Consider the following 140,342-nt stretch of genomic DNA (forward strand, 5'->3'; position numbering starts at 1 on the left):
GTCCCTGCCTCGGCCTACCTTCACTATATATAGCTTAGTGTCCTAGAAACGACAACGTCAAATTGACTGTGGACTTTGGTCAACGAATCAATCAATTAATATTAATACGAAGTTAATTAAACTTGAATCCAAACTGCAGACATGGACAACTTAACTCATCCACTCCGCATGAACACATGTACTGAATCCTAGTAGTCGATGAAGAGACTCGTCATGCCAGCTAGTACTAGAGTACTAGTAGTAGTAGCACGTCCCTAACACTGCTTGTCTTCTCTCTGCTGGTTACAGCTGTCGACGTTGCTTCCTCGCGACCTCACACCCATGGACCTACCGGCCTAGCTACGCTGGCTGCTTGCTCGCTTGTGTCACGGCATGCAGCGCTTGCCTGTGTTGTGTTGTCTGTTCGGTCACGTCGCGCCATGGCAGGAGTCAGTCCTGCCTCCTCCACTCTTTTTCCCCTATGTGCCGTAGCTCGACGGCGCCCACGCTCGACTCCCTCCCTCTACTTACTTCTGGTGAGCCGGCGCGCGCCATGCTAACGTCGTGGCACTGCTCCTCCTCGCTGAGTCTCCGTGGCTAGAACCCACAGAGCCCGCAGTGCCGCGACGCTCATCAGTCGCCTCTCCTTTTCCATCGCGAGCGCGCGCGGACTGCCTTGGTCCCGTGCTGGACCGCACGCCATCGGTGCTCCCCGCTCCCTCTGCTTGTCTCGCGCCGACACCGCTCGGCCACAACCACAGCGGCCATGTCACCTTGGCCAGCAGCTTCTCCGAGCTGCCCTCCTCATCCTTCCATGTGCGCGAGGCATCGTCATGCCGCACCGCGGTCCGCCGCTGCCCCGCGCCGTCTTCCCCACCGCGTGCGTGAGATCCATGGCATTGTACCTCTCCAGCGCCTCCTCCACCTCCACTGCGTGTCGAGCCACCTCACCTGTCGGTGCTGGTCGTCCCTCATGAGCACACGTCGTGCCCCTGGCCCACACTGGTCTGTCGCCCCACCGCATGCACCTACCATGCTTTGCCCCGGCGTCACCGTTGCCATGGCCACCGGTGACGCACCCCCTTCCTTCCGCGCACCCGTGCCCCACAGCGCTTGCCGAGGCCGCTGCAACCGTTGCGCCCTGTTGCTCCATCTCCCTCCTCGGTACCACGGCGTCTGTGCTCTGCCTGGTGTCCGTGCCGTCGCACTAGGACTGCGATCTCGCCGCAGTGCCTCGCGGCCCATCTGCGCTGAGCTCGATCACCGCCGTTCGCCTCCCGAGCTCTGCCGGCTAATCCGCTGCCGCGCCCCGCCGTCGCCCCACGGCTACCACATGCGTGCGTGGCCAGTGTGCCATGGGCCACCGCTGGCCATGTCGTCGGCGCCTGCGTACGTGGCCGGACCTGCCGAGGCTCTCGCGCGCCGCCCGTGACTGCAACGCTGTCGGCAAACCGTTCCCTGGCCGGCGGATGGGTTCCTCTGTTCCATGCTCTGCTTTGAGAAGGAAGGAAGGGTATAAATCCAAGCAGAATTTTTATACAAGGTCTTTACTGTGAAATACGTGTCACACGGGAATAGTGTGTATGTCCTGCAAATTGATTTGAGAAAAGTGTAGGGGCCTCACCGCAAAAAGACCGCCGCCGCCCTGTCCTGGCCGCGTGGGCCGGCATTGCTAGGCCGTCCACGTTCGCGCGCCTGGGCTAGCCTGCTCGGCGCCCCGCCTGGGCCACGCGTCCGCTGGACCGCTACACCGCGCTGGGCCGACTGGTGCCACATGCCTGGGCGCTCGCCGTGGGCCTTTTGGGAGTCCAAAAATTATGAAACTAATTTTGTTAAGTTTCTAAAATCATGATCTACCTAATAGTGTATTTTGTTCGCATAGGGTTGGTATGCTTTTAGGGTTGCTCTAATTATTTTAACATGCTTAGTATTGTTAAAATGTAGACCTGTAGGAATTGTTATGGTGAATTGGTAATAGTGTTGGACCTGAAATTTCTGCAGTAGGTTCCTAGCAATATTAGGTACTTATTGTAATTGTCGTAGTTCCAAAATAATTGGTTTGCTAGATAGATAACGATGCTCTATTTCGAATAATGATTAAATCGATAAAATAAAATAAAGAAACACCTTGGGTTTTGTATAACTAAAACATTGGTTGGGAAGGCGTGATCGGGTTTCTAAGCATTTCAGCTGTCGTTGATTATTTACATATATGCATTTGCATCAATGCATATCATATAGGTACGATGATGGATCAACAGATCAATTGAAGGATGATTGGGAATCCGAAGATGGTGTAATGGTATTCTCTTCAGGAGATGATGCAATGGGCTTTCTATCCAGTTGATGGTGGATGATCTGAAGATGCAGATACTAACTTTTTAATATATATCTTATCCAGGCAAGCCCTGGTGCATAACCCCTACTCTTCTGCAGTTAAATTATATTTGTGCATTAAGTTTTAAGGAAAATGGTGACCGGGTAGGGATATGGTTTGGGTATTGGTGGGTGTAAGAGGTTGTGTCGCCGTGGATGCGGGGCATGGCTTGGTTGCACTGCTTTCCCTATCTGTGTCGATTAAGGACCGGCCGTTGCATAAGACTCTAGGCAAGTCACAGACTTATTATCCCGAGCACATACTTGTGTATGGGTGCTTGGAAGACTTATTGCTCTCTTGTCGTGGATCCAGCTCTTTCCGGACCGACTGATTGGAGACGGAGATGATGGAGGTCCTTGCACCATACTGAGTCCGGGACTCAGGAGTGGGGGCTTGGAGTCCAAGTTTGGACGGGGACCTGGACACCCGGGATAGGAGAGTGATGGGTTAGTCCTGCTTGTGTCTAGAGTACAAGCGGGGCGTGTGTTTTCAGGGTATCCAGCTAGGGGCATTGATTCGTGAATCGCCGAGCGATCCGGTACGGCTTGTCTGTGGTTTAGCATCATAGTAAGAACTAAAAGATGAAAGATGGAAGAAAAGAAAATCTGATTGCTTACCACCTGCTTGAAAGTAGTACAGGTGCTTACATAGAATGGTTAGTTAATGAACCAATGCGGCTATTAATAAAAATCGAATATAAGGACGCGCACTTAGTAATGCTTCCTGCAAATGCAATCAGCCCACAAGCCAGATAGCCTTGCATATCCTTGGAGTCTTTTCTTTCCTCCTATCGGGTAAGTCTTGCAGAGTATAATTGAGTATTCAGGGTTTTATTCCCCCTGTTGCAGGTTACAGGTGGATGCTAGAGCTAACCCTTGTGTGTGGATACCTCCTGGTGGGCTCAACGAGGATTCCTTTACGCTGCGATCGTAGTTGTTATTTATAAATCTCACCAAATACTTTTATAAATAAAAGTTTCATAATCTGTTGTCGTAGTTTATATATCAATACTTCATCATGTCATGATTAGATATTCAATTCCGCTGTAATTCTGATCACATGTTTATATTCCGCTGTCCAGTTAAATTGTTCATAACTCTAATAATATGATTTTATTCCCCTGTTATATTAATAAATATTATACTCTGATATTGTATTAAAAGTGATGTAAGAAATGGTTCAGAATGATGTAAGCTTTATTATCTCATTTGTGATCCTGATGGCAAAAATGTGGATTTTTGGGTTCTTCCCTAGGGTGTGCCCGACGGAACCGAGTAATTTAGTGTTCTCCTTTGGGTGCTTAGTGTCTAATGGAAGATGAGCACTCCTGAGAGGCATTAGATTAGGCGGTTCTGGCACATCTCCCATCTGTAATCCCTGCTCTCTCTTGGTCTATAAAAGGGAAAGTAGGGAACCCTACTAAAGGGATCGATTCAACACATCACAGCAGAACCACTAGCATTGAACCTCGAAAATATAGCTGAGCAGCGACCTAGTTCTCGGTATATATTCGATCTTTCCATCAGAGACTTGGGGCATGTCCCCTTCTCGCCCGTTTGTAACCCCTACTACGAATTTTTCAGTGCTAATAACACGAGCAACAGCCACGAACTAGACGTAGGGATATTCTGCCCGAACCAGTATAAACCTTGTGTCTTTTTAGCACACCATCTGGGCCAGACGCGCAATAACACAAATTTACTTGTTGGTGTTTACTCGAAACACCGACAATAAGTATTTTAAGTTTAAGTCATAAGTTGAGATCAAGGTGTAGAATGTTAGGTTGATCTCCTCCGACTCGGTCCAATGACCGAGTCAGGCCTTGATTCCACGCCCTGATCGGGGGCGCCCAACCAAGTCATGGTTGGTGGGCCCCCGTCGCGCTGCGCCATATAAAAGGAGCTGGGGTGCCGGGGATCGAGATACGAGGTTCACTACCGCCACAAACCCCACCTACAAACCCTAGCCCGATCGAGAAGGAGGCGCTGACGGTAACGGAAAGCTCCACCGCCGCCTCTGCGCCAGGCCCGTCGTCTACACCGCCGTCAGGATGCCACTACTACTCCTTCATCAACACCATCACCATGGCTTCCTCCTCCACCAAGCCCGATGGTCAGCGACATCTATCCCCTCTCTCCCTCTCTCTAGGCAGTGGCGGACCTAGGATTTTAACCTAGGGTATGCCGCACAATTTTTTTCTTATGCAATTCGGTAAAACCATTCCCAATTCGGTAAACCGTATCAATTAAATTTCATAAAAAACTCACATGATATGTTATCTTCTAATATTAATGTTGGACGAACTGTGAACCACACTCTAACAACTTATTTGCCTAATCTTCCTGACGCACAACTAGTGTTGGAGTGCATACTTTGTAAAGTGGACACGACACTAAACATAGCTACCAATTTCCATTCCATTTCATGGCGTATCTCACAGGACACAACAAGATGGGATGAAAATTTGTAAAATAAAGGATGAAATATATTATTGATAATTATAATATCTAGTGGGTACAAAAATTGAAAAAAAGAACCATGAGGCACAACATGGGATAAAAAACTAGAAAATAAAGGATGAAATATCATATTTGTATAGTTATTAATATTGAGAGGGGATAAAAGATAAGAAATTTAAAACTACTTGCAACTGAGGTTTTATGGGACACAACAAGATGAGATAAAATTACGAAAACTAAAGAAAAAATGTATTAGCTACAGTTAATATTTAAAGGGAACATAAAATGGAAAATATAAAAACAAAAAATGAAAAATATTAACAACAAATGTAGCTGCAAAGGATTAAACAAGCGACCTCTCGATCAAAAGAGCAAGGGGCTTACCACTGGGCTAACAAGTTGTACTGATTACCTTAGTAGCAGATATCTATATCTAAGAATTATAATCCAGTGCTAAGTAGTACAAGTCTGCCCCCACAGGGTATGCCGTGGCCCACTTGGAAAACCTTAGGGTCCACCCCTGCCTCTTGGTTTCATACCATAGATCATACTCATACTTGATGCTTATGCCAAGATTTCTAAGAACATACTCTCTCGATCAACACCGAGGTGATCCTAAATTCTATCAGATCAAAGTCAGCAAGGAGATCGAATGCATCACAGCAAGTTGCTTGATTTGATTTATGCTGGAATGTGTCGACGTACGTGTCGAATTCATACCTTGGAGGAGGATGAGTACTGCAGTTTTCTGTTCACAATGCCGGCACCGTACCCGCTGGGCATGCACAGCGCTGCGACTGCGAGCCCCTCTGCAATCCATCAAAAGAGCACTCCTGTTGCATGCCTATGCAATTCCACTTTCCTGAAATCCCGGCCATGATCAATAGTTACGGTCAGGACGATCGATAGTTACACAGTTACACTGGCATGTTACTGGTACTCCTACTAACTAGATTTAGTTTGGATTTTTTTTTGAAACTGATTTAGTTTGGATTTGGCATCATTAAGAACAGCAAGCGGCAACAATGATCACCAAATTAATATTAGCAAGGGAGTAGTACGTTTTCCTTTGCTAGGGACGTTTGTACTAACCGTTGACCCGACAAGAGTACAGAGATAAACGTTGGTTTCTGCGACTTGTCTCTAGTAGTACCTGGTTGCAAACACGAGGTAGGATCCATGTGCGCTGGAGCGAAAACTCTACTTAGCCCGTGTTTAGTTCGCGAAATTTGGATTTTGGGGTTACTGTAGCACCTTCGTTTTTATTTGATAAATAGTGTTCAAACATTGACTAATTAGGTTTAAAACGTTTGTCTCGCAATTTCCCACCAAACTGTGCAATTAGTTTTTCTTTTTGTCTATATTTAATGCTCCATGCATGAGCCGCAAACATTCAATGTGACAGGTACTATAGCAACTTTTTGGATTTTAGGGTTCAACTAAACACGGACTTACAGGGCACCTAGTAAAAAATATGCCCAGGCTTGCTTTGGCACCTGACAATCTTCCCGATAAATGTCCCCCTCCCTACCGACAATCACATCATGTCATAGTGATTTGACATGACAGTAGCAATTGGAATGCAAATGCATACTCCAGAAGTTACGGACGTCGGTCCCGACTTGAGGTCCTGGCAAACCCTCCCAATCGGCCCGTTGATTGGGGCTAAGAGGCCGCCGGCTCATGGGCACGCAGATATGTTGCTCCGAACGAATCCCAGAGCCCTGCGCCCATTAGTCCGTCCAGGATCTGGATCTCAAACTATGGGCTCAGAAGATCCTTATGGTGAGTGGTGACAGAGTCCTTCAGACCTTCACTGACGCTCCACGAAGTCGACAGCATTTATTTCTTACTCTCTGATGATAACCTTGGCCATGTTTAGTTCCTCCGTTTTCCAGAATTTGACACTATGCAAAAAGAAGATTCCTCATCACATCAAATTTGCGGTACATGCATGAAGTACTAAATATTGATGAAATTAAAAACTAATTACACAGTTTGGTTGTACTTTGCGAGACGAACGTTTTGAGTCTAATTAGTCAACGATGGGACAATTATCACCAAATAAAAAAAAAATGCTACAGTGTTCAACAGTGTAGCTACAGTACCCCCGGAATCCGGCGGCGCCGAATCCGGGGCCGAACTAAACACGGCCCTTGTGTGGTGCCAAATTCTGGACAGTCAGTCGGCTGTTTAGTTGCGGGTCCCTTTTGGTGTGGGGCTGGGAAGTGGGATTGTGGGAAGACGTCGCGCCGGGGGGAGATGGCCGGCGGGGCGCGGGGGTCGTGTCGTCTGTCGTATACTCGTATCTGGGCAACGTGGGGAGGAGGCGCGCGGCGAAGGAAGCGGGGGACACGGACACAGCCGCTCGATCGGATCTACCGTGTCCGGCGGCGTCGTTGGCCGCCCACGCTCTCGTGCCGCGGCCGGCGGCTTCGTTTGACGGGGAGAGGTCGGGCGGGCCGTCTGGTCTGGGGATCGCGAGTCCGGGGGACCGAAGGGGAGCGCGCGTGCGCTATCTGCTGGGAAAAGTCCACTTATCTCCCTTAACTTTCCTTATCTGCTGGACTACTGCCACGTAACGCGCCTGGCCATGGGCCTCTCGCGACCCACGTTATTTGCTGGGCCACAATGCTTCGCTTTACTGGGCTGGGATAAAATCGGGACCGGGCGAGAGCCTCCTCTTCTTTCTTCACCCCTGCGAGCCGGCGCCCAGGATCGGCGCATGCGGGTATTCAGAAATTGCGGGCCTGTTTGGTTCCGTCCTCACTGGAAATGCCTGGCCCAGGCAGACAGGCTGCTGCTGTTTGCCTCGACGTCCCCACCAGGCTAGAGGAGTACTGTACAAAACGCATGTCGTCTCACGGGCTTGGTGCACTGTGCTGTGCCTATCCCATCACGCGCCAGCAGCTTTTGGCTTTTGCTCGTGCAGCTGTGCAAAGCTACGCTATCCCGGCTTGGAGGACTGGCTGGTAATCCGGTATCAGCCTATCAGATACTGCTATCTGCATCGTCTGGGCCCTCCGGACCTCTGCACTGGAGCATCCCCGTAGTCACGGGCCATACAATTCTCCGGAGGCCGGAGCTGAGCTACAATGTGGTCTTCTTTGTTTAAAACGAAATATTAGAACTGCTACTCTACGGTATATGCCAACTGTATTTTTTTTTTGCAACTCTAGCATATTTGCTTAGTCAAAATATCTCATGCTCAAAAAAATTATACTACCTCCGTTTTCGTTTACTTGCCACCGAATTTTTACTGTAGCAATTTTGATCATACGTTTTTTCTGTAAAAGATTTTTAGATACATCAAGTTTTCACATATATGATTCTTTATTGAACATACTTCATTAGTGTTATATACATTGAAGTATCTAAGATTTTTTTAGAAGAAAAAACAGATGGTCAAATTTGCTACAGTAAAAAGTTGCTGCCAAGTAAACACAAACGGAGAGAAGTAAATATTTATGATATCAAAGAAGTATCATTATATTAAATATTATATATATTTTTATAACATACCTATTTGAAGTCCTAACCATCAATACTCTTTATAAATTTTGTCAAAACTAAATAGTTTGACTAGCTACAAAATGTAGTATTTGGTAGAATACCATTCAAGGTACTCCCTCTGTCCCATAATTTTTCCTAGAATGTTGGCCACTATAGTCTGACGGAATCACAGTCTGACGAAGGCACAACTGTGAAATAACCGAATAAAAAAACAAACAGAGCACCCCAACGCTTCATGTCCACTCATTCATCCAATTGTTATTGGAGTAACTTTTATTTTGTGTGGGCCCAACTACGCTAATAGTTTTCTCGTTGAATTAACATCTCACTATCGTCGCAGGTAAAACACCTCCGATGAAGAGGTTATTAGGTCTTGCAAAAAGGGAAAAAAAGAAAGAATTTGTTGTTACGTCACAAAATCCATCACCAAAAAATTAAATATTAGCCTCGTTGTTGATTCCTTGTGAGGCCTTATTATTCTTTGTTGATAACACCTTCATCAATTCCAGTGAGTTTAATTAGGCTTATATATCAAGTGATTTCAGCCTCATATATTTATGGCTATATACAAAGGGATCAAATGGACTCTAGAGGCATGGCACTATGTGGTGGCTTTGCAAGATGACGATGCTACCATCTTAGTCATTTTGTGGATGATGAAGTTAGGCACGCCTAGTGCTTTGCAAGCATAACTCCTAGGATATTCTTGGCGTGGAAGATCTAGCTGCAAGAAAATGGGCGACAAAGAAGAACTAACTAGACAAAGCTAGAGGTGAGGTTTATTTAGTTGGTAACACACTATGAGGGATGCATAGAAGGATTTATTTGGATCCCTTAGAAGTAAATAATACATGTATTAGCCAGTGGGAAACCACGCTTACAACCATTTGTTATTAGCGGGGTGTTGATAAAGCAATACTCGACATATTAGTTGTGGATCCAAATAATGCCTTAGCAAACTTTAAAAGCTAATTAAGAAATCCAAATAGACCCTAAGTAGGATTACTAAGGGAGGCAAAAACAAAGGGAGAGAGGGGGAGGGGTGCATGCTAGAGTTATATCGGTGGCTATCTGAAATATATGGACCTAAGTGATTTTAGTCACTCGACAGAGATCTAAGATTTCAAATGCTTGTTGTTTGGAGAAGGGAAAAAACATGTTGTAATTGCGCTAGAATCCTAGTAAAAGTAGACCACTAGAGATTAACCAAATGACATTATTCTTCCTCCAAAAGATAGGAGCAATTAACAAATCGAATAAGTATTACAAGTTCAAGTGCTTGATTTTACATACACAACAAATGACTCTCAACAGATTACATAAATATAAAAACTACAAGCAACATTCCTCTTTTTTCTTTGAGAAGATGTCGGACTCTTATGAAGAAATGATCAAATACAAAAGAAAATGGAAATTCAACAAGAGACAGTACATGCGAACTGACAAGTATTTGGCCGGAATGGTTCTACAGGTTTGTAGAACCCCCGAAGGTGCACAAATGAGCTAGACAGAAGAGATCAGCAGACACAATGCATGTGTGCCATGCAGGGTGCGTGCTTAATTAATTACGTACGTGAACGGCTACGAGCGCGCGTGGAACCGCGCGGAGCTTACGCACAGATGTAGCCCTTGGGCACGCACTTGCCACAGTAGTTGACGAGGGCGCTGAGCTTGATAGGGACATCGATGACGATGCCGAGCACGTTGGCCTTGATGGCCGTGCAGAGGCAGACGGCGGCCTCGAGGTCTACAAGGCCTTTGATGAGGTTGCAGCATGGCTCAGCAGGCACCTTACCAGCCTCGCCTTTGACGAGGCCGAGCACATTGGCGCACACGCCGAACTTGAGCGCGTTCAGCGGGCACTTGCCGCTGGATGGAGGGGGTGGAGTAGCAGGAGGCGGCGGCGGTGGCGGCGTTGGGGTCTGGCAGCTGCCGCAGGCGTTGGCCACTGTGAACAACAGGAGGTTGAGAGCCACGAAGAGGACGGCCTTGGATGCCATGGCTCAAGTTGCAAGTCCCTGCCCTGCAGCGCACTAGCTCGTGGATAATAACTGGAAGCAGAAAGAAGAGACGACTATGCTTGTTCTAGCTAGCAGTGAGATGGGATGGTTAGGGAGGGGGGTATGGGGTATTTATAGGAGAAACTTGAGACCTTATGTAGCTCTCCTTTTCTGTATATATATATGTAGCTACCACATGGCACCTTATAATAATAAGGTAAATTTGCACGAGCTCGATCCCTCGTCTAGTACTCCCAATAATATGTCATGTCACTTTTTTTTTCAAAGCTGCTATGCCATGTATAAGGCCTTGTTTGGTGCGACTCTCGTCATGCTCCGGTGCTGGAGCCTAAGCCCTTCCGTCGGAGCTAGGTTTTGCTACCTCAACGGCCCCGGCTTTGTGTTTAGTGCTGAAGCGTTTCTCCTCGTGGCCTCATTTGGTGCGACTCTATCCGCTGCTGAGCCGCACACGGAGCCGGTGCAGGTGCCGCACCACATAAGCTCTAAGTAAGATATATACAACTCCCATTTGACTCTCCCTTCATCTTAAAACAAATAACTTCTCGAGGGTTTCAAATTTGTCCCATAAAAAAATATAGGACATTGCATCCAAATGCATAAGCTAATCATATAGATGCATATACAAATATTAACTACCAAATCTAGGAGATATCCTCCGAGAGAGAAAAGGAGATGACAGTATATGCATTTTGTTGCCCGGCGTTCTCTGATTTTTTTAGAAAGTTATTATTTATTACGGGACAGATCGAGTATGCAGCATCTTCGCATATTGTTTATTAGAAACCTGAAGTCCATTAATTGTTATATCTCTTCCGGCATAGGGCCCAAAGATCATACCTGTTTTCCTAGTCTTAAATAATCTCTTCCGGCATAGGGCCCAAAGGCCATACCTGTTTTCCTAGTCTTAAATACTCCCTCTGTTTTTTATATGTCACCTTTGCTTTAGCCTACATAAAAACTTGGTATTTGTATCTTTTTTTTTTTTGAAACGATTTCTATCCTTTTTTAACCAAATATGTATGTTTTGGCTCGTAAGTAGAGGTACGTCCAGTTCCTGGCCCACTAATGCAAGGCGATCACAGAATACTTGGGCCAACTCTCCCCAAAGTGGCGGTAGCCCAACGGATGAGCATTCCTAAGTTGCTTGTGCAGTTGTGCTTCAGTGTCACTCACAATACTGGGCTCTCACTCCTGTCGAGTACTCGATAATTGTTGTATAGCTCGGTTTGGGATGTTAAATGAAAGAGCTCATAAACCACGCAGTGTAATCATCCATGCATGGCTATTGACTAACTACCCTAGCGAATTGTTTCTGCATTTCTGATCTCTATTTAATTTGGCTTGCTCTGAATGATCAACAGCCTGTTCGTTTGGCTGCGGCTTGTCGTAAACAATCGTAAATTTTCAGTCGAAACAGTATTTTTCTCTCACACAAACCAGCCAGTAGTATTTTTTCACGAACCAGCAACGATACGAACCAGCCAACCGAATAGGCTGCAAGCCGGTAGGCAGAAGAAGCCCACGTGGGAGCTGGGCGAACGGTACGTTTCTTTGAGCCTTGTTCTGGCAGTAGTGTCGTGGCAAGGAAAAGCTGAGAGGATGGCTTGGAAGCTAGCCCGAACCATGGGGCCGACGCGCCCGAACCTGGCAGGGGCACATTAGCGTCGCCTCCCAGGCTCCCAGTTGTTGCCGTCCCCATCGATAGCCAGCTGCTCACTACAGTCTACATTATACACCACACAGCAGGAGATGTTGCGCTGCTGGCCTGGCGATGGGGTACGCGCGAGAGAATCGGCCAGCCCGGCGCGCTCACGGGCCGCACAGTGCGAGCCAACAAACCAGCGTGCGGCTGTTGCTGTGTCCTCATGTTGGTTGCCGTGGTTTTCGCCCTCAACAGCTCCACCTCAAACCTCATGGTGACTGCATGCCGAGGAGGCATCTGCTTTCTCTTCCGCGGAATGCTATATGATTCGAATTTCAACGACTGTACGGTGATCAGACATTACTGCATGCATGCATACCGGCATACGTACCGCAGAGTACTACAGTCAAGACCTGAGGCCGGCGGCCCATTGGATTCGATCATTCATTCGACAGTTGATGCGTCCCAGTCTCGTCAGGGTTACCTGGCTAGCTCCCAGCTGGTCCCTGTAGGCTGTAGTGCAGTGGCCAGCTGGTCTGTCGGTCCTCTTTTTTGTTCTGCACCGTGCACTGGAACTGCTATGAATTGGTATACGCCACACATACGCACGCACAAGATCTCAAATCTGAAATATCTGTCATGACTGGGGCCTTTGCCGTCGTATGCAGCGTCGTTTGGCTTCCCGGTCCGTCCTGAGCCGCGATCACGGGTCGCTGGACGGACGCACTGATCCTGCTATCCATGGTTTGGTATGGTACAAGGTCCATGCGTGGTTTTGTTGGTATACGTTTCGACCGGGCGGTGCCTGCTATCCACCGATAGAGAAGAACGTGTTTCGACAGATCAACTGGCCTGGGAGGCGGAACGAATAAAGTTGCGGCCGGAACAGGTTCCGAGATATGGATCTATAGGCTTGGCTCGGCAGGACTTATGGCTGCTGCGATTGATTTGTAGAACTGATTTGTTATGAAAAAAAAAAAATATTCCATGACTGAAAAATTATGGCTAATTTTAGCTTATAAGCTCAAGCGAACAGAGCCATAGCCTCCATTATTATTCGGGATTAATCTAGATTACTCGATCTTATCGCACGCGCGCTTCGTCGAAACAGCGAGCGGCTGTGGACTTGCTGGGAGGGACGGAATGATCGACCTGACCATGGGTGTGTGTTGTGTTTGTGAGGCTGTGTTTAGTTCCCAAAAACTTTCTCAAAAAGTGCTACAGTAGTCATCATATCGAATCTTGCGATATGTGCATGGAGCATTAGATGTAGACGAAAAAAACTAATTGCACAGTTTGGTTGGAAATTGCGAGACGAACGTTTTGAGCCTAATTAGTTCATGATTGAACACTAATTGCCAAATAAAAACGAAAGTGCCACAGTAGCAAAATTCCCAAATTTTACGAACTCAACACAGTCAGATTCTGGTTGCTTTGGAGCATTCCGGGAGGCTGAGATACGCCTGCAGCAGCTCCTGCGCGATGGCCCTTGCCTCTGACGATGATGCGCGTGGTGCGTAGATAGATGGTTTCATTGCCTTGGGTAGCAACTAGAGCTAGACCACCGTATAGAACTCGGCTAACTACGTCTTTAGTTGGTTAGCAGCTTTTTAGCATCAGCAAAGCATGCACTGTTCGTTCAAGGAAAGGAAGGTATTTCTCCATTTTCATGGCCCCTTTGAAACACAGGAATTTCACAAGAATCAGTTTATTTTTCACAAGAAAAACGTAGGAATAGGAAAAAATCATACTCCATCCGTTCCGAATTATAAGTCACTTTGACTTTTTTATTTATCCATTTTACTTTATATATAGACCTAATAACATATTATTATTATATCTAAATACATAGCAAAATAGATATAAAAAAAATTAAAACCACTTATAGTTTGGAAATACGTTCCAAAGGAGGCCTCACTCGATTAGCAGTCTGCCGAGTCCCTCACGCGGCAAAGACCTTTTTCCCTTCGGAGTTCCAACCCAAACTCCACAATGACCAAATGCCACGGGCCGCAGGCCCAGAAAGAGAGAAAGCCCGTGGCGAAGCCTGCCCCGCAACAGCCTGGCAACCTCCCTCGTCGTAGCCGTTGGAATTTGGTTGGAAGTGAAGCACGAATTTCCCAGGTACGGCAACGTGCGCGTACACGTACGGCGCGTGCCATTGGGGAGCAAGCTGCTGCGACTACTACTCTCTCGTGCACATTCAGATCGAACCTGGTCAGACATGAGAGCACCGATGTGCCTGGGAATAGATACTTTGCATTTCTCCTCGTACCGATTGGTCAGGATGTCCGGTCGGCGCTCTCGCGTGCAGGGTTTGAGCCTCCACGGGTGCGCTCGTTCGTCTACCGAAGTTAAAAAAAAATCCCCTGTCCCGAGTTTTCCAAAACACAGGTTAATGGACCGGTCCACTCACAGGATTTCTAGCCCCTATGTAAGGGCGAGGCACGGGGTTCGGAGGTTTTCTCGGCCTGCGTGAGAAGATCTTCTTCCTTAAGCACAAAGTTGCGGGGCTGTCTGCCCACCGTAGGTCGAGTTTTTTTTAGCGGCGCTACTCTCTTTTTCCTCGGTACGGCTAGCGCCTGCACCCCGTTCCGCACTTGCACTCCGCCCCCGCGTCAGCCCGACATGACGTCTGCGCCCGTGGCGCTTCGCCCCCATGTGGCCCCACGTGATGTATGCGCCCCGCTCGCCCCCTCGCACCGCATCTGGCAGCTGCAGCAGACGGGTGATCTTGCAACACCTGATCTACTTTTAAAACATTCAGATGCAATACTTACAACATATATCCGAAGACAAATAAAACACTTGAAACATGCTTCTCAAACACTTGCAAGAAACACATAAAGAACGATTGAAAACCATTGCAAACATACGCAACATTCATATAAAATAATTGTCACACATGTGTGAAACATATACAACATCCAAGTAAACGCACTTGCAACGTATGTTGAAAACATAGATGAAACATTGGGGATAGAAGCTTGTAACATACGTGTACAACCATTGCAACATATGCAACATCCCCGATCAACTTTTGCAACACGTATGAAACACTTGCAATATACTTCTGAAACATACACTTGCAACATGTGCTTTCAGCGTAACATCTCCTTGCTGCTTGGAAGAATGGAGGCTCGTCGGCGTGCCGGGGGCAGCGGCCCAGCAACGGGTCGGCGGCTCCGCGACGCGGCTAGGAGGCAGCGGCCGCACGATTGAGAGATGGCAACCACGTGCCGCGCCATCCTATAGCAGCACATGGTGGTCGTCCTCGAGATCCAGTAGGTCACCGAAGCCACGGCCTCGAACGCCCAGAGGAGTAAGCGACGGATGTACCCCAACAGCAGGAGGAGGTGGAGCAGCTGGTTCGAGAGCACCAGCTCTGAGTAGCCCATTGGGAAACCCAAGCCGGCCACGACCGGGGTAGCGCTTGTCTAGATTTGCTGACTTTCCTTGGCGTGTTCGTGCCTCTTGGCTTGCGGCGGTGGTGGGCATTGCCCCTAGAGTAGATAGGAACGAGTGGACGAGAGGATAGGGGCGAGTGGACGAGATGATTTTTTCTACGAAACTCCCGAGCGGATGGAAGGGAATAATTAGGCTCGCGTTGCGGCCTACCAAAGAGCGTCCGGGCAGACGGACACCCGCACCGCAACATTACCGTTTTTTCCTCAAACAAACCCATTGTTGGTCTGTATTTCATTAAAGGGGACAAGGATCAAATATAAAGTTGGCTAAATGCGCGCGGGCACCGATCGCGTGCGCCGTGCCAAAGTCGTTTAGCCTATGATCGATTATATAAAATAAAATCTAGCTGTGCTACTTGTAATTTATACCGGAGAATCCATCCATTACGTACACTTACGTGCAAATTAGCAAAGTTTGCAAAGGGCACGTCTCACGTACACACTGTATTAAGAATACGGTACAAGCTGAATCGAATTTAGAACATGTACGTACGTACTGAACAGATAAAAGTATTTATTCATACGCACCGATCGAAATCGAATACAAAATGATTAAACCAGACATGTCGGAAATCAAGCAACAGAAGCAAAGCTGATCAAACAAGAGCTACGTGCGTGGCCATCGCATGCATACAGAGCAGCTTGCACGTATACAAAACAAAATAAACCTGAATTCAAGCGATCCAGAACACTCTTCAGCGACGACGAGCGCGCGGCTGATGAATGCATGCTTAGAGGCACTTGAATCCGGTGGGCACGGTCTTGCCGCAGTGGTTGAGGATGAGGCTGAGGTCGATGGGCAGGTTGAGGTTGATACCAAGGATTTTGCCCTTGATGGCGGTGCAGAGGCAGAGTGCGGCCTCGAGGTCGACGAGCCCCTCCAGCAGCGGGCAGCAGGGTTCCGTGGGCGGCACGCCCACCTTGGCCTTGATCAGGCCCAGAATATTGGCGCACACGCCCAGCTTGAGCGCGTCGCGGGGGCACTTGCCGGACGAGGCCGGCGTCGGGGTCGGCGTCGACGGCGTTGGCGGCGTGGGGCAGTCGCCGCCGCTGGCGCTGGCCATGGCGAACACCGCCAGGTTCACGGCCAGGAACAGCGCGACCGAGGAGGCCTTGCCTGCCATTGTTACACACACAGCAACAGCTGCTCGATCACAAGCACGAAGCGGAGTGATTAGGCTGGGCGGCCTTAATAACTCGACTGCTCAGCGCCTGTGATGGTTCATGGATGCTGCTCGGTGTGCCGTTTATAGGAGCAAACATCGGTGCAATGTTCACTGAATTTTATTTTTTGAACGAGAACGTTCACTAAATTATTAGAGCGTTAAGCTTCCCGTGACCATGGATGCATGTGACGGTGATTATTATTTGATGGGTGATCTGGATTTTTTTTCAGATATATAAAGCTGTACAGTGCTAGCGATCAAGATTGCTGCATTGGTCGATGCATGTTGACGTTTGTTCTCGCTGGATGGTGGATATCGTAGTTTAGTTTAGCAACTTGGCATATGGGTTGGCTGGTTTGTACCTTTGTAACATGATGAGGATGCCATGGAAATGGGTTTTAAAAATTGTTGTGTTAGTCAGAGGACAGTAAAGCTATGAGACGAAGGGCGCCAACCGGTGGACTTCAAAACATCCCTGTGATTGCTGTGTTAATCTGCGTTTAGTTTGACATGTAAGGGCACGGACGCACGGTTGTTCGCTTCACAAGAAAAACGAAGATTGCAGGGCGCTGCTGGACCTTAGCGGCACAGACTGACGACGCAAACCAAACAAACATCACAAAAGTTCAGTCTTAGGATCGGATCATTCTGGACCGATCTGCCAAACCAAACAAGCTGTTAATAGTTTGAATTGATCGAGGTGGTAAGAAAGCTCAATTTTGGCAAGAGTTGGCTTGAAGATTTTGCACAAAGAAGAATTAACACATATCTTTTCAAGTTGTTTAGAAGGATCAACTAGGCCTCCGGTGGAGCAATATTGTGTCGCATTGTTGTGAAATTCGTCCTAGCGAAATTTCTATGGTAAGTGCAGAGTGTCCATTTTTTCTCATTTTCACATGGTACATTCTTGCATACACATAGTCACCAAAACTTCTAGAGTTGATTAGATTTAAGCCCTATAACTATGGTGAATGTCATTTAAATTCTTATTTTTAGCAGGAATTCATGGTCCAATTATTTGAGTTAGAGTCTGTTTGGTTCGTGGATGAACTCATCCTAGCTCACATGGGAGGAGCCCGACTCTCGGTAGCCAGGCCCAATGCATGCAAGAGCATAGCGTTTGGTTGCCTGTTTGCACAAGCCAGGCTGTTTCGAGAACATGTTTGGTTGCTCGCATGAAGACGGGTTACATAAGATGAAAATATATAAATAATCATGATCATGACATTTATTACGGACGAACTATTATCTTATTGTTAGATATTATCACTTATGCATGATCTTAATTAGCCTAATTACAAGAACACCTAAGACTTAATTAGTATATGATTAGACTTACCCTATTAGAGAGACCTTCTGGATCCTAGCGAAGACCATGCCTGCTTGGTGAGGAAGCAGGCGAGGAGTTGAGGGTGTCGGTGAGGAGAGGACGCCGGCACGGGGTGGCCGGCGGTCGGACACGGTCTTCAGATCCACACATGAGGAAAACGTGATCAGGAGGTGTTTAGCTTTCCTAATTCCCTGCACGCCTCACGGCTGCGGATGCCTTCTCTTATTCCTCGGGGTGGACTGGGAACAGACCGTTGGGCAGTTATAGGGATGGCCCCTGATCAGGGCACCGTTAATGGGCTCTTAGCTTATCTTATTACTCCTTAATATTAATTGAAATATGTTAATATCATTTAATATGTGCTAATAATACATTAATAACATGATTAGATGGCTAATTACCGGCACCACGCGAGCCTGGCCCGGCAAAAACGGCCGATTTCTGCGTTCCTCAAGAGCCTGGCTGCGGCCTGCGGGGGTTCCTTGCACGCGCAGAGCCTGGCCCGACAAATACACGAACCAAACAGCAAGCGCATATTCTGGCACCCGCAGATCCTGGCTGAGAGCCAATGCAGGCAACCAACCGCACCCTAAGGACCATCAACGGCCGTCCATGCATGTTAAAGGTCCCTTATTAGACTGATTTCCGCACTATCGATCACCATTGCCGCTGCATGCGAGCTCACGTGGTCAGCCCTTCCTTTGTCTATCTCTCTTTCACTCACTTAACTTAGTTGTGAAATAGTCTTGCCATGTCGCGGTGAAACTCATTCCCTGTCATACCAACTCAATGCATCACTGAAACGATTAGAACGCTGTTGCCGTGCACGTGCTTTGTCGTACCCATAGTCACCATCGCAGCCATGCTTGCTCTAAGCAACTCCGGTCCTGCATTCGCTTAATCTAGGTCCAGATCCACCTCTAGGAGTCCACGCTTGCACTAGCCGCTCGAATTTGAGCCGAACTCATGGGATCCGATCCGCCGCCAGACGTCACGACGGAGCGCCACCGAGTTGCCATTGCTGATGGCAAAGCACCTAGAGCCTTTAACCATTGTTGTGTTCCCCCTAGGCGCGTGCCGGTGCAGTGGTGGTGTCCCAACACCAGTGACCTCACTGATGACGAGAAAATGTCCTTGACCATCAGGTTTGCCTAACTTGATTGTAATTTTTATGTATTTCAATTCAAGCATGCTGGTTTGTAATATTATTTCCGCTGCAATCTAAGTATGGGATGTGTTGTATTAAAACCCAATATCTGGTCATAAAATGTAAAAGTAGCGCCATTAAGGTTTTTCATGGATACTAGGCAGGCTACCAGATTTATATATTGGTTTAAGTGCATAGTTGTTGTCGGTCCTTGAGATTAGGGCCAGAATACTTAAGCTCTTATAAATTGGGGAATTCTGTTATGGGAGGGGATTGTTTTTTTTAAAATAATACAAAGTTGGTTTAAACGTTATATGGACAATATCCTTATATATGGCGAGTAATTTTTGGACTTTTTCTGTTTTTTCCTATACTTTTTATATCATCTCACTAAATAAACATAATAGCTGAATATAATGGATGCTAAGAAAATATTGAGTGTGTCGTTGAAAATTATGAGATTTTTCCTATATATTTTATATCATCTCACTAGATTTTTGGTATTATTGTTGCCTAATTTTAACAAAATTAAGACCGTTCAACTCTTCCTTAAGTAGCGAATTGAACGTTCAGTCTATAATACTACTCAATAGAGTCCCAAAAAAGTGTCTAAGGTGATTTTGCTGCAGCTGAAATGCAACACAGGACAAAAAACTGCAAACTGAAGAAGTAATTTTATTCATATAACAAGATTGCCGAATACAGAAGAATAATCCAAATAGTTCAGGGAAAAGCGAAAGGTGGTCTCAAACTGCAACATGCGTATGACAACGTACGTACCAACCAATAAGCATACGCTAAAACGAATGAATAGCAAAACAACGTTTTTCTGTTGAGGCCATAAGAATGAGCCTGTTCGGCTGGTATTAAAGCCGGCTGATAAGCCATGGCCTGCTCATGCATGCCCGCTCATCCATCCATCGGTTTGCTTAGAGGCACTTGAAGCCGGTGGGCACGGTCTTGCCGGAGTGGTTGAGGATGAGGCTTAGGTCGACGGGCAGGTTGAGCTTGATGCCGAGGACCTCTCCTTTGATGGCGGTGCAGAGGTCGACGAGGCCCTCCAGCAGCGGGCAGCATGGCTCCGTGGGCGGCACGCCCACCTTGGCCTTGATGAGGCCCAGCAAGTTGGCGCACACACCCAGCTTGAGCGCGTTATAGGAGAACCATCGGTGCAATACAGAGTAGTTGGTGGTGCGTTAACATTCCCGTGAGCATGCATGCATGTGAGGGCGATTAGATGAATGATCCGGATTTGTTCCTCGAATATTTGAGTCGAAATAAGTTTCAATGTAGAACAACACTAGTGGCCAAGATTGCTGCATTGGTCGATGCATGTTGATGTTTGTTCTCGCTTGATGGTTGATCATTTATTCAGTTTAGCAACTTGTCATATGGGTTGGCTGCTTGTTTCTTGTACCATGCTCAAGTGCCAAAGAAATGTTTTAGAATGCTTTACGCCTGTCCCTTTACTATTAGTGATACGGGGTCAGCATCTAATTGTCTTCAGTTCGAGCACAGAGGCCTGAATGGTATCGATATTAGGGATACCCGGACGAAGGAAGTTAACAGCCACGAACGTTAATTCGCTCGGATGGTCCAAGACGTATTTAAGGTCTCGCCCGACCTCGAGGGCGCAGGATCCGTCTCGCCCGACCCCGAGGACGCGGGCTCCGTCTCGCCCGACCCCAAGGGCGTGGGCTCCGTCTCGCCCAACCCCAAGGGCGCGAGTTTCGTCTCGCCAGAACCCTTGGGCGCGGGTTCCGTCTAGCCCGACGGGGATCCATACCGCCTCCAACCACTACGGGTCTAAGAGTACGACCCCAGGGTCAAACTTCTGACACCGGGAGGGAAGCGGGCACGTCTCGACGTGACCTGTGGCCACGACGGACCATACCTGGGGGCTCACGTCGTCAACAGTGTCGGGCGTGCCGACGCTGTGCTGCCTAATCCCCGTACGGCTTCTGACAGGAGTACCTGTTGACCACGCCACCCGCCGGAATGGAGTGGAGCGCCACGACCGGCTGACGACGCCTGCATATAGCGCCGGTGATGAATAGGCCGTGATGTGGAGCCATCCCTGTCATCATCTATGGGACCGGTGGGACCCGCATAACGGAGATGAAGGACGCCACGACCCTAGAGGCCTTCTTCTCCCTTGCTTTTCTTCTTTTCTCTCTCTTTCTCTCTCTTTATAACCTACGTCTTCCCCTTCATCTACTAAAGGAGAAGCAGGATGCCCCAGGGGAGGGAAGAAGCACAAGCACACGGCTAAACGAGCTCAACAAGACTCAACTCCGTTCGATCTTTTCACCAGAGACTTGGGACCTTCTCCCTCTCTCGCCCGTTTGTAACCCCTACTACAAACTAGTGTCGATAACACGAGCAGCAGCAGACTGGACGTAGGGATATTTTGCCCAAACCAGTATAAATCCTTGTGTCCTCCGAGCACATAATCCGGGCTAGACGTGCAGATACAAATTTTGTAGCCGGTGGTTCAAAATACCGACAGTTGGCGCGCCAGGTAGGGGCATTTTGCGTGTATTGGCGTCCACATCAGGCCTCGGATGGCTAGTCACGAAGTCAGCTGGGTCCCGAGCGCGCACGTGCACTTTGGAAGCCTGGACTTCATCGTCACGACAAAGGGAGAGTTGGCGTAGGCTCCCGCCGCCGTCCAACCTCTCCACTCCGCCGGCCACGACGCGATCGTCGAGGCGCTTAAGGAGCTGCAGTTGCACATGCCAGAGGCCCATGTCCCCAGGAGCGACCGGCTCCTCGGCTTCGACTATGGGAGGTTGGAGCGCCAAGTCGACGCCTTCTTGGGACCCCTACCGTCCCGAGAGGAGGTACGCCGCCTTACTTTCTCCTTCGCCAATGCCATGATGCAACTTGCTAGATTGGAACCGCTCTCCCTAGAACACCTCACTCGGGCGCCCTAGCAGCGTTCTTGTTTGGTCTGCGTAATGCTGCGGGGATCATTGGCCACCTCGTGGCGCAGCGCATGCACCCATCCCCTACGAATGATGAGTTCATGGGGATGATCGAATACGTTGTGAAATCTTTCCACGACCTTCTCATGGGAGATTCAGAGCCGCTCTCTGACTTTGACCTTCTCGTGGGAGCCATCATCCCTCGCGAGAATGTTTTATGGCAGGTACCCCCAAGGGATGCGTCGAAAGTGTCCACGAGGGAGGGGCTACCCCACCAAACGACCTCGATGACGAGGTCGAGGAAGATGCAGGGGCTCTTCCTCGTGTGTGGGTGGAACAGCTAAGGACCTGGCACCTACAAGCTCAAGACCATCGACAGTAAGGTCTTCATCAATGCATGGAACATCGAGCAGCTACGTCGTTTTTACCCTTAGCATATGCATGTACCCATGAAAACTAAGAGTGGTGTTTCTGAAATACAAAAATACTTTCTTTTTCGCTATCTCGTCCTCGATCCTTAGTGACACCCGACCCCAGCAATGGCACAGGGTCGGGCCTCACTCGGGGGCTGATAAGAGCATACCTATTCAGAAACAATCGCTATGCCTGACTCCTTCTCACGTTAAGATCTAAAAGCGAGAGCTGTGGAAATGAACACTGAGTAAAGTTGGTCAGACTACAAGGAACCTATGCCCCAGCGGCTATGACATTCTTGGTCATCAGCGTGATCATGGTTCTTTCGCCCGCACCTTAAGCTTTGTAGCCTTAACAACAGAAAAGGGTCAGAATGCAGTAACCTTTTATAACACAAAAGAACTAAAACTTGTTCATTTATTAGAAGGCCACCACTTCATTTATCTAACTAACTAATTTTTTGGGGATGATCACATCCTCTATCTTGACAGATAAGTCCTATGCCAGAGGATCCACCTCCTTCTCGATGTCCTCCAGCTTGGCATCGGAGTAGCCGGGCGTGAAGCCTTGGCTCATCGTCGCCAGATCGATGTTCTCATAGTGAGAGCAAGCAATCACGAACAACCAATTGACACCAAAGCGGACGCGCCCCTCGCAATGTCGTGCGCCCGATCCATGATCTGGACGGCACGAACCACGGGCAAGCTCATCTCCTACGCCGGGGCTAGCTCGAGGGCGCTGTAGACTAGCCAGACGACGATGCATAGGGCATCGTGCTCTTTGCTCTCCTTTAGGAGGGTGGCCTTCACCTCGCCGAGCTCCTTCTCCAGACTGTGGCACTTCGTCACCTCCACCGTGAGCCTGCCGTCAAGTCCTATCCAAGTCATACGACAACCATGTCAAAGGACTCACCACGGGTTCCAAGGAAAGGGACAAGGCAAACCAGAGGATTACCATCCACGTCCACCTGGAGCTTGCGCGCCTCATCACATCGCCTCTCCGAGAAACGTGCGCATGCCACCTCTGGCTGTTCCCTCGAAGGACGCGCTGGATGATAGTTTGCCCCATTCGATGGGCCAAGAACTGCCACAAGTAAAGAGGGATACAGAGCTGAAAACACTCCCACGGCCCATTCAGGCCTAGGAGTTTGAAGGTTGGCACACCAACGGGCTCACAACTGCTCCGGGGCGCCTTTAGAGTGAGGGGTGGAAAGGGATGGACTCGCTAGTGGCCAATTGAAAGGTCCTAATGGCTAGAGAGGGGGTGAATAGCCTATTAAAAATTTCTACAACAACACTAAGACGAATGATTAGTCAATAAGATGGCGAAGCGAATTTTGCGCTAGCACTATACTTGAGGTTGCAAGCCACCAACCCAATTCTATTTTGTATAGTCTCTATCCACACAATGGATATGTTGCTACACTAAGTTAGTGTGCTCTCAAAGGCTAACTAAAGAGCCACACTAACCAAACTAACAAGCTCTCACGACTAGCTACACTAAAGAGCTTGACAACTAGTTTACGGTAATATAAAGAGATAGAGCAAGATGGATATACCGGCGAGTCGATGAATAAACCAATCAATCACAAGGATGAATACAAATAAATACCAATCACCTCAAAATCAAATGATGACACAATGATTTTTTACCAAGGTTCACTTGCTTGCCGGCAAGCTAGTCCTCGTTGTGGCGATTCACTCACTTGGAGGTTCACAAGCTGATTGGCATCACCCACCAAATCCTCAATAGGGTGCCGCACAACCAACACAAGATGAGGATCACACAAGCCACGAGAAATTTACTAGAGTATCTTTTGGCTCTCCGCCGGGGAAAGGTCAAGAACCCCTCACAATCACCACGATCGGAGCCGGAGACAATCACCAACCTCTGCTCGATGATCCTCGTTACTCCAAGCATCTAGGTGGTGGCAACCACCAAGAGTAACAAGCGAATCCCATAGCAAAACACGAACACCAAGTGCCTCTAGATGCAAACACTCAAGCAACGCACTTGGATTCACTCCCAATCTCACAAAGACGATGAATCAATGATGGAGATGAGTGGGAGGACTTTGGCTAAGCTCACAAGGTTGCTATGTCAATGTAAATGGCCAAGAGAGTGAGCTTGAGCTGGCCATAGGGCTTAAATAGAGAGCCTCCATGAATAGAGTCGTTGGCTCTCTACTCATTGAAAAATTAGGGCAACCAGACATGCCGGTCAGATCGACTGGACGTAGGACCCCAGCATCCGGTCGCGCGATGCACGCCACGTGGCCCCTGCTTCAAATGCTGATCATCCGATCTCAATGGTCATCAGTGCACTTAAGTTGTGACCGGACGCTCTACAGTGTAGGATCGGGCATAGGACCCCATCGTCCGGTCACTTCCAGTAAGGTTCCAATCGTGACCGGACGCGTCCGGTCAAGCCCGACCGAACTCGCCCAGCGTCCAGTCACTCATGGTCTTCTCTGTGCGCTGCCACATCAGTAGAACCGGACGTGGAACAGTGTTCAGCCAGAGTCCGATCACCTATGTCCGGTCAAGAGATCAAAGGCGGCCTTCACTGCGCACCATTGACCGGACGCAGGACCCAGTGTTCGGTTACTGCGTGACCAGTGTTCGGTGCACTCTGTGAAACCCTGTCTTTTCTATATAGGGCACCGGTGGCACCGGCGGAGTGTCCGCCCGTAGAGTGGATGTGTGTTAGCAAATTTTCACAAATTTTCACAAATGTGTATCACCTTTTGTGCATGTGTGTTAGCAAATTTTCACAAATGTTTTCAAGGGTGTTAGCACTCCACTAGATCATAAATGCATATGCAATGAGTTTGAGCATCTAGTGGCACTTTAATAACCGCATTTCAATACAAGTTTCACCCCTCTTAATAGTACAGCTATCGATCCTAATTGTGATCACACTCGCTAAGTGTCTCGATCACTAAACAGAAAAGCTCATATCAATTTCACCTTTGCCTTGAGCTTTTTGTTTTTTCTTTCTTCTTCTCCAAGTCCAAGCACTTGATCATCACTATGGTATCACCATCATCATGTCATGATCTTCATTTGCTTCACCACTTGGAGTAGTGCTATCTATCTCATAATCACTTTGATAATCTAGGTTAGCACTTAGGGTTTCATCAATTCACCAAAACCAATCTAGAGCTTTCACCAGTACCCGAGCGCACGAGCGCCGTAGGCATCCCAACCCACGTTCAAGTCTTGGTCAGTTCACAGTCCATGTTTTTTCCTTGAAGAAAGGCAGCGAGCCCTTGGGAACGGTCGAACAGACTTAAGAACTATATGGATTGGCCGCCAAGAATCTAGAGTTGATCACCAGCTGACCCATGTTGGACCCCCATGAATAGGAAGTCGAGGCCCCACTCGGACTAGACCGTTAATAGCTCACCGAGTACCATGATTCGTCCATCGAGGAAAAGTGGAAAACATGGCACGGCTCAGCCCCTCCGTTTTATCGAAAAAACACTTGAGGGAGGATGATCATAAGACGAACTGACCCCTTGACCGAACCCCTGCTATGCGCGTGGGCTCAAGGGAAGTTAGACTCGTAAGGAGACCGAATACGCGATCGCATGACGATGGCGAATCGATCAGATCCTTGGAAGGGATCAGAATCAAGAGAAATCTTTTTTGGCCCCCCAAATCCCGTAGCTACATGTTCCCAAGGAGTCCGATCGCGATAGAAGGGAATAGCAACCCTACCAAGACACCCCGTGGGCTACAAAGGGAGACCAAGGCCCTTAGAGTCATCCCGTCTAAAAAAGCCTCCAAAGGAGTATTCTACTCCTCCGCAGGCTCGGGGGCTACTGTCGGGTATCGATATTAGGGATACCCAGAAGAAGGAAGCTAACGGCCATGAACGATAATTCGCTCAGATGGTCCAAGACGTATTTAAGGTCTCGCCCAACCCCGAGGCGCGGGCCCTGTCTCGCCAGACCCCTCGAGCGCGGGCTCCGTCTCACTAGAACCCTCGGGCGCAGGTTCCGTCTAGCTTGACGAGGATCTATACCGCTTCCAACCACTATGGGTCTAAGAGTACGACCTTAGGGTCAAACTTCTGACACCGGAAGAGAAGCGGGCACGTCTCGACGTGACCCATGGCCGCGATGGACCATACATGGGGGTTCACGTCGCCAACAGTGTCAGGCGTGCCGATGCTGTGCTGCTGAAAGGTCCTTGTTTGGTTTTGGTAATTGAGTCACAACCTAGGTGGACTAATTGTGTTTATGTGAGATACACAGGTGATTAGTCTACAGGTACATGTGTGTGAGCAACATATGCCATGAAGGTGAAAATAGCTTGGAAATGTTGCAAAGCTCACACATGTGATGATGAAGGAGCTTAAATGCACATGAGACATGACATTAAGTCATGTGATCAAGGTGGAGAAGATCAAGACAAGACTTGGCTTGATGGACCGGTTGCAAGCGTGAAGGGCAAGTCGAAGGCTTTGGAGTGATGGACCGCGTGGCGGTGATGCTTGAGAAAGACTTGGCGCCGATGGACGATGGCAACGGTGAAGAGCAAGTAAAGTCAAGATCGATGAACCAATATGATCATGTGATGATATGAAGTGGATCATATCATTGTTGATCGTGTTGGTACATGTGTTGCATCGACATTGGAAGAGATGGAATGGAATGCGCAAGTCAAAGGTATAACCTAGGGCATTTCATTTCACCAGTCATAGGTGTGTAGAGAAGTTTATGACCGGGTTTAGGATAGACGGCCGTACTATCAAGAGGGGCAAACTTGTTTGCATATCGGTCATCTAGTGCCACTCGAGTGATCTAACTTTGCATTGTCGCTAGGATCGAGTGGTGTGGCAAGTTGAGTGGCTAACATCCTTTAGGAAATGATTGTGAAAATGCTAACACACTTACACATGGTGGTGTACACTTGGTGGTGTTGGCACATTTACAAAGGAGGTGGTGTTTGCAGGGTTGAGCTCGGCGGGATTCGGCGCTTTCGGGAAAATGGAATGCCTATTTTCTATTGCGCCGGATGCAAATTCTTGTGGTTGGCTCATTGGAGCAAGGGTGAAGAAGTTAGAAGTGAAAACGAGTTGATCGCGAAGATGCTGGCGTCGGTCAACTGACCGGACGCTGGATCTGAATGCACCGGACGCTGGTAGGCTGCGTCCGGTCAGGCTGACGTATGATGACGCAGAAGCTAGAGTGTGACCGGACGCTGGCTGCGTCCGATCAAGTGTGACCGGACGCGTCCGGTCGAGGTCGGTACCTTACTGGAAACGACCGAACGCTGGGGGTTCAGCGTCCGGTTAGTTGAAGCTGCTGTGTCCAGTCAGGTCAAGTGACCGTTGGAATCGGGACACGTGGCCGTCCGCGGGCGACCGGACGCTGAGGTCCAGTGTCCGGTCAACACGATCGGAGCGTCCGGTCGGCCCGACTGTTGCCCAGTGAAAGGGTAACGGCTAGTTTAGCCCTTGGGGCTATAAATAGAAGTGGCCTTCGGCCATGGCTGGTGTGGAGCACCTCAAGGGACTTAGTGTCTATGCTTGTGAGTGCTTGGGAGCCCTCCATCACACATATACTTGATAGTGATCATTCGATTGTGTGAGTGAGCGATTCTAGTGCGATTGCATTGTGAGGTTGCATCGAGTGGCACTAGGTGATCGAGTTGCAAGCCGGTGGTGCTTGTTACTCTTGGAGGTTGCCACCTCCTAGACGGCTTGGTGGTGGTCTCCGTTGAAGCGCGCAAGAAGCTTGTGCGGCGCTCCGGAGAAGTGCTTGTGAGGAGCATTGTGCTCGCCCCACGAGAGCCGCGAAGAGCAACTCTAGTAAAGCGTGTCATTGAGCTACCCTCACTCAAGGGGTAGGTTCTTGCGGCGCCCGACGTGTGGGCTTAGCGGGTGATGCTAATTAGCCGTCGAACCACCAAGTGAGCGGTCGACACAACGGAGACTAGCGTGTTGGCAAACACGTGAACCTTGGGAGAAAAATCATCGTGTCAACCTTGTTCTTCCCGTTGGTTTGCATCCCCATTACACAAGCTTGCAATTACTTTTATACATATTAAGCTTGTGTAGTTGCTCTTGTAATTAGATAGCTTGTGTAGCTTGCTAATTACCTTCTTGCTTGTGTAGCATAGAAGTAGCTCCCTTGCGAGGCTAATTTGGTTTTGGTAACCTTGTTAGTCACATTGCTTAGTTTGTGTAGCTAAGTATTTGCGCTCTCTAATTAGGCATTGGTTGCCTTGTTATTGAGCATTGCTAGTGAGCTTAGTTAGCTTTGTGCTTTTGCTTACTAGCATGTGTAGGAGCTCCCTTGTTGCTTAAAGTACTAGTGGCATAGGTTTGTGTGACCTTGCTCCTAGAATTGTTTAGGAGAGCTCTAGCTAGCCCGGCACCTTGGTTACATAATTGTTATCTTTGCAAGGTGCTAGTGAACATATATAGTGGGGTATAGCCTTGGCTAGACCGATAGTTTTAATTCCACATTTGTATCGGTTAGCCGACGTGATTAAGTTTTAGAAAAGACTATTCACCCCTCCTCTAGTCGCCATCTCGACCCTTCAGCTGCCTAATCCCCATACGACTTCTGATAGGAGTACCTGTTGTCCACGCCGCTCGCCGAAACGGAGTGGAGCGCCGCAACCGGCTGACGATGCCTGCATATAGCGCCAGTGACGAACAGGCCGCGATATGGAGCCATCCCCGTCATCATCTACTGGACCGGCGGGACCCGCATAACGGAGATGAAGGATGCCGCGACCCTAGAGGCCTTCTTCTCCCTTGCTTTTCTCCTTTTCTCTCTCTTTCTCTCTGTATAACCTGCGCCTTTCCCTTGATCTACAAAAGGGGAAGCAGGATGCCCCAGGGGAGGGGAGAAGCACGAGCACACGGCTGAACGAGCTCAACAAGACTCAACTTCTTTTGATCTTTTCACCAGAGACTTGGGACCTTCTCCCTCTCTCGCCCGTTTGTAATCCCTACTACAAACTAGTTACGGTAACACGAGCAGCAGCAGATTGGACGTTGGGATATTCCGCCCGAACCAGTATAAATCCTTGTGTCCTCCGAACACACCATCCGGGCCAGACATGCAGATACAAATTTTGTAGTCGGTGGTTCGAAATACCGACACTGCTTGAGAAGCGTGCCAACAACAATGATGGGTGTTGCTCTTCTTTTGGGGGTAATTTTGTTCTTTTTGTTTGAATGTTGGTATGCCGCATCAGCAAGAAATGTCCATGTGGCTAGCATGTACCTATGGTACACCACTTAACAAGTTTAGAGACCTAGAAATACATTTTCAAAGTTTGTGGAACTAAGTGACACACCCTTACAAATTTGAGGGCCGCTGATGCATTTAACTCTTAAAATTATTTGTCAGTGTCATGTTATGTGATTCATCTAGACAACATTTTTCATGATTGCTAAACTATAAAGTTATTATATAGTTATAACTCATGCATGCATATAAACTTTGTCTACATGTTGTATGCCTTTCTTTGAGATAAATTTATATATATTCATAGTACTAGAAGTGAGCATTGATAAACATATATGTTTACTTATTCTCTTTTCATAATAGTAGATATTGATAATATATAAGTAAATTTGAGGGTATATTTGTTTTATTTATTTTCTAATGACTGAGGTGGGTAAGATGTATGCCACTTTAATGGGTTATTTAGACTACCTATTATAATAATAAGGATCGGTAATTTAGATGCAAATGTAGGGGGATATTCTAGAGTATCTTTCATAAGATAGAGTTGGATAATTATATTCAAATTTAGGGGGTTTACTTTAGTTGCATATTTATGGTATCTAACCTAGTTTGGATTTGGCCTATAGTGGCGTAAGTGTCTGTTAACGTGAGATTGTAGTCCCACCATGCATGGTTGTTGATGGCTGGTTAGAGAAACAAATAAAGCTTCTAGAGTCTATACCATCAACTCTGGGTTAACCCTTTTACATGAAGCAAACATAAAACTGTAAGCGATTCCACTAAACATGTAGAGTGGATCCAAGCCCTTTTTATTCTAGAGTTCTACAATATTTACATGTTTATTATTATTACTTTAATATGTCTTCTGTAATGGCATAGGTGATAGTTTATATGTAGATTTATGGGGGCACTATATTTTTTATAGTAAATTACACTGTCGGACACTAGACCGTTACACCATTCTCGTCTAGGTCCTCAACTATTTATATAAGTACTACAACCCCGATTCAAAACAACTATGCTAGGGCCCATTGTTGATGTGGTGCTCTAGGGTGGAAGCGATACATGAGTGCACCTAATAATTATATGCGCGGTCTCTAAACTGGTATGTGATTTTCCACATAGGTCCCAAAATATAAAATTATATATCTGGGTTGGATCCTTAATCTATTTAAATGTCATAATCCCGGTCAAAAGAAGCCCATCTAAGCTCATTCGTCGTCGCCTGGCTTTCTAGGAGAGTCTGCGGATACCATCAACTTCTTACCTAGGTGGGAATCACTAAAATTTTATATTATTAGAGCAAGTTTAATAAGCTTTGCTATAAGCCAAGCTAAATCAGCAATAGACTATTACTCCATAATATATATAATAGACAAGTCATACAACAATGCTGTCTCTTCTCCTATTCTAAATATGATTTTTTTTAATTTGTGAGGCCACCAACTCTTCCATTCCCTTCATGATGGAGCACGCGCTAGTGATGGGATGACCCATGACTTGGGCAATAATGCAAGCGCTAGGGGCCACATGTTGAGCCAAGCTGAGTTGTTCTCCTTCTTTCTCTCTCTTCCAACTAGGATTGCTGACATGGGCCTGTTCAGTTGGCTTCTTGACAGTGTTGTGTTGTGCCTTCAGATGGTAATGGCAGCAACCCAAGTGGCTAGCTTTAAGGCCAACCAAACAGGCTCATGTCCTTTTTTTTAAAGGAACAGATAGGAGAGCTATTAGTTATATTAAAAAAGAGAAAAGCCAAAGATGGCCACAATAGTACCGTGGAAAGCGCTTTAGCAGGCCACATCCCCAATGAGCGCGATTATAAGCCAGTGACGTGGTTTTATTGTGCTTACTCTTTGGGATTGCATGAGTAACTGTGAGCCATAGATTGTTGGCCTTATTTATATGAACGTACTACGCATAGTGATATTAGCGTTTTTTCATAGGAGTATTATGAGATTTATATGGATGACAAAGAAAGGAGAAGACTGAGCTTAAGCTAAACAAAAACAATACCCTTTGCCTACTAGAGCTCTTGAGACTGTTTGGTCGGTTGGAGACTGCACACGGATGAATATTACGATGAATGCTAGTGATTCTACGCCTCAAATATGGTTATGGATTATTGCCTCAATTAATCGTGTTTTAATTTATGTAGTATTTGCAAATGTGTATGAAATATGCATCATAATAAAATCTGCTATTATATATAGTAATATATATATATATATATATATATATATATATATATATATATATATATATATATATATATATATATATGCATATTTCCAACAAATATAAGCTTTATTCATCAAGCAGCAGATTGCTGGATACAGATAAAAGGAATAACAATCCAAAGAGTTCTGGGACACTGTCCATGCAAAGGACGAAGCACTTGCACAAAAGAAACACCCAAAAGCGGAAGCTGCTCATCAAACCGGCTACATACGTACGTACTTCGCGTGTTCGCCGATGCACGTACTCACGCAGAGTTAGCTAGCACGCGCTTACGTAGCAGACGATAAGATGCTAGCTGCCTGCACTAAGACAGTAAGACGAATGGCAAGCAAAAGAACACGCCGGCGGCCGGCCGGCATGCTCGCGGCTAGCTTAGAGGCATTTGAATCCGGTGGGCACGGTCTTGCCGCAGTGGTTGAGGATGAGGCTGAGGTCGATGGGCAGGTTGAGGTTGATGCCGAGGATGCTGCCCTTGATGGCGGTGCAGAGGCACAGTGCGGCCTCGAGGTCGACGAGCCCCTCTAGCAGCGGGCAGCACGGCTCCGTGGGCGGCACGCCCACCTTGGCCTTGATCAGGCCCAGAACATTGGCGCACACGCCCAGCTTGAGCGCGTCGCGGGGGCACTTGCCGGACGAGGCCGGCGTCGGGGTCGGCGTCGAAGGGGTCGGCGTGGGGCAGTCTCCACCGCAGGCGCTGGCCATGGCGAACACCACCAGGTTCACGGCCAGGAACAGCGCGACCGAGGCCTTGCCTGCCATTGCTGCACACAGCAGTTGATCACAGGCACAAAGCAGAGTGAGCTTCGAGAGGAGCTAGCTCTTGATGACTCGATTGCTAAGTGCTTGTGATGGTTGGAGACGGTGTTCGGGTGCGGTATTTATAGGTGGCCGCCGGAACGAAGCGCGACGATGATGCGATGATCAACTAGCTAGTTAGCATATGCATGTGAGGTTGAGATGAGGGTGCGGGATGCCGATCTGGATGGGTTCGAACTAGCGAACAAGATTGCTGTAGTGGCGGACGCATGTTCCAGTTTGCAGTTTACGCTACTCTATTTGGGCGATCTTGGCGGACTCGATGTCTTTTTGTAACATGCCATAAGAAGGTCGTGGTGACGATCGATAATGTCGTTGACGATCGGGGAGCGGAGTTCAGCATTCAGAGGAGCTCGATTCGCTGGGAGGGCGAACTACTGTGTGCGTCTTTGAGCCCATGGTTTATATGGGTTGGGCGGGGCCGTTATGACTACTTAAGCACATATAAAGGCCCACTTCTCTGATCTCATTGGAAATTCCATGATGGGCTAAAACCACACCGCTGGCGTGGGCGGCGGGCCGTGAAATCTGGACTACTATGCAGTCGTTCACTCTCCCTCATCATTCGTCAGACTCCCTCATCATTTCTCAGGCCAGTCTGAGTGCTGTTCAGAGTTTTATTTGCCCTTAATAGATTGTTATATATCATTTTTTATGATGTGGAAACGTTTTTAAGAAGAAAAGAACATGTGAGTTTGATGTAGATAAAACTTTCTTGAGTCCATTTTACTCTAGATGATTCATAGAATTAGATTCGTATAAAATAAAAAGGATAAAATTGTACATTGAAAGTGATTCGTCATTGCACTTTAGATTTTTTTTTTAAAAAAACCATTGCATTTTAGATTCTGGGAAACAACAAAACAAGAATGGCCTCAACAAAGAGAGAAGAAGAAAAAAATGATGCATCGTTCCAGGAAACATTCACACTGGATCTTGCGCTAGACTTGCAGTTACTTCGCATCTGCAACCGTGCCCTCACACCACCTTCACATGGCACGAAGCGATCAAATGAGATGACGATATGAAACCCAGCAGGTACATACGTGCAGTTACACCCAGGCGCGCACTCGGACGTTCAGCGAAGCGTGGCAACTCCTCAAAACCTCACCCGCGCGGGGTGCGGGTGCTCAAAGCCACAAGGAAACCGCCGCGCTACTATACTGCTGCATGGGCACTCGACCCTGGCGTTGCGACACCGCTCGTGGCACTTGCGCGAAACCGCAACATCAACAACACGCCCACAAACCGGCGGGCCGCGCCCATGGACATGCCGCCGGCGACGCAGGGACGGCGGGTGAGCGCCGTGGTGGAACGGAATCTCGACGAGCTCTGCGCCTCCCTCGACGACGCGCTGTCGTCCAGGCAGCGGAGCCCCTACGCGGAGAAGCAGCTCCGCGACAAGATCAAGGCGAAGACCGACTTCCTGCGGCCGCTCCTGTCCGCCGAGGCGGAGTGCCACGGCGGGGCGCGCCAGGTGCGCCTGGCCGAGGCCGAGGCGCGCTTCGCCGTCCTCAAGGCCACGTTCGATCAGTGGGCGCAGCGCGCAGTCGTCGCCACACCTGAACCAGTCGAGGAGGAGGAGGAGGAGGAGGTGGAAGAGCCTGAGGAGGAGGAGGCCGACTACTCGGGGTCCTCGCGGTCCACGTGCTCCTGCACCGACTCGTGCCAGGAGGCGACGGAGGGGAACGACGCCAAGCGCGAAGACGTCGTGGAAGCACGCAACGAGGAGGGGGCGTCAGATGTCATCGCCGAGGACAACGACGCCGAGGGCGAGACCGCGGAAACACGAAGGGAGGAGGCGACGGATACCGTTGCCAAGAAGCGGGAGGCCATGGGAATTCGCGAGGAGGTGACGCTGGATGCCATTGCCAAGGAGCGCGACACCGATCGCGAGGCCGCGGCGGAGACGGGGAAGAGGGCCGTCCAGCGGCGTTGGTGGAGGCAGAGTGCTGCTGCCTGGTGCGGTGCAGCCTGCGTTGTCGCGGTGGTCGCGGTCGGGTTGGCGGTGGAGTTGGTCGCGGTGGATCACCGCAATGTCAATGTTTACGTTGTTCCGACGTAAAGAAGACAAAAAAACTAGATCAGGCAAGTTTTTCCTTAATAGTTCTTAACTCTTCGCTGTTCGTGCCGAGGTGCTCTTGTAATGTTCGCTGTTACGCTGTGCCTTAGTACTCTTGTTTTGCTGCAGACATGCAACGTGCTCTTGTAGTGTTGATTCCATTCCATGTATGGCATGTTTAGCTCACTCACAGGCTGTCTATGCTTGCCTGAAGAACATAAGTACTTGGAAATCCTGTTCTATGGCCTATCAGTGATGTATCATGTATGGTTCTCTATATATCTGTTAAATTGACGGGCCTTTGGAAAGTAGTACTGTCGGGAAATCGTGTGCGTTTAAAACAACTCTGAACCGCAGTTTCCTGATGAAACCTTTCTATTTCTAGATACAATAATGTGTGCTATTGAGAGTGAAGCTATACTCAAATATGAATTGAACGAAGAAACAATTTCCATGGAGAGTGCAACGGTGACAGTGGTTGTAGAAACATCCATCTGCCTAAACCTTGATGTCATTCATCAAGTGTCCAATGAACACAGATGACATGAAGACTAACACTACAAACATCAGTGAGAATCCTTCTTGTTGTTGAGATGATCTTGTTTCTTCGAGCAGTTCCTGAAACAAGAATGAGTTCAAATGTTCATGTATCTGTCAGTAAAATACTTGTAGCCAATCCTTACGAAAATTCAGGGCCATAGATTCCATGATATATATAAAAAAACTGCAGTAGTATTATGTTCGTCAGCGTTCAGAAGTTATCAGCTTGCGTCAGGAGATTGCTGTAATATGCAGACATGCATATAGTGTGGGCACCAGAATCAGTGCTAACTGTAAAGCACGTCATTTTCTGTCTGCATACCTGTACAGCATCTCACACAAACTTTTCTAGTTATGAGAAAAAACACATCAGAAACATGTGACCGCGTGGCAAATGAAAATTGAAAATCAAAGATAATCCCACAAGGAATAGTTAACTTTGTTTGACAATAAACTTTAACACTTAAGTTTTCAAACTATTTATCTGAAGGGAAAACCTTACCATTTTGTATTGAAGCTTCAGTTTTTCTTCTACTGCAATTGCACATTCCTTCTTTTCAGCCATCCTTGATTTTACAGAGGTAACCTGAACAAAAACAAACACATACAGTAGAAAACAGAGTGAAATGATGAATTACTTACCTTGGTATTTTTCTGTATTTATTTAAAGGCAGTAAACCATACTGGATTAATTGGCAATACAAGAATCTACGCTATTCAAGTGTACAGTTACTCATTAGGTATTTTGTTTTCATGATCATGCAGAAGAGAGACATTCAACAACATGAGCTGGCACTTAGGAATGTTCAGTCCGGTTAAGGAATGATTTTTTTTACAGTTTTTCTAAGGATCCTGCTGAGTTTTCCTTTTTTCCAGTTTTTCTTGCTGCAGTATCAGTCTAAGTGTTGGGTGTAGCTCAGCTGAGCCTTGTAAAACCTTTTTGTAAATAACTTTTTCTTTACCCTGCTAATATAATTCGGCAAAACTTTCGCCGTCCTTTCTAAAAAAAAAATCATGCAGAAGAGCTGTTTTAGTGTTTTTAGCATTATTTTTTAGCATTAGCTGCGTTACTGTGGGTGTATCATTTCATTAAGAAGAAGAGAATAAATACAAGGGAGAGGGCAGGAACACCCTCACTGCGGACACACGCTAAGGCTTGTTTGGATGCGCATGTATTCATCTTAATCCACATGTGTTGAAGTGGATTAGGGTGAAATTGAACTAAATTCTATTCCATTCCACTTCAACACATGTGGATTGAAGTGGATACACATACATCCAAACAAGGCCTAAGCTTATTTATGGTGATTCTGCTCTTTTTTTCTCTCTCTCTAATAAGGACAGAACTAATAATTGTTCAAGGTAAGTGACCTAATTACTCATTAGGTATCACAGTTATATACTGACAAGTTATATAATGACAAGTGACGATGACACTGTACCAAAATTAGCAAGTACATCTGTGACACTGACAAATTCACAAATGACGGCTATCACCCTGTTCGCTTCATCGTATCAACCATGTTTATCAACCATGATACAGTGTTTTTCTCCCAACAAAACAGCATCAGCCGGCTTATAAGCCACATAAACGATCAAGCGAACATGCCATATACCGAGAAAAGAGTTACCTCAGCACATGAAGGTTCTTCTCCAGATACCCGTATATAAGTAGGTGCCTGCAAAAGAAACAAACTATAGCATTACATAATCCATGTCAGGTTTTCCTTGTACAGTAGCATCAAACATCGGTAGCATTACATACAGCATTAAATACATGTGATCTTTTCTCTTCACAGCCTATGACCTCTGACCGAGGGGATGAATCCTCTTCCTCTTCTTCCTCTGGAACCGGTGATGGAGGACTAGCAGCAATGTACACCACGCGCAGCTTGAACTCCTCAATCACCCTACCTGGTGCTTTAACGAACTGCAAATCACAACATTAATATTTGACGCCGGCAATAAATGGTTACACAATACATGAACTGAACTCCCACAAGAACGTACCAGTTCGGGCAGGAAGTCTTTCATCGTCGCCCCATCCCTCACAACAACACTTTGCACAAGGAACTTGTCCTTGCAGTGGTGATCAGATAGCATCTCCATTGGAGCCTGCATAGTAACTGCGCCAATGCCAACCCTTCATTGCCTATTTGAATCGAATTAACCAATCAATCGACTAATCAAGCACATGCTGCTCAGACAGCACCTGTGAGATTGCACGAGCTCCGGGGAAGAAGTATACCGCAGGCGTGCCTGACAGAGTATTTCCTTGGGTTCGTTGTTTTCACCTACGTATTTGGGCATCGAAGCCAATCATTCTCCCTCCCAATGCACCGCAGCAGCATGAGCTCGGAACAGCAACAAGGACAGAAAATTTCACCTTGAAGGCCACGTACTGGTCGGTCCTGTTCGTCAGCTCCATGCAGCAAGACCGCTGCTTCTTGACCTCATCTTCTCATGGCAACAAAAGCAAGAAGACTATAATCAAGCCAAGACCCAAGAAAAAGCATCACCAAGCAACTAGTTATGAAGAACTTACAGGGAATCTTGAGCTCGGAGGGATAGACCCGAAGCAGAGTACTGCTCATGGCGCTGAACGAAGAACAGGAGAGTAAGTGGACGGCAAAAAGATTCGATCTTCTCCTCCCTTTTCTCGTCAAGAACCAGTGAGCTGGAGAGCGCGATAAGTGGTTGGTGGTGTGGTTCCTGGCTCTGGAAGCAAAGTACACGATGACACACGAACAAAGTGCAGTGATAACCTGGATTTAGTGGAGGCGCAGCTCAGCTGCTGGAACAGTGGAATAATAGGATACGGATTAGGACTTTGGAGTGGGGTTTAGGAACTAGTTTATGAGTCTTTCTAGCTGGTCCTCCATTAGTCTTGTTAGACTGGCTTCGATCAGCGGGATGTGACCTTTTCGTTTTGGGGTTCTTCTTTCACGAATTATTTGTGATATGGTGCTTTTCTAACGAATTTTGTGAGACTAACTGATGACAGTTAGTTGGAGTGAGCTTTTCAATAGTTTGCTCTGTAGCTGCAGCATGAAGTTTAATAGCCTATTTTCTTGGTTTCTTCTCCTTTCTTTAATAAAGCATATCAGGCAGTGGTTGTGCAATCAAGTACTGGTGAGATATCAGCCTCGAAGCTTTTGCATCGAATCCAACTTCTTTCAGAGGAATGCTTTGATCCAGACTGGGCCAACTAAAAGTTGTGCCTTGTTAATATAAATGAATTTTACCCATTGCCATGCAAATGAGGCTTTTGCTAAAAAGAGATGGGTCTTTCGACTTGAAGATGAACAAAAGGATCTCAAGTTCATCAGATGTGTATCACATCTGGAGCTCAAAATGGAGAGTTGCGCGCGACGAACCTGCTCTAGAAGTAACTCCCATCGCTCGTGAAGTCGCAGCTTTGCACAAACAGGATGTTGCCGACCACTTGCCATGTCCGCGGTAGCATCGGCACGACGGCACGCCGTTAGCATCCTGACAGGGAGGGTACTGAGAGCCAAGGCACCGCGGAGACGCCGAGGGCCATGAGCGGGCGGGGACACCGGCCAGGAGGGAGAGGAACCCTTTCGAGGCGGCCGCCGGGGCCGGCGACTCGGAGCCGGTGACAGTAGTGGGATCGCATCCGCGCATCTGGCGGCACCGCCGGCACATCGTGTGGTGGCGTGCGGTATCTCTGCCGGGCCTCGGCGGACCATTGGATTTGGTTCTGAGATGGGCCTGCGAACCCAAAAACTCACACTGTGAAAGAGTCACGGTCCCGCCGATCACACAGCCCATCTGGAAAAACGAAACCCCAGCTTGACCTGGCCCAGCCTCTCAGCCAACGCACTCCAGCTTCGTTCATGCCGGCCTGGTTGTGCATTCGCTGTGACAGACAGGCCCAACCCAGCCGCCTAATCATTAGTCCCATCGTGATTACGCAAATTCAACTGGTGCACGTGACTCACAATTATTAGCGGAAGCGCTCAGGCACAACCACCGTTCTACGCCGCCTAAATTATACACGGTGGTGAGCTGCTGACGGCTCACGCTCAGGCTCGGCTCTGCTGTGCTGTGCTGCTCAACCCGGTTAGGTCAGCTGGCCACTTGCCGTCTGGCCGTCTGATCGCTGGAAGCACCGCGTTCCTCGGGGTCTCGCGTCTTCATCTACTGCTCTTCCACTTCCAACCCTTTTCCCATTCCCGTTGATGCGAGCGAGACAGATCAAAAGGAGATCGAGGGGAAAGAAAGAAAAAAAAATCCACCGCTCCCGAGGCACGGCGGCGGCGAGCGTGAGACACCTCCGGCGGCTGCACAGAGCCGTCGAGGCGTCGACCGAGCTCCGGCCGCCCGCGGATGCTCCGGGGCCCGGCGCGGTAAGGCCCAGGGGTTCACGCTCGTACCCAGATCTCAGGGTGGTTGTGCGAAGTGGGGTTCGTTCGGTCCCTGCCTCCCTGGTGGGGATGGGGTGGTCCGCGGGGCTGTGGTGGCTCGTGGCGGCGGTGTGGGTGGCGGCGGCGGCGGCGGCGGAGGGTGAGGTCGCGGTCGGGGCGGCGCCGAGGCGGCACGCGTACGCGTCGATGATGTACATGGGCACGCCACGGGACTACGAGTTCTACGTCGCCACGCGCGTCATGATGCGCTCCCTGCGCCGGCTCAGTGCCGACGCCGACCGCGTCGTGATCGCGTCCCTCGACGTCCCGCCGCTCTGGGTCCAGGCGCTGTAAGCTCTCCCACCTCCTCCCGTCTTGCTCTTTGGCTCTTTGCGCACGCGCGCCACTCGGCTCCCGGGTGGTGGCGCTTAATTGGATCGCTGGGCGTTCGGTAACGGACGCCCATGCCGTTGTTTGATGCGTACTTTGCTGCGTTCCGATCAGTTTTGAAGTGCTCGGGGTTTGACTTGATGCCTGCTTAGTTCCTTGAAGCAAAATTCGTGGTTATTTTCATGTTCGGTTGGGTCAAGTTCACGCCCGCGCCGAACTTTGGTCCTTTTGGTTGTCTGGCTCAACACCTTCGACGCGAATTAATGGTTATTTTGATAGGTTGATGTTCCATGGTATGATTATAAATTGTCTCCTTCCTTGTTCAGTTCAAGTTTCATTGTATTCGTTACATTTCCTTAAACATGAGGACCATAAGGTGCTCCAGCCGTATTTGAAGTGATTCCTCTCTTTCATGGATCAAACCGTCCTGCACTTCTGTCCCGTGCTATCTGAACTTCTCGGACTAGCCGATACTTGTTACTGTTCCATCTTGTTACTTTGGGTGAAAGTGCGAGATGACTGTGTTCGTGCTCTGGCTGCATCTTTGGAAATGACCTCAGAATTCAACGGTCTCTGAGTGCATAGGTCCCTTTCATGTTGACTTTAGTAGTAAGGCCATGAAGTTTGTTGACGTGAGTACATGTGAGATATTTGTTGATAAGCTACGAGATTCGAGCTGGCGAATTTCCAGTCCTGGCCTTTGAATTTCATCAATTGCAAATTTGCAACTGTGTTATTATATAAAAAATGATGTCTGCAATGGGCTACTGACTTGCCTATCTACAATGTTTACTGAACTGTTGTGATATTTGCCCTGCTGATTTCCACTGCCTCACGTTCTAGTAAGTAGTTAGCTGATGCGGACTGTGACTATAACAATATATCAGTTGGACTAGTATGTAAAATATGTCATTGTCCAAACAGCCACATGTGGATGTCGACTGGAGCTTATTTTTCATTGCTAAATATTTGTCTGTGCTGTGACTTATGACCCTGTCAGTTATTTTCAACAACTTATACCTTGAGTGGATGGTGTTTTTTTTTTTGGAATTTGTCTTTTTTTGGGGGTATACTAGTGGTCCAACGTTTCTCTTTGTTTGTTAGAATATTAAATCTTCAACTGTTTCTATATTGAGAAATTTTTTAATTGTGAACTTTAAAGGACAGAAACTTAATTGCACTTTGCACATAATAAATGGATAAAACTTTACTGCTTTTCTGTATTACAAAACATGAACACAAGTTGAGGTTATTATACCTTGGTGTGGGCATCAAGAAATAGCACTATAGCAGTACTGTATTTTATTGTTGGCACTAAAAAAGTGCTGCTAATCATGAATGGACAATAGTGGTTGTATAGAGTGAAACAAAAGATTAGGTAAAGGACATCAATATTTGTCTCTGTGAAGTAGCAAATATGAATGTTGATGCCATCATGCCAATTTATCCTGTGACGCTGTTCTTTGAAACCATGCATGGAGCATCCCTTTTTATTTTCTGATGTGATGCTTTTTTGCTAGGTTTTGCTCAATTTGTACTCCTATTTTAAGCATTGAACATACACTTACAGTGGCAATATATATTTAGGATGAAATGTTTTTCTTTTCCTGCAGAATTGGACTTGTTTACTTCAGTAACATGTTCTTTCTTACAATTTTTGCCTCTGTTAGTAATATATATGCATTGAAACTCTTTCTTTAGGAAAGATGATGGCGTAAAGGTGGTCTCTGTGGAGAATTTGAAAAATCCTTACGAGAAACAAGAAAATTTCAACATGCGATTCAAGTTGACTCTAAACAAGCTGTATGCATGGAGCTTGGTTTCGTATGAGCGAGTTGTTATGCTTGACTCTGACAACATTTTCCTCCAAAATACTGATGAGTTATTTCAGTGTGGTCAGTTCTGTGCTGTCTTCATCAATCCCTGTATCTTCCATACAGGTCTCTTTGTGCTTCAGGTAGGGCTACTTACTTTGCAGGCATTCCATTTTCTGCAAAAAATTTAACTCTTGCAGATCAGAAAATATGTTATTTCTGTCTTTGAAATGGTTATAAACAAACCTACATTGCATCTAGCGACATTCTTTGATGTCCATTACTTCAGCATAGTGGAAATCTAACTGCCTTTTGATAATTGATTCTTTGTTATTCCTTGTTTAGTAATGAAAAGTTTATCTTGTTCACTACTTCAGGAATTCATTGCATTTTTTACCTGAATTCTATTAGCCTTCCTCTGGAATTTGGTGTAATTTTCGTTTTTACCTTTCAACTCGATGTCCTCAGCAACACTCTTTTTTTTTTGTTTCCAGCCCTCAATGGACGTTTTTAAGAACATGCTACATGAGCTAGCGGTTGGACGTGAAAACCCAGATGGTGCAGACCAAGGCTTCCTTGCTAGTTATTTTCCAGACTTGCTTGATCAGCCAATGTTCCATCCACCAGCTAATGGTACAAAACTTCAGGGTACTTATCGCCTCCCTCTAGGCTACCAGATGGATGCGTCTTACTATTGTGAGTGCTTGTAGCAGTATGATTATTCCACATTCTCAAACATTCTGTTGGTCCAGACTAACAAACTAGACTTTCAGATCTGAAGCTTCGCTGGAGTATTCCATGTGGACCGAACAGTGTGATTACATTTCCGAGTGCTCCATGGTTTAAGCCATGGTACTGGTGGTCTTGGCCAGTTTTACCTTTGGGGCTCTCTTGGCATGAACAACGTCGTGAAACCCTAGGGTGAGTGTATTTTACTTTCCATTTTGTGATGCTTATTTCTATTGCATGCTCAAATTCCAACCTTAGTGACATTCTACAGAACCAGATAAGGATGTCCACATTAATATATCCTGACGTGGTTGGTAACATGTCACGAAGAAATGCATTCTGTCTTCTTTACAATAAAGATGCATAGGGGGGAAAAGCATTACCATGCCTTTTTGTCTTTTAAGGATAAAGTTACATAAGGCAAGAAGTTGTCATGTTTCTTTTTTTATCGTTGGTAATATAAAGTTCCACAAAGTAGGGGATTCTATTAATTAAGGGTATAATATTACTCCTAAGTTGGGGGGTAGGGGGAGGTCATACTGGTTAAAGATGCTGATTTTTAGTTTCTGAAATGAAGAACATATGTTTCGTTATAATATGTTAATGTTATGCAAAACAGGTATTCATCGGAGATACCAGTAGTATTAATTCAGGCTGTACTGTACATTGGAGTCATAGCAGTGACCCGACTGGCGCGGCCTAGCTTGTCCAAGATATGCTACAACCGAAGAATGGAGAAAAACACAATGTTCTTGCTCTCCCTTCTGAGAGTAGTGGCAGCTTGGTCCATACTTGCTGCCTACACCATACCCTTCTTCATCATCCCAAGGACCGTGCATCCACTGCTTGGCTGGCCTCTCTACTTGCTCGGTTCTTTCTCTCTTTCTTCCATTGTGATTAACGTTTTCCTCCTCCACCCGATGACCGTCCTCACAACATGGTTTGGATTCATCGGCGCGCTATTGGTAATGGCCTTCCCTTGGTATCTAAATGGTGTTGTCAGGGCACTGGCAGTGTTTGTGTATGCGTTCTGCTGCGCGCCCTTGATCTGGACATCTTTGGTCAAGACAATGAGCTCCTTGCATGTCCTGATTGAGAGGGATGCATTCAGGCTCGGAGAACTTAACCAGAACGCCGAGTTCACAAAGCTATACTGAGGTGGGCAACGGCAGATGCATATGATTGATTGATCACTTCTGTTGCTCAGTTTGAACAGCTAATCTCCATTCACGTTGGCAAATTCTGATGGCCAATTCAATTGTACAAGTAAATCTGCAGCCTGGGAGCAAGAGTTGTTGTACCTTCTGAACTATCTGGAAACCTCTAGAACCCATGATTGTTGTTGTCTTAGACATGTAGGTGACATATACAGGGGAAAGGAGGGGTAGAATTGGTGCGGAACTGAAGAGGAACGGACCGGGGTCAGTTTTTAGTTATTTTGATTTATTGTTCCTCTGAAAAGCCAAGGCATTTTTGGCTTTGTTTGTAATTGATATGATCAGTTCCATCACCAATGAAGAAAAGGGTTGAAAGTTCAAACAGTGTGCTGTTAGAAACAGTACTTTGTTTTTGCCGTGGTATAACTGAACAGTTTTTCTTTTTTTATAATTGCTTCTCCTGAACGTTGGGGTTCAATTGACGTGTCGCTGCAAGTGTGAACCTTCCATTTACCAAGAGATACGGACACACTCACGGTCACGGGGAGGCGAGGCGACGCGGCAAACTACAACTACTACAGTACAAAGCACAGAAAAGCACGCGTTTCGCGAGCATGGCTGCGCTGGACTCATCACCCGTACTGGTGTGTCACACAGTCAAGTTAATTCAGTGCCACTGCTACACTAAATGCTACTCCCTCCCATTCTAAAAATCAGAATAATACTAAGTTAAACAATTTGAAGTTTAACGAAAATTTTATAAAAACAAATTAATCTATACCTAATAATAAAGAGACAAAATTTTCCTCCACCGATTTTTTTTTGTCCGGCCATCCCTTACCTTACTTTTGTGAACGTGGAAAACCACGTATAACCCTTCCCTTTATATAACTAGGAATCCTAATTTAATTAAATCTCTCCAATTTCGGGTGAATAGGAATCTTAATCCAAATACAAAAATATAAGAATAGAAATCTAATAAAGAGGAAAGAAGGGTATAATTTCTTTGTTTAGTTTCTTTTCTGTTCTTTTTTCATTTTTTTCTGGTTTGTCCGTTTTTACTTGCTCTGAGTTCATTTGGACGATTTTCATTTGGCTCCAAATATGTTCTGATTTTTCCCGTGGTTATTTTCTAGAGTACATTCTAATATTTGTCGTGATTGTTTTCTACTTGGCTTCAAGTATGCTCAGATTTTTTTTCTCGTGGATGTTTTTGACACTAGCTCGACTTCTTTGATTTTGTTTTCATTGTTTTCTCCACTTGTTTTTTTCGTGTTCTAAAAAATATAATAAGAGTAAAAACAAACAATATATAAGAGATCATATCCATTTTAATCTTTGACTCCTTAAGAAACAAAGATTTTTACCACTAAGTTAATTTAATTTTTGACTCGAACTCATGACCTATGCTATAACTCACTATGTATTGGATTCCGTTGCAACGCACGGTGTAGAGTCGAGATGGCGGACTAGAGGGGGTGAATGGTCCTTTCTAAAATTAATCGCGTCGGCTAACCAAAACTAGTGCGGAATTAAAACTATCGGTCTATCCAAGACTACACCCCTCTATTTATGTTCTCTAACACCTTCCAAAGATACTAATTAAGCAACAAAGGTGCCGGGCTAGCTAGAGCTCACCTAACTAATTCTAGGAGCAAGGTCACACAAACCTATGCCACTAGTACTTCGAGCAATGAGGGAGCTCCTACACATGCTAGTAAGCAAGAGCACAAAGCCAACTAAGCTCACTAGCAAAGCTCAACAACAAGGCAACAAATGCCAAATTAGAGAGCACAAATACTTAGCTACACAAACTAAGCAAAGTGACTAACAAGGTTACATAAACCAAATTAGTCACGCAAGGGAGCTACTTCTATGCTACACAAGCAAAAAGGTAACTAGTGAGTTATACAAGCAAACTAATTACAAGAGCAACTGCACAAGCACAATGTATATAAAAGTAATCACAAGCTTATGCAAAGGGATTGCAAACCAACGGGAAGAACAAGGTTGACACAGTGATTTTCTCCTGAGGTTCACGTGCTTGCCAACACGCTATGTTCTCGTTGTGCCGACCGCTCACTTGGTGGTTCGGCGGCTAATTGGCATCACCCGCCAAGACCGCACGTCGGGCACCGCAAGAACCTACCCCAAAAGTGAGGGTAGCTCAATGACATGCTTTACTAGAGTTGCTCTTCACGGCTCCCATGGGGCGAGCACAATGAATCACCAACAACTTAAATTATAGCACTCAATTATTATGGCATTGGGTTTGGATGTGCACTAAACTTCATATCTTGACTCAACATATGATGATCAATATGAAATCAATTGAATCAAGTCTCTAATGCCAATGGTACCTATAATCAACCATCCACTTTTTGATGGTACCCAAACAATTTTGGATCCTCTCAAGTTAGGAGCAACATACTTAGGCAACGCCTTAGTATGAGTAGCGGGATGTTTTGCAATAGCAATCATAGAGGTACCATTACCATCCTTTCTAAGCACATCATTATCAATAATTGAAATAGGCTTAGAAATATTACCTAGAGGACATGAATGTGCCATGTGTCCCATTTTCCAGCATGAGTAGCACTTTCTCTTTGATTGAGCCTTCTCTTCCTTGCTCATGTGGTGCTTCTTGTTGCCTTGCCTCTTATGGATTGCTTGAGCCTTCTTATCAAGCTTGGTAGGACACTTAGAGACAAAGTGTCCCGTACTTCCACACTTGAAGCACTTGATGTGAGCATAATCTTTCTCCATTTTCTCTTCTTTGTTCTTGCTCATTTGCTTTGCCTCTTGATTCATCCTTGGACGCATTGCTCTCTCTCTCTTGCTTTTCTACCCCTTCTAGTTTTCTTCTTCTTTGTCACCAAATCACTATCATCATGGTTGATCTTGATTTGCTTTTGGGGTGTCTTTTCTTGCTTAACTTGTGGCTTTGGTTGAGGCTCTTCCAGTTACTTCACCAATTGCTTGGTTGGGCACATTGAGCTAAGATGACCCCAAGTGCGACACTTGAAGCACTTCACATACTTGAGCCTATCTTCTTCTTTTATCTTATTGAGCTTCTCGATGTTAGGGCAACCATTTGCAAGGTGTCCCGCTTCATGACACCAGTAGCACATGGTATGAGAGAGCTTTCTTTGTTGTAGTTTCTTTATCTTTCTTTCTCTGTTTCTTTTGCCCTTTGTCATCTCCTTCTTGAAGCCAAGACCACATTTGTCACCATAGTTTCTTTGAGTCTTTAACATGTGCTCAAAGGTGACTTTTGAGTTATAGCACCTCTCTAACTTATTGCTCAAATTCTTCACTTCATTTTTGAGCTCATTGTTCTCCTTCAAAAGGTTAGTCTCACAAGACATAGAAGTAGAACAAGCATCTATATGTGAAGAGATGGCATATCTAATAAATCATCACAAGAGGTGGATACATGCTTCTTGTCTACATCACAAGGGTTAGCAACAATATATGATTGATCAATTGACCCATGTGATGAGCTCTCACTAGTTTTAGATTTTTCATTTGAAAGTTTTTTAGTGAGAAAAGCATGGTCTTGTACCAAGTTATCATGAGCAACACTAAGTTCCTCATGAGCCAATTTTAGCTCCTCACGTGAATACGTAGTAACATAAAGTAGATGCTTTTATTGTTCACATGTGTTCTTTAGAAAAGAGTTATCATTTTTTAATTTCTCGGTTTTAGCCATCTCTTTTTCTAAAGCTTTGATCATGCAACCATATCTATCTAGAAGCTCCTCATATGAATCAAGATCAATCACATTTGCATTAGATACCTTAGTGTCACCTTGTGACATGAAGCAATGTGATGTAGTTAGAGAGCTTGAAGAAACATCACTCTCATAGCCCAAGCATGATCCATCATTATCACCATCAAGTGTGCATGGAGTAGCATCATCATTGGCATCACTTGTAGCATCATCATCAATCTTGTCAAGTGATCTTGTGGTATGATCATCATTATCATCACCACTTGACCATGAGGTGGAGCAATCTTCCAAAATCACCAAGTCATGGTCATGCTCAACACACTCATGTGCCTCCTTCTTGGGCTCATCATCATCATCGGAGACCGTCCCATACTTATCATTGAGATAACTCCAAATCTCATGAGCGGTCTTCATGTCAATGATCTCTCCAAATATGCTATCATCCAAAGATCTATACATAATGTCAATTGCTTGGGTGTCGAGATCTAGGCATTTCTCCTGTGCTTGAGTTAGATTATTTTTATCCAACACATGAGAAAAGCCAACATCTACCATCCACCAAATTTGAGGGCAAATAAACTTAAAATTGCATATCATCCCATTTTTCCACCGTGCAAAGTGTGTGCCATCAAAAATATGTGGACAATTAACATCTAGCCCATAAGTCGCCATCCTCTCGGATCGGTGAAGACCACAAATGAGGGACCTAGCTCTGATACCACTTGTAGGGTCAAGATGGCAGACTAGAGGGGGAGGGTGAATAGTCCTTTCTAAAATTAATCGTGTCGGCTAACTGAAACTAGTGCGGAATTAAAACTATCGGTCTAGCCAATACTACACCCCTCTATTTATGTTCTCTAACACCTTCCAAAGATATTAATTAAGCAACAAAGGTGCCGAGCTAGCTAGAGCTCACCTAACTAATTCTAGGAGCAAAGTCACACAAACCTATGTCACTAGTACTTCGAGCAATGAGGGAGCTCCTACATATGCTAGTAAGCAAGAGCACAAAGCCAACTAAGCTCACTAGCAAAGCTCAACAATAAGGCAACAAAAGCCAAATTAGAGAGCACAAATACTTAGCTACACAAACTAAGCAAAGTGACTAACAAGGTTACACAAAACCAAATTAGTCATGCAAGGAAGCTACTTCTATGCTACATAAGCAAAAAGGTAACTAGTGAGCTATACAAGCAAACTAATTACAAGAGCAACTACACAAGCACAATGTATATAAAAGTAATCACAAGCTTGTGCAAAGGGATTGCAAACCAACGGAAAGAACAAGGTTGACACGGTGATTTTCTCTCGAGGTTCACGTGCTTGCCAACACGCTATGTGCTCGTTGTGCCGATCGCTCACTTGGTGGTTCGGCGGCTAATTGGCATCACCCGCCAAGACCGCACGTCGGGCACCGCAAGAACCTACCCCAAAAGTGAGGGTAGCTCAATGACACGCTTTACTAGAGTTGCTCTTCGCGGCTCCCGCGGGGCGAGCACAATGCCCCTCACAAAGCTCTTCTCCAGAGCACCGCACAAGCTTCTTGCGGGCTTCGACGGAGACCACCACTAAGCCATCTAGGAGGTGGCAACCTCCAAGAGTAACAAGCACCACCGGCTTGCAACTCGATCACCTAGTGCCACTCGATGCAACCTCACGATGCAATCGCACTAGAATCGCTCTCTCACACAATCGGATGATCACTATCAAGCATATGTGAGATGGAGGGCTCCCAAGCACTCTCAAGCATGGACACAAAGTCCCCTGAGGTGCTCCGCACCAGCCATGGCCGAGACCACCTTCTATTTATAGCCCCACGAGCTAAACTAGCCGTTACCCCTTCACAGGGCAAATATCGGGTTGACCGGACGCGCTGGTCAGATCGACCGAACGCAGGACCTTAGCATCCGGTCAATGGATGGCTGCCACGTCATCCCTGCCTTCAAATACAGAGCGCCTAATCTCAACGGTTAAGTTGCGACCGGACACAACACAGTGTATGACCGGACGTAGGACCCCAGCGTCCGGTCACTTCCAGTCAGGTTCCACTCGTGACCGGACGCGTCCGGTCGGTCACGATCAAACGCAGCATCAGCGTCTGGTCCTTCTCCAACTTCTCTACGCCGCCTACATCACCGTACATCAGCCTGACCGGACACACCCTACCAGCTTCCGGTCCATTCTGTGAGATCCTGTCTTTTCTGTATAGGGCACCGGTGGCACCGTCGGACTGTCCGCACTCTACGGATGGACACTCCGCTGGTGGAGCTTTGAACCTTTCTCGCCTCCGTTCCATCGCCGAGTTGATCCACATCAACTCCAACTTTATCTCCTTTATAAATGTGCCAACACCACCAAGTGTACACCACCATGTGCATGTGTGTTAGCATTTTTCACAATCATTTCCCAAAGGATTAGCCACTCAACTTGCCACACCACTCAATCCTAGTGACGATGCAAAGTTAGATCACTCGAGTGGCACTAGATGACCGATATGCAAACAAGTTTGCCCCTCTTGATAGTACGGCCATCTATCCTAAACCCAGTCATCAACTTCTCTACACACCTATGACCGGTGAAATGAAATGCCCTAGGTTATACCTTTACCTTGCGCATTCTATTCCATCTCCTCCAATGTCGATGCAACACATGCGCCAACATGATCAGCAATGATATGATCCACTTCATATCATCATGTGATCATATTGGTTCATCGATCTTGACTTCTATTGCTTTTCATCGTTGCCTTTGTCCATCGACGCCAAGTCTTGCTCAAGCTTCACCACCACGTGGTAAATCGCTCCAAAGCCTTCAACTTGCCCTTCACGCTTGCAACTAGTCCATCAAGCCAAGTCATGTCTTGATCTTCTCCACCTTGATCACATGAGTCAATGTCATGTCTCATTTGCAATGAGCTCCTTCATCATCACATGTGTGAGCTTTGCAACATCTCCAAGCTATTTTCACCTTCATGGCATATGTTACTCACACACATGTACCTGTGGACTAATCACCTGTGTATCTTATATAAACACAATTAGTTTACCTAGGTTGTCACTCAATTACCAAAATCACACAAGGACCTTTCAATCTCCCCTTTTGGTAATTGATGATAACTCTACAAAGATATGGAAATTAAGCTCTTTTGAATTCATGTTGCTTGCCTAAGCAATTTTACCATGTGAAAATAATTTTGGACAAGTAACACAAACCCGATGCGGTAGTATTAGCTCCCTCTACATATGTGCTAGAGTGTTTGGTTTGAAGTTCGCACATATACATAGATTGAAAATGTGGGAGAGTAATTACTACCAAATGATGCTAAGGTGTATAGAGTAAACCTTTGAAGTGTGATATCAATCGGAGTTGTACCTTTAAGTTCATCCTTAGCACCATGGTTAGCTAGATAACACTTGGAAAAATAAAAAGCAAGGTACTAGCATTACTTGAAAAACATACCAAGTGTCTAGCTATTATCCTATGCATGTTAGTTTTTATTTTATCAATCAAATTTTACAACTAGCATACATCACACAAGCATGCATATTGAATTTAAAAACTTATGCAATGCAAGCAAGCACATGAATATGCACATGTCAAATGCAATCAATCAAAGTTCATGAGCTTGCTCTCTCTACTTGTGTGATTCTCTTGTCCAAGAATTTTGATCCATCTCTTTTTTTCAATGTTGCTCCCTCTTTGTCCATGTCTATGTCCAACCTCTATTTCTTTGAGCTTTCAAATTTTCCCAAAGCTTTTATATCTTATCTCTCCCCCTTGTTCAATCTCAATCTCAAAGCTTTCATATCTTTGTACAATCTCTCTCCCTTTGTCATCAATTTCTATAAAAGGTGTGCTTCTCATTGATGCAAAGATATGTATTTGGGGTAGATGGTTGAGGCTCGAATCTTGCATTTTTTATGAACATCATTTGATTGTTGGAATAACACCACTTGAAGATACCACTTGTAACTTATACCACTTGTATCTTGTGTAGGGCTTCTTGAGATACCGCACATAGGATCTTTGATCTTAATATCAATTTGTGGTACACCTCCCCCTATGTGATAGCATGGGTTATCCATTAGATACTCTTGAGCTCTTGTAGGTGAGGGATGCATTCTTTATTTGATGATCACTTGTGAAACCATCGTCTTGCATGATTGATACCATGTATAGATGTGATACCACTTGAAAGAATCTTTTAGTATGGAACCACTTGTTGGATTTATAAAAAAAACTATTTCTTGAACATTTGCTATCTTCATGAGTACCACTTATATGATATCACTTATGAGTTGATCTAGACATCACTTATAGATTCTTGATGAAATACTTGAGTCTATATACCACTTGTAACAAACAAACTAGATATCCATGTGCATTGTTGTCTTGTACTTGTACTCTTATCACTATCATGAGCTTCTATGGTTGACTTGGACTAAATTGATTTGCCTAAGCTTTCAAGTCCAGTTTAAACCAACGACAAGCTTCTTCACACCTCTTGCAAGGGTTATCTTGCCAATGCTGTACTTGTCTCTTGTTAGCAATCCAAAGTAAATTAAGTACTTGGGTTCACTAGCTTATGAACAAATTCATATACTAACCACTAGATCAAGTAATCATTCAAGCAATAGTGGTAGGCTATGAATTTAAATATTTTATTTGTTATGTATGATCCTATAAAGCATGTACTATATGCACTAACCGCATATTAGTAAGGGATGAAATGACCGTGCACATTACAATGATACATTTACTATGTTGGAGTAGAGGATAGTCACATAGATTCTAATTCATTACTCCAATAGCAATGTGAAGTCCAATTATAAGCTTGGTGAAGACCAATAGACACCATTTTGAATTCCACTCTTCACGCATATGAAATGAATTCCACTCTTCAACCATTTTAAATTCCACTCTTCTCCTATCTCTTCTCTCTCCTGTCACTCTCTTTGCCTTGAGCACATGCAAGCATGGCAGCATGGCTGGCCCAGCGAGGTTGCCCGCTCGTTTGCCCTGATCTAGCGACGATGGCGTCCCAACGCGAGGGCAGTGGCCCGGAGCGACAATGGTGGCTTGACACGGCGGCGATGTCCTGCTCACACACACGTGTGGCTCCTCGGGTGAGTCTATCCAAGGCATGGGAGGGAAAGTGCATGAGTTGCTCTCCTCTTTCTTCGAAGGGGTTGAGGGTTGTTTTTCCTCGATTGAGAACAATTTTAGGGAAAGGAGGGCCTTGTTGACTTTGCAAATTTTTTGAACCCGATGAATAGTACCACTTTCGTCTTATTTGGCAAATATTGTCCAATCGTGGACCAACTAGGCTCAAAAGATTCATCTCGTGATTTCCAACTAAACTGTGTAATTAGTTATTTTTTTACCTACATTTAATACTCCATACAAGCGGCTAAAAATTGATGTGATGAAGAAATAGTGAAAAAACTTGGAATTTGGATGGCATCTAAACGAGGCCGAGGATGGAAATTGGATGCGGTGGAAGTCAATTTTTTCCGTACAATCTCTTTAGGGTACGCCCAATGGAGGCAAGCAATAGGTCTAGTCCATGTAGGCACCGGTGAAGTTAAGGGCAATCACGTCAGTACATCCTCTCAATGCAAGCAGCCATCTGCCATTTACTCCGTGTCTCACTAACACCAGGCCCCCTTTTTGGTCATCGAGTGAGAAGAAGAGACGGTCCCAAACATCGGAGTGGCTTCATTGCACAACTATGTCGATCTATGAGATCACTATTGGTTGACATGTCTATTGCGATTCTCTGGTCCGATGTGTCATTCTCGCCGAGCCTGCCGCCTGCGGACCGCCATCCGGCGCTCCCCAACGTTTAAAAAAAGCCTCCAGGCTAGACCACGCAACGAGACGTTCTGCTACCGTACAAAACCGCACGCAAGCAGGTCATCCCAGCGCCCGCCCGTTCGCACCGCACGCGCACGGGACGACAACCCGGCCGGACGGCCTCACGAGCAAGTGACCGTTGCGCTTGCCGCGCGGTGCGGCGTGCCGCCTGGTCTCTTGCGGGCCGCGGCAGCGCAGTACAGTGCACCGGTGGTCACCCTGCAGCCGCCCAACAAACAAGAGAACTGCATTCACCGAGAAGCGGTACGGGTTGCTCGTCCCCTTGCGAGAATTTCCGGTCCTGCTTTCGGCTGCATCCCGTGGCGTGTATAACGTTATTCTTGGAACACAGCTACGGAACACGTTCGACCGTTCGTACAAGCTAGGTGGGTGGATACAGTAATACGGATTCACCACTGCTGACGTGATTAGGAGGAGTGACTAGCGAGGTGTCCATGATGACCCAGAAGAGAACAAGGATGAAAAAGGCTAGCCTTTTAATACCACACCAAAGTACCAAACTACGGAGTACTCGTCATCTACAGCGACTGCTACAAAGAGAATAATAATGTACTCGTACCACGGATAGAAAAAGCCCCCCGATCGACTTTGCTATTTGCGGGGCCGGCGGGCCGCGGCGGAGTCCACCTCCGCCATGCCATGCCGATGCTGGCCGGCATGCCGCGCCTGCGCCTGCGCCCGCGCCCGCGCCCGCGCGCGCCTCCCAATGCGAGAGAGAGAGAGAGAGAGGCCTTTCACTGCCCGCGGCGTGCGCGTTCGTGCATGCAGGCATGTGCGCGCACCGCAGTGCATGGGCGCGCAGTCCCGCAGCCGGGCGCGCGGCATGCGGGTGTACGTTCGTTCTTGGATCGTTGCTGTTGTTTAAGGTTCTCGACGTGGATTAGTTTACTCTGATCAGTGTCTAGTTCTGAGGGGTGGATTAGTGCAGCTCTTTGTAGTATGCTCTGGCTGCATGCGAGCTGCCCTGTGATCGGTACTACTCCTATAGAGGAAGGTGGCAGGGGCGTTCGGACCGTTCTATCTCGTGCCTTGCGGTGGCGTCTCTCGGGCCTCTGGACTGACAGATCGGGCGGGACGCTGCAGCGACTTTGTTCCCACTCGCGGCGTGCGCAGTGCAGGGGGTGTGTCTCTGCTGCCTTTGCACTGTTGCATGCACGCTACCTGCTCGATCTCGGCGCTCCGGTCCGTGTACGCTTGTGTCTCCATCCGATCTACCCTTTTCGGAGGGCCCCCACCGTCGATCTGGACCATGCATCGTCTAGGGATTTGGTAAAGCTGATCTGTCACACACACATATTTTCATGCACTGCACGGTTTCTACGTTGCATACAGGATTTGCAGGTTGCTGGCACGTATATGGTACTATGCAGTTCTGAAGTGATAAGTCTCTTAAGTTGCGAGGGGTGGTCGCATGCAAGAATTATATTTACCTAGCAACCACCACCACAGACAGGATTAGTATGAGCGGCTGACGAGGCTTTACAGAGACGGCTCGGTCAGCCGCCCATACCATACCGTCTCTACAAAATCATATATTTGTAGAGGCGGTTCCCAGACCGCTCTTACAAATCGATTTACAGAGGCGGCTGGTGTTATCAGCCGCTCCTACAAATCTATTTGTAGGGGCGGTTGGTAACACCTTACCAGCCGCCTCTACAAAATCGATTTGTAGGGGCGACTCTAGTACCAGCCGCCCCTATAATACCTGTTTGCGGGGACGGTTCAGTCTAGAACCGCCCCTACAGTATATTCTTCCGCTAAAAAATTCGAATTTACAATTCAAATTCGACCAAAATATATATATATATATATATAATTCAAAATCTGACCAGAACATATATAATTCAAATCTGACCACAAGCACAAGAGCATTATATAAACCATCATTACAAGTCCAATTCATAAGAATTCAACAAGGCCCCAATCTATCAGTCGGAGTTTCTGAAGCTCATGATCTATCATAACATTGCGGGGCTTCACATCTTGGTGCATAATACCTTGTGAATGGTAGTAATCTAATGCCTGTATTCAGAAAACAGAAATAGTTAGGCAAGTTAAATTCACTATAGGTTCCTTGATAATCAGTTGATGACTACGGCCCCATTCGGCTTACCTTATAATCCACACTATTCAGCTTGTTTTTTCAACCGGAACAACGTTTTTCTCTCACAACAATTCAACCAGAACAATGTTTTTCAGCCAATTCAGCCAAGTTTCAGCAAGCCGAACGGGGCCTACATGTTCCTTGTATCTATTTTAAATCTAAATTTAAATGCTAATAAGACAAGGCCAGATTGTGATGATAGGTTCATAGGCACACAAATTAAGAAATGAATTATCAATCACAAAAGCTCCATAAAAGTGTTGTCAAATTAAGACAGAGAATTTACAGCTTAAGAGAAAATCAAGAAAGTGTCACCTTGGATATTCTAAATACTGTTCAGTAAACCATTCAAAGCACCAGCAGAAATCGTGCAGCTATTGCCATCCACATTGGCACTTAGACAAACACAATCCTGGGACATTAAAAAGAATTAACTCAGACTCAAATATGTGCACAGACCTCTCTAATTAGTATCGACTGGTTGACTTAGGACCTACATGCCCATATTTTTTTTACAAATCATAATCCACATCATTGTTGGTCACACATCATAATTTGATCTATCCTGACAAGTGAGATGTTTTGTCAAGTTAACATGCTTAAATAAGTGAGATGTTTTGTCACTGGCTTATTGAAGAGGCTTATTAGTTAACATGCTCAAGTTTGTCAATCACCTGATGTTGCATATAACCCATTCCTTGGTTGTATGCTCCTTGTTGGCCCATCTAAAAAGAGCAGAAACAGTCAGGTGGAGGTCAAGTCTATTAGGCAAATATACAGTGGTTTGTATGGTGAAGACTTGAGATTTTGATCACATTTATACCCCTAGTAATTTTCTAATAAAAAGAACATGTGAAATGCCCTATTCAGAAAAGAAGCTAGAACTTGCAGTGCAAGCACATGTTGCTTAGGAACCAATACTTTGAGTGAGCTTGAACTTGCAGTGCAAGCACATGTTGCTTAGGTACCTACATGTTCCTCGAAGTTTGGGCTAGTTAGGTTAATTGACAGATTTTTTTCAGAATGAAACTTGAGTTCACACTTTTTTCAGAATAGGACTCAAATTATATATATTAAATTGGTAGAAATGCAACACATGTGTCATTATGAGCAAGGGGGAAAATGTAATTACTTGATTATAGATGGCAGATACAGGTATGCAATTGTGCAACTAAGAAGAGGAAGGAGTAATTTCTCATAATACCTGGAGAGAGAAGAATGCATAATGAACTGTATCATCAACAGAGCATTTAGCGAAACCATTTTGCTCTAGTCTTGAAGGCTTCAAGCAACCTGAAAAACAGAATACTGGAAAGGTCAGTTATGAAGCATGGCCCTTCAGGAACCTGCTAACCACCAATGACGTTCTAGAGTTAGTTCTTGTAGTAATAAGAGCAGAGTTAGTGAAAGCTACATAATTCGATCGTTAACAACCTAGGCTCCTGACAACTTATGGATACTTGTGTTCTACAACACCACTACAAAAATGGCACATCTGCAAACAGAGAAACAACCTCATTTTTTAAAGAATGGAGGTGTCAGTCCAACAATGAAAAAAAGCTTTTGTTAAAGAAGTGTTGTACAATTTAGTCACAAGACATATAGCATGGATTTCCTTTTTTCTTGGCTAGATAAATTGAAGTGTTGTACAATTTAGTCACAAGACATATAGCATGGAACTATAATCATGGTCATGGATCTCAAAGGCGATTTCATTGTCTTAAGGCATGTGAAGGCATATAGTAGATTTTTTTCAAGGAAAGTAAAATTCAACTACAGTTAACCAATAACGAACCTGATTTCTCCGGTGTAGGCTCATCCTTTTCCCATCCACACATTTTGAGCAGGCACCTCAATGTAATCAGTTAATGAATTCTTCACCTGATCGATGTAACTGAACGGAGGTGCTACCACAAAATCTGCAGTAGCACCATAATAATGATCTAAGAATCAGTGCAAAGCCAATACATATTCAAAAAGTACAAGTCAGGATTAATAAACAGCCATAGAGTCAAACTAATAGGACTAATTTGAAGGTTCAATCATCTTGGCATTTGGCAAATCCCCGCATATAAATTAGTCATGTTCCTGAAGTTTGGGCCAAAATAAGACTGATTTGAAGGTTCAATTAGCTAGACAAAATCCACAAAGTCAAAGGCATAACACACCATCGCCAACCAACTGTTTGTGCGGGCATTTCGTCGAACATGAATCGAGCTATGGCCAGCCGAATGCACCAGATCGATAACACCCGATGGATCGGGGCCACGAATCCACAGAAGATGGCAAAATTATAAACAAAAAGAGAAGCAAATAGAGTAGACCTGATAGTGCAGCCATGCGCCTTTGACCTTCTTTGTGCTGCATCCGACCTTCACCTTGCCTGGTCAGGACCATCGAATCAGAGTAGGTCTTCATCGTGAAGGGAGGCAAGGGAAAAGGCAGAGAGAGCACGGATCCATCTGACCTAGTCGTGGAGGGACGGCCGTGTCCGCTGTGGCAGGGAGGGTCGATCTCCACTTGGACGTAGACTTTCTTCTCCTCCGTCCCCATCGCCGCATCGGTCGCGCTCCAGTAGTGACGAGCGTCGGGTCCTGTCGCTGCTGCTGCTGCCGAGGGGTGGAGGAGGAGGAGGGCGCGGGCCTGGGTTCGCGCTCGAGCCGCGTAGTGGAGAGGCGCTGCGAGGACCCGAAGAAGGAGGGGGAGGGCGCACGGCGGCGGCTGTTGCTTGGGGAGAAGGAGGGCGTGGCGCCGCGGCGGTTGCTGGCCGGGGAGGAGGAGGGCGCGGTGCACGGGGAGGTGGCGGCGGCGGCAAAGGCGAGCGTGCGTGCGGGTTAGGGTTCGGGACGGGGAGGCAGGCGGCCGAGCGAGAGCCGGTGGGCCCCACCTGTCGGCGCAGGTAGATTGGTATAAAAGAGGATTGATCATACGGTGTATTCGTTGGGGTGATTCAGCCGGTAGTCGCCTCTACGTACCAGCCGCCCCTACAAATCGACGTATTTATAGAGGCGGCTCGTATTACCAGACGTCCCTACTGTGCCATTTGTAGGGGTGGCCGCTGTGCTAGAGCCCGAGCATGTTACTGTAGAGGCTGCTTCAATGCCAGCCGCCCCTAAAAAAAAAGCTCGGTTCCTACAAACTGTTTTTTCAGGTAGTGAACACTTGTTTAGTACCGCAGGACACCAGTAAAAAGCAAAGGAAGCTGCTTCCATTGTGGGCAACGTGACAAACCGATAGATTATGGTACGAGTATAATGTTAGAAGGTTTTCGGTCCCGTAGAAGCTGCTGGGCACTCATAATAACCAGTAGCTAAGCTAGTCGAGTGTATGTTGATTTGGGAGTACATTCTATTATTAGCTACTAGTTAATTAACCTAGCTAGCTAGCAAGGGTGAAACTTAAGAGAAAGCATGACCGTTGGCATCCGACCAAAGGCAGAGTTCCAAAACACACACGCCGCCGTCAGCAGGCCGGGTTGCTAGCATTTGGAGCGTTCCCGCGTCTCTCGTCGACTCCATTATTTCCGTTGGTACATTCTGCTGGCCTCGCTCCTCACTCACACCTCTATATATGCCGCGCCTGGCATCTCGCCCGTGTGGTAGCTACCTCGCCTCGCTCTCCGTCGTCTCAGCATATGTTGTGCATGTGAAGAGAGAGAGAGGGGGAGAGAGGGTGAGAGAAAGCTAGACAGATAGAAGAGTGATAGATAGGTTGACAAGACACATTCAAGCTGCGCGCATACCAAAGGAGCCTCATCATCACTAGCAAGCTACTTACGGACATTGTTGCAACGAGCTAGAATAATCCGCGCTAGTTTCGCGAAGCAGTATGGCTCGCATCCTCTTGTTGGTGCTGGTCACCATCTCGAGCCTCCTGCCGCCGATCGCGAGCCAGCAGGCAGCGACGAAGTGCGAGTACACAAGGCACTCCGGCCACCGGTACAAGCACCCGGTGGGCGCGCGGAAGATCGTGGTAGACGCGAGCGGCGCCGGCGACTTCGTGTCCATCCAGCAGGCCGTCGACTCGGTGCCGGAGGGCAACACCATGCGCGTCATCATGCAGATCAACGCCGGCACGTACATGTAAGTTTGCTAGCTATCTAGCTCTGGCCCTTTTCATTCGCTGAGGCTGATCGAGCTTCGTTCATTTCCTGACGGGCCGGCCGGGGTGTGCATGTGCGTGCAGAGAGAAGGTGGTGGTGCCGGCGTCGAAGCCGTACATGACGTTCCAGGGCGCCGGGCGCGACGTGACGGTGGTGGAGTGGCACGACCGGGCCAGTGACCGCGGCCCCGACGGGCAGCCGCTCCGCACCTACAACACCGCCTCAGTAACCATTCTCGCTAACTATTTCAACGCTAAGAACATCAGCTTCAAGGTGAGCAGCAGCCGTTTGCATGCATTGCCCAGACCCAGTGGTCCATGATGATGAACGAAAGGCCCGAGCGTACATTCGTACGCGAGGTCACAAGACGCACAGGGAAAAAGGGCCGTGGCTATGGCCTGGTGCATCATGCAGCGGCGGCAGACACGGTGCAGAGGCAGGCAAAGTGACAAAACCTCAGAGTCACAAGTCTGGACTTTGTAAACGCTAGCTGCCGTCTCTGTGTGTATCCTAGCTAGCTAGCTCTCTTTCCTTTCGAAATTTTTGAATCCGATCGATCCGCATGTTGTTTACTGTTTACACAATAAGCCCGTGTTTAGTTCCCATCCAAATTCCAAAAAAGTGCTACAGTACCTATCACTCGAATCTTGCAATACGTGTATAGAGCATTAAATGTAGACGAAAAAAAACTAATTGCACAGTTAGGTTAGAAATTGTGAGACGAACGTTTTGAGCCTAATTAGTCCATGATTGAACACTAATTGTAAAATAAAAACGAAAATGCTACAGTAGCCCAAATTCCAAACTTCAACCAGCTAAACACGCTGCAAGTTCGATGTTACTGGGTGCCCTGTTTTTGTTGAAGTTGTGCTTGGAGCAGGTTGACTGGATGGCTTCGGCGGCGACAGGCAGCCTGGACGAGCAACGCATTTTCTGGTCGATTTCGGTTGGTCCATGCAAGCAAGCATCTAGCTGACACACTTCCCTTTCCACTGTCGTCTTTGGCAGAACACAGCTCCGGCACCAATGCCCGGCACGCAAGGGGGGCAGGCGGTGGCGTTCCGCATCTCCGGCGACAAGGCCTTCTTCTTCGGCTGCGGGTTCTACGGCGCGCAGGACACGCTGTGCGACGACGCCGGCCGGCACTACTTCCGCGACTGCTACATCGAGGGCTCCATCGACTTCGTCTTCGGCAACGCCCGCTCCCTCTACAAGGTGCGTACCGCGTACGTGCGCTCACGCCGGCACACACGCACGCATATATACTGCAACCTGCTGATGATTCTATACTGACGACGCCGTGAAATAAATATGAAAACGCGCGCATGCAGGACTGCGAGCTGCACTCGACGGCGCAGCGGTTCGGCTCGGTGGCGGCGCACGGGCGGCACGACCCGTGCGAGCGCACGGGCTTCGCCTTCGTCAACTGCCGGGTGACCGGCACGGGGAGGCTCTACGTGGGGCGAGCCATGGGCCAGTACTCGCGCATCGTCTACGCCTACACCTACTTCGACAGCGTCATCGCGCCCGGCGGCTGGGATGACTGGGATCACACCAGCAACAAGAGCATGTAACGTTCAGCACCTCACACCAGTTACATACCGTGCAGTGCGGCCATATTTGAGCCTGCCTGCCTTTCAGCTCCCCGGCTAACATCGTCTGTGACTGTTATTACATCTTCACCGGCGCGCAGGACGGCGTTCTTCGGGATGTACAGGAACTGGGGCCCCGGCGTCGACGCCGTGCACGGCGTGTCGTGGGCGCGGGAGCTCGACTACTTCGCCGCCCGCCCTTTCCTCGGCAAGAGCTTCGTCAACGGATACCATTGGCTCACACCTGATGTCTGAAAACACACACACACACACACTCAAGAGTCACGGGACAGATCGATTACAGCAAACCAGATTTATTCGTACAGCACAAACACAGAATAGAACATCATTTTATACAAGCTATTATATATGTATAGTGATCCAGTAGCACAGAAGTCAAATTCAAGATTCGTTTCGTCTATACAAAGTGAAGCACCATTCGATACAAGATTATATTAGATTATTAGTTTCCAAACTTCCTCATGTATACCAGTGTAAACTAGACAGTGAGCAGTGAGTTTGTTATACTTCTGTACAATTCAAACTGTTCCATTATGTTCGAATCTACAAAGGAGTATGAACACAAAGCTTTACCCATCACAGTATGCTGCTGTATGCAACAGCTTGGTCCTTCTAGCATCCCAGGGAACCCTCAAGGCAGGATCAAACCATGGAATTGGAAGTTAAGTTTTATTTGCAGGATGAAATCATGCAATCGACTCACAGGTTGAGTAATATGTATGGCCATTCTAACTCTGAACCTAACACTTTTGCTTTTGCCAATCAATTCTGACTCCAAAGTCCAAACCAAGCAAATTTGTATGGTCGACGGTATAAATAATGGAATGTGTTGGTCCATCCCTAACTTATACCATAACTTTTTATTCAGTAGGAAAATGAGGGAGCAGGTAATCTAAACAAAATCATGAAACCAATCACGTCCATAGTTTGCAATTCCAAGAGTAAATACCTAGTGTTCTCAGATATAAAGGATGGCAGAAGAATCGAAGGCATGCCATAGTAAGCACCACATTCAAAATTCCGAGCTTCACCAACTACATTCCACACAAATTTGAAGTATTTTCCATGGTTAGCATGATGATTTATTTGAAGATGTCAATTATAGTAACCAACCCTTTGCTTTTTTATATAAAAAAGTAGACTGCAGGGGGAGGGGGAAGGGGGAAGCAGCAACAGCAAGTGCAGACCTGCCTTGTGCCTTGATTCAACATTCAAGGGCATTTTAGTTCATTATCAGAAAAAGAGGCATTTTAGTTTATTGCTCGAATATTTTGGCGCAAAATAAAATATATAATATATGTGTGTTAGATAAATGTACAAGTATATCATATCGAGCCTCTCCGCAGATTTTGCGGGGAGGCTTGCCTCGGTTTTTCCCTTCCCCAGACCCCACTCGTGTGGGAGCCTCCGGCACTGGGTCTGCCCTTTTTTATATCATATCGAGCCTCTCTGATCTCCATCTCAAAACAGGTTTCTATCGTCTCATTTTGTTCTTTTTTCATACCCTACATCTCATGCAATGTCCACCCAACCATGGCCTAGGCAGCTCAAAGCTCCATTCTTTCACCTCCTCACTCCGTCATTAGCCATGGGCAAACGTTGCAGCCAGACAACCATTCAAGAGAAAGAGCTGTGCGGGATGTGATCGGCATAACAGGAAGCAAGGAAGCTAGTTGTTCCAGGTTAAAAGAAATTGTTGAATGGTATATTTAGTGGTGAATGATTAATGCCAATGAAAGATAGCTCTTGTTCCTCGCAAAAGGAAAGAAAGATATCACTTGTTTTTTATTTTTCTTGGAAAAATATGATGTTATTTTTTATTTTATTTTGAAACGTAGAAAATAAAGATTAAAGATTTATAAAACCAAGAACCAAGATCAGAGTTAAGTTGTGCTAGATATTCAATGTTTCTCATAGCTATTTGAACTAGTATTTTGTATGAAAGGTTTGTAATATATTTATGGTTTTTTTCTATTGTAAATTCCACATATTTTCATGAACTCTTTGCGCCTCTCCAATGTTTGAATGCTCATCATAGAAATCCAAGTGTGCCACTGGGGCGAATTCCCCCACACTTAGCCTTAAGAAGACGTAGCAGGCTTCGAACGTGGACTGGTGACGGGTTTAAATCAACCCTCGGAGATCAGCATCCAACATATTTAACTCCCGGAGAAGTTGGCAGCAACCCTTCACTTCCATTAACCAATGACATTTCCACACAAGTATGGAATCTATAGTGTCATCTCTCTTTCTTATGTGCTTAGATTTGTTGGAGGAGAGAAGGGGCAGAGGTGCTGTTTGCGAGAACAGTACCATGGGAGAGGGAGAGAGGGCGGAGGAGATGGAGAGACAGAGAGCTACAAAGGTAGAAGGGAGAGGAGGGGTTGGTTCCTATCTGGTTGAATCATAAAGAGTACAGGGGGCAGCTATTTGTAGAGGAGATTAAACTTGTCTCTCAAGCCATTCTATAGATGGGATGTTATAGACTTATAGACATGACATGATCCCCTACTTCCTAACCTATCCTGATTCATGCCTAACAAATGGATCTACTGGATTATTTCCTAACAACCTAATTCATGTAAAAAAGTCTCAGTTTTTCCCCCTCTGTGTACAAGATAAGCAAATTTTCAAAAACCCACCATATCTGAACCATAGTTATTGAATACTTGATAGAAGTCCAAGTTGGTTGCTAAGGTTAGGAACACCAGCCACAGATGAGGACCTAACAGAAAATAGTCACTGACTTCCTGTTATGATGTTATCCCATGGTATTCAGATAGAGACCAGGAAAGATATCTGCAACAGTATCACTAGGAAGCAACCCCAAGGAAGGGGTATACTATACCGCACCATATTCTTGTATCTTTTGCATGATGCTGACAATCTTGGAGAAATTCTGAGCCTAGTTTCCTTAAAGCACAGTAAGGGTTACCATGAGGTCAAGTGGTTTTTCATACTGCTCATATTCTTCTTTGTTTAATTTGTCGCCACCCCACCGATAACGTTCAACAAATTCCATTAAGTGCTCTGAACAAAATCTTGGAAAAAAAACCTTGTGGTGTCAGTATCTCGACCATGCCCTGCACAATTTTGGGGAAGTATCAACAGCTTACTGTGACTAGTTATTCACAGAATACTTAATACCAAAAAGAACAACATAGTAATAGGGATTCATAATAAGAGAGACAAAACGCCAAAATCGAACATAAAAGACACTTAGAAAGGAAAAGAGGCGCTTCAAAAAGTTGCACTTGTGCTCATATATGCTGAACGAAAGTACTAGCAAGCAGAAGCATGTCTAGAGCCTAGCTAATAGAATCTATCTGGAGATAAAGGTTGTGGGTCAATTATTTTGCATGGATTACTTCTATTCTAGTATTGATAATTTGAGCATCCAATCATATGCCAAAAACCTCCCCCCCCCCCCCCCCCCCCCAAAAAAAAAAAAAAATCAAGAAGTGATCTAGTGGTTTAGATGCCAGATCAAGTATGCTTCTCCTGGATATAAGTAATAGCAGATTGGTTCCATAGTTTAACAGAATATTGCTAAAGGAAAATAGATTCCTCAAAGGACTAACTACCAAATTGGTCCCATAACATAGTACGCATTGCAAGGATTGCCCTGTAAACTTCTACCAGTATCAAACGAATCAGGAATAACATCAAATTTCAAAGTGTTTGTTCTGCAAAATTGTGCAAGGGCCCAGGCAGCTGCACTAAACCTGGTTTGCTCAAATAATTTTAATCATGGAAATCCACTTTTCTTATCCAGTGTTATTAATGAGAAAAAATTCAACTGTTCAAGAAAAGCTTCTTTGATCCCTTCTAGGAGATATTTCATCTACAAACTGTAAATGAGAAACTAGTAAGGAATCGATGCATATATCCATAGACCAGAACATGAAAATTCAGTTAATTACAAATATATCTCAACACATGTTAGCGGATCATCTTGTCTGCCACATCAGGCATGAGCTGCCTGCCCTTATGTTCAGAGGAAAGGTGCTTCGTCCTGAACCATGACCCATCTGGAAGTTCTATCCCCAATACCAGCACGGGCTTATCTAATCCAAAATCATCAGCCTGAAAATAAAGGTCACAGTGTCAATTATCTCGAATCAGGGATCACGTTCCTTTCAGGATCAATTTATCAACAACTGGTACATTTCAACCAAAGGATCACACTATAGCTTTTCAGGTAGCCTTCCGACTTCCTTATGTAATAAGCAAAGGCATCTTTGAAAAATAAGATTTCAAGGATGGAATTAAACCTAATAAGGATGTTCTGCATGTACCCATATACGGAAACACCAGAGCATGAATTCGGTATTACCCGTGAAAGGATTCAGTAAAGTCAGAAATCGGATTTCAGTATTTCAGCACCAGTGCAAGTGTACTATCAATCCAACACAGGGTTCCAGTTCCCACCACCCGCCGTCGCCACTGCGAGGAAGACACATATAGGGTTACGCGGTGTCTCGGCTGGAGTCGAGACTCCAGAGAATCGAAGAAAAGGGCTAGGGGATCAGCGCCCTTGGAACCGTCCATGCCGCGGTCGTGTCAGAGTGCTCAACTTTTGGTCAAGGCCGCCGACGGAGGAGGAGGAGGTAGCGGCGGCGCTACCTCGGGAACCCCGACGCGCCGTTGGGTTTGAGGGATTCGGTGAATTTGCATTTGTGTTCGGGTTTTTCGCGGGTGCGGCCGTGCGGGAGATGCCGTTGAACTGTTGGAGGTTGGACAAAATCAATGCTCCTAGTTTGGTTAGTTCGTTGGCAGGCTGTCTGCCCACTAGTACATTGGTCAAGCTGGAAAGCCCCACTCCGGCCCTCGGCCTGCTCGCCGCAATGCATCACCAGTTCGCGCGCCTCGTGCCCACCGCCCGCCCCACGCTGCCGCCGATCCACGGCGGAGCCGTCGGCCGGAGCTCTCCGCCCGTCCACCGGGCCGTGGCGCTTTGCCGGCCGCCGCTCGCCTCCGCGGCTGGCCGGCGCGCTTGCCGCCCCCTCGCCGTCTCCGACCAATCCACCAGCCCCCAAGCCGGCTTGAGGTCTCTCCGAATCTCCCTTTTGTCCTCTATACTTCTTGGATTTTTCTTCTTTGTACTTGTTGGTTCATCGGAAAACTTGAGATACGATCTGGTCGGACTATTTACTGGAATTTACTTGGTCCACGGCATAGAAGCAAGTGTAGTCGCAGTCACTCTGCTGTTGCTCACTTTGCTCTGGAGCATCACCCGTGGCGAATTTTGTAGCTATTCGGGAAGGGGATCCACTAATTTTGCCGATCTCGTAGTGCACAAATTCATCAGTTATGTGACTTATGCGTGTTGCTCGTTAGCTATGCCATTCTGTCATCTTTAGCTACAACCTTTTACCCCCGATTCCTTCTGTAATGTTGATAATTTGGACGCCTGGATGATCGTGATACCCAAGACATTGGACTCCTCCAAATTGAACTTTATAAATGCACATGGATGGTCGATGCTGAAACATTGCTAATTCCTTTGATTGTCAGGCTGGAGGAGAAGTTTTTTGAAGTGGAGATGAAGGTGCGTGACTATGAACTTGACCAGTATGGTGTTGTCAACAATGCAGTCTATGCTAGCTACTGCCAACATGGTGAGTTCTGTCCATAGTACAAACTCGGAAGCTAGCATGGTGTGTTAGTTAACACCAATATAATTAGTCAGTCTTATATGCTATCATGTATAACTTAGTTATAGATTTATTTAGGTTTATACTTGTTAAATTTATGCTTTATCTATAACTAAGTTATACATGATCCAATGAGTATGAAATTTTTACTATAGTTCAAGGATACAATAATTAGCCCACCATAAAAATTTCACCACAATTGGATCATAGAAGCTGCTGCTATGAATTATTCCAATTAATTACAGAAAAGCATAGCAAAAACTTTGTACTAAAGCGTACCATATTATATGTTCATTGTGTAAATCTACTCATGCGGAGTCCAACAAAATTAGATTTTCCATTTTATGATTTTTCTGTGATTTACTATGATTTTTTCAAAGATTCAGCAGAAATAGATAAAAAAGAAAAAGACAAAACCACCGTCACTGTAGTAAAACCACCGTCGAAAACCGCTTGGGGGGATGATTTGACCGGTTTTGGAAAGTTCAGGGGGTAGAAAATCCAATTTTTTAGTTTGGGGGGTGAAGTAGTCCACCCTGAATAGTTGGGGTGGGGGGGGGGGGGGGGGGGGGGGGGGGGTTATGTAGACTTTTTCCTTTAATTCTTGTTTAGGTAGCATATTGAGGTCCCATATCTGATTCTATTCCTTGAAATTGACCAGGTCGTCACGAGGTGCTTGAGAGTGTAGGCATCAGTGTGGATGCAGTGGCGCGCAGTGGGGAGTCACTGGCCCTCTCTGAGCTAAACCTAAAGTACTTTGCCCCTTTGAGGGTAATGTGCTCCTTTCCTAAGCCAAGCAGAAACCAAAATTGAAGAAATCTGATGGAATTATTTCAGCTTGAAACCATGGATTGAACATGTCACTGCATAGCAGTTTCTCTTGGTTCTGATTTGCCCCTTTATTTTCTTTGGACTGGCAGAGCTGCGACAAGTTTGTTGTTAAGGTGAGGCTTGTGGGCATCAAAGGCGTACGGATGATATTCGAGCACATCATTGAGAAGCTGCCTAATCACGAGGTATGCAGAACACCAAGTTACACATTCAGAATCCTCGCAAAAAAAAAAGTTACACATTCAGAACAGAAAAACCAAGAAACAGCGTGAGTTTAAGCTCTTCTGCCACAATGTTATGTGCAGAACTCTGTGGGATTGTGTCAACCCATACAGTTACATGTTACTTTATGCATTTATGTGCAACCTCTGTATACAGCAAAAGATACATATATATAACAATTTTTGACGTCCTGTTTCTCATGGCAGTTAATTCTGGAGGCAAAGGCAACAGCTGTTTGCCTGAACAAAGACTACTATCCTACCCGTATTCCTCGTGAACTATTGGCCAAGATGCAGCTCTTCTCATCCGAGGACAGCAGAGGGTCAAATGACGGAGTTAATAATCGGAATAAGAACTGCAACTAATTTTGGAGGCAAAGACAAGGGCTGTTTGTCTGAACGAAAGAGTACCATCCTGATGTAGACGTATCTCCAAAATTATGTATATCATCCAAGCAGCAGCTCCTCATCCAAGAATATAGCAGAGCTTAAATGACTCTGATAATAATCGCAATAATTGTAGCATCTAGTTTTGGAGACTGGCGTCTGCTTGGTCCTGCAGTGTTATCGCAAACCACCTATGTATCTCCATCTGAGCAGCACTGTCATAGAAGAGCACAGTCCATCTGCATTCTTTGTAACTGTTCATCAGAAACATTTGATCTGCTACTGCAATCGTTGTTTGGTACAGAAAGCTCTTCTTACTCTGGATTAGTACATCTGCATGTTGTATTAGGAACAGGAAAGGAAATTGTCGGAAGTAGGATTATGAGGTGCTGACGGATCAGGTGCTTGAATCGACCGTGTAAACACTCTTAGGCACCCTGAAGTGACCAGATATCGTTCTGCATATCGTCGTCATGCTGCCATTGTGCCATTGTTCCGGGATGACGATTGAAGAGAGTTGAGATTTTGTACAGGTATAGATGAGAGTAATCTGACGATCTACAAGATTCTCCAATGCCATATCTGAGATTTTGTAGAGGTATAGCTGAGAGTAGTCTGACAATCTACAAGATTCTCCAATGATAGTTCTCAGGAGCTAGAAGATTTTTCTAATTTCAAGAGTGTGTTTGGCAACTGCATGGAAAAGGACATGGGAATCAGTAGTGGTGGGAGTTGATAAAGTGAATTAAGGTCAGGTGGGGATCAATTTGATCCTCCCCGTAGTTGGCCCTCTAAACCCTCCTTCCTCTTTCCACCAAAACTCCCGCTCTTACGAAATAAACAAAAGGTTTCTAAACTCATAACTCCAAACTCTTATTTTCTCCTTTCAATTACCACCAACCAAAAGTGCCATCTATAGTTCAATACTCCAATCCAAACTCTTATTCCCTCCTTTCAATTACCCCTAACTAAATGTGCCATCTATAGTCTAATACTCCAAATCTGATAGGTGTTTTGTTGTTGCTGGTTATATACCCCCCAATTTGTATCTAACTTCTTAGGAATATAAGATTGTGTATAGTGGGGTGATACATGCATCTAAAAAAGGTGATTTGTATGATTTTATCTGACGTGGAAAGGAAGGAAAGAGGAGTAGAAAGATATCGTCTAGTAATTAACAAACGGCCAGAGAACACGAGAGAAATCTCTTAGATCGGTCCTAGTAGGAGTTTCATTCCCATTTAATAAGGTGATACATCAACAAAAATAATGATATGACATATAAATTATGAGAAGAGAGAAGAGATGAGTTTCATCTAAATGAAATCTAGCGCGCACCATTTCCAATGCATTGGAAGCTAAGTAAAACTCTACTGGGAGTGTTTTGTTTCATGCCCACACGTTGAAAACTGAGTGAAACTTCATCATAACCATTTCATTTCATAACATCAAACAATATTTAAACATGTAGACCTATGAAACTGTAAAATAAAACTTTACACTATGTGTCTTTGTTTCATTTCTTCACCCACACCTCACTCTAAGAATATGTACAATAAAAATATAGCACTAGGAATTTTCTTATAAATAATATTTTTTCCATTGTAGTGATATCGCCTATTATATATGCTACATACCATTTAACAACGGGATGTTTTTAGACTGTTTTTAGACAATTCATAGTGTTGTATGTGACTTAGAGCTTTATTTGAATTCCTTTGTCTAAACTTTAGAGCTCTATAAGCCTGTTCGGCAGGACTGAAAAATAAGCCAAAATACTGTTCCGGCTGATTGTTGTGAGAGAAAAATATTGTTCTGTCTGAAAACACTGTCCAGCCAGCCGAACAACCTAACTTTATAGCACTTTAGCTCAATTTTTTAGCTAAAACTTTAATGTGAAGTGGACTAAAGTTTAAAACTAACTTTAGACCATATGTTTGGAGATTTTAGCTCTAAAATTTAGAGAAGAGCATCCAATCAGGCCTTTATATGAAATTACCTGTACATGCCCTAATAGGCAGCTCTCATTTTCGTTAAAAATACTCCACACCTGACGGGCACGGAGCTGTACTGAAAATATGGCCACACGGCGTACGGACATAGTATGGCTTCGGATATTGAGAGTTACCATTTCAGATTCCAGTTCCGAACTTCGGATACATCGCTACTCCGTATTAAACAATCAAGATACGTGATATTGGTGGACTTTATCCCTAGGAAACGAGGAAGATCGGTTGGTGTTGCCTCTAATTCTAAACTAGAACCGTATGGATGGGGACCAGGGAGTAGAGTGTCCACGATCTGCTATTCTTTCGATCTCAACAGGGAAGTCCCGTACCGCCGTACGCCAAACGTGTTACTCATGCCATACTTGATACTTGGATATGCTCGTTTCCTCCGAAAATACTAGGAATTTTCAGTTATCTAGATAAAACCTGTCCTAATTTTGATTAAGTTAGTATAAAAATTGGCAATAATATTTGAAGTATCAAATGAGTTTCATTAGATATATATTATGAAATATATATTCTTATAATTTACCTTTTGGCATGGTAGATATTAAATGCTACTCCGTACGTTTCAAATTATAAGATGTTTTCGCTTTTTTAGATATATTGCTTTTACTATGCATCTAGACGTAGTGTTTGTTGAGATATATGAGTTAAATCGTCTACATGTGTTCTTGCATCCACTCTTTTATAAAAATTGGCTGCATTAAGAGGTTAGAAGTTAGTGGGATGTGATGACTATTAGTGGGAGATGACGACGTGAATAGTTAGTGTTAGATGATGTTGATAGCTTGCATGTTGAGATAAAAACTTGTAGTGAGGATTAGCTTTATAAAAGATATAGATACAAGTATATGGAAGTGATCCAATTGTTTCTTTCTTGTTTCAGATTTCAATCCCGATGCATGATATCCTAATCCTTGGATTTTATATCATTAATTATATTATGACCCCACGAAACAAAATAATATGGTCTTGGGAAAAAACATAAACATATACTATACAGGCCGGGCATATCTCATATCATATATGGAGCACAAAATCAAATATGCCTGCGCCCGTCGCTCGCCCACAATATGCACGGTACGGTTTCAGCAGTGCACATGCAAAACGCAGGAGATGTGGTGTTGGAATGTAACCGGGCAAAACAAATGAAGTGCCTCTGCTTGTTTCATACCCCTACAAAACAGAAGGACGTCGTCCTTAATTTAGTGCTCTTTCTTTCGTCCATTTAAACGGTGAGATGATCAAAGCAAAGGACTGCAGTCGATCTCATACTCATGGTAAAGAAATCGTGAGAAAGACAGTTTCTGTCAGAAGCTACCATGCAAATACGAGTACTTCCAGAAAGAAACAAGACGGTGAACTGCAGTAGTCTGTACTATGTACGTCGCCGCTGCATTGTGTGTGTGCGTGGTCGCCGCTGCAGTGTGCGCGCGTGTCCCTTGACTGTTGTGTTCCAGCAACTTTTCAAGGACGCACGGACTCGTATTCAGTAATTTGTGTGGCGTCGCCGCAACAAAACTGAAAATTCAACACCATGGGACAACGACTGACTTCAGTTTATCCGGCCGCTGTCATTCATCATTAGTATTCCTAACTGATCACAGATTCACAGGTTTCTGCACGCAATGCTAATCCCTTAGCACTCTATGACTCCGTGGACCCACTTCGAGCTGACCCCACCCGCCATCCACTCTGATCCGGAACACCACGGCACAGACGGCGCCGCCTACCAAAGGCACGGACATGGACAGGTCAAGGGACACGCGCGCGCCTCGATTCATACACGCCTTCGTTGTCAAGCTCAAGGTACTTGAAACAGTCGAAAACCCGACTCCGAGGTAGTACAATCCAATGGTTCTGTGCAGCAGTAGTCAGCACGTACGTAGCCCAAACTAGCTGCTGCAAGCCATTGTTGGATTAGTTAGAGCATGAGAAATGGCAAAGCCCAGTGGCTCGCTCACACACAGGATTGGACATTATTTTCGGAGTAACACCCCCCGGCCCCCGCGACGAGCTAGGACAGTTGAACAGCCGGCAAATTTCTGGCCATGTCGTCGTGTCGTTGCTCCATCACGGGCGTACCTGTGTGAGTATATATAGGACGCCACGCCCACGCTTTGGCATCAACGATCACTGCGATATATCTATCTATCCAACACTGCACACACCAAGCAGCCAGGCATCCAGCAGAGCTCGATCATCAGCCAAGAACGTGCGCGTGTACGTGCCACGCCACTCGCTCTCGGCCTCGCGCAATCGCACAATTAATGCAGCAGCAGATGGCCGGCCTCGTTCATCATCAGGCCACTGGGCCCTCCCCTCGGCTGCGCGCTGCCGGCGGCGGCATGGTGAGCTTCAGCTCCGGCGCCCATGGTGACCACCACAACCGCGTGGTGGTGCGCACCGGCCGGGCGCGTCTTGGCAGGGTCACGGCGGCGGCTGCGCGGCCCAAGTACTGCCGGCTCCGTGGTGCCGCTGCCGTCGCCGCCCCCGAGACCGAGACCAGCCGCGAGCTGCTCGATCAACACTTTCGCCCTAGCCACACCGCACCGAGCCAGCAGCTTGCCACCGTCACCGTCAGGTTCGCTAGCTTCATTCGATGGATCCCTCCCTGGCTACTGGCTTGCATGGTTTCCACTTTCCAGCTGGAAGCCACCATGCATGTATGTCCCTGTCCCTTCCCTTATAACTGAATACGAGTAATCTTCTGTGGTGCACACGAGAACACACGCAGGAAGGACATGTTTTTCGAGGTCGAGATGAAGGTGCGCGACGACGAGCTTGACGAGTACGGCGTCGTCAACAACGCCATCTACGCCAGCTACCTCCATAGCGGTGAGCATGCACATCGTTTATTATTGGTTAGCTAGCTAGCTAGACGCATGGCACAGCATGCATGCATATATCTGCGAGTATCAATTGTCTGGCTGAGCGCCTGAGCCGGTACGCGTGTCAGGTCGTGACGTGGTGCTTGAGAAGCTGGGCATCAGCGTGGACTACTGGACATCCACGGGCAACGCCATGGCTCTTTCTGAGCTCAACCTCAAGTATTTCGCGCCCTTGAGGGTACACATCTATATCTGCTAGCTGTGTGAACACATGCATGGCAATGGCAAATATAATCCCACATGCAACTATGCAAGGAAAATTTCACAGAAATTATATTGTTTATCATTCATTAATTATCGTCAGAGCGGCGACAGGTTCGTGGTCAAGGTGAAGCCTGTCCAAATCAAAGGCGTGCGGATGATTGTGGAGCACAAGATCGAGGCCCTGCCGGATCGTAAGGTACGCATCAAGTGCAGGCGTGTGTTACATATGTTAGGATGTTAGCGATGCATCATATATACATCTCACACTCACTGTTCCTATACTTCTTGGCAGCTCGTATTGGAAGGCAGGGCGACCGTCGTTTGCCTCAACAAGGACTTTCGTCCAACTCGGGTATTCCCGGAGTTATCAGCAAGAGCCAAGGAAGTCTTCTCGTGCAAGGTTGCCTAAACGGCTACCAGAGTATGTAGTAACAGAAAATAAGAAGCAAGCAAAGAAGAAAGCAAAGTTCTACTCACTGCTTTAATTTCGCGATATCTCTTGTACGCTGTCATGGTGGTGTATATGGTTCAATTCGTTCCGCTAAATTTTGTACCTAAAATAGTACAGTGTAAAATGTACGCGATACGTATAAATAAATAAGAGAACTGAGAGATGTATAATGTTCAAGCTGTCTCAGCAATGCGAACACAAAGGTTCTTTGAAGCTTCTCCTCGATTAACTTGATGTTGCGAAACAGAACAGAACGTTTTGATACCTCTCTTCAATTATTTCTTGGATATAAAGTAAAACAAGCCATGATGCTTCTTAATGTATGCTATTTGCTACAGTTGTACCCAGAAAGTGAGAATCTTTTCATCTTTCAACGCAATAGATCAAAGTTCCTGAACACACAAAAAAGATATGACGATGGTGTCAACCAACGGGTTAACAGTCTACACTGCCCGCGCCCATACTGATTATCTTTGTTACCCAGAGACAACTATTTTTTTTTTGGTTACAAACTCGCTTCACGAGATAATTTGCATACTTGTTTATCAGATCACAGCGAGCAGTACATATCTTGCATGCATGACAAAAAAAAATTGAGGTCTACCATGGTGAAAGAGTCCAATTCAACGTTCCAGAGACATGTGCCGATGATGCAATGAATAGCCAAAAATTAACCCGAAACGTCTGGGATGCCAACAAAGGGCACGCACAGCAGGAATTCCACTCATACAAGTCACCGTCCTCAGCCTTTTGTTCGGTTGATAGGGGTCAAATCCCCAAGGGTATCTTATCTAGGGAGGGATTGAGTGGATTCCTCCCATGACATTCAATCCCTTTGATCTTATTTGGATGCGCATGTATTCATCTCAATCCATATGTGTCGAAATGGATTGAAGTGAAATTGAGTGAATACACATACATCCAAACAAGGCTTTTGGGAGTTTAATCCCTCTCTTTGAAACCATGTGTTCGGTTAATGCAGGGATTGAAACCCTGTGATTGCTCCACAAGTTTAAACACAAAACATATCACCATATCTCTCCAGAAAATCAAACATGCCAGTCATACGATTCTCGATACACATGATCCTTCTTTATTCGAATTAAACATAGATTTCATGCAGGCCAAAAAAAAAAACACACACACAAATCGACAAAATTAACATCCAGCAATGATCAGATATGCTGGAACAGCACAGAATATGTATCAACAGGCATGTTGCCTTCAAGTGCTACCAACATCAAGCCTAAAGATGCCTCAACTGGCAGGATGTGAATTGACTTCCTCTTTCTCTGACCCGATTGCTTTCTCCTAACACCATGGGACAAATGAATGAATAAAAAAGGGCGTACCCAGTGCAGAGCGCTTCCGCTCTGTGCGAGGTCTGGGGAAGGGTGTCAGTGCAAGCCTTACCCTCGCCCGTGCAATGCGAGGAGACTGCGACTCGAACCCGGGACCTTCCGGTCACAGGCGGTAAGACTCTACCGCTTGTACCAGGCCCGCCCTTCGGACAAATGAATGAATATGCACGATAAACCAAAGTAGGTTGCAATAAAAAAGAATGTGAGGCAATAATAATACAATAATAAATGAACCTATAATATAATGGACATTGTTGCTAGTTTTCAAGTGTACATGTAGTAGTAGAAAATGGAAATAATCATGAGTCGGTTCATGAGTAATGCTACAATCATTGTGGATAATCCTCAGCCACAGCGATGCATCTTAAAATAATGAGAGCTTTACTAATGCAACATTGCCAATGTGGTATGCAGCCAAGGCATGTTACCAAGAAAACATATTATCTGAATCTATCGGGAGTTTTTTTTAAGGGGTGGGGTGTGTGTTGGGTGGTGGGGGGGGGGGGGGGGGGGGGGGGTGCATATTCAGGAACTCAGGATAAAAGATTGGACATGTACAAGACGGCATATAAATAAACAAGAACATCTTGAGATGTTTTGTGTTTGAGTGCAGATAAGTACACTAAGGCTCAAGTTCATATTGCAATAACAAACAAAAAGTATGTGTGGCACGACCTTCCAACAGTTGGGCTCATTGCAGGTATACTGTTCTCGTTGTGCACATGAGCATGCTTGCGGGGCGCGCTGACATCAAGAAAGGTCGTGCCACAATTCTCATAGCTGCAGAGGAAGATGATCTCGGGTGGGTTGAGGCTTGGGGGCTTCTACATCTCTGCACACAGGTAAGGAAAGTGTTAGACTGCTATATTATGGGCTATTAGCATTGCTATATGGGTTGTTACGCCATGGGCTTGGACTGTAGGCACCCCTTGGGGTTTTATGGTAGATGATCTTGGTTTAGGTAAGGATCATCGTTGATTGGGTGTTTCTATAAATCCTTGACAATCATTGCCTATATATTGTACTCATTTTGGTACCTCCATAATCAATCTACTGAGTTTTCCCAAGCCATCTCTTCTTTCATGGTATCACGAGTCTGGGTATTCCCGATTCTACCTCCGCTGCCCTAGCGCGCCCTCCCCTTGGCTGCGCTCCTCCCCAGCGCGCCCTCCCCCTCGGTTGCGCTCCTCCCACCCATCTGCGTCGGCTTCCCTGTTGCGATGCCTGGGACTCCTCCCCCCTCTCCCAAATCGGCAGCCGCCGCCGCCTCCAAGGCTGCCGTCCCCGCAGTTTCCAGCCTGGACTCCGATGCCCAGGCCAAGGCTGCTGCCGATGCGGATGCCGCTGCGCGCAGCCAATCGGAAGGCTGAGCGCGATGCCGCCCTTGCGCGCGCCACCACAGCTGAGAAGGAAGCCCAGGCCGCTGCTTTGGAGTGCGACGCCGCCGCCGCCCGCGCTCGCGACGCCATGGCACGCGCCGAGCAGGAACGCGCCGCCGCTGGCGCTCCCGCGGACGGGGATGATGAGGACGACCTCTCCGATCACGCCTCCGACCACAACGACAACACCGATCTACATCAAGCCCTCCTTCTGCAAGAGGCTGCTGCAATCGTCAACCTCCACTCCCAAGTTGTTGCGGTCCAGAACATCCGCAATCTTGTCACGGTTGTTCTCGACCTCAACGCCGGCAATTTCAATCGGTGTCGCCATCAGTTCCTTCTCATCATTGGGAAGTATTCCCTTCAACACCATGTCCTGCAGGACTTACCGGCTCCTGGTTTCCCTGACTGGCAGCGCATGGATTGCGTTGTCAAGTCATGGATCCTCTGCACCATCTCCGACGACCTCGCCATGACGATCTCAGCGCGCAACTCCACTGCCCGCGACACTTGGCGCGCCGTGGAGTCCCAGTTCTTCAATAACCGCGAGACACGCGCCCTCCTCCTCGACGCCAAGCTCCGCAACTTCGTTCAAGGTGATCTGTCCATCACCGATTACTGCAGGGAGCTCAAGCGCATGGCGGACAAGCTTGGTGACTTAGGTGAAGTCGTCACCGATCGCACCCTCGTCCTCAACCTCATTCACGGTCTGAATGAGCGCTTCAAAACCGTCGGCATGCATCTCGGGCGAGGGCGCCCCTTCCCCGCGTTCCTGGACGCGAAGGCTGACCTCCTCCTGGAGGAGCTGACGATGGAGAACACGTCGTCGTCTCAATCGACAGCGCTCGGCGCTTCCACCACTACGTCAGCCCCGTCGCGTCCTCCTGTTGTCAAGCAGCCTACAGCCTCCAGCGCAGGCTCCGGGGGTGGCTCTGCTCCCTCCAAGAACCGCCGCGGAAAACACGGTGGCCGGCGCGACGGCACTGGTGGCAACCCGGCGCCCCCAGTCCAGCGCGACCTTTGGTGGACAGTTTAAGCCTGGCAGCTCCGGCTCCGGGGGCACGCCATGGCCCTCCTACCGCCCGTGGGCCGGGGCCATCCAAATGTGGCCTGGACCACAACCTGGGCAGCGGCCTCCACTTGCGTCACTGCCTGGCACCCCTCAGCACGCTCTGCTGGCCCAGCAGACTCTTCAATAGCATGTTGTGCCTGCCCCGGTCATGGAGAATGCCGGGTCTTGGACTGCACCACCCCCCAGCTACTACCAACAGCACGCCGGACTTCCTACATGGGATCAGCCATCTCTGGCCTCGACATTCAGCACCATGACGCTGCAGCAGCCACAAAACAACAATGACTGGTACTTCGATTCAAGTGCAACCTCTCACATGTCCTCACATTCCGATTCGCTTTCACATACTACTTCTTCGCGGTATCCTACTCCATCGTCCATTGTTGTCGGTAACGGATCCTTACTCCCCGTTACATCCACTGGCTCTACAGTTATTTCACCATCTTTCCGTCTTAATAATGTGCTGGTTTCCCCACAACTTATTAAGAACCTAATTTATGTTTGCCAGTTTACTATTGATAACAATTGTTCTGTTGAGTTTGACCCAACTGGGTGTTCTGTGAAGGATCTTCTGTCTCGGAATGTGATCGTCAGGTGCAATAGCTCCGAACCGTTGTACCCTCTTCGGCTGCCAGCTGCTTGGTCCTTGGTCGCCGCCACCGAGTCTTCACTTTGGCATCGCCGCCTCGGTCATCCTGGACACGAGGCCCTCTCCAAGCTTGCGTTGAGTCTTCCTACTTGTCGTCATGATACTATTACTGTTTGTCATGCATGTCAATTAGGTCGTCATGTGCGTCATCCATTTCATTTGTCAACTTCTCGAGCGTCCAATAAATTTGATCTGATACATTGTGATCTGTGGACATCACCTGTTCTTAGTGTCTCGGGCTATAAATATTACTTGGCTATTCTTGATGATTGTTCACATTATTTATGGACGTTTCCTCTGAAGTTGAAATCTGACGCTTTTCTGACAATCGCTCACTTTTTTGCCCTTGTGTCCACTCAGTTCGGCACCACCATCAAGGCAGTTCAGTGCGACAACGGTCATGAGTTTGACAACTCCAGCTCCCGCACGTTCTTCCTTACTCATGGTGTTTGCCTCTGAATGTCGTGCCCATACACTTCCTCCCAGAACGGTAAGGCCGAGCGTATCATTCGTTCCATTAACAATGTGATTCGCTCCCTAGTGTTCTAGGCTTCTCTACCACCCTCATTCTGGGTCGAAGCTATGCAGACAACCACATATCTCATTAACATCTTGCCCACCAAAACGCTGAGCTCATCCACCCCGCACTTCGCCCTCTTCGGCACAACGCCCTCCTATGATCACCTACGCGTTTTTGGCTGCACTTGTTATCCCAACTTGTCCACCACAGCTCCCCACAAACTTTCCCCTTGATCCACCTTGTGTGTCTTCCTAGGATATTCAGCTCATCATAAAGGATACCGCTGCCTTGATCTCTCTTCCAATAGAGTTATCATCTCTCGTCACGTCGTCTTTGATGAATCAGCATTCCCTTATGTTGAGCATGCCTCCACTCCATCCCTGACAGACTTTGATTTTTTGGACATTACTGACTATGTGTCGGCTCCCATCGGACCAGCACATAAGTTTCTATCTACATGCACTGGTCCTTCGACACTCGCACAGCCACGTGCGGCGGCGGCTGACACCGATGATGACATGGCTGGTTCAGCAGCGCTTGATGCGCTCCCAGCTAGTCCACCAGTTGTGCCTGCCCCCTTGCTCGCACAGCCACGTGCGGCCCCTGCCTCGCCTTCGCCCGCACAGCCACGTGCGGCTACGATGTCACCATCGCCTGCACGGTCATGTGCGGCACCGACTTCTTCGACCTCGCCGTCACCTGTAGCTTTGGCCGAGCCGCGCGGACCTCCGCCCGGTTTCCCGCCGCTGCCCGTCTTCCCGGTGTCCGCAGTCTGTCACGTCTACACGCGCTGGGAGCGCCCAGCTGTTGTCCGACCACCTGCTGAGCGCCCAGCTGCTGTTCAGTCAGCTGCTGCCCCTACGCCGCGCCAGGAGAGCCTAGCTGTTGTCCGGCCAGCTGCCGAGCACCCAACTGTTGTTCAGTCAGCTGCTGCACCTACGCCACTGCCTAAGAGTGCTGTTGCTACCCCCCAGTGATCAACCAGCACCCCATGGCCACGCGCGCGAAGACTGGCTTCCGGATTCCTGCTCTCTATCATGCTACGCCACAGTCTCCAATGCCCAAGACCTTCCGCAGCGCACTCGCCGATCCGAATTGGCGTGCTGCTATGGAGAAAGAACATGCTACTCTTCTCCAAAACCACACATGGGATCTTGTTCCCCGCCCCCTTCGGGCTAATGTGGTCATCGGAAAGTGGATTTTCAAGCACAAGTTCAACGCCGACGGGTCACTTGAGCGGTACAAGGCACGCTGGGTCCTTCGCGGCTTCACTCAGCGGCCTGGCGTGGATTTTTCAGAGACTTTCAGTCCAGTTGTGAAGCCTGCCACAGTTCGCACCGTGCTTTCTCTGGCCCTGTCTCACCAGTGGCCCGTGCACCAGCTCGATGTCAAGAATGCCTTCCTACATGGCATCTTGTCAGAGACAGTGTATTGTGTACAACCGTCTGGTTTTGAGGATCCCACCCACCCGGACTTTGTGTGTCAGCTCAACAAGTCCTTGTATGGGGTTGAAGCAGGCTCCTCACGCTTGGTACAGTCGGTTCGCCACTTTTCTGTTGTCTTTTGGGTTTGTCGAAGCCAAGTCAGACACCTCGCTCTTCGTCTACAGGCGCGGCTCAGATATTGCTTGTCTCCTCCTATATGTGGATGACATCGTCCTCACAGCCTCCTCCCCAGGTCTCCTTCGGCGGATCATTTCGGCCCTCCAACAGTTCTCAATGAAGGATCTTGGCAAACTGCATCACTTTCTCTGTATGCATGTTCAGCAGTGTGGTGACGGTCTCTTCCTTTCACAGCGGCAGTATATGATGGATATCTTGGACCGTGCTGGGATGACTGAGTGTAAGTCGTGCTCTACTCCAGTCGACACAAACCCCAAGGTTGCAGCTGTTGATGGTCCTCCTGTGGCTGATGCAACAGATTATCAAAGTCTTGCTGGCGCATTACAGTATCTGACCTTCACACGGCCTGACATCGCCTATGCTGTCCAGCAAGTCTGCCTTCACATGCATGACCCACGGGAACCACACTTGGCAGCACTCAAGCGCATCCTTCGCTATGTTCGGGGCACTCTCCACTTGGGTCTACTATTGCGGCCATCTCCGCCACTGATCTTGTGGTCTACAATGACGCTGGTTGGGTTGGTTGCCCTGACACGCGCAAGTCCACCTCGGGCTACGCTGTGTTCCTCGGTGATAATCTTGTCTCCTGGTCCTCCAAGCGTCAGAATACAGTCTCCAGATCCAGTGCTGAAGCTGAGTACCGCGCGGTGGCCAATGGTGTTGCTGAGGCCTCTTGGCTGCGTCAACTCCTGCTCGAGCTCCATGCCCCCCTTCGGCGAGCTACTTTGGTCTATTGTGACAACATTAGCGTCGTCTACATGTCTTCCAACCCGGTTCAGCATCAGCGCACCAAGCACATCGAGATTGACCTCCATTTCGTTAGGGAGAAGGTTGCCGCTGGTAATGTTCATGTCCTGCATGTGCCAACCTCATCCCAATATGCGGACATCTTCACCAAAGGTCTTCCATCTTCGGTCTTCACAGAGTTCAGGTCCAGCCTGAACTTGCGCGGTGGCGACAATCAGACTGCGGGGGCATGTTAGACTGCTATATTATGGGCTATTAGCATTGCTATATGGGCTGTTACGCCCTGGGCTTGGGCTGTAGGCGTCCCTTGGGGTTTTATGGTAGATGATCTTGGTTTAGGCAAGGATCACCGTTGATCGGGTGTTTCTATAAACCCTTGACAATCCTTGCCTATATATTGTACTTATTTTGGTACATCCATAATCAATCTACTGAGTTTTTCCGAGCCATCTCTTTTTTCAGAAAGGAGTTCTGGATTGTAATCACCAGCTAGCTGTAGACTATCACAAATCATCACATGGTGCACTATGTTAAAATAACAGAGATCAGCTCACAAACTTGTTTTTCATCTACAGAGGTAAAGCTCCCTTGTAAATATTTATTAAGATCCAAGAGGTATAAAGTTGAGGTACATATAAATACAGATAAGAATAAAGAAAAGCTATCAGCTTCTTTCATTTCATATCAGAGGTCTCTTTTAATTTAAAGTTTAAACTAATACCGACAGGCAACACTTGTACTAATACCATAGCATTGTGAAGAAAATTCACCAAAACTTCTGGTCAAAATTTCTTCAATGGATAAATAACTTCCAAAGTATGTTAGCATCAAAGTATTTGCATCATAATCTCACTGACCAAAACTAGGTTGCAACCAAAACACTTATCAAATCATGGAACAATGGAACACTAGAAGTACATGGCCATTTCATATTAAGTTGGACCAAAACAGGACAGCCGAGATGGAAAATGTGCAGGTGCGACACCTACTAAGCCATTTCATTAAGTTCAATGCAGTTGGTAATCATTCCACATTTCTTGCGCTATCATGTCTCTCAAATTGTTAGAGCCAAGAAGATCGCAACTCATTTCGAAATTTGAATAATATTCATTGCTAGTTCTGCACCGTCAAAATTAGAGTAACATAAAAAAAAATACAGAGCATCTATCTGAGAAAAAAAATTGCAGAGAAGCAAGGAGAAGGAGCCTCTGAATCTGTTGTCAATGTGAACATCAACAGTAGTCTACACAGGTTACGCAGCACCACTGCACGAGCAAGACCACTCCTCTCCACCTCTTCTCTCCTCTCCACACTTCAATCCAATGAAAATAGCAAGCATGAATAAGCATGCGTACGACATGCCGACATGGTCAGGGCAACAGCACCTATTACTGCTTCCACCAGTCATTAGATCTACACCGAACCAGGAAGCACTGGTGAAAGGGGAGAGGGAGTATAGTCCATGGAGGCCGTCGGCATGCACACAGTACAAGGACAAGATACAAATCAAGAACTGCAAGAAAACCCTAAGGAAACGATGAAGAGCACGATGCGATTAACTGCGAGGAGGTGGCTTCCAGAAGGAGTGGACGCTGGACGCGAGAGCCAGGTCGCCGTCGCTCTGTCGCGTCTACGTTGCCCTGCCGCCACCCTACCACCGCGTCGCCGCCACTGCGTACCATCACCCAGGCGCTCGCCTCCGCAGCCTCTCCCCGTGCAACGAGGATTTCACCCACACCACTGGAGGCCGGGCTTCGTTCCCAGGCCGGGGTGAGGGGAAAAGGTCGGGGTAGGCCGGGTTACAACCCACGCCGAGCTTAACTGAACACTCGTTATCTTGCTGACCATGGGGTGATCCATGTAACCACGCCGAGCTTAACTGAACGCTCATTATCTTGCTGACCATGGGGTGATCCATTCCAGGCTGGGATGATCCATGGGGTTGGGCGCCGACCCCGGCTGTTCCCGGCCCAAACGAACAAAGGCTCAAGATGAAGTATCTAATCATCTAGGATGTTGCCCTAACAAGCTTTTTCTGCTACTGTATTTTCTAGAGTTTCTAACAAACTATTGCAATTTTGTTCATCCACAGACGCTGAAAGCTGAAGATGCAAGATTATGTGCACTTGCAGGAAAGCAATATTATTAAAATAGGAGAATATGAGCTTCCCTTGTGTATATGTTGCAATTGCAATAAACAATATGATTTCAATGTTGTTTTCTGAATCTGAAAGCAGCAGACCTCTCAAGCAATTTATATTTACACATTGCTGTCTAAGCAGATTGTACCAACATTTTCTTTGTACTTATATTAGCATCATATGTTACACTGATTCAATTGGACCAATAGCTTTATGAATAAGGTTATACATGAATCACTGGCAAGTAATTGAGCAACAGTTTAGTACAACAAAGGTAGAACACTCTAAATGATTTCTCGTAGGTATCAAGGGAAAAAAAAATGATACATGTCACCTGGACGGCGGCAGATGTTGCAATATTCACCTATTGGAATCCAGTGCACCATTCTTGTTAATGTACAAGACTATGATATGCTATCTCCTAGAAAGCAAAAATTTCCTCTGCAACGACCCACCTCAACCCATTGCATACTTGAGCGAATCACCAGCACCCTGGAAGAACAGGCACGAGAGAGCAAAGTCTGAAACGAAGATTCCAACCAAGGAAACAACCACGGCAGATGTTGTAGACTCGCCAACGCCCTTGGCTCCTCCATGGGTTGTTACTCCCCAGGCACAGCTCACCACCGCGATAATGGCACCAAACACTTGAGATTTCAGCAAGGAGCTGATCAAGTCCCATGGCCGCAGCGCCCTGCGCGCCGACTCCAAAATGATGCTGACGCTGACGCCAAAGACAGAATCGGCCAGGAACGCCGAGGACGCGAGGCCGAGCGCGAAGCTGATCAGTGTCAAGACCGGGAGCGCAAGCACGCAGGCGAGCACGCGAGGGACCACGAGGTAGTCGACGGGGTGGGCGCCGAGGACGCGCAAGGTGTCGGTCTGCTCCGACACCTGCATGGTGCCGAGCTCGGCGGCGAACGCGGAGCCGACGCGGCCGGCGACGACGACGGCCGTGACGACCGGCGAGAGCTCGCGCGCGAGTGCGAGGGCGAGGACGCCGCCGACGGACCGGTGGAGGCCGAGGCGGGTGAACTCGCGCACGAACTGGATGGTGAAGGCCATGCCCACGAAGGCCGCGGTGAGGAGCGCGACCCCCGCGCTCCCGGGCCCCACCCGGCGGAGCTGGGCCAGGAGGTTGCGGCGGTGCACGCGGCCCGTGAGGACGCGGTGGAAGACCTGGCCCGCGAGGAGCAGCGCCGAGAGCCCCCGCCAGATCGCGCGCGGCGGGGACCAGTTGGAGAAAAGGGAAGGCGGGGCCGCGGGGGCGGGCGAAGGGGGCGAAGGGGACGGTGGGGGAGGAGAGCTGTTGCTATTGCTGTTGCTGGCGGTGGTGGGCGTGAGGGACAGCCGCGGGACGGGCAGGCGGCGGCGGGACGGGTGTAGGCGGAGGAAGAACGATTTGGGGCTGGATTGGTGGAGGAGCGGGTGTGTCGTGGCAGACGTGGGGCGGAGGAGGAGCGCGGCGGCGGAAGACATGGCACAGCGGTGGTCGGAGATCGGCTCGGCGGTGGATGGGGAAAGAGATGGGCAACGGGCGAACGGTGTGGTGGACTGGTGCGCGGAGGAGGGATTCTCGTATAGTCGTATCGCAGGCTTTGGGCCACGAGCCCACGAGGGAGGCTCTAGTGGCCGGACAACCAGGCTTGCTTTATCATGGGCCCGTGCATGCTCACCTCTGGGCTCAAACAGAGAGGCTCTGGGCCGAAGTAAACGCCCTTGCAACTAAAAGGGCGCGCCGCACCTGCAGGCTGCGAGCCCGCACCGGCGCACCGCTGAGAGAGCAGACCGCCAGGCGCCAGCAGCCGTCCACTTCGTACGGACCGTGCACACATGCAGTCGCCACCCGAAGCACGCGCGCAGCCGCGACCGAGATCTCACGCTCACGGCGGGCCGCCGGCGTACGAGTACGACCATCGGATCAGATGCGAGAAATTAATGGCTTGGGCTTCCCTCGCCGTCGCCGTCGCCGCGTCGTCTGTATAGATCACGGCGTCTCCCTCCCCCCACATGATTCACAACCTGCAATTGCCAGTTACTCATCAGTTACGCAGCTTGAGTTGTAAGACATCAACGCGAATGGCGACTAACTTGGCTGCACTGCACTCGAGCTAGAGTCTCTTTCACCACTGAACGCCCTGCGTTTCACTTTTCGCGTCACTGAAAGTGAAACCAAACCAAACCAGCTGTACAAAAGGCATCTAGGCCTTGTTTAGATTGCAAATTTTTGCAATCTGGACACTGTAGCATGTTTTGTTTGTATTTGACAAACTTTGTCCGATCATGGATTAACTAGGCTCAAAAGATTCGTCTCGTGATTTATAACCAAACTGTGCAATTAGTTATTTTTTTTACCTACATTTAATGCTCCATACATGCGTCCAAAAATTGATGTGATGGAGAGAGAGCGAAAAAACTTAGAATTTGGAGGTGATAAACAAGGCCCTAGGCTTCAGAATTAAGAGTACCACTCCTTGGTTTCATGCTTGTACGTAAGATTAGTAGGTAGTCCAGTACTAGTGTACTAGTACATGATAGCCTGTGCAGTGCACTACAGTGCACAAAACCGCTCTTTCCTGCTCAGACTTTAGTTTGCAACCTGAAACACTGCTGCTAGGCCGTTCTCACACGCTCGTCTCGTCTCTAGCTGGTTTATGAACAAGGGATGATCAGATCAGGGGACCAAGGATGGAGCCATGGAGGTGATGTAGAGGCACATGCATTCGTTTCTTGACATGCCGCTTTTGATGCTCACTGCCGATGCCAAAGTACAGACACACTACAGTGATACGGCAAAGAACCAGTGCAGTAGCGCTCCTACATGAGCTGGTCACCGAGTCAGTTCATGCAGACGGGGAGAACTGAAAGGGCCAGTAGAACCGAGGCTAATGGACAAGCGAAAAACAAACAAGACTGATTTCAACGGAAATGATTCTCTCTGTCTTTCTTCCCCAGCTTCCCTTTCCAGCTCTTCGTTCACGGAGATGCTTCCTGTTTTCGTGGGATGGTGCATTCAGAAGCTATATCTCTTTTAAGCATGGTGCCAGTTTTGTTTCTGCATTAGTGTGGACCAAATGAGCTCATATGCCTGTGCCATATTCCACCATTTTAAGGCTATTCTTGTCCTACTGCCATATTTGGCCAAGAGGTTTTTCACTACCCTCTAACCAGATTACTCCAATTTACTTCCATAGCAAAAAAAGGTACAATGTTACATCATTAATCTGTTTTACCTTCTCTATCTTGCATCAATCCATCTTATTTGGCACGCAGTGGTAATGAAACTGAAAAGACGAAGCCCCTTACTGGCATTGTAAAAAGAAAAAAGAAACTAACAATATTAACCGATTCTCCATGTAGCTTCATGACATGCATATCTACCACTTCGTTGGTCATGCGGTACCGCATGCAGGCTAGGCCCTAGGTCACAGCCTTACCGGTCAGTCAGTACCAACTTGAGAAAAGAGGCATCCATGTTTCTTTTTCTTCATGTTTTACCAGCTGCAAATGGACGAAAGCACTATCGCCCCCATTGATGTTTTCTCCCTTTGTGCCAGAATCTGCTGCCTCGTACCACACCAGTACAGTGATACACTGATACTTTACCTAAGTAAAAAAAAGAAACTTTTACAAAGGAGGAGTTCTGACTTGTGAGAAGCTAAGCATACATTTGAAATGAGAGCTATTGCATCTGCTTTGCTAAGTACAGTTTCAGTCCAAGCTGAGATGCTTCTTACTTATAGCAACAGGAGACTAAAATGAGATTATCCAAGCCAAGTTTTTTTTAAGAAAAATGTTTATTCTGATGCCACGTGATGTGGCATATACATGATGCCTTACGACCCAAGGTTTCTCTCGCCCCACAAATTACCATCCGCCTTGGACTTTTGTATTTTATTTTTTTCAAACAAAAGGTCCACAAATGCAAATTTTTAGCTCATCTTTTTCCCTCTCGTGGGTGTGACTGTGGCGGCAATAAAAATAGTCCCCGGCTGATGATGAGAGGGGAGGGTGAAGGAACCATCTTGGCTGCAGAAGCAAGCAAGAATCCTACCGTCGGAGCGTGCCATCGAGCCCTACTAACAGTAGCCCCTCACCCTCACCTCAACAACAGTCCAGAGGCCTGCCCCTGCGCCAACTAAACTCTCGTGACCGGGCACACTTATGATGCTGTGGCAGCACGCATAAAAGGGTACATGAGCCGATGAGCAACAACGTAAGGGACGAACAAGAAAGTACGCTGTGTTTGCAGCATCGTATGGTGTTTTCCTTTTCCCTGACGAAGGAAGGTAGTTTCTGTTACATTACTGAAGAGATGATGATATCTCCAAATGTCTCTTCGCAAAGCGACAGCAAAGCCTCCTTGGCGCAGGCCGGAACTTACAAACTTGCAGCGGGGTTATTACTCTGGCAGAGACATGGCAATGTCTCAGGCAGAAACAAAATTACCCTGTCATTGTCGTGGTAAACAAACCGACCGTTGCTTGATTGCTTGCTTGCTCCGTGTCCGGACTCTGGAATCAGGATTGGCTCCATCAAATCAATCGAGTAAAAGCCCGGGCAGAGAAAAAAGAAAAGAAAAGATGAGCGAGAGAGCTGGGGCAAAAGCAGAGGAAGGTGCTGTTGGTGCGCCGTGCCAATACGCCACGCCGATTGCCGATGCCGTTCTAATTGCGAGACGGCAAACGCATGACAGGGTACCATGCGCCCCTTCACTCCTTGCCTGTATGCGAACGCGCGGGGTGGTCACCTACCATGTGAACGGCGCGCGGCGGCAGCTGCCCCTGTGTGCTCCACGGAGAAACCCCCATCAATGTACTCATCTCGTATACATGCACACAGCACACCTCGGCTTTTCAGAAGACAAGTCCATGATTGCTCGTGCCCTCACGCGATTGTGGGTATACAGTGCAGGAGTTGGTGTCCTCCTTCTCAGCGCTGTAGAACCGCATACAATGGCGAAGAACAGTGCACGAGCGGCGCCCGAACGAAGAGGTTTCGCTGTGGCCTGTAGGTGAAGACGGAGGAGAGTTAATCGCAAACGGACGGTGGTTAACCTACGCAAAGCACGCACTCACTGTGCCAAGAAAGCGACCCCAGTTTGCGGTGGTCGCGTCGCCGTGGCCCGTGGTGGCGTCACTAGTCGCTAGTCACTCACCAGCACTGCGCCCACGTCGACGCTACCAGCCAAACTGTTGCCACTCGCCGGTCGCCGTTACCTGCTGCTCGATCAGGTGCTAAGAATAGTCCCCGGCAGCTGCGTCGATCATCGGGCTAATGGACCGTCGCTGTAAGCCTGTAATCTTATCTGCCTGCCTATGGCTGTGCGAACGATACCAATACCATACGGCGATATCTACAAAGCGTGACAGTAACCAGTAGATGTCGTTGCAACTGTCAAGTGAAAATGAGATTACGCTAGCCTGCTACGTGCCTGCGTATATTCGTACGCTCCTGCTAGCGGCACAGGGCCACAGGACAAAGACTACCGGTACCGGTACCGGTACCCGTAATTTTCTGCGGCAGCTGTAGACGGCCAGTACGATGCCAAGACCGGTCCAAAGCGAGCAGCCAGCCGAGCGGGAATTTTCTACCCGGATGGGACGGCCGCGGCGTGAGGCTCGGCTCAACTTTCAAGCTCGACCTCTCGGCTCTCGCCGAAGCGGACATGTTCGCTTCAACTTATTAGTGAGTTTATCAGCGAGAATCTATAATATTTTTCTCTTCTAACAAAACAGCTTTAGCCTGCTTATCAATTTGTGTCAGTCTCGCGTTCACTCGTTCAGTGACCCCGACAACAGCAAAAGTTCAAGCCAGATGACAATGCTGTGCCTGTGCTGTTGCTGCACTGCAGCTCGCGCTGTACGGAGTATGTTTATTGTCATTAGTACTAGTGAGCATACACTTTTTTTTTTTGAGAAATACTAGTGAGCATACTTTTCGGTGCCTCTTTTGGTTCCGTTTCAGAGCATACTCCGTACTACTTGTCACTAGTGAAACTCAGGGAAACTGTTCTAAGCAGGACTACCACTTTTGCCAAGATAATAAAATCCATCAAGAAACGTAAGCAGGAGACCGATCGATCAATCGATGGATCAACAAACGATTCTCACCGGGCAGGGCAGGTATACTTGGCCAACCGGGCCGTCCGGCGCGGCATTGGCACGGGCATGGGCATGGGCATGGGCACGATGAGGCACGGCACGATGCAGCACGGTAGCTCAGTCGTGCCGTGCTTGATAGTGTCGTTGTGCCGAGACCTCGGCTCAGGCACGGCTCTATTACCGGTTAGCCATGCCGTCGAGCACGGCAGCCCCGCGTGCCCGTGCTGGTCCGAGCACTGCAGCTCCACGTGAGGAGCGACCTCATCGTTGCCGTCGTCGTTGCCGTTCCCGCGGACCCGCGTTGCCGTATGAGAGGAGGACGCCATCACTGGGAGCGACGACAATGGGGAGAGCCGAGCGATGGGGAAGCGGTGGTGGCCTGCCCCGGCGACCAGCCTACGGCGCGGCAAGAGAGAGGCGGGGCACCACCGCGAGCCCCATGCGGCCTCCGCTCAGCGCGGCGCCGTTGCCATTGCCGTTGCCGCGCGCTCGCCGCCGCTGTAGATCCCGCCGCTACGCGCTCGCCGCTGCCACCACGCTGCGTCAGGCGAGCCGCGCGGCCTCCGCGTCTCCCCGCAAAGCCGCTGTAGTGAGGGAGGCGGCGAGGAGAAGCCGCTGGAGGGAGTGGAGAAACGGGAGCGGCGGGCTCGGAGCAAAGCACGTGAAGGAGTCGGAGGGAGTGGCGGTGTGGACAGGAAACCCGGAGGTGTGGGAAGATAGTTAGGTTTTGTGATCCAACGTTTGTGTTTTATCCTGAGGAAATTCAACTATCTAAAATAATCGGATCGCGTTGTGCTGGCCCAAAAACCGTGCCGTGCCCGTGCCGGCACTACGGGCCGCTGTGGAGGCCTAGGCATGGGTACGACGCCGGGCCGTGCCAGACACGAGCCTAGGCCGTGCTTTTCGGACCGGGCCAGTGCCGGGCCAGCGTGCCAAGGCCGCCTGGACAACTATATAAGGGCAGGAATCCTTCCATCGGAAACAGGTTCGGCTAGGGCTCCACCCGTGAATAAATCTCAGCCGTCCATCCGTGATCTCTTGCGCGGCCGCCACGTGGGGCGTTCCGGGGCCGTCTCCCGTCCCCACCCCAAGCGGCTTTCCACCTCCGGTCCAACATGCTACCGGCACACAGAAGTGCACACCGTAGTAGGCCGCGGGCAAGGGAGGGCCCAGGTGTCATAGCCGGTTCGCCCCAGCTGAGCCGTGGACCAACCGAATTCACCCGCGAGATCCTCCTCAGGCTCCGCGCTCTAGGTACGGTAACAGTACAGGCCCATTTATTTATTAATTATTATCAATAACCCCCCATTCTCTTTTAACCACGCGTTAATCCCAGAATCAACCACCGACGTTACTCTGACCACTGAACTGTAGTGACCTGAGACATGCCGATGCAAACCAAGCGTCGTAGGAGTAGGAGGGATGGGAGAGAAGAGAAGAGAAGGGATGATGGCGACGGTTTGGGCCTGTTCGTGTCTTTAAACCCAACGATCCGCTTCTTTTTTTATTCAAAACAGTATTTTTATCTTATAAATAAATTTCTCCAGATCTATCCAGGCCTGGGCTTGAGAGAGACGGGTGCCACGTGTACGTGAGTGGTGGGCCATGCATATAACCACCTCCCGGCGCTCCCGCCGAACGTGGAGAGAGCAGGAGCAGTGCCTGTAAAATCGAAAGCCTCTAACCAACTCGTCGGACAGATCGCATCGAACCAATCAACCAACAATCTCGTATAGTACTCGTAGCCGCACCTACAGTGATATCCGAGGTATATCTAGATCCGTATATGGCGTATTTATACACCTATATTACTCATTCAAAACTGCATTAGCTGCTGCGACGGACAATCTGCTGGGATGCATTATGCTCGTGCCGGGCAGCGTGGGGGAGGGGGCCACCGCGCAGCGAGAGCAAGGGACGGAGAACAAAATGGCCTGGGCACAGTGCGCAACTGTTCATGCCTAGCCTTTTCGCTGCTGCTGCTGGTCCTGGCAGTGGCAGCAAGCAGCAGGAGAAGGAAGGATGCATCGGCAGATGCAGGTGGTGCCGTGGTGGTGGGCGGCGGCAGCATCCAGCACTCCAGCAGGCAGGCAACACCAATGCGGCCGAAGCAAAAGGAGAGTGAGAACAAGAGAGCAAGCAGAGCGGCGGAGTTTCATTTTCTGCAACAAACTAAACATGAACGCCAGGCCGATCCTGCATTGGTTTCGCCAGTTCGATGCTGGTGTTTTTGGCTACCGGCTAATGACTGCGATTGCCTTGGTGGCTTTGCCAAGCTCCCTGCTATGGACAGTTGGAACGAGCACAGCTGGAGACTGCAACAGAAAGCAACGCTTCAGCTAGAGTTTTTCTTCTTTTTTGTATTTTCTTGATTCAGATGAGAATTCAAGAACTAGCTAGCTCTGTTAGCTGCCCCGATCTACTCTGTTCCATGGTTTGAAACAAACAAAAAGACAGAACGAAATGGCGGACTACAGAGATATTGTAGCTGACTGAATCAATGCAAACGAACAAATATTATACTAAGAAAAAAACGAACCTCCCAACCCAAGCAAAGATGTCTCCATTTTTTTTTATCATAAGTTTCTCTACCTTCCTTACTGCTTCGTTAATCAGTAAGTCTTTTCTTTCTGTCTCTGATGATCCTTACCTCGAATCGTCTCCACTGGAATCAGCCGAAAGGCGAGCGGCCGGCTTGATTGCTCTGCTAGCTTTCAAGAACCTGCTGGCTTGGACGAGAGGAAGGGATCTGACACGGCGGAGACCTCCACGTCGTCGAAGGGCGCGGGGAGGTTCAGATCAATGAAACCCAGGCTCTTCATTGCGATCGAAGGATCAGCGCCTGATGTGACGGCGGCGGCTGCTGCTGCTGCCGCCGCCGCCGCCGAGCAGAGGTGAGACAGCTTGTGGCCGCCGAGAGCTTGCCCGGACGGGAACACGCGGAGGCAGTAGGGGCACTCGTGCGGCTGCTGCGCCTTGGAGTCCTCCTCTCTGCCCTCGCATTCTGGCAATGGCTGCAGCGGGGCCGGGGCGGGAGGCGGCTGAGTGCTGAGCGGGGGCGCGCAGCAGCCGCCCCTGCCGCCGCGCACGTTGCTGGCCCGGTGGCCCCCGAGGGCCTGGTACGATCGGAACACCTTCTTGCACGCGGGGCACTCGTACCGCGTCCGCTTCTGCGCTGCCGCGGCGGCGGCGGCGACCACCACGGGGCGGGCGTCGCTCTCGTCGTCGTCGGAGTCGAGTCGGTACGGGTACGGCGGCGGCGGCGTGGGCCAGGAGTCGCAGGAGAGCATCATCAGAGACAGCGCGACGTCCTCCTCCGGCGTGGCGGCGTCGGAGACCGAGCTCATCGGCTCCGCGTCTCCTGATCCGGCGTGCGAGCGCTTGGCGTCCGGCGACGGGGAGTAGTAGTCCGTCGTCTCGCTCTCGCGATCCGAGAAGTCGGAGTCGTCGTCGAGGGGGACGCGGCGCTTGGGGTTCTTCTCCCGCAGGGCGTGCGGCCCCTGGATGGGGCTGCGCTTCTTTGCGTCGGCGGCGTCGTCGTCGATGCCGCCGCCGGCCGCGATGGAGGTCGAAGCCGACGACGCCGAGGAGATCTGCGACTTAGCGGCGGCCATGGAGTGGGCGCGCATGTGGCCGGCGAGGGCGCGGGGGCTGGCGAAGCGGCGGGAGCATAGCTTGCATGTGTTCTTGGCCATGGCGAGAGCTTGATGAGAGAGAGCTCGGGAGAGCTAAAAATACGAGCTTTTGGAGGAGACGAGCGAGAGAGAGAGAGAGAGGGAGAGAGAGAGCTGCCCTGCCGCCCCCCTGCCTCCGTGGGGGAGTTTAGAATATAGCGGAACTGCCGAGCTTCCCCACATTTATGCCCTTTTGATTTCCTCCTATATTTTTTGTGTTCTAGGTCCCGTTCGCTCGAAGGAATTTTACAGGAATCTAGATGAATCTGGATGAATTTATGAGAGAAAAATATTGTTCCAGATGAAAAAAGAAGCGGATCAAGCTGGGTTTAAGGACACGCGAATGGAGCCCTCGCGTGCCCTTAAACCCAGCTTGATCCGCTTCTTTTTTCATTCGGAACAGTATTTTTCTCTCATAAATTCCTCCAGATTCATCGTATCGTTTGGTTATTGCAATTTTGAGAGCACATATATCTTTGGAATACCAGAAACATTAATTTTAAGAGGATGGACAAGAGAAATATATTGCATTTTGTCAAGAAAAAAAAAAGCAAAATATGAAGTGACAGACTGACAGGCCCAGGAAATTCTCCTTAAATACTTAGTATTCTGCTAGGAAAAAGAATGGAAGAACTAAGAAATAGATATCCAAAAGAAAAAAAAGTATAAATGTTGAGTACATTGTATAAATTAATGTTGGTCGTATGAAGGATATGAAATGTATCTTGTGGTCCAATTCCTTGTCTTGTATGCATGACACAAAGATCAGTTTTAGTCAACAATTAAGTATTTATTTCCAACCATATATACAGATCATTTGTACACGCACACTACTTTATGAACCAGCTGTGTTATATATTATATATATATATTTTTTTGACCAACCAGCTCTGTGATGAATTTTAGTTGGCTCCTACTGTCAATACAAGAATTAGGAGCAATAATCCTAGTAAGTTTGGATTTTTTTATTAAAGATGTCGCCACTCTCCTCCACCATGGCGATGGCTGTCAACCTGCCTTTTTATGGACTAGCTTAATATAGGCTAGATCTTTCCATGTTAAGCCACCATTCCGCTCGGATCACGACTGGGAAGTGCAGTTGGCCGGTTTCCGGCCTTCGCTTGACTGGCTCCAACCTCCAACCCTGCTGGTGCGCCATACGTGCAGCGAGCTGAGTGAGTGAGAGACTGATCGAAGAAGAGTTCAGAGGTCAGAGCAGCGGAGAAGGTGCCAACAAGGCTGGGATGCTGAGAAGGCTCCCGGCAAGCAAACAAAGCGCTTGCATGCAATGCAAGGTGACCGACGGTGGAGTGGAGTGGAGTGTTGTTGCTTGGGGGATTGAGACTTTTGGTACGCGTCAAAATTAATCGCGTGGGATCGGGTCCAAAACTGCAATGTCACTACCACCCAAGAGTCGGTCGCAATGCTTTTACGCCTTTCCAATCAATTAATTAATTAATTGATGATCCGGCCGGTTGTGGATGGGAACCAAAGATCACGGTATGGTTTTGGCAACGCTTCATTAGTGGCTCCATTCCATCGATCAGTAGCTTCCTTCCTCTCAAAGACATGCAGGGCACGGCAGGCAGTAGTAGTATCTCATAATTCCTTTCCTTCCCCGTAATTTCTCCCGTCCCTGAAATTACTACGTAGTACTCCCCACTTTACTTGCATCGATGTCCATCCGTTTTTACCACTCTTTAACGGGGCATGATGTTGCTGGTTTCCCTCCTGTAGCCTGTACGAGTAGGTCAAATCCTTTCTCAAAAAATAGACGATATTTACTGAGACCGGGAGCTTAGCAAGCGAGTAAAGCATCGGCTCAGCGTGCCGCCCCGGCCCTGTGGGCTGTGGGCTGTGGCTGTGGCCGTCTTGGGCGCTGGCTGCCTGCGCGACGTGGAGTCGTGGAGGCGCTTTTGGTGCGCCTGCTGGGCGAGGGCGGGTGCTTTTCCAATTCCAACCAACCGCTTTGGAGATTTCCTGGCAGTAGGTGCGCGCCGGTTCACATGATTACCCCACTAAACACCTACTCCAAAGTTAATCAGGAACCATTCTTGCTCAAGCATTCATCGACTGTGCTGTGGACGGGCCATGTGTAGCCGTGTGTGTAGGAGCAACCGCAGCAAGCAAAGTAATGCTGCGAGCACCGGTAGTTCCAGAGCTGGCTGCTGATGCATGGCTGGCTGTTGCTGCAAAAAAGAAGAAGAAGAAGTGACTAGCAAACACTGTTGAGTAGGCAAGAAAGCAGCCAGCCACAGCTACAGCCAGCTGAACTGAATTGAAGATGCTACTATATGGGGCTCTATCGCCAACTGAACTGAAGATGGAGCAACGTAGCAACAACTCGGCAAGCGATCTCGGTTTGTAAGGTACCAAATCGTCCTGGAGGGAGGCTGGGCTTTGCCAGTGAATACGAGGCAGCCGAGCAAGTGATGAGGCCACACGCCACGGCTGTAGCTTGGAAAGCCGGACGTCCGCCAGCAGCAGCGCTTGTTGTTCTCCCCTTCCCTATTCCCTGTCATTTTCCTGCTGCCTCTATCCTCCGAATGCCCGTCTCCAGCATTTCTCGAGACCTTTGCATCCGAATCATCATCGGGATGTAATTTCGATTTGGTTTCTTCTTTCTTCTGCAACCTAAACCTCAATTATCCATTGGCTCAGCACTTAGTCTATTCTACAGAAGTGGCCGGTTTAGAACGCACCAATTTTAAAGAAATTAGTTCAACTTCACAGAAAAAACATAGGAACAAAAAAAAATCATGTGCTCCAAATAGGACGGTTTTAGTTATGGCGGTTTTGTAATAGGAGCATGCGTTTAAGGATATATATTTTCTCCTAGAGCACACGAATAATGATCTAGTCTAAAGATTGATAGTCAATAGAATATGCTGACCTATACTTTAATTTTTGGGATCTATGTTTCTAAGGAGTTATTTATAAAACTTCTATACCATCTCGATGTATTGTGCTTGGAGTTTTTATTTTAAAAAGATCTTCATTTATAAAAGAATTTCAAATGCTTGGTTGAACGGTTAGTTCACTGCTGTGCAAACTCTGAACCTACTCGAGATATTTACCATAATAATGTAAATGGAAATTAAATATTACTATGTCGTCACGTTGCAACAGGACGCAACTTGTTGCGTTGACGTTGGATCTTGCCTTATATGTTCCAATTCATATTGGAATTAGACTAAGTACCATGCCTAGATATGTGTCGCTCTAACTCGTATAGACATGCAAGGGTTGGAGATTTATCTAATAAATGGATCACATCATACGTTCAAATTCGTATTGAGATCAGACTCCACCATACATTGACATGATGCTCTAACTTATACATATATACTCGGGAGAAAGTGAAGGACCACAAAACATTATAGATATAAATAAGGGTATACTCCCTCTGTTCCTTTTTTAGTGTCGCTATGGTATTTGTGTTGGTCAAACATTCTTAAGTTTAACTAGGTTTATAGAAAAATTAGCAACATTTATATCTCCAAATAAGTTTATTATGAAAATAGTTTCAACAATCTATCTGATGATACTTATTATGTACCATAGTATCAATATTTTCTTGTATATATTTGATCAAAGTTAAGTAAGTTTGACTTTTAAGAAGCAAGAACGATAGTTAAAAGGGACGAAGGGAGTAGATGTATTAGAGCAACCATTTGTAAAGCGCGCCTAGAAGGCTTGTTGGGTGCAACTACAGGAAGAACCAGATACTGATACATGTGCTTTGGAGAAGAAATGAAAATTCACAACTGCTTCATTATATAGAGAGCTGACCTTCCCTGGAGTTGAAAATAAGGAAGTCATGAGTATATGGAGAGTTAGAATACCAATGAAGATCAAGTTTTTTCTTTGGTCCATTTATTCAGATTGCCTTCCTTCGGCAGAACAGCTGGTCAGGAGAAACTGGCCTGGAGTTGAGCATTGCAAAGTGTGTGGACAAATAGAGACAACCCAACATATTTTCTTTGAGTGCTATATAGCAAATTACTGCTGGTGGACATATCATGATGCCCTCTTTTGGACACAAACACCTATAAACCTTCATCAATTTCTAAATCTTAGTAGTGGTAGATGAGATGTTCCTAAATCAAAGATGATCTTTCTTTTTGCTTGTATATGCTGGAGTCTTTGGTTAATTCCTAATGACTATGTCTTTAACAACAAAATCATAACAAGTCCAAATGTAGTGGTACATCGATCAATATTTTTTCTGCAAAATGGAGCATTCTACTCAAGGAGAAGGAAAGAGGCTGGGTTTCGAAGAAAGTGGAAAAGCTATCAAGACATTTGGTGCAAAACATCCAAGACTAATGGTGTAGAGTTTCAGAATGGATTGTTATGCGAGGATGTAATTTTCTGTTAAAGTTCTGGTGAACCTTTTAGTAGTTGCTTTTGCGAACTGCGTTGTGGTAGAGGGGTGTGCCATGGGCACTTTTAAAAATTGTGATTGTAAGGTTGTTTTTCCAGTGAATTCTATGCTTTCTATAAAGCGGGACCAATCGGTCTTTAGTCTAAAAAAAAGAAGGCTTGTAGGCCTATTTAATTCTTTGACTTTTTTTTTGACGGAGTTCGATTCTTTAACTTGAAAGTTTGGATGACCCGAATGCATGCAGTTTTGTCGTTGATGATTTTTTTATAAGAAATGTCAAATAAAAATTTAGGTGCTAAAAACAAGAAAATATGCAAGGGAAGGGAAGTGCCCTGTGTATCGCCCCTCGTGTTGTGCACTTGTGCTCCATAGACCATAGTACTTTCCAATGGTTCCTGCAGGTTTCAGCTCTAAGGACGACGATATGCCCCCACGGCCCACGCGCTCTGTCTCCGTACGTCAACCGCTAGCTCGATGCGCTTCGTCCTATTGAACAACCCATCGTCCACTGTCCAGTGGTCCACCGATTCCCTAGTGGTGATACAATCTAGACATGTTTCAATATGCTTTTCCCTGCACATTTCTGGCCCCAGAACGCCGTTCACCGCCACATTGGACTGCAGCCCCTCTATTTGACATGGAAGTACATCATTGTCAGCAGCCCAACAAGGTTGGAGCTGACCAACGTGGAAACCCTTGTCTTGCCGAGGTGTGCATCAGCAGCCAAAAGCTTTTTTCTAGAGTGCTTCCCACTACCCAAAATCAGTAATCACAGCCGGTTCAAAAGTAGCTTTCGGACCGGATAATCGACAGCATTGACATTAGCATTTTATTGCCAATTGTTTGATCGGTAGTGATGCCTAATTTCACACACAAAAACTCCGTGTTGCCGGAGCCAAGGCTATGCCCACGTCTTGCACCGAGGCCGCGTGCCGAAGGCTACCCCTCATGCTGGGGGTTGCTCTCACGCCCTATGCCAAAGGCTGCGTCGACTCCTCGCACCGAGGACTACGTGTCCCGTATAGGAGGAACCAACACCAGGGCCACACCTGTGCCGGGAGGAGAGCCACCAAGGGGAGGAAAGCGGAGATCTAGGGAGAGAGAAATGAGATTATGTTAGAGAGAGGGAGGGCACCAGAGGGAAGGGTAAGGGAGGAGCGACCGCGAGCGTGAGTGGGAAATTAATCATGTTGAAAAGAACTTTCGTGTCTAGAAGAGGGTATTACCGTCGATCGATAATACAATACAAGTGATAATTATCTATCATTATCGGCTGGTTTTAAAATTCAATAGTGATAATTAGTTTTTTTTCCCAAAATGAGCTACATGTTAACTCTGATATTAGACATGAGTGACCAAAAGAGAGATCAACCATAACTTGGGTCAAAACACAAACACGTATCCTTGTTTTCCTTATTTTCGAGCGTAACGATCAATGATGTTTCAACTAGAAATTTTAGTATTGATGCATAATGATAGTGTTATGTGATTGTTTGATGATTGGATTGTTTCGTGTCACTTGACCGTTACAAAGATCCTGAAGAGGAGGTACGGAGACACTTTGCTGAGGGCCCATGTCGGTCGGGACTAAAACCCGGTTGGTCGAGAGGAGACCCCCTGTGCTAGTTAGGCAGATATGAGAACACACCCTCACATTTTCCCTCGGTGAGCCCCTCCCTTGGCGGCGGCAGCCTCCTCCCTACCGTTGTCGCTAGATCCATCCTCCTCTAGTGGCGCGGCCTTCTCCTGGCGCCTCCCCAGCACGCCTGCCTGTAGGTTTTTCTTCTTGCGGCGTGGCCTTCTCCTGGTTCCTCCTTGGCTTACCTCCTCGCCGTCTTCTCTCCTAGGCGAGAGCGTGCTGGCGACTACGACCCCCGTGGGGACTGGCAGCGCATGGTTGCGACACCCACGGCTTCTTTCCCGGGCACGGCCGCGCTGGTGGCTACAATCTTGCGACATCTCTCTCGAGCGTGGTCACTGGTTAGGCTGGTGGCTATGACCCCGAAGATGTCTGGAGGTGTGGCAGCGACCCCATAAGGCTACGTTCCCAACACATGGTCACTGTTGCACGCATAGCACAATCGGTAGGGAGAAAAATTGAGAATGATGAATGGGTCCAATGTGTCATCCTTGGTTCGAATGAATGTACGGGTCTTAGTTTGTGGGTTATTGCTGAAGCAACGAAAAAATTAAACATTCAAAATTGAAGGAAGCCCTCAAATTACAATTATGGATCCTAATTGGAGGGCTTCTACTCGAATTGCTCTAAAGGTACTGTAGCTGTAGTAGTAGCAAGCGCCATCGTGGTGGTGTTCATCGAGCTACCAGTATTGTGACGAACTTCTTTAGTTATCGTAAAGTAAAATGCAATCCATGTACATGAAATTACAGCTAGTCATCCTTACCCGTTCTTCGCGATTTCCACTGAATTGGGTTCGGTTCTTTCCTAGATCCTCACACCTAGCATCCTTGGACCTTTCCCGTGAAGGGACAAGTAAGGAGCTCACGTTGTCTGGCTGGCCTGCTCGGCCCTATGGGCCTTGCAGCGGCACAGGTGGCCCATAAGCATAGTGCCCTCTTTTCTTTTCTTTTCATTTTTTCCAATTTCTGAAATTTTCTTGATCCAAAGTTGACTTCAACTCAAAATTCCAATTTTAAGGGAAAACTCTATAAATTCCAGCAGGAACAAGCATGAGACGGTGCTTGTATCATTTTATTGATAGAGAAGGAAACCAGCCACTTTCAGATTTTCCAGCATTGGGTGCGTGCCGGTTCACATGATGATTATCCGTTCCAGCGTTGCGGGCGCAGCGTGCTGATCATACTCACCCTATTCGTTTTGCTGTAGCTTGTCGTAAATAATTGTAAATTTTCAGCCGTAACAGTATCTTTCTCTTATACAAATCAACCAGCAGTACTTTTTCACGAATCAGCAACGATACGAACCAGCCAACCAAACATGCGACTGATCATGCGTGCGACTGTGAGTGAGGCATGTGTACGAGCAACTGCAGGTTGTGCCAGTTATTTACTGATACTAGCGCTGGCAGTTCTGAAACAAAAACAGGTACCAATGTAGAGCACGACCTTGGATTTTTTGATATGAATTCAGCAGGCAATTCAATTCGTGCGTCGTCGTGGCACCGGCTGGTTTTGGATTCTGAATACTACGAGACAGCTGGGGCAATTGTCAATTGATGAGGTCATTCATATGGCAGTATCATCACTCGTTTGCCCCTTCCTCCTTTCCTGACATTGTCGTCCTGCCGTCCCTGTTCTTCTCCGGATGCCCGCAATCATCGTCGGGTAATCAGTAGAAAGGACACAAGAATTTGTAGCTGGATGGCTGGTGATCACAGTTAGTCCCTTACATACAGTAATAGTACAAGCCAATCCTTGATCTGTTGAACGGATTAAGGTTTTGAGAAGTACGCTGAATGTAACTCGCCTCGCGTCCTCGCCGTCAGGTTCGTAATGCTGAGCGCGTGCAGCGCAGCATGACAGGACTACGGGAGTTGCAGTGACTGCAGAACGCTGCGGGATCCCGATGTTCAGTTTTAAGCAGAACAATAGTCAGTGTAGCAGTAGCAGATAATCACCATTCACCAGTACTAGTCTACTCCAAGCGATGTGTTCGGATCTTCAGAAACTGAAAGGATACTACTACACTTCATAGTTATGGCCCTTCGGTCGAGTAAGCGTCAACATCAACGCTACCTAGAGCTGGTGCGCCCGGGTATACATGGCCATTCGGACCGCCCGGCCCGGCGGCACCGGGCCAGGCACCGTGCCTGACTGGGAGCGATGTCTGACTAGCGACCCAGACCATGGCCTGTCGGGCCTTTTTTCCGTGCCGGGCTGGCCTGAAAAACACAACCAAATTACCAGGCCGGGCCATCCCGAAGCCCGCTATCGCCAAGACCCCTCAACCAACTCTATTCAATGTTCTCATTTCACATTTGAAATCAAAAGAAGATCAACACTCAACAGAATGTCAGAATCTAAGTTAAGAAATTGAAAAGCAATAGGGAATGAAAATGGCAACTGGCAAGATATGAAAAGCCAAATTTATTGAGCTGATGTGCAATGTTGCCTCGTTAAAAGCCTTTCTACGTAAAGTAATACTCACCGTTATGAGAAACCCAAGAAAGAAAAAAAGAGTACAACCAGCTCAAAGTTCAAATGTATAATGTCTTACAAACCATAGTTCAAGTCTAAACATGAAACATACTCTTAGGTAGCGTTTGGTTGGGAGTCAAAGTGGAGTGGGACGGTTCTGTCTCTGATTTCTGGGACGGGACGACTCCATTTTCTGTTTGGTTGATAAGGACGGGATCAACCCATTTTGTGTTTGGTTGAAGGGATAAATAGGAATAGGATGGAGGGTGAATTTGATGCCGTCAGCTACTGTTTAGTGGGACCCACTTGACATAATCTTTTTAATTTTTTATTTCTTATTCTCCCTTATCTTCTTTCCAGGCGTGATGCCTTATCTTCTTCCCCGTGATAGCCTCCCGACGCTCGCACGCAAGCGCCACGGTCGCCGCTCGATGGGTATCTTCCACGCTCGCCTAGGCCATGGCTTCTAAAAGCTCTAGTTTAGTTTTGGTTAATTGATGAAACCCTAAGTGCTAACCTAGTTTATCAAGATGATTATGAGATAGGTAGCACTACTCCAAGTGATGAAGCAATGGTGAAGATCATGACAATGGTGATGGCATGGTAATGGTCAAATGCTTAAACTTGGAAAAGAAGAAAGAGAAAAACAAAAGGCTCAAGGCAAAGGTATAAAATGTAGGAGCTATTTTGTTTTAGTGATCAAGACACTTAGTGAGTGTGATCACATTTAGGATAGATAGCCGTACTATTAAGAGGAGTGAAACTCGTATCAAAATACGGTTATCAAAGTGCCACTAGATGCTCTAATTCATTGTATATGCATTTAGGATCTAGTGAATCACTAACACCCTTGAAAATGTTTGTTAAAATATGCTAACACATGTGCACAAGGTGATACACTTGGTGGTTAGCACATTTGAGCAAGGGTGAAGAAGACAGAGGTGAAGCCAGCGTCGATCAAGTGACCGGACGCTGGATCCGAATGCACCGGACGCTGACTGCCTGCGTCCGATCGCACTGACCTGGCGGTACAGTAGCTGGGGTATACCACCGGACGCTGGGCTGTGTCCGGTCGAGGTAGACCGGACGCGTCTGGTCGAGGAAAACGGATTTGGACCCTTACTGTACTCGACCGGACGCTGAGGCTCCAGCGTCCGATCAGTAATACCGGAGCGTCCGGTCGGCACTTAGTCGTTGTGATCTGACGGTTTAGTTTTAACTCAGAATGACACGTGGCATAAATCAGTGGACCGGACGCTGAGTCCAGGGTTCGGTCAGTCTGACCGGAGCGTCCGGTTAGAGCGCGTTTTGCCCAGTGAAGGAGTATAACGGCTCTATTTCGTGGGGGCTTCTATTTAAGCCCCATGGCCGGTTGTAGCTCTAACTCTTACACATTTTTATTGACATATCAACCTTGTGAGCTTAGCCAAAGTCCTCCCACTCATCTCTATCATTGATTCATCATCTTTGTGAGATTGGGACAGAATCCAAGTGCATTGCTTAGGTGATTGCATCTAGAGGCACTTGGTATTCGTGTCGTGCTGCTGATTTCGCTTGTTACTCTTGGTGGTTGCCACCACCTAGACGGCTCAGTGCAGCGGTGGAGGATTGGCATGAGTTGGTGATTGTTCGTGGCCATCTCCGGTGATTGTGAGGGGAGTTGTACCTTCCCCGGCGGAGCGCCGAAAGGTAACTCTAGTAAATTGCTCGTGTCATTGAGTTACCTCACTTGTGGGTCGGTTCTTGCGGTGTCCTATCGTGTGGACGAGATTTGTGAAACACCTCTTAGCCACCGAACCACCTTGGTCGACACAACGGGGACGTAGCGTGTTGGCAAACACGTGAACCTCGAGATTGTCTCTTATCTTTGGCATTCTCCTGGTGATTGGCTATATATTCATCTTGTGATTGGTTCATCCCCTACACGGCGGTATAATCACCCTACTCACTTATTTATATTCTTGCAAACTAGTTGATACAAGCTCTTTAGTGTAATTAGAATTGAGAGCTTGCTTTATTATTCACATTCATCTAGTTGAGCTCTTTAGAGTAGCAAGTTTGTGTGCCTAAATAATCATTGCAACTAGAATTGTTGGATAGGTGGCTTGCAACCCTTGTAGAGCTAGAGCAAATTTGCATTACGCTATTTGTCATACTAATCAAATTACTTTAGTTGATTTATAGATTTTTTAATAGGCTATTCATCCCCCTCTAGCTATATTAGGACCTTTCAAGTGGTATCAGAGCCGTGGTCACCGTTTGATTAAAGGCTTAACAACCTCGGTGTCAAATTATGGCTCAAGTTGTGTTCAACCATGTGGGGGGCAAACCACCGTTCTTTGATGGCACATGCTATGGTTATTGGAAGAGAAAGATGAGGATGTATCTTGGTTCAATCAATGATCAAGTATGGGAAGTGACCGAGAATAACTATGCTATCATTGATCCCGATGATCCAACCAATCAAGATAAGATCAACAAGCAATGCAATATAATGGCTCTCAACACCATATACAATGCCATTGATTCTAAGGTATTTGAGCAAATCAAGGATTGTGAAAGAGCAAATGATGTGTGGAAGAGATTGGAGGAAACATATGAGGGCACACTAGCGGTGAAGAGTGCTAAGTTGTACATCCTCAAGGACAAGTTGACAAGTTTCAAGATGAAGGATGATGAGAGCATTCCAGAGATGTTCCATCGATTGCAAGTCATTGTCAACGACTTGAAGGTATTGGGAGAGAAGATCAAGGATGATGATGTCTCTCATCGGTTCTTGATGTGCCTACCTCCAAGATTTGAGATGTTAAGATTTCTAATCATAAGAGGAGGATTGAAGGATATTACCCCCAACCAAGTACTAGGTGATGTCATGACATAAGAGACATACCATGTGGAAAGGGAGGGGGATGACAAGGAAGACAAGAAGGAAGAAGAAGACAAGAAGAAGAAAAGCATAGCATTCAAGGCTAGCTCCTCATCATACAAGAACAAGGGCAAGTCCAAGAAAGAATCAAGTGATGATGAGGATCTTAGTGATATTGATGATGAAGCTATGGCTCTCTTTGTTCGTAAGATGAGCAAGTTCATGAAGAAGAAGGGCTATGGTGCAAGAAAGAGAAGAGATCACACTAAGAGCAAAGAATATGTGAGAAGATGCTATAATTGCAAGAGCCTCGATCATGTTGTAGCAAATTGTCCTTACAATAGTGATAATGATGAGGATGAGAAGAAGAAGCTCAACAAGGATAAGAAAGAAAAGAAGGAGAAGAAGGAAAAGAAGATGACTTTCCAAAAGAAGAAGAAAGGTGGAGGCTATGTGGTCACATGGGATAGTGATGGCTCTTCGGATGATGATAGCTCTAGTGATGATGACAAGAAACATCTCAAGAGAGCATTAGCAAGCATCGCCATCAACAAGAAGCTATCCATCTTCAACACTCCATCAACATGCCTCATGGCAAAGCCTACCAAGGTAAAATACGATGAGAGTGATGATGAATGTGAAAGTGATTCTTGTAGGGATGATGATGACGATGATGATGAGTACACCAAAGAGGAGCTCTTGGACATGTGTGAGCAAGTGCACGCTTGTAATAAGATGAAGAGAGGAGTGCAAAGAATTGCGCAAGAAGCTAAAATCTCTTGAGCAATCCTTTGATGAGCTCAATGACACTCATGAGAGGCTAATGGAAGCCCATGAGAAGCTTGGCAAAACTCACTCTAAGCTTGAAAAGGCTCACTCCTCTCTCAATGAGCAAGTCAAGAAGGAGGAAGCCAAGAAGGAGCAAGTGATAGTAACATGTGATGTGGGACTAACATGTGATCTTATTGATGAATCTATTCATGAATGTAACGTTCTGCCTCTATAAGGTCGGGCCCGCTTATATCTGGCAGCTTTTCTAGGACATAGATTGCCCTCATAGACCCACATAAGTCTTTTCTGCGTACTTTGTCCTCACTCATGCGCACCCGGGAAGGACTTCTCGGTTGGTCACCCATCCTGAAATTGCTCTAGACCAAGCACGCTTAACCTTAGAGTTCTTTAGAGATGGGCTTCCGGAAAAGAAGTTGCAACTTATTGGTATGAGTATCCTATTAATCCTGTTAAGCCCTGAGCTGGGATGTTACATCCTCACCCCCTTAAGAGATCGACGTCCTCGTCGGTCAATCCCAAGCCAGGAACATCCCCTCTTGGCCGCATCCATGTGTCCAGTGCCAGCACATGTGCCATGCTATGTGACCACTCTAGGACCACTCCAGCCATGCACACCATGCCTGCGCAACTATGACACACGCGCCTGTGAAACCGTGAGAGTCAGCTCTAATACCATTCTGTAACGTCCCGCCTCTATAAGGCCGGGCCTGCTTACATCTTACAGCTTTTTTAGGACATAGATTGCCCTCACAGACCCACATAAGTCTTTTCTGCGTACTTTGTCCTCACTCATGCGCACCCAGGAAGGACTTCCCGGTCGGTCACTCATCCTAAAATTGCTCTAGACTAAGCATGCTTAACCTCAGAGTTCTTTAGAGATAGGCTTCCGGAAAAGAAGTTGCAACTTGTTGGTATGAGTATCCTATTAATCCTGTTAAGCCCTGGGCTAGGATGTTACAATGAACCCATTATTGTTGCTCCTACTAACACTTCTTGTAGCACTACCACTTCCATTCCGTCTATAAATGATGCCTCACTTATGGTGAAAAATGAAACCCTCAAGAAGGAGGTGAATGAGCTCACTCGTGCCTTAGGCAATGCCTATGGCGGAGAAGCCCACTTGCTAAAGTGCTTGGGTAGCCAAAGATTTTCTCTCAACAAAGAGGGATTAGGCTATACCCCAAGAAAGGCAAGGCGGCCTTTGTCACTCCCAAAGCTAGCTTTATGAAGGGCAATAGTCGGTTTTGCAATAGATGCAAGCAAGTTGGACATATAGAGCAAAATTGCAAGACTAACAAGAACAAGCTATCTAATGTATCCTCAATCAAATTTGATTCTTGTTACATGCTTTATAAGGGTGCCAATGGTGTGAAGGCTAAGTTCATTGGTGCACCAATTGTGGGCCCAAAGAAGAAGGCCATTTGGGTACCAAAGACCTTGGTGACTAACCTACAAGGACCCAAGCAAGTTTGAGTACCTAAAAAGAATTGATCTTCTTTTGTAGGTAAATTATAAAGCCAGAGGAAGACATTGGGTGCTTGATAGTGGGTGCACACAACACATGACCGGTGATCCAAGAATGTTCAATTCAATCAATGAAAGTAAGATCAATAGGATTGATAGTATCACATTTGGTGACAATGGCAAAGGCAAGGTCAAAGGGCTTGATAAGATTGCAATATCCAATGATTTGAGCATTTCCAATGTGCTACTAGTAGAGAGCTTGAACTTCAACCTATTGTCGGTAGCTCAATTGTGTGATCTTGGTTTCAAGCGCATATTTGGTGTGGATGATGTAGAGATCATAAGTGTAGATGGCTCTAACTTGATATTCAAAGGATTTAGATATGAGAATCTATACTTGGTTGATTTCAATGCTAGAGAAGCTCAATTGTCAATATGTTTGATCACTAAGTCTAGCATGGGTTAGTTATGGCATAGAAGGCTTGGTCATGTTGGAATGAAACAATTAAACAAGTTGATTAAGCATGACTTAGTTAGAGGCTTGAAAGATATCACATTTGAGAAGGATAAGCTATGTAGTGCATGTCAAGCTGGAAAGCAAGTTGGTAATACACATCCTAAGAAGAGCATGTTGAGCACATCTAAGGGATTTGAGTTAATGCACATGGACTTGTTTGGACCAACCACATACACTAGCATTGGAGGAAATAAATATGGATTTATGATTGTGGATGATTTCACTAGATACACATGGGTATTCTTTCTTGATGACAAAAGTGATGTGTTTGCAATATTTAAATCATTTGTCAAGGGCATTCACAATGAGTTTGAAACAACCATCAAGAAAGTTAGAAGTGACAATTGTAGTGAATTCAAGAACACTAGAATTGATGAGTTGTGTGATGAATTTGGAATTAGACATCAATTCTCAGCCAAGTACACTCCTCAATCAAATGGGCTAGTTGAAAGAAAGAATAGAACCTTAATTGATGTGGCAAGATCAATGTTGAGTGAGTACAATGTGAGTTATTCAGTTTGGGCCGAAGCAATTAACATGGCTTGTTACTATAGCAACCGACTCTATTGTCACCCCATGATAGAAAAGACACCTTATGAGCTATTGAATGGAAGAAAGCCCAACATAGCATACTTTCGGGTTTTTGGTTGTAAATGCTATATATTGAAGAAAGACACTAGATTAAGCAAGTTTGAAAAGAAATGTGATGAAGGTTTCTTGCTTGGTTACTCCACTACTAGCAAGGCTTATAGAGTTTGGAATTTGGCTAGTGGTACTTTTGAGGAGGTTCATGATGTGAAATTTGATGAAACAAATGGTTCCCAAGAGAAAGATGAGAATCTAGATGATGTAAGAGGTACTCAATTGGTCAATGCAATGAAGAACATGGACATTGGTGAGTTAAGGCCTAGAGAGGTGATTGATGTTGAAGATGACAAGAATCAAGTGCTCTCTAACTCAAATATACAATCTAGTGGTTCTCATGATCAAATCCAAGCAAGCACTAGTAATGGCAATGTGTAAGATCAACAAATGGCTAGTTCATCATCTCAACCAAGTGATCAATCTAATGCAAGCAATCAAGTGCAAGTGCTTTAACCAACCAATATTGCAAGAGATCATCCATTGGACACTATCATTGGTGATATTTCAAGAGGTGTGCAAACAAGATCAAGATTGACCTCATTTTGTGAGCATTTCTCATTTGTGTCATCCATTGAGCCTAAGAAGATAGATGAAGCTTTGAATGATGTTGATTGGGTCAATGCTATGCATGAAGAGCTAAACAACTTCACAAGAAACCAAGTATGGGAGTTAGTTGAGAGGCCTAAGGGTCATAATGTGATTGGAACCAAATAGGTCTTTCGGAACAAGCAAGATCAAGATGGGATAGTAATAAGAAACAAAGCAAGATTAGTAGCTCAAGGTTACACTCAAGTTAAAGGTCTTGACTTTGGAGAAACATATGCCCCGGTTGCAAGATTCGAAGCAATTAGGATCTTGCTAGCTTATGCTTATGCCCACAACATCAAGTTGTACCAAATGGATGTGAAAAGTGCATTTCTAAATGGGTACATCAATGAGCTTGTGTATGTTGAGCAACCTCTCGGTTTTGAAGATGAGAAGAAACCCAACCATGTCTATAAGTTGAGAAAGGCTTTGTATGGATTGAAACAAGCACCTAGAGAATGGTATGAGAGATTAAGGGATTTCCTACTCTCTAAGGGATTCAAGATGGAAAAGGTCGACACCACTCTCTTCACCAAGAAGCTTGGAAATGACTTGTTTGTAATGCAAATCTATGTTGATGATATCATCTTTGGATCAACAAATCAAGAATTTTGTGAGGAGTTTGGCAAGATGATGGCAAGTGAGTTTGAGATGTCTATGATTGGAGAGCTTAGTTACTTCCTTGGTCTTCAAATCAAGCAAATAAAGAATGGTATATTTGTGAGTCAAGGCAAGTATATCAAGGATATGCTCAAGAAGTTTGAAATGGATGAGAATAAAGCTGTTAGTACACCAATGGGGACAAGTGGAAGCTTGGATAGTGATGCTAGTGGCAACATGGTGGATCAAAAGATATATTGGTCTATGATTGGAAGTCTACTCTATGTGACCACATCAAGGCCGGATGTGATGTTTAGTGTATGCATGTGTGCTATATTTCAAGCCTCACTAAGAGAAAGTCATTTGAAGGCTACAAAGAGAATATTGAGGTACTTGAAGTATACACAACATGTTGGATTATGGTATCTCAAAGGAGCAAGATTTGAGTTGATTGGATATTCGGACTCTGATTATGTAGGATGCAAAGTTGAGAGAAAGAGCACATCAGGCACATGTCAACTATTGGGAAGATCACTTGTATCTTGGTCATCAAAGAAGCAAAATAGTGTAGCACTTTCAACCACCGAAGCGGAGTATATTTTGGCCAGTAGTTGTTGTGCACAATTACTTTGGATGAAGGCCACTTTGAGTGATTTTGGAATCAAGTTCAAGCAAGTGCCATTGCTATGTGACAATGAAAGTGCCGTAAAGCTCACCAACAACCCAGTTCAACACTCAAGAACAAAGCATATATATGTTCGTCATCACTTTATAAGAGATCACCAACAAAAAGGGGACATTTGCATAGAGAGTGTGGGCACCGAAGATCAACTTGCCGACATATTCACCAAGCCACTTGATGAGAAGAGGTTTTGCAAGCTAAGGAATGAATTGAACATACTTGACTTCTCCAATATGTGTTGATGCACCCCCATTATATGACATGCCTCTCCTTTGAGCAATCCAAGGTAAAAGTTGATTAACATGTCATCCATCCATTGCTAAGGACTTGTTTAGTGCATCTAGTCATTCCGATCATGTCCTAGGCTCATTCATGAAAATCAAATAAATTTGATTCTTGTATGGTACCACTATTGCTTGTATGTTTGAAATGATCTAGTGGTAGCATATGACATGTTTGTGGGCTTGTAAACCTAGTGTTTGATTTAGAAAATGAGCTATAAGTGTTTAACTCAACATGGTACAAGATAACCCTTATTTGGAGGTGTGAAGAAGCTTGTCCTTGGATCAAACCGAGTTAAATATCTTTTGCAAGTAATCTAGATTGAACCAAATTGGGAAAATGATCCTCATTTCACATAGTTTCACCCCAACATATCTATAATTTGAGGCTACCTTTTGTGCAAATTGTTGACATTAATAATCCTACCCTATCTATACTTTAAGCCTTTGTGGTCATTGATGACAAAGGGGGAGAAATAGTGTACAAAGATAGTGAAACAAAGGAGGAAAGATAATATATGACAAAGGAAGGGGATCAATTAAAATTTTGAGCATACAAATAGGGGGAGCAAGCTCATGAACTCATATGGTAAATTTGTATGTGCATTACATATGGTTGCTTGCGTGGCATAAATTTTTTAAATATCCATGCTTGTGTGGTGTATGCTAGTTGTAGGTTTGAATGTTGAAATGAAAAACTAGCATGCATAGGCTAAGTAACTAGACTTATGTTCATTCTATGGAAACTAGACCCTTGCATGTAATGTTGATCTCACGGGGTATTCTAGTTCTTGTATATGTCTAGTTACTAATGGTGCTAAGGATGGTATATTGGTGCACTCCGATTGGTATCACGCTTCAAAGGTCCATCTCTTATACCTTAGCATCATTTGGTAGAAATTGACTCCTATATTTTCTATCTAATCATATGTGCAAATCTTCAATCCAAACTCTTAGCACATATGTAGGGGGAGCAATTGCTATCATAAGGAGTTCATGAAACTTGCCCATATCCTTTACACATGGTAAAAATGCTTGGGCAAGCAATATGGATTCAAATGAACTTTAATTCATATCTTTGTATAAGGGTTGTCATCAATTACCAAAAAGGGGGAGATTGAAAGCTCTAGTTTGGTTTTGGTTAATTGATGAAACTTTAAGTGCTAACCTAGTTTATCAAGATGATTATGAGATAGGTAGCACTACTCCAAGTGATGAAGCAATGGTGAAGATCATGACAATGGTGATGGCATGGTGATGGTCAAATGCTTAAACTTGGAAAAGAAGAAAGAGAAAAACAAAAGGCTCAAGGCAAAGGTATAAAATGTAGGAGCCATTTTGTTTTAGTGATCAAGACACTTAGTGAGTGTGATCACATTTAGGATAGATAGTCGTCCTATTAAGAGGAGTGAAACTCGTATCGAAATATGGTTATCAAAGTGCCACTAGATGCTCTAATTCATTGCATATGCATTTAGGATCTAGTGAATCACTAACACCCTTGAAAATGTTTGTTAAAATATGCTAACACATGTGCACAAGGTGATACACTTGGTGGTTAGCACATTTGAGCAATGGTAAAGAAGACAGAGGTGATGCTAGCGTCGATCAAGTGACCGGACGCTGGATCCGAATGCACCGGACGCTGACTGCCTGCGTCCGGTCGCGCTGACCTGGCGGTACAGTAGCTAGGGTATACCACCGGATGCTGGGCTGTGTCCGGTCAAGGTGGACCGGACACGTTCGGTCGAGGAAAAATGGATTTGGACCCTTACTGTACTCGACCGGACGCTGAGGCTCCAGCGTCTGGTCAGTAATACCGGAGCCTCCGGTCGACACTTAGTCATTGTGATCTAACGGTTTAGTTTTAACTCAGAATGACACATGGCATAAATCAGTGGACCGGACGCTGAGTCCAGAGTCTGGTCAGTCTGACCGGAGCGTCCGGTCAGAGCGCATTTTGCCCAGTGAAGGGGTATAACGGCTCTATTTCGTGGGGGCTTCTATTTAAGTCCCATGGCCGGTTGTAGCTCTAACTCTTGCACATTTTCATTGACATAGCAACCATGTGAGCTTAGCCAAAGTCCTCCCACTCATCTCCATCATTGATTCATCATCTTTGTGAGATTGGGAGAGAATCCAAGTGCATTGCTTGAGTGATTGCATCTAGAGGCACTTGGTATTCGTGTCGCGCTGCTGATTTCGCTTGTTACTCTTGGTGGTTGCCACCACCTAGACAGCTCGGTGCAAAGGTGGAGGATCGGCACGAGTTGGTGATTGTTCGTGGCCGTCTCCGATGATTGTGAGGGGAGTTGTACCTTCCCCGGCGGAGCGCCGAAAGGTAACTCTAGTAAATTGCTCGTGTCATTGAGTTACCTCACTTGTGGGTCGGTTCTTGTGGTGTCCTATCGTGTGGACGAGGTTTGTGAAACACCTCTTAGCCGCCGAATCACCAAGTGTTGGTCGACACAACGGGGACGTAGCGTATTGGCAAACATATGAACCTCGGGATTGTCTCTTATCTTTGGCATTCTCCCGGTGATTGGCTATATATTCATCTTGTGATTGGTTCATCCCCTACACGGCGGTATAATCACCCTACTCAGTTATTTACATTCTTGCAAACTAGTTGATACAAGCTCTTTAGTGTAATTAGAATTGAGAGCTTGCTTTATTATTCACATTCATCTAGTTGAGCTCTTTAGAGTAGCAAGTTTGTATGCCTAAGTAATTATTGCAACTAGAATTATTGGATAGGTGGCTTGCAACCCTTGTAGAGCTAGAGCAAGTTTGCATTACGCTATTTGTCATACTAATCAAATTGCTCTAGTTGATTTGTAGATTTTTTTAATAGGCTATTCACCCCCCCTCTATCCATATTAGGACTTTTCAGCTTCCCCCATGCTCGCATGCGCTATGGCTGCTGCTGCTCGTCGGACTCCCCCACGCTCGTACGCTCTATGGCTGCTGCTCGTCAGACTCCCTCACGCTCGCATGCGCCATGGCTGCTGCTCGTCGGACTCGCCCGCGCATCGGAGCTCCTTGAGCTGGGGCCACGCCGCGCCAGAGCTGGGGCTACACCAGAGCTCAGCGAGCTGGGGCCGTGCCGTGCCTTGCCGCACCGGAGCTCCGTGAGCTGGGGCCGCACCGCGCCGCGCCGGAGGAGGCCGTGCGCCCGTTCGCCATCATCTGGAGATGCTAACGCCATGCCACGCCGTCGCAAGAGGACGTCCCCGTCCTCATTTTTTTTCTGGGACGGGCTCGGTCCTGATTTTACCGAATATTCCATGGATATGCTCTAGGTGGGATATCCCAATTCCTAAGGACTCCCAACCAAACAGTCAAAAAGCGAATCCATCCCATCCCCATCCCACCCCATCCTTTGAACCAAACACTACCTTAGTCTCACAGATGACACTCACACTCAGTCTCTCACTCTCTCTCTCTCTCTCTCTCTCTCTCTCTCTCTCTCTCTCAGACACATAAGACAGATCACAGATACAATGGCTCCAGCAGTCCAGCACTAGGCCACCAGTTCATCTTCACTCCTTCAGGCTGCATAACCTTCTCCATCTCCATCTAGCCACAGATTCTTGAAGGACTCTTCAAACTTTTGGTTCTCATCTACATGCTGCAATCTGGACAGCAAGGGTTAGGGTTAGGGTTACTTTACCTAGAGAGAAGGAGCCCAAAGCCGGAGAAGAACACATTGTGGCAGCATAGCCCTCGATGGACGGTGAACTTCTTGCGATGACGTGCAGTGAGTGTTGGCGAGAGGACGAGAGGCAGATGAGAGTTGAGAGGTCAAAGGTGAGGTGAGAAGACGGAGGAGAGCGAGATTCGCCAAGAGATAGGCGAGATTCGGCAGTGGAGAGGTCGCACCAATGACAAGGGTGGAGGCGGTGGTAGCGACAGCGAGAGACACGAGACGACGAGAGGGAGGCAAGAGGCCGAGAGCGACTGAGTGAGTGAGGCGTGGGGGGAGGGGGACAAATGAGTAGGGTTAGGCGAGGTGGAAGGGGGGCAGTTGGGGGGTTTATTCCCCTCCCAGCTGACTGGGGCCCTACTGGGCCTACCGTTGAAATACGGTCCGGGCCGGGCCATCCGCCGGGTGGGGGAGCGGCCCAAGTACAGCCTGCTCCTCATGGTCGGGTTTCACGGGCTTGCTGTTCACCGGATCGGGCAGGGCTAGGGCAGGGCTAAGAAAGCGGGCTTAGGGCCGGACCACCGGGCTGTGGGCTGTGGGCTGCAGGTACATCTTTACGCTCGGTAATGTTTGGTTCATTGGTTGGTTACCATTATAATAACAGAAAAGTTATCTAGTGCTCGGGTGTTTGGTGTGCCTATCCGTGCGCGCACTTGATTTCCTGAGCGTCAGCCAGGTGTTGGTGACCGCATCCGCACGATGCTGTTTAGTTGGAAAAACTACTGCTTCCGTGCCTCAAAAACCGCTCGAGCTCATACGTCGCCCACCTCGCCTCCTGCACCGGGTTAGCAGCCCCTGGATCCCACCATTGGACCATGCATGCACGATGCCTGATCTATATTTTACTATTTTTATTTGGGTGTAAGTTTTATGTTTAATTGATGTAAATTAATTATCGTATATGAGAATCATCACAATTACTCGAACAATTATCTGATATTTTTTTGGATTTTTTTTATTTTCTATATGTTTTATTTGGTTCCTCTTTGAAATCTTTCCATTTGGCTTCCATAGAAATAATCTGGCTATTTTTTATTTAATTATTTATTGTTTTTGCATTATTTTTATAATTTTTATTTGGTTCATTTGATCTAGATCGTTTTGTCATGCATGGCAATCGAGTGTTCCATGCGTCAAAAATTGGGTTCCCAACTGGGTGTTTTGGTGGCACGCAACACCCGGGTGCTAGAAGCCCCTAAAACACTCAGGTGTTGAGTAGAGGGTTCTTATAATAAGGATAAGTAGGAGTACAATGTAGGAAGCCACAAAATCATATGCTAACCCCCGGAAATTTCAGACGGCTAAAGTTTGATGCTATAAAGATCAATTACAGAACAAATAATGTACCGAGAGAAAAATGTTGTCTTCCATATTGTTTTTGCTTTTAATTAGTTGTAACAGCAGTACATTCCAGTCTTACAATGATGATGCAAGTATATACTAATCTAGATAAGAAAAAAAAGAAATCAAAGTATACATAAGTAGAACAATAGACTCCACAAATTGTACATTCATGCTCTGAGGTAGAGTTAGTAGTTAATACAATAATATGTACCGTAATACCTCATAGTCGATTAATCAATAGCTGATTCTCAGCCCTTGTCAACTGTCATCACCTGCGGCCGACGAGGAACCAATGCCAACCTGAAGCCATGGTTCCGTGGGCTCACCATCCATGCTCACCACGTCTTTGAGATCGCTAATCTTAGCTCTCTTGGCTGTGGTGCTGTCCGCCTCGTCTTCCTCCGCCACCGCATCCGTGGCATGGCAGCTCATCGCTGCAGCCTTCTTCGGGTGGCTAACATTACCTGGCACGGCGACGACTAGTGGCTGCAAGTGCACCGGTGCTACGTCGAGACGGAAAGAGCTGCTGCTGGCCTCGGGCCGCGCCGTGGAAGCGGCTAGTGCCACCGGGTTTGCCGCGATTGTGAGGTCGAGCACTGGCTCCGGCACGTCCGCCATCGGTCGGAGGCTGAGCTGGTGTTTGACGACGCCGACGAGATCTTCAGTCAGGGGTGGGATCATACCGGCCGCCACCGGGTTGCAAGGGTCTGCCGTGTTCGAGGTGAGCCAGTGGCATCGCTTGTGGCCTCCGAGTGCCTGCCCAGAGGTGAACAGGCGGTGACACACTGAACACTCATGCATCTTGGCATTTTTCTTGCATTGTGCTGCGACGGCGAGCGTGGTGGCGGCTGATGGATTGTGTCCGATGGGCACAAGCGCCATTGACAGTGATGATGTTGCCTCAGTACTCGTCCCTACATTGGTCTCGACGCCAGTGGTAGCAAAAACTCTTGTGGCATCTGCGCTCGCACCTGCATTGCCTTCATCGATAGCAGCAGCCTTGCCATTGCCATTGTTGGTATCAATGGCCACCGAATGGCGTGCTGGTTCACTGGCATTGCTCTCGAACTTGGCAGCAAAACAGCCTTTCACTTTCTTGTGGCTGGCCCGGTGCCCCCCAAGAGCTTGGTGCGAGGTGAACACCTTCTTGCACGCCTTGCACTCAAAAACTCCACGTGATGCAGGTGATATGTATTGTGACACCGTAGCTACTGGCGAAGGCAGTGCCACAACTGACTCTTGTGCCTCTGTGAAAAAAGAGATTGGTTGCTGTTGCAATGGCGGCTCTCCATCACCTTCCTTGATAGATGCACTTGCTGGCACTTGATGATCCGGTGTAGTAACAGTCGCCTGCTCGTTGTTGGACTTGGACGACGATAGCATGACGAGACAATTCGCAAGGTCCTCCTCCTCTCCTAATGTGCACCACTCTGGGGGCACCACGGTGGAAGGCTCCTCCGCCCTGACGCGGCGCGATCGCTTTCCCTTTGACCATGCGGCTGCCACCGCCGGATCCTCCTCACCGTCGGCGTCCGAGGGAGGCGATGATGAACGTAGCGAGCCTGACCCATTCACCTCTTCTTCTCCCTCGTCCTGCGAGTTGCATTTCCCATGTTGAAGAAAAAGCTCCCATGACGTGAACTCCTTCCCGCAGTTTTTGCACAGCTGGCAGCTCCTGATCAGCCTGTTCGGATTCGCCCGCAGCGCATACGCGTGCGTCGCCGATGTTCCCGTGTCCCACTGATCTGGCCCCAGGCACCGCGCAGACGCCTCGTCGCCGAGCGAGTCGTAGTCGGCGCCGAAGCCGTCGACGTCGCTAGCACCGTGGGCTCTCATGTGCCCGCCGAGCGCGCTGCCGCACGTGAACCCCTTGTTGCATACTCGACAGAAGTGCTTGTACTCCGGTGGCTGTCCCGGCGGCCGAGACGGCTGTGGTGGTGACGGAGACGGTGGCATCTGGTCATGGGTAACATGTGGTGAGGCGAAAGGTCAAACTAATGCGATGTGGAGAAGTGTGCATGCACATACCAGCGACGATAGAGATTCACACATTGACGCGCGACAGATTCGATGGTCTCGACGGTGTCGTCTTTCCGAGCTATAGCGCCATGCACAAGCCTCTGGAGGTCACAGTTGTTCATGGTAACATTGTGGTGAGAGGAAGGTCAAACTAATGTGCCGTGGAGAAGTGCACATGCACGTACCACGGACGATGGAGATTCACACATTACCGCGCGATAGATTCGATGGTCATGACGGTGCCTTCCGAGCTATAGCTCCACACGCCTCTGGTGGTCACAGTTGCAGCAAACCTTTTCTTTCGACTGCTTAATTGGTGTTTGCTATATATATACAAGCTCTTTGGCAGCGTTGTGCTCCTTCTCTTGGTTAAGCTAGTGACACATGGCAAGGAAATCAGGGGTTGTTAGGTCCCCTAGTCGCCACGGACACACCTGTCAGCCTAAGAAATTGTGGAAGTACGGATGTGAAAAAATTCTTCCGTAGTAATAGGCGGGAAATATCTAAAACCACTGGTCCTTGAGAGGGTCAAATTGGATACGTCTAATGGCGGTTAACCACTAGTTATTTACGCTACTGTAGCCTTCTTTGGCTATCCATCTTCCTTCCAAGGGTGGCAGGATTCCGAAAAATTCGATGATACTATTTTGTCAGGGTAGTAGCGGTATGATCGGGTCTTAGTTAATCTACTGCCTATTTCTAGGGTTCTATAGATTCGCTTTGAATCTATTCATTGGTTTTTAAGCATTGGTGTACCTTATAGAACTCCTTTCGTGCATTGTTGCGGTAATGTAGTCCTAACTACATTATCTTATTTATAAAGTTAGCTTTGAGCACTTTTTTTAATAGTGTTTAGTCTCTAATTTTCAATTGTCTTTCAAACAAATTGGTTACCTTATCAAAAGAACTAGCAATGCTTGCATCATGGCTACAACATACAAAACTTGGTGCATTTCACTTAGCGCCATGTTTAGCAAGGAAGCATGAAATAATGCCACTACTACACAAAATCTTTTGCGAGGACGTTTTCAAATTGGTCCTCGGAGGCGGGCGGTCCGGTTGCCCGCCTCGGTTATTCGTGGTAGCACAGCCGGCCCAGCAACCGTCCTCCGTTAATGCTTAACCGAGGCGGGCAACGTAATGAAATTGCCTCGGTTAATGTCGATTAACCGAGGCGGTTGTCCTAACTCAACCGCCTCAGTTAATACATTAACTGAGGCAATCGCCTTAAAACAACCGCCTCGGTTAATACATTAATGGAGGAGTTTGTTATAACCGAGGCCGGCGTGTTAGGTTGCCCGCCTCGGTTAATACATTAACGGAGGCGTTTGTTATAAAAGGCAACCGCCTCCAGAAATAGTGGCCCAATAGGCAGCCCACCTCGGCCCAATACCACGCTCGTTGTATATATGGAGAGTTAGGGTTAGGGTTTCATTCTCATTTTTCCATCTCTCAGCTACTCCCTCCCTCTCACGCTCCCGACTCCTCCCTCTGTGTGTGGCACGGCCGGCTCCTCCCTTTCTCTCCCATGGCCACGCCAGCTCCTCCCCCCCCCCCTCTCTCTCTCTCTCTCTCTCTCTCTCTCTCTCTCTCTCTCTCTCTCCAGACATGGCAGCGACGGTGGCCAAGCGCGCGGCCGTGCCCGACGGCGGCGGTGGCCTCGCGCGCGAACCCGGTGGCGGCGATGGCCTCGCGTGCCCACCCTGCGGTGGTGGCAGAAGCCACGGGCGTGGGCCCGTAGGATGCGGCGGGGGCCCTCGCGTGCCCGACGGCGGCAGCGTCCCTCTCCATAGAGCTCCTACGACGTGGATCAACCTTCCTCAGAGCGGATCCGGCCTTCCCCGGCGTGGATCGGCCTTTCCCGGCGTGGATCCGGCCTTCCCCGACGCGGATCGGACTTCCCCAGTGTTGGGGGCAGGCCCCACCTCTGGGCACTCCATATGGCTTAGTCGCCGCCCCGGCACCTCGCGCGAGTGGAATGACGGGAGTTACGGGTATCAGTCCTTAGGCGAGAAGGCCTGCGATAGGAGAAGACGAGCGGGTCGAGTCCTCCTCTTGGCAGAGCAAAACGAGGGCAGCGCAAGCCGCCCCATTTCTTGCGTCTCATTTCACCATGGAGAAAGGACAGACTCCACGACAAGGATTAGCCCATGTCTGGTTCCGCCTTTCGCCCCAGCGAAAGGAGCGAAACCGGCTAGGATCGTTTCTGCAGGTTTCACCAAGGGAGGGCGCACGGTCGGTCTCGGCTATTCGCTCAGGCGAATAGCTGTTAACGGTTTGGTTGATCATTTCTGCAGGTTTTGCCAAGAGAGGGCGCATAGGCGCTCTCGGCTATTCGCTTAGGTGGATAGCTGTTAATGGTTTGGTTGATGGTTTCTGTAGGTTTTGCCAAAGGAGGAGTCGGCTGCCTTCACATGGCCGATAGCTTCTGTTGGCAGGGGCCCGCCTGGTCGGTTGAATAGGCGACATAAAGAGGGGCCGGTCGGGTCTCTCTGGGCCGACGTTATCTGAGGCGGGCGAGTACTCCAAATGGCGAACAAGACCATAGCCACGGGAAATATTACCCGAATTTAAAGTAGTTGAGAGGGCATTTACGTCCTACGAAAAGCCTACGGGCATGTAAAAATAGCCCCCATCGAGGGAATGTAAAGGGGAGGAACATGTTTAATAAAACCATTCATTTGGTTTCACTCAAGCCTCATGTTAGTCATCTTTCATACTTGATTTCGCTTGTGCGATGACCAATGTTCGAATGCCTTGGCCTAGAACAACATTGGCTCCCACTGTGGTTGTCGCTCGAGCTTGTCATGGCACCAAAGAACAAAGCGTCAAAGCTACTAGCGGACAGGGCAGAAGCATCCAAGGCGATAGCTTTCGCAGCTGTAGGGACAGTCATGCAAGATAGCGCGGCAACGGCAGAACCACCAGCTCCTCAGGCGGTGGGAGACAACACAGTGCCTCCTCTCGGTCGAGAGGAGATGCCCGAAGAGGCGGTTTAGGAAGTCCAGCTTGATCAAGAAGGAAATGAGGTACCGGAAGAAGACAAACACGGTGAGATCACCGAACAAGCAAGAAACTTGAAGTTGCTGAATTAGTACCAGCAGGACATCCTCAGGCTGCATAATGAGAAGGAGCAGCTGCTCAGGCAAGTCGCTGCCTGCAACAGAGCTGAACAGATGTAGAGGGCAATTAGGGAAGCCAGAATCTAGAGGGATAGATTGGTGAGAGAGATTCAAGGACTGCAGGGGATTGGAGGCGCCATTCGCGTTGGCGAAAACATTGCAATACCAAGCGATAACCTTCCGGAAGAGGACAAAAGTGCATATGACCCTGCTTCACTTTATCGAAAGAACTCCAGTTGTATCCATGGCAGCCAGCTACAAGCCTCGCATTCTCGTTTTCGACAAAAAGACAAACCCGAGGAAGTTTCTCATGAGTTATGAAACCGTGACAACATCAGCCGGGGGAGATGCCCAAATCCTCGAAAAGTCACTCATCATGGCAGTCGAGGACATCGCACATGACTGGTATACCTCGCTAAAGCCCTTATCCATCAAGTCCTAGGGCCAAGTCAGAGCAGAGCTAGTGTCCACCTTCCAAGGATATCACCCGGGAACAAAAACAATGAGAGATTTGCTAAACTACATTCAGCGAGACGACAAATCCCTGTCTGAGTTTTTAGAGAGATTCATTCCGACCAAAGCTCAGGTGCCAAATGCGCCAGAGGAGATGGTCATAGCAGCAGTCATAGAAGGATTGGCCATAGGCTAGTGTGCAGCTCACTTTACCAGAAATTACCCTACTTCTGTACGAGAGCTGTTCAAGGTGATGAGACAATACACAAGGTCAGACGATGACTTGAAGAAGCGAAAGGCGACAAGGAATTGATGGAGGCAAGCAAGCAAAACACCTAGGCCACCACCAACCCCAAGCCAGTGAAATATGAGACCATTCCACGCAATCAACAGTTTGCAAGAGCAACCAGAGCATAGCTTAGCGGAACAAGGTCTCCAAGGGCCGCCACTTAACCAGCAACATAGAAGTTTTGATCAATCTCCATGTGGCGGGCGAGGAGGATGAAGCCCCCGTAGAGGACACGAAGGCAGAGGAAGGGGAAGAGCCCAGAAGATACCCTATTGTGTCGTCTATGGCGAAAACATAGGACATTTCACAAGTGGCTGCAAATACAACAAAATGGCTAGAGAACTTAATGAGAAAGATGAGGCCGCAAGAAGCAATGAAATATCTAATCATGTGTTCCACAACACCTGGTCGCGAGATGATGAATAGTCAGGGTCACGACAACCAATATATGACAAGCAACATCAAGCTCTTTCCATCATCCAAACTTTTCACACAGATACAAGCAAACACCCGCATATCTGACAGCAGCCACCATTTTCTGGTGTACTAGCATTTCGCCCAGCACCTAGGACAAGTCGGCTATTGCATCCTCGCTGGATTCAGCAAGAGTAGCAAGTAGTCAAACCAGCCTTAGCCCTGCAAAGCAAGAAAACAACCAGGAACACCAAACCATAAACAACATCCTACCGTCACAAGGCCATATATTTGCAATCAGCCGACTGGATCTAACCAGGAGCATGAAAACAAGAGAGCCAGAAGGGAGTTTGAAAGGAGAGTGCATACCTGTCTCACCAAGGGTACCAGCTCAATAGGCCAGCCTAGTCCATGGTGCCGATTACTTTCGACGAAAATGACTTTCAAATGCGGGATTTTCCACACACAGACGCTTTTGTAGCAACAATGAATATAGCAGGGTTCACTGTACACAACATCCTCATAGACAATGAAAGCTCTGCTGATATCCTATTCATCAAACCTTTCAAGTAGATGAACCTTGACAGTCGAACATTGGAGCCAACTGGGAATTCATTGTTCAGTTTGGGCGACAAAAAGATAGATGCTTTGGGGAAGAAGGCAATCCTAGTCTCTTTCACAGAAGGCGAGAAGGTCTACACAAAAACCATAACTTTTGACGTAGTCAACATGGATTACCCATATACCACAATCTTCGGAAGGGGAATTCTGAGTAGATTCAAAATTGTGATAAAGAAAAGTTAGTTATGTATGAAGATGCCATCCCCTTTCGACATTATCATAGTACACGGAGATCAAGCTGCTTCCAGGTGAATAGAGGGCAAACCAATCCCAGGTTACAGCCTCATAAATGAAGTTTCCAAGAAACCATCTAACGAAGAAGAAAACAGTGAAAACAAAGTTGAACCAAGGGCAGAAGCAGCCAAAGACACTCAAAAAGCCCCACTATCAAAACTAGTACCAGAAAAATGCGTACACGTGGGCTCGGATCTTGCAGAGGACGAGAAAGATAGGCTGCTAGTTTTTCTTCACGAGAACCAAGACGTATTCGCCTAGTCGGCAAAAGACCTACAAGATGTCAGTCGTGATCTCGCGCAGCACAACTTAAATGTAGCAAAAGGGGCGAAACCCAGGAAGCAAAAACCGAGGAAGATGACCACAGAGAGAGCGGAAGCAATGAAAGCAAAAGTGTAGAGATTACTCGACGCCGGCGTCATTAGGCCAGTTCGGTACCCAGAATGGCTAACCAACGTTGTAATGGTCAGAAAGAAGAATGGGAAATGGCGAATGTGCGTCGATTTCACTAACCTAAACAAGTGTTGCCCAAAAGATTCATATCCGCTCCCAAGAATTGAGAAATTAGTTGATATCACCGCTGGGTGTGAACTGATGAGTCTGTTAGACTGCTTCTCTAGGTATCACCAAATTTGGCTAAACCCGGATAACGAAGAGAAAACAAGTTTCATCACCCTAGGAGGAACCTATCGTTACCGGTGAATGCCTGAGGGACTTCGAAACATAGGCCCTACCTTTTCTAGGATGGCAGATGGAGTTTTTGACAAGCAGAAAGGCAAAAATCTTGTAGCATATGTCGATGACATTGTGGTAAAGAGCGACAGTAAGGAGACCCATATTCAGGACCTTCTAGAAACATTTGAAAACCTAAAAAGGCCGGCCTTAGGTTAAACCCGAACAAATGCATATTTGTCATCAAGAAAGGCAAACTGCTTGGTTTTCTAGTATCGGCAAGAGGCATCGAAGCAAACCTTGAAAAGATAGCAGCGATAGTAAATATAAAACTGCCAGCAAGCAAGAAGCAGGTACGGAAGCTCACTGGAAGACTAGCAGCATTGAATAGGTTTGGCTCGAGATCAGCCGAAAAGGGACTACCTTTCTTTAGAACTCTTCGAAGCTCAGATCATTTCAAATGGGGGCATGAGCAGTAGCAAGCTTTTGATGAACTTAAAACATACTTAACCAAGCTAACAACATTGTCTAAACCATCATCTACAACACTGTTGTTATATCTAGCAGCATCGTCAACAACTATTAGTGCAGTGCTAGTAGAAGAGAAGGAACATGAAAACAAGATGAAGCAGTTCTCGGTATACTTCGTATTAGAAGCCCTATCAGGAGCAAAGCTCAACTATTCTGAACTAGAAAAATAGTGTACACAGTGGTCATGGCATCAAGAAAGTTGAAGCCTATTTCCAAGCTTATCGCATCAAAGTCCTTTCAGCGCAACCGCTAGAAGCGCTATTCCGCAACTGCGAAGCCATCGAAAGAATTGGAAAATGGGCAACAGAACTAAACGAGTTCGTCGTAGATTTTGAACATAGATCCATTATCAAATGCTAAGCACTCATAGATTTCATCACAGATTAGACCCCAATAGTCTACGACACCACAATGCAATTTGAAGAGCCAACTTGGATGGTGCATTGCGACGGAGCATGGGGAATGACTGGCATAGGTATAGCAGCAATATTAACGCCACCGAAGGGCCCAAAATGTCGTTATGCAACAAGGCTCGAATTCCTCACAACCAACAATATAGCCGAATACGAGGCAGTGCTCCTAGGATTACAAAAGCTCAGAGCGCTAGGAGTCAGGAGGTGTATAGTCAGATCGGATTCTCAGGTAATAGTGGGACATGTCAAAAAGAGTTCACTGCGAAAGAACCTGCGTTGATCAAGTACTTGGCAGCGGTAAGAAGAATGGAGAAGCATTTCTCTGGTTTCACTCTTCACCACATTCCAAGAAGCGAGAATGTGGAAGCCGATGAGCTAGCGAAAGCAGCTACGTAGAGAGCACCAATGCCACTAGATGTTTTTTTATCAAGAACTGTTAGTCAAAGCAATACGAGAAGAAGAGGAATGGCCTAGCACTATGCATGTTATCGCAAGTAAGGATCGGAGATCACCCATATTTGCCTACCTCAATGGAACCTATGAGCTGCATGGCAAGCACTGAGATAGATATAATGAACTCCCGGACTGAAACAATACTCCATTATAGCGGGAGAGTTATACAAGAGAAGAATAGTCGCACCAATGCTAAAGTGCATAAGCAGAGAGCAAGGAATTCGAATTACTAAGCAAAATGCACTGTTGGAATGTGCGGAGTTCATAGGGGACCACACGAAATTGCTCATAGAGTGATGAGGCAAGGATTCTATTGGTCGACAGCAGCAGAAGATGCAAAAGAGCTGGTCCGTAGTTATGAAAAATTGTCAGATGTTCGCCAAAAAACAGAGAGCCCCTAGCTAATCTGAACCACTTCAATCATCCCGACATGGCCTTTGCTAGAGATGGGGAGTCAACATTGTGGGGCCATTACCGACAGCGCCCGACATCCCACGTTTCGCTGTAGTAGCTTTGGAGTATTTCACCAAGTGGATCGAGGCCAAGGCACTGGCAAAAATCACCTCGGGTACCTTAATCAGCTTCGTTTGGCAAAGGATCATCTTTCGTTTTGGGGCCCCGTCCTACATCATAGTTGACAATAGAAAGTAGTTCGATTGCACGGAATTCAGAAATTTTTGCAGCGAGTTAGGGATCAAACTAGCATTCACCTTAGTGAACCACCCAGAGAGCAATGGAGCAGTGGAAAGAGCAAATGGCTTGATTTTTAATGCAGGATCAAAAGCACTATTCGACTTCCCCAAAGGAAAATGGGCCTAGGAATTGGTCACTTCCGTCTGGGGTCACAACATATCACGCACCCGGATGACCGGTTTCACCCCCTTTTGCCTGTTATACGGCGAAGAGGCAATCACGCCAGAGGAGCTCAAGCTAGGGTCTTTCCACACCCAAATTGCAACGACCACTCCTATACAACGATACATGGAGCTTGAAGTGGCAGAAAATACTAGGTTACATGCGGTTACAAACCTCGACAAATATCATTAAGAAACGAGAACCTAGAGAGACAAGAAAATTCTACGAAAAAATATCAATCCAGGTGACATGGTGCTGATTCGTCATCCTGCCAAGTAGGGGAAGCTATAGTCCTAGTGGTACGGGCCGTTCATAGTGGCGAATATGGTCAGACTAGGGGGTTTACAGGCTACTCAATGAAGAAGGAGTTGAAATGAGCCACATGTGGAATGCTGACAACCTATGTCGCTTCTACCCATAGCAATTTCGCCCCCAGAAGGGTTGTAATTTTTCTCTTTTGATATTTCTGTAAACATCAAAAAAGGAATACACACTCTTTTTCCTCCCAGGGGTAGCCTTAGCAAAAAGGCGTGAGGTTTTTTAATGAGGCGATCCTATGTACCCCTTTTAATTTAAGTTGAGCTTTTCCCCAGAAAAGATCTAAAAAGTAGGACGTTGAAATAAGACCGGGCTTCGGCAGGTCATGGATATCGACGACGAAAAGCACCAGAAAAGGCTGCGCCGTTATTCACTCATGCGAAATGTCACGATCGAAAACTCAACAACCCAGAAAAGAGTGGGACATGCAAAAAACCTTTTGCCTCACCAAAAAGCAATGGGCGAAAGAAAAAGGCCGATAAGCCGTAACAGCGTCTCGCTGCACCAAAAAGGAGTGTAGGCGAACGCGGAAAGCCAGGTAGGCTAAAAATAATTCACGCCACCAAAAAGGAGTGGTGACAAACAAGAAAGGCTCAAGAGCAACAAAGCGCACAGAGACAAGAGTTGCAAACTTGAGTGCGAAAAGATCTACTCACATTATCATAAAAACAAAACATTATAAAGAAGCGCATCTGCAAGTACATACATGTACTGCAAAGGACAACCCAAATTAAGAAAGGCACTAAACATCGGTGCTAAACACTGCTACCAACCGCAACAATAAAAATTAATGACATCGAACCCTTAGAACCCTATAAATAAGAGGCCCGGGGTTCCCTAGATACCACATCAAGTTTTAGTCTAGAGCAAAAGCATTAGGTTAGACACCCACACCGCTCAAGTCATGGAGCGATAGCGAGAGAGGTGTCCTCTCTTATGAAGGCAATGAGTGGCCTCGAGAGAGCATCAGGGTTTTTGGCATCTGCCGAGATAGGGAGGTCTCGAGTGTGGGACAGAAGGTTGCACAAGCAAAAGGCTACCAGCAACGAGAATTAGGTGTTGCGAGAAACCACGTAAAGTTTAGGGCATACTGTCTAAAAGGAGCATGCACCCTATATTCGCCAAGCATAGAGCTGAAAGATGAGGCAACAAGATGTGGCTGCGACACAGTGACAAGCAAGCATGGAGGGATGTTGCAAGAAAAAATGTAACATCCCCCATTCGGTGAAACGACAAAGCAAGGCCGTGTACCTGCACGAGACGGAATTCTTGCTATAGCTCTACGCTAGGAAGCACGACACCATAGCACCACACATCAATTTAGCTAATTCGCCTTGCAATAGTGCTGATTATCTCTGGCAAACTAAACAAACGAACTAGATGTTGCGAGCCAAGAAGCAGAAGGAAAGATACCGATTGTGCATATCTGCCAATACACCTAGCGCCGAACCAAATGTAAAAACACCCAAGACAGGAAAGGGGAATGTACTATATCAAAATAACGAATATAACATATATCCCCTCACCCTAAAAAAATTGGGGGGTGTTTTTCTCTTTGCCTAAACGACACGACGAGGGGCTAGCAGAGAAGCAACCTCCAACGCTTTTGTCTGCGCATATCCCCTCGCCCTAAAAGGTTGGGGGGTGGTGTTTTTCTCTTCACCTAAACAACACGCCAAGGGGCTAGCAGAGAAGCCACCTTGAGCGCCTTCATCTGCGCATATCCCCTCACCCTAAAAAATTGGGGGGGGGCAACATTTTTCTCTTCGCCTAAACGACACGCCAAGGGGCTAGCAGAGAAGCCACCTCTAGCGCCTTCATCTACGCATATCCCATCGCCCTAAATTTTTTGGGGGGGATGGCGTTTTTCTCTTTGCCTAAATGACACACCGAGGGGCTAATAGAGAAGCCACCTCCAGCACCTTCAGTCTGCGCATATCCCCTTGCCCTAAAAGGTTGGGGAGACGATGTTTTTCTCTTCGCCTAAATGACATGCCATGGGGCTAGAAGAGAAGCCACCTCGAGCGCCTTTATCTATGCATATCCCCTCGCCCTAAAAATTAGGGGGGACGACATTTTTCTCTTCGCCTAAACGATATGCCAAGGGGCTAGCAGAGAATCCAGCTCGAGCGCCTTTGTCTCCGCATATCCCCTTGCCCTAAAAGGTTTGGGGCGGCATTTTTCTCTCCTCTTTGCTTAAAAGATACGCCGAGGGACTAGCAGAGAAGCTAATCAAAGCGGGTGCATTTTCACGTAGCCACACGATTCGAAAAGTCAGGGGGGGGACGACACCTTTTTGCCCAAACTGCACATAGAACGTAACATCTCAATAGCACCAGGGGCATGGTGCAACCAAAATTTGAACAGCGGGCAAGCATGTGATCCACAAAGCATACAATCTATAAAGGCTATTCAGCATAGCCGAACAAGATACACTATACACAAAATCAATCTTACATGACTTGTCAAAACAAGATTGCAAACATTGTACATCGCTTTTGCTTCAAGCTACTCCTCGCCCATACCAGGGCGAAGATAATAGGTATATCTATGGTTCTCTAGGTCCAAGGTCATCTCTTCAGCCAGCTCCTCCTTAGGATCCTTTAGGCCTAGACATCGATGGCCCCCCACTGCTCCTACTTAGACTATTTGCGATGAGTTCTTTGTTCTTCCAGAATAGACACTGTCAAATTCCAAATAGAAGAACCTGTTCAGAAAACGCCGAAAAGAGTGACCTCAAAAACCCAGGTCATGCTAGATCCTAGAAACTTCTCGCGATGGCGAGACCAAGATGCGCCTCCAACATAAAAGCCATTGCAATTAATCATAAGTGGATAGATATCCATAGGCTGTGCTAGGCTCCTTGTCCAGAACATGCGCACCGAAACAACAACAGTTTAAGCTATCTTACAACAAACATCCAAACGAACATTGTTTTCCAAAAGCTACAAACATTTCCTAATTATCTACCCCATCTTGAGCCACGTTTTCTATAGGAGCCTCGGCAACTGGGGTAGGCAGGGGCCTCTGTGTCGCTAGAACCGCTTCCGACCGTGCCATCAGTGGGCATTTCGCTCCACAATGTACTTCTTCACTTTTTCCTTGATCGTCGCACATTCTTCGATGGACTGTAGAACACGCAGCCAAAAAACATAAGAATCTATCTAGGCAATACACCACAGAAAGGACAACAAAGCGAAAGGAAAAAGTTTTCGAAATAGAAACAAACCTTGTCGCGGCTCATAGCTGCCCTAAGGAGGGCGAGATCCCTGCCCCCTGGCGCCAAAAGCCCTCAAAGAACCTTTGCCTAGCTTCATGAGCACGGCTAGGGGCATTCCAGTAAGTCTACGGGTCCTTGATCTCGAACTTCTCAAGATGTTCGCAACCGCATTCTTCTAGAGCCTAGGTGAAGGCACGGAGTGAAATGAAAGAGGCATACTCCCGCCCAAAGGTCATGTAATTGATCATGGTGGCCAGCTCATTCGCCAGCCACTCCATGAAATCGACAACTGGAGCATCACGGGAGCCTTCGACTCCTCGCCCATGCTCTCAATAAGTTCCTTATACATATTCGCCGCTTTCTGAGCACCAGCGATGACCCTATTATGTTCTTCGAGCTTCTTCTTCTGGTACCCCTTGAACTCTTGGCACACCTTCTTGATCTTTTCATCCTTGGTTGCGAGGCAGCGTCATTCTCTTTGGCCACTCTCTTGGCTGCCTCTAGCTCCTTGTCGAGGGCTTAGATCTTTTCATCTTTGGTTGCGAGGTCTTTCTCAAGGCCTTGGCGAAAAGCCTGCCCTTGATGCTGAAGCCCCCGAGCTAGGAGCGTAGCCTACGAAAGTCAAAAGCGACACATGAAAACATCAAAGTACGTAAAACAAACAACAAAGCAAACACAAATGAAGACCCAATCACTTACACTAGCAGCATGAAAGTTCACCGCTTCTATGAGAGACGAGTTGGGGACTTTCAAAAGGTCCCCCTCCACCTCGGGAGCCAAAAAAGCACAAGCACACGCATCGGTGAAACTGGCCGCTCCTCGGTTCGACAGCAAGCCAACTGTGTGATAGTTCGCATTGGCGATGAACCAGGAGTTTGATGCAGCCCCTAAAGAACGAGCAATCCGGTAAGTCTCCTCCTTAGCAGAATTCATTTCGCATATCGCCGTAATCCTCAGGGCGAGAACTCAGTCGTAGTTCCCTGTGACCGAACAGTTGCTCGTGAACCAGGTTGTCGCTTAGACGAATACGTATAAAATCTAGACTTACCCTATAGCTGAGAGCCTGAAACTTTAGGAGACGCCACGGGACTAGAGACCAGGTGTGCAAAAGTCCGCCTCTTCGGTAGAGGTCACCCTTGCCTTTTTCACGAACGGGCTCCTTTGGAGGGACGTGGGCCTTACACGAATTCATCTTGGCTTTCTTATCAAAAAGGTTGCCAACGGACATTGTATCCGCAAGGCCAAAGGCGTCATGCACATCAGCGACCTTGGTTTTACCAGATGTTCCAGCCATCCCTGCCAAAATCTGAAGAAGACCGCAACATCAGCAGCAACATCAAATTAGTGAACAAGTAAAAAATGAATAAACCCAAAAGCGAAAGACCAAACAAAAAATAACAGAAAAAAATTACAGAAACGAAACCATAACGCTACCATTACGGTCCAGACTTGCCCAAATCGGCGGGTCTATCCGATCATGATCTTTTTGCTATTGCCCACCTTGCCAGCAGTCTCCCTTCTGATTCGCACATCAGCAGGCTCTATAAAACTACGACCTCGGCTGCCAAGCTTCACTTGCAAGACTCCATCGCGTCGGTATTCGCCCCGCGACCGGCCAACGCCTTTCGTGATCTGCCTTGTCATCCTTGGGTCCCATGGCCATGGCCATAGGGGGCATCATCATCAACTAGAAGGCTGGTCAAAGGGCCCAACCAATCAGCGTAGCACAGACCCATTGCGTCGAAGACACAGTTTAATCACCTTTTACCAGCCAGGGATTAGCATCGGCCTTTGTGCTCTCTGTCACCATAAAATCCAATGATCTCTTCAGCCTTGTGTTCAATCTAGTTCATGAAGCAAAAGTCGGTGGTAAAAGCATCCGACGGCGCAACGTTAAGACGCAGAAAGATGTAGCCGTCCTGTCGCTCAAAATCAGAAAACTGGATTTCGCTGCTTAGCGGAGGGCTCTCGCAAGCTATCCATTCCAGCACTAAATCGTGGCTGATCTAGAAGCGAGACATCCGTGCGAAAGCATCTACAGCCACGGCATCATAGGGTCCGTCGGCCTAAATCTTAGCCAGGCAAAATCCCTCCATCGACATCATCTTCGAAACCAGTATTTGTGCTTTCGGCAGGTCATTCGTCAGAGCTTCGGTGACATCCTCGTAAGAGCACATGCGGTGATAAAACCAATAATCGGTCTAGCGTAGCCATTTATTCTGATATGCTGGCACAATCTGCATAGTGCCTTTCACCTTCCTCGGAACAAAGTTGTATGAACCACAGTGGGCCACCATCTCGACTTTGGTTTGCTTGTCCTTCACCACTTTCTTATGCAGATGAGTTTCAGTAATATCAGCGCAAAGGTATTCACTGCTCAGGGCACACCCTGACCATCTTCAGGTGATGGATCTGCAAATTGAAGTGTTGCAGAACTTCGACCATAAAATCCTCACACGGAAATCGGAGTCTAGCCTCAAAGAAATCACCGAAAACAACAACCTCGTAAGGCTCCGGGTGGGGCACCTCTTCTTGTCTCGGAGCACGGCATAAGCCACGGAGCGTAAATTTTAGAAGCCCCTGCTCAACATATTTGTTCAGATCCGCCTCTGTAACACGGGATCGACCTATCCGATAGGAAGCAGGTGTCAAATCAGATTGGCCCTGGACGGCGGCTGGCACTGACCCAGCTCTTTCGCCTTCCTCACCCTCCTCCATTCTTTCAGGAACGCCTTGCGAATTAGTGTGGGACTCTAAGCTAGAACTGTCAGATGTGCTCCCGTGGGATGAACTGGCGTCAGACGACGACTCACTCAACATATATCCAAGTGAGTTCCATACGAAAACCCAAAAATAGGAAACAGTAAAGAAGCAAAAAGAGCAAAGCACGAACAATACAAAGCACATAAGAGTAGAGCAAAAACAAGCAAAGCAAACCAAATACAAACCTGAGAAAAAGCTTGGCAAAGGCTGGAGTCCCAGGCGGAAGCTACCAAGCAAACGAATACCCAAGCGAGAAGCCAAAAAGCGAAGGCCTGGTTCCCAATCGGGGGCTAAAGATGAGACGAGTGTGCACGGCGCCCCCGGCGCGGGGTGCTTATAGAGGCACCCCTGCCGTGTGGCATGCGAATCGAGGAAACAACGTGACGGTTCGCATAACCGCCGCGACGGTTCAAATTCCGAGAAGCAGTTACATGGCGCGATAACCGAAAACAAAAAATGGTCCGCGCTAAAAAAATATAAATAAATAAAACAAAATAATATATATATACCTCCACCCTTCGCCTAGGACGACATTCGAGCCTCATGGCGCGTCAACCCCATAACTTCACAGGGCAATCGCGCTCAGATCGAGAGCCTCACGCGATGCCGAGGGGCTAATGTTGGGGGCAGGTCCCGCCTCTGGGCACCCCATATGGCTCAATCGCCGCCCCGGCACCTCGTGCGAGCGGAATGACGGGAGTTAAGGGTATCAGTCCTCAGGCGAGAAGGCCTGCGATAGGAGAAGACGAGCATGTCGGGTCCTCCTCTCGGTGGAGCGAAATGAGGGCAGCGCAAGCCGCCCTATTTCTTGACGTCTCATTTTGCCATGGCGAAAGGGCAGACTCCACGGCAAGGATCAGCCCGTGTTCGGTTCCGCCTTTCGCCCCAGCGAAAGGAGCGGAACCGGCTAGGATCATTTATGCAGGTTTTGCCAAGGGAGGGCGCACGGCCGGTCTCAGCTATTCGCTTAGGCGAATAGTCATTAACGGTTTGGTTGATCGTTTCTGCAGGTTTTGCCAAGGGAGGGCGCGTAGTCGGTCTCGGCTATTCGCTCAGACGAATAGCTGTTAATGGTTTGGTTGATGGTTTCTGTAGGTTTCGCCAAAGGAGTAGCCGGCCGCCTTCGCATGGCCGACAACTTCTGTCGGTAGGGGGCCTGCCCAGTCGGTTGAACAAGAGAAATAAAGCGGGGTTGTTCGGGTCTCTCTGGGCCGGCGTTATTTGAGGTGGGTGAGTACTCCAAATGGCGAACAAGCCCATAACCGTAGGGAATATTCTCCGAATTTGTAGTAGTTGAGAGGGCATTTACGTCCTACGAAAAGCCTACGGGCATGTATAAATAGCCCCATCGAGGGAATGTAAAGGGGAGGAACAAGTTTAATAAAACTGTTCATTTGGTTTCGCTCAAGGCCTCATGTTAGTCATCTTTCGTGCTTGATTTCGCTTGTGCGATGACCGGTGTTCGAAGGCCTTGGCCTAGAACAACACCCGGCGCGGATCGACCTCGTCTGGTGCGGATCCGGCGAGGATCGACCTCCTCAAGCGCAGATCCTTGCTCCTACATGTGGCACAACAGGCGATGGCATGGCTAGATCCGGCTACGGGGCTAGGAACGGGCTTGCCGGTGGGCTCGGGGATTTTTTTGTTTTTTTAATTGATTAACCGAGGCGGTTGGCCAACTGCCTCCATTAAGGCCCGATTAACTGTGACCTTTCGACGGAGGCGGTTGGCTTGCCCGCCTCGGTTAAGCCATTTTGTCCGTCTCAGTTAAGTTTCGTGTAGTAGTGTGCCGTGATTGGTAAGAATGTCAACTAATTCAGAAATTGTAAATAAGAATTCTGGATAGATGTATATTTATCGTGAAGTGAATAGAAATAAAGCATTCATTCAACATTCAGGAAGAGTGTAAGCATCTCATATTGTATAGCATTCAAGAAACATTTTCTCTCTCTAGAATTCAACTTTGATTTCCAAACGAAACTTTCAAATTTTCATACAAACCAAATCTATCTCACTGATACACACTGGTAATCACATAGTCTTAAATAATAAAAGACATGATGCAGTTTCCTTCTAAACATTTTATCAAACATCTGGTGGGCATGCAGAGGCTATTGGAGGGCAAGTAGAGCAAAGGAAGCAACGACAATTGCTTGCAGTGCACCCCATTTTCAATCTCGGTAGATTGAATATGAGAGATTGATAGTATCCAGGAAGGTGCATGTGCTCCTACCCTAAGGCTATCATGTACCTAGCACCAGATCGACTAGGATTAGCAACAGGAAAATGGAACATCAAATGGTAAATTGTTCCCTGTACTCCACAAATAGAGTCTGCAATTCAATCCTCGAACCAACCCAATTTCTCCACACTAATTGTACAATAGTTTGCAATCTGCCGTGACAAACCATCCGAAGAAAAATCTTCATCTTTAGAGGAATTTTTTTCCTCTAGATATCTATCATCCTTTGGTTTATCAGTCCACTAAATATGATAAATATATACATGGATAGGAGAAAATATCCATGATTTCTCTAAGTTCCAGCACTTGGTCTACTTGTTCAAATGGGAAGGACTTGCGAAGCCTGAATATTTCTTCTTGTTACCAACTCATTGTCAAAAGAATCTTCCTCTTGACAAGTCCTTTGGTGTTGTGCTCTCTCGTGAAGAAAATAGAATCCCATCATGTACATTGGAATACCGATAAGGCTAAAGTTCAACAAGGTAGATTTACCACCAAAGGATAGGTGACCACATTTCTAGGTTTGAAGTCTATTAGCAACTTTATTGATTGGCCCACTAAGTTTGGCATTTGTAAGTCTGACATCATTGATTGGTAGGTCTAAGGGCTCATTTAGAACGTAAGGATAGGCAAAGGAATTCCACGGGAATGCAAACCCTTTACCTTGATGACGTCATGTGGTGTTTGGATCAAAGGAACGAGCTGTACCATTTCCAAAGGAAAGTCTTCCTTTCACCTAGAAAACGCTAGGAATGAAAACATCCGCTGCTATTTCTTGTTTTCCATTCCTTCACGAAGTCCAAGACACTCATGCTCACTAATACACTAGTTGCTGCAGGCTTTCAAGAAGACAAAGGACAAAGCACTCATTGATTAACACTCTAAAGTAGGGTCCATGGTCTGTGCAAATATCAGCCATGGCATATATGGCTGGATCAGAATATTTTGAATATTCTTTTTGTTAACTAATATATGCTGCTTTATTTAAGAAAAATATTTATCCAATTCTTGTTTAGTCTAAGTAATCATGTTTACCACTAACCCCTAAATTCCTATGCTACTTAGAATCATTTGTTCCAAACACCAAATCTTTTAAAATTCCTATGTTTTTTCATTCCTCGGTTATGCACATACATTCCTTTCCTATTCCTGTGTTTCTTCACATTCCTCTGTTTTGTATTCCTCCGTTCCAAATAGGCCCTAAGTATTTGATAGGGAGATACCCCAAACATCTCCTCCTCTGCAATACCTACTACAAACATCTTATAATTTATTCCCATCCCTGACATTTCGTCATAGCAAGCTAGAATAAACTTCAAGATGGCAATGTTCTGCACAGAGTTGTCAAGAAGAGAATAGTATCATTAGCATATTGCAAATGAGTCAATCCCCCCCCCCCCCCCCCCCCCCCCGCCCCTAGCTCAGGAATCAGACCTTAGATTGCACCATTCTCCGTAGCTGTTATCAAAATCTCACCGAAAGCATCACTAACAAGGTTAAACAATAGTAGAGACAAAAGGATGTCCTTTATAGCTCCTGAAGTATTCCCCCCACCCCTCTCTCTCTCTCTCTCTCTCTCTCTCTCTCCATTTACATTTATAGCAATTCTTCCTCTACTAACTATTTTCATCATCCAACTAATCATTTAGAGATGAAACCTTTCCTCTGCATCATCTCTTTCAAAATAATCCCAGTTGACTTTGTCGTAAATTTTCTCAAAACCAATTTCTGATTAATTCCTTGATTCTTCATCCTCTTAAGTTGATGTAAAGCCTCACACAAAGTCACCCTCCATAAAAAATAAACCCTCCACGAATAAATACTAGTTTGAGTATCACCGATGATCTTTGCCCTGTTCGCTTGGCTAATATTAGCTAATTTAGTGGGCCTCAAAGTGAGCACTTTGGTAATAATCTTGTACAACACATATAATACTTTGATATAATAAATTCAACATCATGGTTACCACGGTGCAAGCTAAAATGATTATTTATGCCACCGTAGTAACTAGGAGTGTAGCATGTGACCTAGATTCTATTTAATAAAACATTAAATATAACTTTGAATAAAAGATGCAACAAGCACTAGAGTTTCAACGTAAGACATGGATAAAAATTTGCAACAACTAATAATACTAAACGTTGAAAACTAATAAATTCATGATGTAAAAGGAAATAGATGCAACAAGAGCTTATATAAATTAAGCTTAGGTTTGAACTAAATACATGTCACGCTAGAAACAAGATAAATATTAGATATTCTATCTAGATGCTCCCAATGGAGCCTCCACACAAGAGGTGCCAGGAAAAACTTAAATTCTCATGAAAAATAGAATAATTTTACCATCAATTTAGTAGACTCTAATCACCCTTAATAGTAATAATAACCATGTGATCTATTCTATTTCCTAAATCGTTACCCACCTCTGCTATCGTGAAAAACAACATGCATGCATGCATGAGCAATAGATATATATGTTATGTTTCAGCAATCATAAAAAATATTTTCTTAACTACTCATATAATAATGATACCAACAAAATCATTTAGATTATACTAATACACATGGCATATAATTTATAAATATCATTATTTTAGATAAATTTATATATTTAACTAAACCATTTGATATATCTATATTAGTAACATAATCAATGTAAGAACTCTAATTTTAATAAAGAAATATTATTACAAATGTAATTTCTTGATAAGAGAATTAAAATATCTTGAGAAGTGTGGGAGGTTAGTGTAGACTAAAATTGTCTAACTACCTAGTCTTCATGATTCATTCCGGGTAAGTAGTAAGGATCTTGAGGTTATAACTTGTCGGTGTTTTCGGACCACCGACTGAGTAAATTTGTATTTGCGCGTCTGGCTCGGATGGCGTGCTCGGAGGACAGCAAGGGTTTATATTGGTTCGGGCGAAAACGTCCCTACGTCCAGTTTGTTGTTGCTCGTGTTACCGACACTTGGTTTGCAATAGAGGGTTACAAACAGGCGAGAGAGGGAGAGGATCCCAAGTCTCTGGTGGAGGGGATGAACGGGTGCTGAAGAGCTCGCTTGCCGCTCAGCCGTATGCTCGTGTCATGCGCTCGTGTTCTGATTTTGTCTGGATCTCGATCCCCTTTCATGGGGCGCCCTGCTTCCTATTTTATAGGTGAAGGGAAAGCGCGGGTTACAATGAAGGAAGAGGAGAAGAACAAGAGAGAGAGGGAAGAAGGCTTCCAGGGTCGTCGGATCCTTTTTCTCCTTCATGCAGGTCCCACCGATCCTATAGATGTCAATAGGGACGGCTCCACACCACGGCCATGTTCGTCATTGGTGCCATGCGCATGCGTTATCTGCCGGTGATGGCGTTCCACTCTGTCCCGATGGACATCGTGGTGAACTGATGCGTCTATCAGCGTCCATACGAGGGTTAGGCAGAACAGTACCAGCACGCCCAACACTGTTCTTGATGTGAATACCCAGGTATGGCCCATGATGGCCATGGGTTATATCGAGATGTGCCAGTCTCTTCCCTAGTGTCAGAGTTTTGACTTAGGCCCATATGCTTGGACCTAGAGTGGTTGGTGGTGGTATGGGTTCTTGTCGGGCGAGATAGAGCCTGCACCCAAGGGGTCGGGCGAGACATAGCCTGTGACATTGGGTGAGATGGAAACCGCGCCCTTGGGGTTGGGCGAGACAGTGCCCGCACCCAAGGGATCGGGCGAGATGGAGCCCGCGGCCTTGGGGTCAGGCGAGAAGGAGCTCGTAGCTTTGAGGTCGGGCGAGACGAAGCCCGCAGCTTCGAGGTCAGGCGAGACGGAGCCCGCAGCCTTGGGGTTGGGCAAGACCTTTTAATATATCTTGCTCCATTCGGGGAAGTCAGTGTGGGTGCTAACTTCCTTGCTTTGGGTATCCCTAATATCGATACCCAACAGTAGCCCCCGAGCCTGCGGAGGAGTAGAATACTCCTTTGGAGGATTTTTCGGACAGGAGGACTCTAAGGGCCTTGGCCTTTTATTATAGCCCGCAGCATGTCCTAGTAGCATGGCAGTTCCCTTTTGTCGCGATCGGTCATCTTGTGGGCATGTAACCGTAGGATTCGGGAGGTCGGAAATATTTTTCTTGATTCCAGTCCCCTAGGATCCGATCGGTCCACCATCGTACTGTGATCGCGCGTTCGGTCTCCTTGCGAATCCAGCTTTCCTTGAGCCCCCATGCGTAGCAGGGGTCCTATCGAGGGTCGGCTCATCTTTGTGATCGTCATCCCTTAAGCATTGTTTTCGATAAAATGGAGGGGCTGAGCCGTGCCACATTTTTCCTCGATGGATGAAACATGGTGCTCGGTGAGGTGTTAACGGGCTAGTTTGAGTGGGGCCCCAGCTCCCATTCTTGGGGGTCCAGCATGGGTCAGCTGGTGACCGACTCCAAACTCTTGGTAGCCAGTCCATATAGTTCTTGGGTCCATTCGGCCGGTCCCAAGGGCTCGTTGCCTTTCTTCGAGGAAAAATAATGGACTGGGAACTGACCAAGATTCGAACGTGGGCTAGGATGCCCGTGGTGCTCGTGTGCCTAGGTACTGGCCGTTAGTGTTCCCATCCCTTTCCACCCCTCGCTCTAAGGGTGCCCTAGAGCAGCTATGAACCTATCGGTGGGCCAGCCTTCGAACTCCTTGTCCTGAATGGGCCATAGGAGCGTTTTCAGCTGTGTATCCCTCCTTACCTATGATGGTCCTTGGCCCATTGAACGGGCAAACCATCATCCAGCATATCCTTTGAGGGCGTGGCCAAAGATAGCGTGCGTGTGATCTTCGGAGGGAGGTGACATGACGCGGTGTAGCAGGCACGTGAATCTAGGCGGACGGTTCACCTTCTCGCCCCGCTCCATCCTATAAATAGCAGCCTCCCCCTTCATGTTTCTGCACACCAAAACCACAGCCTTACCTTCTCCATTTATCCACCATTGCTGTTCGGATCTGCTGTGCTTACTAATCCACCGCCGGAGCCCTAGATATGTAGCTTCTACTTCTGCTTCTCTGCCACCGCCTTTTCTTCTCCACAGCCGCATCCCTCCTCCATGGATTCGTGGTACCGCTCTGATGTTACCCATGCACGCATGGAGGGCCTCATCAAGCATGGTCTTCTCCACGAGAGGCCCGATGTGGCGGAGTGGCTTGTGCCTGGCCGTGAGGATGCGCTGGCGCCGCCCGATGTCTATGTCGTCTCCTTCGCACCTTTCCATGAGCGTGGACTCATGGTTCCTCCCCACCCATTCTTCTAGGGTCTACTACACCACTATTAGATCGAGCTACAACACTTGAATCCTAATGGGATCCAGCACATCGTGGCCTTCATTGCGATGTGTGAGGGGTACCTAGGGATCGAACCCACTTCGAGTTGTGGAGATATTTCTTCTCCATCTCCTTGATCAAGAAGAAGGAGAGAGGCCAAGAGACCCCGGTGCTGATGGGATTCATGGGCATCCACCTCTGAGGGCAGCGGGTGGCCGAGTACATGCTCTACCAGCTCTCCAGATCCAACAAGGGGTGGCACTTACATTGGTTCTACCTAAAGAATGACCCTACCGCGCCCTTACCGATCTTCTCCGGGCGCCTGGTCAAAGAGGTACTACCGTCATGGCCGTGGGGGCCACACATCAAGGAGAAGAAGAGGATGCATGACCTCCTCAAGGCCATTGTGTTCTTGAAGACCCACAGCCTCCGTGGGGCCACCATCATTGAGGGGTATCACGCGAGGAGGGTGGCGCCCCTGATGGCACATTCTCTCGCAATATGGGATGACGTCTGACGCGTAGCTTGTTGGGACAACACTCACCCAAGGGTTGCTCTATGATAGTGAGGTTATGCAGCACATCAAGGAGGCCATGGTGGAGGCTGATGTCGTGTTTCCGATCCTGGGGCATCCCGTGATGCGGCCACACGCGGGCTAAATCGAGCTACCAGTGGGGTTAGCCTTTTGGGACTCTATCGTGCCGCTGCCAGAGCACACGGCCATGAGGCCAACAAATCATGCTGCGGATGAACAAAAGGAAGAAGAAGAAGAAGAAGGACGACGACGAGAAGAAATGGCGGTCGAAGCAGCGAGCGAAGCTACAATGAGGGAAGCGACGTTAAGGCTCATCGAAAGAAGAGGAGAAAGAAGAAGAGGAGGAGGATGACAGCTCCATGTCGCCCATCCCATGGGATGATCTGGCTACCGGGGATGAGGACCCGCCTTCACCACAGGCGGGGCCCTTCTTGTGGCATGTCATGAGGCAGGAGGGGGAGGAAGCGCCCCCGAAGCCGGCAGAATCAAACAGCCCTACCCTGTCTGGACCTTCGACGGTGGCCTCGAAACCAGCGGAGTCAGGCCTCCTCACCTAATCTAGGCCTTTGACGGTGGCCCCAGAGCTGGCAGAAATAGGTCGCCCTGCTCTATCTGAGCCCTCGGCGGCGCCTTCGGAGTCAGCAGGAGGTGGTCGTTCTAGATCGTCCAAGCTCTCTGAGCCAAGGGAGGGCTCAAAGCGGCAATGTGCTGATGAGGAACAACCAGGGTCAGTCAAGCTAGCCCCAACATGTCCCCGTATGATGGCATCAAGGTGAGTCAAGAGTTTTTTTATCCTTTTG

The 140,342-nt window shown here is 47.1% G+C and overlaps 13 protein-coding genes and 1 long non-coding RNA gene across 19 annotated transcripts; 5 read left to right on the top strand and 9 right to left on the bottom strand.

The window, feature by feature from the left end:
• Positions 1-9,572: 9,572 nt before the first annotated feature.
• LOC136493388 (14 kDa proline-rich protein DC2.15-like) lies at positions 9,573-10,449 on the bottom strand. The gene has a single exon (XM_066489467.1). The coding sequence runs from the start codon at positions 10,326-10,328 to the stop codon at positions 9,939-9,941; it is 390 nt and encodes a 129-aa protein (XP_066345564.1). The 5' UTR covers positions 10,329-10,449; the 3' UTR covers positions 9,573-9,938.
• Positions 10,450-15,933: 5,484 nt separating this feature from the next.
• On the bottom strand, positions 15,934-16,671 carry LOC136493389 (14 kDa proline-rich protein DC2.15-like). Its single transcript, XM_066489469.1, has one exon. It carries the CDS (start codon positions 16,580-16,582, stop codon positions 16,190-16,192), a length of 393 nt encoding a protein of 130 aa, XP_066345566.1. The 5' UTR covers positions 16,583-16,671; the 3' UTR covers positions 15,934-16,189.
• Positions 16,672-31,952: 15,281 nt separating this feature from the next.
• On the bottom strand, positions 31,953-32,757 carry LOC136491195 (14 kDa proline-rich protein DC2.15-like). Its single transcript, XM_066487435.1, has one exon. It carries the CDS (start codon positions 32,653-32,655, stop codon positions 32,269-32,271), a length of 387 nt encoding a protein of 128 aa, XP_066343532.1. The 5' UTR covers positions 32,656-32,757; the 3' UTR covers positions 31,953-32,268.
• Positions 32,758-33,515: 758 nt separating this feature from the next.
• LOC136491193 (uncharacterized) lies at positions 33,516-34,786 on the top strand. Its single transcript, XM_066487432.1, has one exon. It carries the CDS (start codon positions 33,737-33,739, stop codon positions 34,775-34,777), a length of 1,041 nt encoding a protein of 346 aa, XP_066343529.1. The 5' UTR covers positions 33,516-33,736; the 3' UTR covers positions 34,778-34,786.
• Positions 34,787-35,254: 468 nt separating this feature from the next.
• LOC136491194 (vesicle-associated protein 1-3-like) lies at positions 35,255-39,027 on the bottom strand. 2 transcript variants are annotated; one of them, XM_066487433.1, is made up of 9 exons: positions 38,692-39,027; positions 37,860-38,032; positions 37,701-37,771; positions 37,527-37,608; positions 37,325-37,440; positions 37,080-37,244; positions 36,946-36,993; positions 35,817-35,900; positions 35,255-35,392 (listed from the first exon to the last, which is right to left on the bottom strand). In XM_066487433.1, the coding sequence occupies exons 2-9, from the start codon at positions 37,906-37,908 to the stop codon at positions 35,273-35,275; spliced, it is 735 nt and encodes a 244-aa protein (XP_066343530.1). In that variant the 5' UTR covers positions 37,909-38,032; positions 38,692-39,027; the 3' UTR covers positions 35,255-35,272. The 2 variants fall into 2 exon arrangements, with proteins under 2 accessions (XP_066343530.1, XP_066343531.1); XM_066487434.1 differs by having other exon boundaries at positions 37,860-38,108.
• Positions 39,028-39,344: 317 nt separating this feature from the next.
• On the top strand, positions 39,345-44,158 carry LOC136491192 (putative glucuronosyltransferase PGSIP8). The gene is made up of 5 exons (XM_066487431.1): positions 39,345-40,034; positions 41,776-42,031; positions 42,383-42,584; positions 42,662-42,809; positions 43,237-44,158. The coding sequence occupies exons 1-5, from the start codon at positions 39,520-39,522 to the stop codon at positions 43,772-43,774; spliced, it is 1,659 nt and encodes a 552-aa protein (XP_066343528.1). The 5' UTR covers positions 39,345-39,519; the 3' UTR covers positions 43,775-44,158.
• Positions 44,159-55,161: 11,003 nt separating this feature from the next.
• LOC136493390 (uncharacterized) lies at positions 55,162-58,388 on the bottom strand. Of its 4 annotated transcripts, none has more exons than XR_010768352.1 (7): positions 57,956-58,388; positions 57,813-57,871; positions 57,284-57,407; positions 56,693-56,781; positions 56,163-56,213; positions 55,498-55,900; positions 55,162-55,406 (listed from the first exon to the last, which is right to left on the bottom strand). XR_010768352.1 is itself a non-coding variant. In XM_066489472.1 (7 exons), the coding sequence occupies exons 3-6, from the start codon at positions 57,324-57,326 to the stop codon at positions 55,814-55,816; spliced, it is 270 nt and encodes an 89-aa protein (XP_066345569.1). In that variant the 5' UTR covers positions 57,327-57,407; positions 57,813-57,871; positions 57,956-58,388; the 3' UTR covers positions 55,162-55,406; positions 55,804-55,813. The 4 variants fall into 4 exon arrangements, 3 of the variants coding, with proteins under 3 accessions (XP_066345569.1, XP_066345567.1, XP_066345568.1); XM_066489472.1 differs by having other exon boundaries at positions 55,804-55,900; XM_066489470.1 differs by lacking the exon at positions 55,498-55,900.
• A 684-nt stretch (positions 58,389-59,072) lies between these two features.
• LOC136491197 (probable pectinesterase 68) lies at positions 59,073-61,782 on the top strand. The gene is made up of 5 exons (XM_066487436.1): positions 59,073-59,570; positions 59,674-59,863; positions 60,599-60,805; positions 60,922-61,160; positions 61,284-61,782. The coding sequence occupies exons 1-5, from the start codon at positions 59,317-59,319 to the stop codon at positions 61,435-61,437; spliced, it is 1,044 nt and encodes a 347-aa protein (XP_066343533.1). The 5' UTR covers positions 59,073-59,316; the 3' UTR covers positions 61,438-61,782.
• Positions 61,783-63,595: 1,813 nt separating this feature from the next.
• LOC136491199 (uncharacterized) lies at positions 63,596-65,861 on the bottom strand. The gene is made up of 4 exons (XR_010767968.1): positions 65,781-65,861; positions 65,540-65,649; positions 65,127-65,289; positions 63,596-64,286 (listed from the first exon to the last, which is right to left on the bottom strand). It is a non-coding gene; the product is annotated as an uncharacterized lncRNA (long non-coding RNA).
• LOC136491198 (acyl-acyl carrier protein thioesterase TE3, chloroplastic-like) lies at positions 65,698-68,411 on the top strand. Its single transcript, XM_066487437.1, has 5 exons — positions 65,698-66,253; positions 66,721-66,824; positions 67,522-67,631; positions 67,781-67,876; positions 68,120-68,411. The coding sequence occupies exons 1-5, from the start codon at positions 65,919-65,921 to the stop codon at positions 68,276-68,278; spliced, it is 804 nt and encodes a 267-aa protein (XP_066343534.1). The 5' UTR covers positions 65,698-65,918; the 3' UTR covers positions 68,279-68,411.
• A 4,170-nt stretch (positions 68,412-72,581) lies between these two features.
• Positions 72,582-83,313, top strand: LOC136492189 (acyl-acyl carrier protein thioesterase TE3, chloroplastic-like). The gene is made up of 6 exons (XM_066488293.1): positions 72,582-72,895; positions 73,049-73,149; positions 73,271-73,380; positions 73,507-73,602; positions 73,699-73,769; positions 83,262-83,313. Exons 1-6 carry the CDS (start codon positions 72,582-72,584, stop codon positions 83,311-83,313), a joined length of 744 nt encoding a protein of 247 aa, XP_066344390.1.
• Positions 83,314-83,512: 199 nt separating this feature from the next.
• LOC136493927 (protein TRIGALACTOSYLDIACYLGLYCEROL 1, chloroplastic-like) lies at positions 83,513-84,898 on the bottom strand. The gene has a single exon (XM_066490049.1). It carries the CDS (start codon positions 84,825-84,827, stop codon positions 83,805-83,807), a length of 1,023 nt encoding a protein of 340 aa, XP_066346146.1. The 5' UTR covers positions 84,828-84,898; the 3' UTR covers positions 83,513-83,804.
• A 6,913-nt stretch (positions 84,899-91,811) lies between these two features.
• LOC136494479 (zinc finger protein ZAT1-like) lies at positions 91,812-93,245 on the bottom strand. The gene has a single exon (XM_066490637.1). It carries the CDS (start codon positions 93,145-93,147, stop codon positions 92,167-92,169), a length of 981 nt encoding a protein of 326 aa, XP_066346734.1. The 5' UTR covers positions 93,148-93,245; the 3' UTR covers positions 91,812-92,166.
• Positions 93,246-115,140: 21,895 nt separating this feature from the next.
• LOC136494496 (uncharacterized) lies at positions 115,141-117,415 on the bottom strand. 2 transcript variants are annotated; one of them, XM_066490657.1, is made up of 3 exons: positions 117,346-117,415; positions 117,143-117,234; positions 115,141-117,070 (listed from the first exon to the last, which is right to left on the bottom strand). In XM_066490657.1, exons 2-3 carry the CDS (start codon positions 117,164-117,166, stop codon positions 115,373-115,375), a joined length of 1,722 nt encoding a protein of 573 aa, XP_066346754.1. In that variant the 5' UTR covers positions 117,167-117,234; positions 117,346-117,415; the 3' UTR covers positions 115,141-115,372. The 2 variants fall into 2 exon arrangements, with proteins under 2 accessions (XP_066346754.1, XP_066346755.1); XM_066490658.1 differs by having other exon boundaries at positions 117,319-117,347.
• Between the last annotated feature and the right edge of the window lie 22,927 nt (positions 117,416-140,342).

The sequence above is a fragment of the Miscanthus floridulus genome, chromosome 11 (assembly GCF_019320115.1).
Source record: "Miscanthus floridulus cultivar M001 chromosome 11, ASM1932011v1, whole genome shotgun sequence".
Lineage (NCBI taxonomy): Eukaryota > Viridiplantae > Streptophyta > Magnoliopsida > Poales > Poaceae > Miscanthus > Miscanthus floridulus.

What these genes read in the sequence shown, in the direction of transcription:
- LOC136491195 (XM_066487435.1), bottom strand. Translation starts at nt 32,655, where the DNA reads ATGGCAGGCAAGGCCTCGGTCGCGCTGTTCCTGGCCGTGAACCTGGTG.
- LOC136491197 (XM_066487436.1), top strand. Translation starts at nt 59,317, where the DNA reads ATGGCTCGCATCCTCTTGTTGGTGCTGGTCACCATCTCGAGCCTCCTG. An exon ending in ATCAACGCCGGCACGTACAT is followed by an intron (nt 59,571 to 59,673) that starts GTAAGTTTGCTA and finishes ATGTGCGTGCAG; the next exon opens with AGAGAAGGTGGTGGTGCCGG. An exon ending in CTAAGAACATCAGCTTCAAG is followed by an intron (nt 59,864 to 60,598) that starts GTGAGCAGCAGC and finishes CGTCTTTGGCAG; the next exon opens with AACACAGCTCCGGCACCAAT.
- LOC136493388 (XM_066489467.1), bottom strand. Translation starts at nt 10,328, where the DNA reads ATGGCATCCAAGGCCGTCCTCTTCGTGGCTCTCAACCTCCTGTTGTTC.
- LOC136491194 (XM_066487433.1), bottom strand. Translation starts at nt 37,908, where the DNA reads ATGAGCAGTACTCTGCTTCGGGTCTATCCCTCCGAGCTCAAGATTCCC. An exon ending in AAGACTTCCTGCCCGAACTG is followed by an intron (nt 37,245 to 37,324) that starts GTACGTTCTTGT and finishes TGTGATTTGCAG; the next exon opens with TTCGTTAAAGCACCAGGTAG. An exon ending in TGAAGCTTCAATACAAAATG is followed by an intron (nt 35,393 to 35,816) that starts GTAAGGTTTTCC and finishes TTCTTGTTTCAG; the next exon opens with GAACTGCTCGAAGAAACAAG.
- LOC136494479 (XM_066490637.1), bottom strand. Translation starts at nt 93,147, where the DNA reads ATGGCCAAGAACACATGCAAGCTATGCTCCCGCCGCTTCGCCAGCCCC.
- LOC136493927 (XM_066490049.1), bottom strand. Translation starts at nt 84,827, where the DNA reads ATGTCTTCCGCCGCCGCGCTCCTCCTCCGCCCCACGTCTGCCACGACA.
- LOC136491192 (XM_066487431.1), top strand. Translation starts at nt 39,520, where the DNA reads ATGCGAGCGAGACAGATCAAAAGGAGATCGAGGGGAAAGAAAGAAAAA. An exon ending in CAGGTCTCTTTGTGCTTCAG is followed by an intron (nt 42,032 to 42,382) that starts GTAGGGCTACTT and finishes TTTTGTTTCCAG; the next exon opens with CCCTCAATGGACGTTTTTAA. An exon ending in CAACGTCGTGAAACCCTAGG is followed by an intron (nt 42,810 to 43,236) that starts GTGAGTGTATTT and finishes TATGCAAAACAG; the next exon opens with GTATTCATCGGAGATACCAG.
- LOC136492189 (XM_066488293.1), top strand. Translation starts at nt 72,582, where the DNA reads ATGCAGCAGCAGATGGCCGGCCTCGTTCATCATCAGGCCACTGGGCCC. An exon ending in AGTATTTCGCGCCCTTGAGG is followed by an intron (nt 73,381 to 73,506) that starts GTACACATCTAT and finishes AATTATCGTCAG; the next exon opens with AGCGGCGACAGGTTCGTGGT. An exon ending in AGGCCCTGCCGGATCGTAAG is followed by an intron (nt 73,603 to 73,698) that starts GTACGCATCAAG and finishes ACTTCTTGGCAG; the next exon opens with CTCGTATTGGAAGGCAGGGC.
- LOC136493389 (XM_066489469.1), bottom strand. Translation starts at nt 16,582, where the DNA reads ATGGCAGGCAAGGCCTCCTCGGTCGCGCTGTTCCTGGCCGTGAACCTG.
- LOC136493390 (XM_066489470.1), bottom strand. Translation starts at nt 57,326, where the DNA reads ATGTGTGGATGGGAAAAGGATGAGCCTACACCGGAGAAATCAG. An exon ending in GCCTACACCGGAGAAATCAG is followed by an intron (nt 56,782 to 57,283) that starts GTTCGTTATTGG and finishes TCTGTTTTTCAG; the next exon opens with GTTGCTTGAAGCCTTCAAGA. An exon ending in TGGGTTATATGCAACATCAG is followed by an intron (nt 55,407 to 56,162) that starts GTGATTGACAAA and finishes TTCTGAATACAG; the next exon opens with GCATTAGATTACTACCATTC.
- LOC136491193 (XM_066487432.1), top strand. Translation starts at nt 33,737, where the DNA reads ATGAAACCCAGCAGGTACATACGTGCAGTTACACCCAGGCGCGCACTC.
- LOC136494496 (XM_066490657.1), bottom strand. Translation starts at nt 117,166, where the DNA reads ATGTGTGAATCTCTATCGTCGCTG. An exon ending in GTGAATCTCTATCGTCGCTG is followed by an intron (nt 117,071 to 117,142) that starts GTATGTGCATGC and finishes ACCCATGACCAG; the next exon opens with ATGCCACCGTCTCCGTCACC.
- LOC136491198 (XM_066487437.1), top strand. Translation starts at nt 65,919, where the DNA reads ATGCCGTTGAACTGTTGGAGGTTGGACAAAATCAATGCTCCTAGTTTG. An exon ending in AGCCCCCAAGCCGGCTTGAG is followed by an intron (nt 66,254 to 66,720) that starts GTCTCTCCGAAT and finishes TTTGATTGTCAG; the next exon opens with GCTGGAGGAGAAGTTTTTTG. An exon ending in AGTACTTTGCCCCTTTGAGG is followed by an intron (nt 67,632 to 67,780) that starts GTAATGTGCTCC and finishes TTGGACTGGCAG; the next exon opens with AGCTGCGACAAGTTTGTTGT.